The 144,179-nt window shown below is 39.4% G+C and overlaps 2 protein-coding genes and 1 non-coding gene across 5 annotated transcripts; all 3 read left to right on the top strand.

Annotated features, from left to right (window-relative positions):
* Positions 1 to 28,599: 28,599 nt before the first annotated feature.
* Positions 28,600 to 28,706, top strand: LOC122678427. The gene has a single exon (XR_006336101.1). It is a non-coding gene; the product is annotated as a U6 spliceosomal RNA (small nuclear RNA).
* Positions 28,707 to 37,212: 8,506 nt separating this feature from the next.
* VPS45 (vacuolar protein sorting 45 homolog) lies at positions 37,213 to 102,033 on the top strand. The gene is made up of 15 exons (XM_043876849.1): positions 37,213 to 37,424; positions 38,068 to 38,202; positions 40,448 to 40,508; positions 45,983 to 46,062; positions 47,130 to 47,198; positions 47,320 to 47,457; positions 47,896 to 48,006; positions 50,829 to 50,963; positions 51,395 to 51,508; positions 51,909 to 52,076; positions 61,719 to 61,877; positions 62,260 to 62,367; positions 63,412 to 63,533; positions 77,027 to 77,158; positions 101,027 to 102,033. The coding sequence occupies exons 1-15, from the start codon at positions 37,332 to 37,334 to the stop codon at positions 101,112 to 101,114; spliced, it is 1,713 nt and encodes a 570-aa protein (XP_043732784.1). The 5' UTR covers positions 37,213 to 37,331; the 3' UTR covers positions 101,115 to 102,033.
* Positions 102,034 to 107,028: 4,995 nt separating this feature from the next.
* On the top strand, positions 107,029 to 116,339 carry PLEKHO1 (pleckstrin homology domain containing O1). Of its 3 annotated transcripts, none has more exons than XM_043877511.1 (6): positions 107,029 to 107,157; positions 108,318 to 108,464; positions 112,752 to 112,892; positions 113,578 to 113,682; positions 114,064 to 114,165; positions 115,518 to 116,339. In XM_043877511.1, the coding sequence occupies exons 5-6, from the start codon at positions 114,157 to 114,159 to the stop codon at positions 116,220 to 116,222; spliced, it is 714 nt and encodes a 237-aa protein (XP_043733446.1). In that variant the 5' UTR covers positions 107,029 to 107,157; positions 108,318 to 108,464; positions 112,752 to 112,892; positions 113,578 to 113,682; positions 114,064 to 114,156; the 3' UTR covers positions 116,223 to 116,339. The 3 variants fall into 3 exon arrangements, with proteins under 3 accessions (XP_043733446.1, XP_043733444.1, XP_043733445.1); XM_043877509.1 differs by lacking the exon at positions 107,029 to 107,157 and adding an exon at positions 107,504 to 107,637; XM_043877510.1 differs by lacking the exon at positions 107,029 to 107,157 and adding an exon at positions 107,698 to 107,824.
* The last annotated feature ends 27,840 nt before the right edge of the window (positions 116,340 to 144,179 follow it).

Genomic DNA, 144,179 nt, shown 5'->3' with positions numbered 1-144,179 from the left:
GATCATGTCCATCTTGCATGCAGATAAGACAGGTTTACTGGAAGCTGGTGTAGGCTAGTCTTAATACTGCCATGGGCGAAAGCAAATCCTAATGTGCAATGCCCCACCCAGCCAACTGGTAACCATGGCCATAAATTAAGCCCACAGAGCCAATGGGTCCCATTGGGGGCTACCCAGTGGATTCCAGGATTATATTTCCAGTCGGAACCGGGCCACTGAGCAGACTGATTGGGGTGATAGGTAACTTCCAAGATTTGTTTACATTGTTCAGGGGACAAATAACCCATATATTTTAATTCTTTTGAGTCTAGGGGACAGTCTCCAAATCCAACTTTCTGTTCTTTTTGTTCCCAGCAAATAGTAGCAGGGGCAATCAACTGTCCTTTCTCAGGAGTCATCCAGAAATATTCATCCCAAACCTGGTAGTATTGCTCAAGGTACCGGGAGGCCTGTCCCCCTTTTGTAAGAGAGCCCTTTTCCTCTTTAATTTAAATATATGAGGTATAAGCCTTTGTTATCTCTGTAAGGCTGGTGTTCATGTTAAATGTAACCCTATGTCCCTGGCCCATTGATGGCTTCTTCTTACAGCAGGAGAGCAAAGAAAGGTTATGGTCGGTGAGAGAGAGGAACAGAGTGGCGATACCCACCAGGGGAGTCTGTCCGTTACTGACAAGGGCATAGCCCCACATACCCAACAGTTGGAGTTGTGGAAGTTCGCGTAAGAATGTGCCCATGAGATGAAGACGTTGTCCTGTGCAGGAGCAGTGGTCAGGTTCAGAACTGCATTGGTGAGGCTGAGCAGCAGGAGTTGTTTACCCAGCTCCATCCTGTAGAGGGCTCGTCCGGGACCTCGTTTTCTTCTTCCTCCTCAGAATGATCTTGGTTTCCCGTGGGTCGGTGGGGCCCTTCTGGGTGGTCCACTCGGCGTCCTCCGGGTCAGCGTGGTATGCCTTCTTCGCTCTGGTGTGATGGATCAAGGGACAATACCTGCAACTTTAACTGCAGTAGGGGTAGTTAGAATAACGAAAGGGCCCTTTCACCAAAGGGCTAGCAAATCATGTTTCCAGTCTTTACATTTGGTCACCAAGTGTAAACTCATGAATCTGTTCCCCAAGGGGAACGGCACCCTTTCTTGTACAAACTTAAGTTACCTGATTTATTACCTTACCCAGTTCCATCTGCTGTGAAATCCTATCCCCCCTTACCTGAGGCAAATTTGTTGACGCCTGTTTTATTATGGGAGGAGGCCTCCCATACACAATTTCGTATGGAGAATAGCCTTGGGACTGTGGGGTCATCCTGAGCCTGAGCAGAGCCATTGGAAGCAAGTCCACTCAGGAGCAGTCAGTCTCTCTGATCCACTTGGAGAGTCTCTTTAAGTGTCCGGTTGGTTCATTCCACCATCTCAGAACTCTGGGCCTATATGCAGTGTGCAGTTTCCATTTTAAAGTTTTGCTTACTTGTTGTACTAAATCAGCTACAAAAGCTGGGCCATTGCCTGATCCAATGCTGGTAGGACTATTTCCCTAAGCAGGCACCGGGCTACTTCTGATGCTCTTTCAGTCCAGGTAGGAAAAGCTTTTACCCATCTCAAGAATGTACATACCATGACCAGCAGGTAAAGGTAGTGTCGGTGAGGTTTCATTTCAGTGAAGTCCACTCCCAGGTGTTCAACGGGCAGTGTGCCTTTCAGCTGAATACCCAGAGGTTTTTGTCTGAATACCCGAGAGGCAGCATTAACCTGTGAGCAGGCAGCATGGCCTAGGTGGGTCGCTCCACTTGGCAATTCCCACCATCTCTTTTCAGTCTTGGCCCCTTCCTCTTTGGCTAACCTGACAGCAGTTGTCCCTGTTTTATCAGGCTAGTGCCATCAGTATATAGGATCCAGTTAGGGTCTGGAACCTTGAGCCCTTCTTTAAAACAAACCCCAGATACCTTACCTCCTCTTTGTAGATCTGTGCCTTCTTCTTCGACACCGGGTAACCTGCTTCCATCAACAGCTGGAGCAGTGCATTTATTCCTTTCCAGCATTTTTCCTTGGTCTCAGGCAGCCAGCAGCAGGTCATCCCCGTATTGTAGGAGCTGACATCCATGCTCTACCGGATGGAATGAGTCCAGATCAGAAGCCAAGGCTTCCCCAAAGATGGCTGTGGAGTTTAAGAACCCTTGTAGGGGAGTCCAGATGAGCTGTTGTTTGGTGCTCCCCACTGGATCTTCCCATTCAAAGACAATGATGGGCTGTGACGCTGGGGCGAGGCGTATGCAGAAGAAGGCATCCTTGAGATCTAGGCAAGTGTAAACTTTAGTCCTCAGTGGGAGGAGGCTAAGTAAGGTATAGGGGTTTGGAACAGTGGAGTGTAAAGTCACAGTAGCCTTGTTGACTAGCCTGAGATCTTGTACAGTCCTATAGTCCTGTCCTCCTTCCCTTTTGACTGGCAGGATTGGCATATTCCAAGCCCACTGGCACTCTACTAGAATGCCTGCTTGTTTCAATTGATTGATGTCGGGCAATATGCTGGTTCAGGCCTCCATCCATAGCGGTACTGGCGCCCTCTAACCGGGATGGTGCCTGGTTTGAGTTCCATTATCACTGGGGCGTGATGTTCAGCCAGCCTGGGGGGGGGGGGGGGGTTGTCTTCCACCCAGACCTCAGGGAATAGTTGAGTTAGCTCTCTCATGCTTTTCTGGCCCACCCGGTTCTGCCTTCAGAGGCTCATGCAACCTCCACTCATCTTGGATTGGCACTGAGAGAGAGGGCAAATAAGTCATAGTCCATCCAGAAGGTGGGCCTCTCCTCAGGGGAGAAAGTCACTTGTGCTGCTAGTTTGGAGAGCAAGTCTCTTCCCAACAGGGGTACTGGGCACTCAGGAATGTTCATGAATCACTTGGTGCCCTCCACCCCCATCTGACATTTTCTGGGCTGGCAAAACGATTCAATCATCTCTTCTCCTGATACCCCAGTTACGTCAGTAGTCTTTTGGACAGTGGTGCCACAGGTTTTGTTACTACCGACAGTTCTGCTCCTGTATCCACCATGAAGTCAATGTTTTGGTCCCCCACTTTTACGGTTACCATGGGCTCTCAGGGACCTGATATCTCTGAGCCCTGGCAGCCCTAGTTAATTTCCAAGTCAGCAAGCCCCACAATTGCGGGAGCTTCCTCTTCCTTCCTTGCCTTAGGGCATTCATTCTTCCAGTGGCCAAAACCTCGGCACACTGGTTTGGCTGTAACAGGCTGGGGCCTCCCTTGGGACCGGTTGAAGGACTGTCCTGTCCCCGGGGCAGATGAGGTTTTCCGGAGGGCCCGAGATAGACTTTCCCAGAGCAGCAGCTTGCACTGTAAGTCTCTTGTCTGTTCTCTTTCATTCCCTCCGTTGTCAGTACTCACTGGGAGAGGCGGGTATAGCTTGGGCGGTTTGGTTGGAGCCGGATCCTGGAAGTGTTGGCCAGAGGCTTCTGTCACCGGGATCGGAGCCTGCCCAAATGGCGGCTCTACGAACTCCGGGAAAGCTGGCGGAGGAGCAGTGGCTGTTGCAGAAACTTCACCTGGCCCTGGATCGGGCATTAAGGCGAGCTCCGATCCTGGTGAAGCACTGGGAGGCAGGCATGTCCTGTAGAATTTCCTTTTTTATCATCAGTCAATTTTTGTGCCATTAATATTTTTCCCTTTCCCTTCTGGATCCAGAACCTTGTCCAAGTAGGAGGGTCTCAAGCTAACCCTAGCCATGAGTCAATAGATGGATATTGATCCAGGTGTCCTGGCTCTCCTGTGTTTAAGTTCACGGTGTTCTCTGGTGGCCATCCTGCTCCCATAGGGGTCCATTCGACCTCACAGAGTTTGTGGAGGCAGTTAGGCTTCATCTTCACCCCATAGTCTCCTCCTAATCCCTTCTTTAAATTTTTAATCATGTTGCTTAGATTCACTTCCCCCCATCTTGCTTACCTTCTCAGACCTTCTTCTACTTTTCCTTTTCATTCTGTCTACGAAGTTCTCAGTACCCTATGTACTTCTGATATTTCCACTCAGTGACATTTAAATTGCCATCCTGCCTCCTTCCTAATTGGGGTGAGAAGAGCCTTACCTGCCAGATCCCAGAGGGAGAAGGGGGATCCGCGTGTCCACCTGCCGGTCAGCACAGCTGAACCAGAACATCACATGGTCCAAGACTGTTTCTCCCTTAAAGTCCGTTCTGCCTTGGTGGGCTTGATCAGGTGCGGATGAAAACACAGATGGGTTAAATATCCCATGTCCCAGGCCATCTCCGGAAAAGCCAATTCATACTCACTTCTGTATCCCCCTCCTTCTAGCCTAACAATTCCGAGGGGGTCAAGAATTTCACAGCAGACAGGACACCTCCTGGGGGAGGGCAGAATACGAGCATACAAGGACCAGTTTCCTATCCTAAAAATCCCCTGGCGATCGCTTGGTAATAATTTTCCCCGAGACGGCGTGGACACACCTCCTAAATGACCTTCACAAATTTCCTTCCTAAACCCTAGCATGCTTGTCGACCTGTGTACCAAGCAATCGCCGCCTGCCTATTCCAGGCTCCGGTGGGTCCCTGCTCCTTCTAGTCCCTCCCAGGGGGGTGATCAGGCCCCCTCTTCCACCCTGCTGGGTGGGTTCCTCCTCACCTGAGCGCTCAGTTCAGCTGCTGCCCTCCACTACCTGCTGACGTGAAAGGTCCGGGCGTTGAGAAGCAGAATCCTTCCAGAGGGGCAAGGTGCCTTCCCCCCCTAGGATATTCAAGCTACAAAGCCTCGGGGTGGCCTCAAATGAGACCTGTCTCCTCAAAGTGAGGAGTTTCCCGGCCCATGCACCAAATGTTATAGATACGCTTTCCGGGAAACAAACTCACTCAGAAGGACAATGCAGATAGTGGAGTGCAGTTTATTACACCGGCGGGCCCAAGGCAGAGTCTCCTCTTAGCCAAGGACCCTGACCAGCATTTGTGAAAATCTTTTATACCCCATGTGTACATGTCCAAACCCACCAGCCCAAATCCCTTGAGGCTTACAAAGGAAGGGTAAATACAATCACAACAACCCCATCATTCACGTGTTATGTGTTCAAACAGTTAATAATCAATAAGCCCGCGGTTACATTCCAACCAGTTAATAACTGATAAGCCTGTGGTTACATTCAGATAGATACTGTCTGGAGGCAGGGGTGATTAGTGATGTGATCTTCAAGATTCCCCTGCCCAGAGGGGGTTTTATCCTTCCATTGCCATTCCCACAGGTGCTAAGCGCAGAGTTCAGAGTCCACTGGAGAGGTGGCCGCGCACGACCAGCATGGACAGGCCTGAGATGGAGTCCAGGCCCTGTGAATTCCTTCTTCAATCTGAGCCACAGTCAACTGTCAGTCTTGTTTTTGCTGACTGTAAGAGCTTCTCCATCCTTCGCTGCAAAGAATATAATCAATCTGATTTCTATATTGACCATTTATTGACCATACATTGATGTCCATGTATAGAATCTTCTCTTGTGTTGTTGGAAGAGGGTGTTTGCTATGACCCAGTGCATTCTCTTGGCAAAATGCTGTTGACCTTTGCCCTACTTCATTTTGTACTCCAAGGCCAAATTTGCCTGTTACTCCAGGAATCTCTTGACTTCCTACCTTTGCATTCCAGTCCCAAAAGGACATCTTTTTTGGCTGTTAGTTCTAGAAGGTCTTGTGTGCACCAGGACCCAGGAGAAAGGAGCATTGACCCCACAAGAGACTGATCCAGACTCACCCATTTTGTCAAACTGATCACATGGACCACATCCTTGTCTAACTCAATGAAAAAAACTATGAGCCATGCTGTGTAGGGCCACCCAAGATGGACAGGTCATGGTGGAGAGTTCTGACAAAATGTGGTCCACCAGAGAAGGGAATGGCAAGCCACTTCAGTATTCTTGCCTTGAGAACCCCATGAACAGTATGATGTTCATTACAGCACTATTTACAATAGGCAGGACATGGAAGCAACCTAAATATCTATGACAGGAATGGATAAAGAAGAAGTGGTACATATATTCAATGGTATATTGGTGGTGGTTTAGTCTCTAAATCATGTCCGTCTCTTGCGACCCCATGCCCTGTAGCCCACCAGGCTCCTCTGTCCGTGGGATTCTCCAGGCAAGAATACTGGAGTGGGTTGCCATTTCCTTCTCCAGGTGATCTTCCCAACCAAGCAACTGAACCCAGGTCTCCTGCATTGCAGGCAGATTCTTTACCAACTGAGCTACAAGGGAAGCTTCTTAGTGGTATGTTACTCAGCCATAAACAGAAATGATATAGTGCTATTTGCAGAGATGTGACTGGACCTAGAGACTATCATACAGAGTGAAGTAAGTCAGAAAGAGAAAAACAAACATCATATAATGTTGCTGATATGTGGAATCTAGAAAAATGAAACAGATGAACTTACTGGCAAAGCAGAAATAGAGTCACAGATACAGAGAACAAACTTAAAATTATCAAGGCAGTAAGAAGGAGTGGGATGAATTGGGAGATTAGAATTGACATATATACACCACTATGTATAAAATAGGTAACTAATGAGAACCTACTGTTTAGCACAGGAAATTCTACTTGATCTGTGGTGACCTAAATCGGAAATCTAAAAAAGAGTGGATATATACTATATATTTATAACTGATTGACTTTACTGTACAGCAGAAACTAACACAATATTGTAAAGCAACTAAACTCCAATAAAAAATTACCAAAAAATTAATTCTGTATCAAAGGGAATTAGTATAGTACTACCCTCTTCGTTAAATTTGTGATATTCAATGCAGTCAAAATAGAAGTACTGATAAACATGATGTCAGCTAAATTATTAATTTTGTCTTATTTTTACTATATTGTAGTATTTATGTTATAGTTTCAAAGATCATTTTAATCTTCTAGGTGCTATTTGTTAATATGATTAAAATAACTTATTTGGTGGAAAAACATTACGTGATTGGAAAAGGAGATGTGGTCAGGGGTTTGTGTTCATATTTGGAACAAACCAATATAGGGGAAGCAGAGGGGGGAGAGTTCTATAGGGCTGCAAGGGGATCTGGAGAGTTCTGGAGCACTGTGACCTTGTGTGAAAACTTTCCTGTGTTCCTCAAAGAAAGAAAGATCGCGCTAAGTCGTGTCCGACTCTTAAGATCCCATGAACTGTAGCCTGGCAGGCTTCTCTGTCCCTGGGATTCTCCAGACAAGAACATTGGAGAGGGTTGCCATTTCCTTCTCCAAAGGGAGGAGGGAAAAAAATGAAGAAGCACATGTTCCATACGTTTAGAACATTTCTTAGGCATTGCACGCAACTATGGGCTTCCCAGGGAAGGGAAACAAGGGACGCAGATTTGATCCCTGAGCTGGGAAGATCGCTTGGAGGACAAGGCAACCCACTCCAACATTCTTGCCTGGAGAATCCCATGAACAGAGGAGCTACAGTCCATAAGGTCGGCAAGAGTCGGACACGACTGAATCGACTTAGCAGGCATGCATGCACAGTATTTCGGCTTACATTATTGGCCAGACCTGGTCACATGACCACACCTAGCTGCAAAGCAAGTTCATAAATGTAAATGTATTATTTATTCTAGATGACCATTTGCCAACTTAAAATGAGAAACTCTTTTACTAAGGAAGAAGATCAGAAGGAATAGTGGAAGAAAAGTATGTCATAGACCATGCAATGACTATTTACTCTTTTGTCTGAATATAGCAGTACTTATCTTCATTGAGAAACCTTTTCTTTCCAACTGCAACCAAGTGATATTGGAAGGACTTGCCAATAATAGTATTTCACTTTGCTGGCCGTAGAAACGAACTCCTGATCCAAGTTGTTTCAAACATAACATCACATACCCCTTGACCTCAGTGATTAACACAAAGTGGACACAACCCAAATTCCCTCCCTAGAATTTTTTAGTTGGATTTTTCACAGGTTATGAGGTCATAAAGGCTACTTAAGGCAATGTTTGAAATATGGTGACAGCAACTTAAAAGATTAAAGACAAAAAAAAAAAAAAGATTAAAGACAACCCAAAGAAAGAAGCAGAGGTAAAAAAGTGAAGAGAAAGAAACAAGGAGATTCTGGATGATATCCAAGCTCTTGGAGCCAGTCAGCTATGAGAACAACTCAGCTCCTGCCCTTTCTTCATTTTGGCAGTATGAACCAACACATCCTCCTGTCTTGCTCAACTTCATTCCATTTGGGTTTCTGCAAATTGTAGTCAAAAGTATATTCATATTCAAATGTTATCTACATTTAAAATATTTTATAATTTTTATAAAATTATAAAAAAGCTATAGTGTATGCATATACAGTGTGTGCCATTAATGATGTGATGTGCTCCTGCTAAAATAATCTTTTAACTTTCAGGCTTCAGATAATGTAAATCAAATATATTGTGTTGTATCATAAGTCAAATGTATTGTACTGTACTGAGTGCCTTCTATATGTGATAGGCACCCTGTTAGGTTGGTTCTGGGAATATAATAGTATGTCATTATTCTTATCCTCTGTAGGGGAGGCAGAGGAAATAAATAGTTGTGATAGCATGTGATAGTATAGAGATATGTAAAAGGTAGGCAGTGGTACAAAGGAAGGAGTGATCAGCTGGACATTTCCAATTTCATCAAAGAAGATTCTTTGTAATTGGTGGGCTTCCCTGGTGGCTCAGAGGTTAAAGCATCTGCCTGCAGCGCGGGAGACCTGGGTTCGATCCCTGGGTTGGGAAGATCCCCTGGAGATGGAAATGGCAACCCACTTCAGTGTTCTTGCCCGGAGAATCCCATGGACGGAGGAGCCTGGTAGGTCCACAGGGTTGCAAAGAGTCGAACATGACTGAGTGACTTCACTCACTCACTCACTCTACTAGTATACTCCAGTGCTGAAGGAATAAGTGCTAAGAAAAAGTGCATTTTCTTAAAATTTCAAATTATAAGTATTTCTTTTCCTTATCTCTTCCCAATGGGCTTCCTTTGTGGCTCAGCTGATAAAGAATCCATCTGCAATGTGGGAGACCTGAGTTCAATGCCTGGGTTGGGAAGATCCCCTAGAGAAGGGAAAGGCTCCCCATTCCAGTATTCTGGCCTGGAGAATTCCAAGGACTGTATAATCCATGGGGTTGCAAAGAGTTAGACACGACTGAATGACTTTTACTTTCACTATGAAATATATAAATTCTATTCTATCATGAGAGATTTCAGTAGCGAAGAAACTTCTTCAACTAATTTGGTGAATTCAAATTATTAAAATGGTTAATAATAATATAAGCCAATTAATATAAGCCAAGACAGGAGAATTTCTCAGACATTTTTAATACAGGGGAAAATACTAGAAAAAAAAGCTTTCTGAAGCAGCCAAAATAATATGTAAACATCCAAATAATTGAATCATAAATTTAACTTGAATTCCTTTAGATTAAAAAATTAAGTTTTTAGATAATAGGTAATATTCAATGATACTCGTGTTTTCATTAGATGATTGTACATAAGCATTCTGCTCAAAGAGTTATTTGTTTAAATCAAACAGGTTTGGCAAGACTCTAGGATTCAGTTTTCAACTGTGTCCCTGATTCAACAGACACTGTGAAACTAAGCACAAGGAACTAAGCAGGCAGCAGCAAGTTCTAAAGAGCCCAGCTCGCACTATAGTAACCAGCAGAGTAAATCCTAACAAGATCATCTGGCCTAGTGTAAAGTTTTGTGATTCCCAGGAGTACCTGGGTGAAGCCACATTAGGAGAAAGAGCCATTGAATATAGTGTTTACTGCACACTTAAAATTATTATGTTATATAGATTTAGTTTATTTGATTGGATTTTTATATATTAAATACCTTTATTTCTGGTGTGAAAGGAATTTTGTTTCTTATTTAATTTTTGAAGTGGTTGCTACTTGTTTAGAGGAACATTTATTATTTTTGCATGTTTGATCTTGTCAGCCAGCTCTGACTGGTTTCAGTAGTTTGCCTATTTAAGTACTACTCAGCCATAAAAAGGAATGAAATAATGCCATTTGCAGCAACATGGATAGACCTAGAGATTATCATAGTAAGTGAAGGAAGTCAGAAAGAAAAAGACAAATATCACATGATATCACTTACATGTGGAATCTAAAATATAATACAAAAAACTTATCTATGAAACAGAAACAGACATAAAGAAAACAGACTTGCAACTGACAAGGGGGAGGAAGAGGTGGGAGAGATAAATTGGGAATTTGGAATTAGCAGATGCAAACTAATAAACAAGATCCTACTATATAACACAGGGAACTATATTCAATATCCTGTGATAAACTATATGGAAAAGAACAAGAAAAAGAATGTGTGTATATATATACATGCTGCTGCTGCGTTGCTTCAGTCGTGTCCAACTGTGCAACCCCACAGACGGCAGCCCACCAGGCTCCCCCGTCCCTGGGATTCTCCAGGCAAGAACACTGGAGTGGGTTGTCATTTCTTCCTCCAATGCATGAAAGTGAAAAGTGAAAGTGAAGTCGCTCAGTTGTGTCTGACTCTTAATGACCCCATGGACTGCAGCCTACCAGGCTCCTCCATCCGTGGGATTTTCCAGGCAAGAGTACTGGAGTGGGGTGCCATTGCCTTCTGTGAGACATATATATATATGTATGTATGTATGTATGTATATGTGTGTATATATATATATATATATAAAACTGATAACTTACTATATAGCAGCAAACACAACATTGTAAATCCACTATACCTCAAGAAGAGAAGGGGGTGACAGAGGATGAGATGGTTGGATGGCATCACTGACTCAATGGACATGAGTTTGAGGAAACTCAGGGAGATGGTAATGGACAGAGAAGCCTGGTGTGCTGCAGTTCATTGGGTTGCAAAGAGTAGGATATGACTTAGTGACTAAACAACAACAATACTTGAATAAAATAAATTTTTTAATAGTTTGCCCATTTACTTTCTTGTCTATGTGGATCATCATATCATCTTCAAATAAAAACAATTTTTTTTACAGGTTGTATCCCTCGTATTATTCTCACATTATCGTATTTGTCTTCCAATGAATGTTGAACAGTAGCGATGAATTCCCTTGTCTGGAAATTCTTCTGAAGTTGCACTATTAAGTATAATGTCTCTGCATGTACTAAGAACTCTTTATCAAGTTAAGAATTTTTCTCTCTATTCCACAGACTTATGAACATAGTGGGGACAGGAGAGGGTGGGACAAATTGAGAGTGGCATTGAAACATATATGTTACCTTATGTAAAATAGATCGCTAATGCTAAGTTGCTATCTAACACAGGGAGCTCAGCCTGGTGCTCTGTGACAACCTAGAGTGGTGGGATGGGGTGGGAGGTGGGAGGGAGATTCAAAAGGGAGAGGACATATGTGTACCTATGATACGATTCATGTTGATGTATGGCAGAAACCAACACAATATTGTAAAGCAATTATCCTGCATTAAAATAAATAAGCTTTTTTAAAAAGAATTTTTCTCTCAATTCCCATTTTGCTAAGAATTTTTATTATTTATTCAGGAATCGCTGTTAAATTTTATCAAATCTTTTTTATCCATCTATTGAATAGATACATATTTAGCATGTTAATCTAGTGAATTATATTTATAGATGTCCTAATATTGAATTATTCTATATACTTGGAATAAATCCTACTTGGTCATGATGGATTATTCTTTTAATACACTATTGGCTTTATTTGCTAATATTTAAGATTTTGCACTATGTTAATAAGTAAAAATGATCGATACTATTCCTTTCTGGTGGTAGTTTATATGTTTTTTATATTCTGACTTGCCAGGTTATAATGTGAGCTAGAGCATTTTCTTTCATTTTCTGTGCCTTTATATATTAGGCTGTTACAATTATTTTTGTCTTCAACGTGGAAATGTAAGCTGAGCGAGAGCAGGAACTGGCTTTTTCTCACCATTTACAATCTTCCCAGTACCAAGAACAGTGCTTAACAGCTCACAGAGGCCCTAAAAGATTTTGAAAAATAAAGGTCTCCCTGCAGATCTAATGTACAGCTCTATAGCTTGGTGACTATGGTTAACAATACCGTATTGTACGCGTAAAAGTTGCTAAGAGAGTAGATCTTAAGTGTTCTCACCACACAAATGGTAATTAAATGAGGTGATGGAGGTGTTAACTAGCTTCATTGTGGTAAATATTTTGCAACATTTAAGTGTATCAAGTCATCAGCTTGTACTCCTTAAATTTACATGAATATATATCAATTATACCTCAATAAAGCTAGAAAAATATGATAAAACTCTCCCCACTTTGACCTCTCAAGGTTCATAGTGTCTAAACTATAATGACCATTTTCTAGTACTATATGCCTTAATCTCCCTTACCAAGTTATAGATTCCTTATGCACTCTTTTTGTTTATTTATTATTTTTATTTTATTTTTGGTTGCACTGGGTTTTTGTTGCCATGTGCGGGCTTTCTCTAGTTGTGGTGAGTGGGAACTACTCTTCCTTGGGGTACTCAGGCGTCTTACTGCAGTGGCTTCTCTTGTGAAGGAGCTCAGGCTGTAGGTGTCCGGGGTTCAGCAGTTGCAGCATGTGGGCTTGGTAGTTGGGACTCTTGGGCCCTAGAGCACAGACACAGTAGTTGGGGTGAGCCAGCTTAGATGCACCGAAGCATGTGGAATCTTCCTGGATCACAGATAGAACCGGTGTCCCCTGAATTGGCGGGCAGATTCTTATCCACTGTGCCACCAGGAAGTCCTCTTTATATGCTTTTTGTGCCTAGCAAGAAAGGATCTAATGACTTCCTGTTAAATACATCAATGAAAATTTCAAGTGATATGGAAGAGCACTGTAACATCTCTTGTTTATCCTTTCGCCCTGTGGCAGGGAGTGTGGGGATCTCACTTCCCTGTCCCAGGATTAAACCCATGCCCCCTGCAGTGGAGCTCCGAGTCTCAACCACTGGACCATCAGGGAATTCCCCATGTAACATCATGTTTTAGATGAGGTAACAGAGGCAGGCCCAAGCAAAATTTTCCTCCAGCAATAGCCACCTGCATTGCACTCCTTGTTAACCTAATCTTACTCTTTCTTGCTCAACGCTCTTCTGCTGCCCCGTAGAACCTGTTATTGACATGCTTTTCCTTTCACCTCCATAAAATTTACCTGTCCTATTTTTTATTTCCTCAGGGCCTAAGGTTTCAGCCAGCAAATCAAACAGACTAATTTTCATTAGTAGAGAACAGTAATTGGAGAAGCCAGAAGGAGCACACGCATAGGCAGTAAAGGTATACTTTCAATAAAATATTGTGCTTTTTCTGATTATAAAATACATATTTATTATGGAAGAAATTTTAACTATCAAAAAATAAAATAAAAACCACACACAAATCTCAGAGAAGTGATAACTTTTTTGTGTTAATAGAGCATAGCAGTTAAGAGCCCAAATTCTATTGCTTCAGCTTGAATCCCACCTCTACTACTTTCTAACTGTGTGACCTTGAACAGGTTACTTAATCTCTCTGTGCCTCAGCATTATCATCTGTAAAACAGGAGTAGTGATAGGACCTATTTTTGCTCTGAAGGTTAAATGAGTTAAACATGCACAAGGTACTCAAAACAATCACTGGCACATTGTAAGGTCTATGTAACTGTTTGCTATTGTTGTTCTGGCAAATATTCTTCCAGATAGATGAGCCCAACCAACAGACAGGAAAGCGATATGTCTATAAAAACACATGTTTTTAAAAGAAATTGGAATCATCCTTATCGACACTATTTTTCTTATTTGTTTTTGCCTAAAATTATACCATGCATTGAAATAATGCCATTTGCAGCAACATGGATGGACCTAGAGATGATCATACTAAATGAAGTAAGTCAGAAAAAGACAAATACCATATAATACCACTTTATGTGAAATCTAAAATATGGCACAAATGAACTTGTCTAGGAAACAGAAATACACTCACAGACATAGAGAACAGAATAGTGGTTGCCAAAGGGGAGGCAGTGTATGAATGGGATTGAGAGTTTGAGACTAGCAGATGCAAACTATTACATAAAGATGGGATAAACAACAAGGTCCTACTGTACAACACAGGGAACTATATTCAATATCCTGTGATAAACTGTAATGGTAAAGAATATGAAAAAAGTATATATATACATATATATATACACACACACATATATATACATGTACAACTGAATCACTTTGCCATTTAGCAGATGTTGACACAACATTGTAAATCAATGATACTTGAATATAACAAAAGGTTTTTTAAACTATATCATGAATATTTTCCCACATTTTGATATTCTTCAACTATAGGTATCTCAAGCTGGTAAATGTATGGGCAGAATTCAGACTTCATCTTTTTTTTTTTAAACCAAATAGTGTTGTTTTATTATTTGAATTTTAATGCTATAGAGTATTATACAAAATTTCCAGTTTATCACAGTCCTCACCACTTGATAGTATTCTACTCAGAAGCTTCACACATTTAGTTTACTGGCTAAGCTTTTTGTACCCAACATGATTTTTAGTAGTTGAATATTCTTTCATTCTATAACTAGGGCATACTGTACTTAAGCAGTTTCTATTGTTAAGCTTTTGTTTCTAACTCACTATTGTATTAAAAAAATAATGCTGTGACAAACATCCATAAACACAAATCTTTTTATAGATCCCTATATCTTTTCCTTAGAAAAATTTCCTAAAAAATAGAAATGCTGGGTTAAAGATTGAATATTTTCAAGATCTTTAATATATATTGCTGAATTGCCTGACAAAAAAATTGTACCAGTTTACATTTCCACTGGCTCATTTCCTTGAACAGCTGCTGACACTGCCCAGAAAAGGTTTACTAAACAAAAATAAGCATCTTTTAAATATGGCCTTTTGAGGACACAATATTTTTCCCTCCAGCTGTCCAACCTCATTCTTTTCCTTGCTGTTCAGACAACTAACTGAAATGGTCAAGAGAAGACAAGAATCTTATCTATGTCCTTAAATGATACCAACATTACCCAAGTGTCTCTATGCCTCAAAGAACTTGCTAGTAAATGGGACTAAGATATAGGATAGCTTCAGTCTCTCCTAACTTCTATCATTAAGGTATAAAATTACCATCAGTGTAATTATTATTGTAATTGTTAATAACAGCAGCTATCATCTACTACATACTTATTATGTTAAGGTGCTGTAATAAGCTCTTTACTTTCAGTAATCCTCATGGTAGCCCAGGAGATAAGTATTATTTTAAGTATTACCACAGATAAAACTGAGGGTCACACAGGTTAAAGAAACTCATTTCAAGTTAACATGATCATCAGCAGCAAAGCCAGAATTGAAGCCTGGACTAGTCTAACTCCAAAACCACTATACTAAAATGTCTAAGAATATGGTTATAAAAAAGTAAATCTAATTAAATACTTTTAATTTCTCCAAAGAATTTCATACATGTAGTCTGGTGCTGATGACAATAAGTTTGTGGAACATAATGAAGTAGCCTTGTGATCGGTTCTCAGATTAGGTAACTGAGGCTGACTGTTGCAGGAAAGAAGAAACAAAACATCTCACATGGTCATTGCTCTCCAACAAGATCATAATCAGGGCTTCCCAGGTGGTGCTAGTGGTAAAGAATTTGCCTGCCAATGCAGGAGACATAAGAGACGCGTGTTAGATCCCTGGGTCAGAAGATCCCCTGGAAGAGGGCATGGCAACCCACTCCAGTATTCTTGCCTGAAGAATCCCGTGGACAGAGGAGCCTGGTGGGCTACAGTCCATGGGGTCACACAGATTTGGACACGACTGAAGAGATTTAGCACACAGACAAGGTCATAACCAGCCCCATACTTGCACTGGAACTTAAAAATGACTCACATCAGCACTTTGAATTAGATGTAGATGACAGCCCTATAGATCTCACACACAATTAGGCTTCTCCTAGCTGCAGCAGGAATGCCAATTACAGAATTATGACAGGAGTTTCAAACCATCCTCATTCAGCAAGTTTGTTCTTTTTCTGTTCTCCCGCTGACAGAGCTACTTTTAAAAAAGAAATCATTTCTGCAAACATTTGAAGCAGCTCAGCCCTCTGGCGTTCAGCATAATAAGACTCTGTCAGAACAATCTGGAAATCTGTTTTCCAGTGCTTGTCTAAAAGTTCCTGAGCTTTTTCACTATAAATTTTGGGGCTGTTATGGCATTAGATTAGGCCAAAAATATAAACATAAACACAGGCTTTGACTTGTCCAAAATGGCATATTTTGAATACCACAGTTCTGTTACTTTATATTACTTAGGGGGCCTTTAAAAAATGTCAATATGATCTAAAATAATAACAAGGTTCATTGCATCCTTAATGTTAGCAACTTTCTTCATAAGATCAACACACAATAAAATGATTATACTAAGCGTCTGTTTCAGTGTTCTCAATCTTTTTGGTCCCAGGAACCCTTTACACTAAAAAATTATTAAGGACTTCAAAGAGCTTTTTTTAATTATGTGAGTTATAGCTATTGATACTTGCCATATTAAAAATTAAATCTGAGTTTCTTTTTTTTTTGCTGCACAATGTCTTAGTTGCAGCGCACGAACTCTTAGTTGAGACCCAGGCCCTTGCATCGGGAGCATAGACTCTTAGCAAATGCACCACCAGGGAAGTCCCAAAACTGAGATATTTTCAAACTGTTTATTAATTCATTTAAAAATAAACCCATTATATACTAAATATACAACAAGTTTTAAGAAAAATAACTTTATTTTTCAAAATAAGAAATTAGTAAGAAGATGGCATTGTTTTGTTGTTGTTTAGTTGCTAAGGCATTGCTTAACATTTTTGCAAATCTCTTTAATATATGGCATTAAGCCATATATTAAGAAGACAACTGGATTCTTTCTCATATCTGCTCTCCATTCAATTTTTTTTCCTCCATTCAATTTTAAAAGATTGAAATAGTTGAAGAAAATCCAGCTTCACACAGATGCATAATTATAAAAAAGAGGAATATTTCAAAGCCTTCTTCAAATAATTGTGGATATTTTTCTTTGATACTATACCCAAACTCACCAAGTAGCAGTTTCTAAAAGATTAGTTGCAAAATATGGATTCTGACAGCATATCAATGAATTTTTCATACTCTGTTACATTAAAATTCGTTACTTTATCTTGAACTTATCTTGTACTGGTCATTTGAGAAATACTGAGCCACTGTATTATGCAGGCTTTCTGAATGTTAACACACTTCATTGTTTAATATCAATATATTATGTTTACGAATACAACCTCATTAGAATATCTTTAAGTGTGGGAAGTTGTCAAGTTCACAAAGGCAGATATAATTCTCCCAGAATTCTTATGTTTGTTTGAAAGCCCAGAGTTGATCAATGGCAACAAATTTGGTCAATTGTTTTCCTTGAAGTGTTAGACTCACTTTGCTCATTTTTGAGAAAACCCCTGCCATTTACCTATGTCTCAATATCCACAGATTGTCGTTCTTTCAAGTAAAATGGTGTTCCATGACAAAAAAAATGGCTAGTTCAACTCACAATTCAAACAATTCCACAAATGCTTTTCCACAAAACAACCTTCATACCTTGGAATACAACAGGAGTGATTATGTGTACCAACTTCATCACCCAGCATATCAAAAACAAATGTACTCAGGAGTCAACATTTAATAAAATTAATTTTCCTGCTTCATCAATATAAGTGAAACTAGCATTTCCTTCTTTCCCTTTCTTTCTTCCCCTCTCCTTTCTTTCCTCCTTTCTCTCTCCCTCCCGTCCTTCTTTCTCTTTCCTTTTTCTTCTTTCTCACCCTCCTTTCCTTGCTCTTCCCCTCCTCTCCTCCCCTCTCTCCTCCTTATTTCTGCAATTGCCTGGCAGTGAAAAATACAGTCCCTACCAATAGTATATTAATAGTTTGGTGTCACTGCTTAATTTGTGCTAAGGGACTAGCATTTTATTCACAATTGCTTTTGCACTATCAGTATAACATTAACAGAAGGGGGAAAGGTAAATCATGTCTAAAATTTTTTGAAAATAGTTTAACCTTGCAACTCCTATAGGTACCAATATACTACACTACTATGTTGTGCTGTGCTTCGTCACTCAGTAGGGTCCAAATCTGCAACTCCATGGACTGGAGCCCACCAGGCTCCTCTGTCCATGGGGATTCTCCAGGCAAGAATACTGGAGAGGGATCAAACCCAGGTCTCCTGTATTGCAAGCTGATTCTTTACCACCAGGGGAGCACAAGAATACTGGAGTGGGTAGCCTACCCCTCCTCCGGGTGATCTTCCTGACCCAGGAATTGAACCAGGCTCTCCTACACAGCAGGCAGATTCTTTACCAGCTGAGCTACGAGGGAAGCCCACTACACTACTATCGTAGTCACCAAGTATGTGTGTGTGCTAAGTCACTTCAGTCGTGTCTGACTCTTAGTGATCCTATGGACTGTAGACCACCATGCTCCTCTGTCCATGGAATTCTCCAGGCAAGAATACTGGAGTGGGTTGCCATGCCCTCCTCCAGAGTCATCAACTATAATTGTTAGCAATGCTCTTGCTAACTTAAGTTCTGCTGATTAGCAACCTTAATTCTTTCTGCAACATTAATGTCCCTTTGCCATCTAACATGGCCTATTCACAGGTTCCCAGGATCCTAATCCTAATGAGGATGTCTTTTGGAGGGGGTCAGCTTACTCTAGTGAGCTCCACACTTGAGTTACCACCTCACAGAGAGGCATACCATAGCGTAATACCACTATTAAAAGACTTTCATGTATCTTGCAATTCCCCACTGTTTGCTCTTTGTGACTCCCGAAAGTGGTCCATAATAAAAAATTTTTAGTGAAAAAGACCTGGGAGGAATGATAAATTGGGTTAACAGTCTTCCAATCCAGAGCTAGGCTTGGAAGAGATTGAGCCCAGTGATGTTGTATCAGGAAAGGAAAAGGCAGCCTGAGTCCCCGAGGCCAGAACCTCAAGAGAAAGGAACACAGGGTGCAGATGATATGAGTGCCCTTACTTACAAAATGCAGTGACATTTAGAAAATCTATGTCCTCTTACATAGAACTGTCAACTGTCTGGGTTTCAGTTTCTAGCAAAGAGAAAACAACATGTCAACCATATCACTAGTACTGGGGTTACCATATATGTACGATTCTACTATCTCCCTTAGGGTTAAGTCTTTTTTCATGGTTGCAGTAGTAGTTGGTGCTCAATTAATATTACCACTGTGTACCAAGGACCAGCGCTAAGTAGGGGTTTAATTCTCATCTTCATAAAAAACGTGCAGAGTAGCTAATTATATCCCATTGGATAGACAGTGACACAGGTCCAGGGAGCCAAGCCACACAACTGGTGAGGGGGTTAAGCTGAAATTGAGAACCTGTTTGCTTTGAGTTCAAAGTCAGTGTCTTTTCATGACATCACATTGCCTCTCCCATGAACTATCTTTGCCTGCTACTTGCTCACACACTGTTCTCTTGTGAGAATTTACTGTGTTACTATGTTCTTCATCATAACTTTTATGACTCTTTAGTATCCCAAGGCAGTCATCATTATGCAATCAATCATTTTTCCATTGTTGAAATTTTTATGATCATAGATAAAGCTATGGTACATATAAGAAAAATTGTTTTAATGAAATGATCCACAAGGGAATGAATCCAGAAAGAAATATTGTGAAATTAAGATATATTTTAAGGTGATTTTCATATTGATTAAAATAGTTCTCATATCTTATTTAACAAAAAACAGTGCAACAACAAGAGCCATAAAATTGAATTATTTGAGCTCATGTATGTATCTTTAAATTCATTCCTAAAATTGAATTATTCATCATGCAGATTTATACTAAAGCAACAAAAATGCTCTATTGTTCAGGCCTTTAAAAAATAATGGTAAACTGCTCTTCCACTGCTCTTATTCATCCTGAAGACACAAAATACATTAGTTAACATTTAAATTAGGTATTTTCTTTATTTACAAGTATTTTCAAGCATATATGAGAAAATAAGAGCTAGCAAAAATTAGATCAGCACACAGTGCCAATTGGCACACAATGGTAACATTAATTAAGCACCTACTATTATTGCAATATGGTCCAATCAACTCAACATTTTATCTAATGAAAGTGATATTAAAAGATCAATTCCAAAGAAAATGTGCTAGTTGTCTTGGTAGAATGTGTGTGTGTTAGTTGTTCAGTTGTGTCCAACTCTTTTGTGACCCCATGGACTATAGCTGGCCAGGTTCCTCTGTCCATGGAATTCTCCAGGAAAGAATACTGGAGTGGGTTGCCATTTCGTTCTGCAGGGGATTTTCCTGAACCAGGGTTTCCTGCATTGCAGGCAGAAGCTTTACCATCTGAGCTACTAGGGAAGCCTGTCTTGGTGGAATAGCTCTCAAAATTTTCAGTTAGTAGTACAAAATACTATCACTCCCCTTTTAAAATAAAGGCTTCTTATGTTACTGCTCATTTTTCAATCTGGAGAAAAAGATTGTTTACAGACAGTGGACTCAACAAGTATTTATCTTGTGTAAACCCCACTAAAATGGCAATAAAAACATATGCCTTCCAGAACAAATAGAATAAAGGCAAAGATAACAGCAACAAAATCTTGAAAAGCTGGATAATAAGTATCTATTTTAACAGACTTAATCTTATTTCACAAACTTCAGACCTTTTTCTAGTTAAAAACTTACATGACTATTTGTTAATTATAAAAACTCAGCACTCTGGGTATAATCTGGACGGTATGGAGGTTTTTTTTAATATAATTTTCTAAATGTATTCATTTTGACTGTGCTGGGTCTTCACTGCTGCTCGGGCTTTTCTCTAGCTGAAATGAACGGGGTCTACTCTCCAGCTGCCTTGCCATTGCTGCCCTTCTTGTGGAGCGTGGGCTCTAGGGCACCCAGCCTCCAGAGTTGCAGCTCAGTTCTAGCGCATCAGCTCAGTGATTGTGGCACACGGGCTTAGTTGCTCCCCAGCACATGGAATCTTCCCAAATCAGGGATGGAACCTGTGCCTCCTGCCTTCACAAGCAGATACTTGACCACCGAGCCCCCAGGGAAACTCACACAGCATATAGCTCCTCTTCGAATCTCATAAAACAACATGGTTTAAAACTAGTGCATTTAATGCACTTATACGGATTATCATGAATACTGCTATATTTAGGTTATTTTCCGCCACCTTATTTTTTTGCTCTTTAGATTTCTTTTCCATGTCTTTTCTTCCTCATTTCCTGCTCTCTATTGGATTGGCTGGGCTTTTTTTTTTCCTTCTTCCTCTCAGTTTTTAGTTTCTAAGTTATACATTCATTTTCCATTTTAAAAAATTGTTATTCTTAATTGTTTTATTATGCATAAATTGGGAAGATTATGTTTTAGTATACATTTATTATGCATACTTAATTTACAAAGTTCACATTATGGTGCTTTATGGTTTTTGAATTTTACATTTTGCTTAGAAAGCCTATTATTAAAGAATAAAAATGTTCTTTATTTTCTTGTAGCAATTTTATAGTTTTTTATATTCTGGTTGTTAATTCATCTACAGTTCTTTCCGTGTAGAGCTTCAGGGAGGGAATCTACCTTTATTTGTTTTCCAAATGGATAGCTAATAGTCTCAACACTTCTTACACTGTTCATCTTTTCCGTGTTAATTTAAAATATGATCTTTCTCACAAAGTACATTTCCATTTAAATGTGGGTCTATTTCTGTGCATTTTACTCTATTCCAATATGTTTATCTCTCCAGATATATTATCAAACTATCTGAACTACTCTTAATGGTCTAATATTTAATAGGGCAAATCCTTCCACTACCCATCGCTCTGTAAAAGGAAAAAAAATAAATTTCTCAATTGTCTATTCTTGTCCATATCCTCTTCTCATGTGTCAAGTCCTTACTGTCTGAAAAAATCCCATTGGGGTTTTGACTGAGGTTATGCTGAATTGAGAGATTAATAGGAGATATACAGTGACAGACTTTATTTTGGGGGGCTCCAAAATCAAAGCAGATAGTTACTGCAGCCATGAAATTAAAAGATGCTTGCTCCTTGGAAGAAAAGCTATGACCAAACGAGATAGCATATTAAAAATCAGAAACATTACTTTGCCAACAAAGTTCCGTCTAGTCAAAGCCATGGTTTTTCCAGTAGTCATGTATAGATGTGAGAGTTGGACTATAAAGAAAGCTGAGCACTGAAGAATTGATGCTTTTGAACTGTGGTGTTGGAGAAGACTCTTGAGAGTCTCTTGGATAGTAAGGAGATCCAACCAGTCCATCCTAAAGGAAATCAACCTTGAATATTCATTGCAAGGACTGATGCTGAAGCTAAAACTCCTATACTTTGGCCATCTGATTTGAAGAACTGACTCACTTGAAAAGACCCTGATGCTAGGAAAGATTGAATGCCAGAGAAGGGGACGACAGAGGATGAGATGGTTGGATGGCATCACTGACTTAATGGACATGAGTTTGAGTAAACTCCAGGAGTTGGTGATGGACAGGGAGGCCTGATGTGCTACAGTCCATGGCGTCACAAAGAGTCAGACACGACTGAGTGACTGAAGTGAGACCGAAACTGATGACATCGTTATCATATTTACTTCCCCACCCAAGATTTTATTCTTTCTTTACTTATTCAAAATGTTTTGAGTTATCTCTCCAGAAATATTTATAATTTTTTCCATATAAGCCATGTATTTCATATTGGGTTTATATTCTTGTTATTTTTATAAATGAGATTTTTTTCCATTATAATTTTTCATTAGTTATTATTGGCATACAGGTAGATATTGATTTTGTTTATCTTTTACTGAGCCATTTTATTGCACTCTCTTATTAATTCTAGTTAGTGTTTCATTGGTTGTCTCAAGATTACCTAAATAGGCAACCATTTTGTCTGCATGTAATTCTTGTCTCCTCCTTTCCAGTACTTAGCTCTCTTCTTCCATTGATACATTGGCTAAGACATCTAGAACACTGTTGAATAGCAGCAGTTATAACAGATAGTATTATTGTTTTATTCACAAAAAAGTTTCTAATGTTTCATAAGGTGTGATGGTCAATTAAGTTTTTTAATAGATGACCTTCATCAAATTAATGCAATTTCCTTTTCTTAGCTTATAATAACTTTTATCAGAAATGAGAGTTGATTTAATAAAAGTGTTTCAGTATTTTACAAGATTACCTTTTTATTAATATAATTTAGTCTTTCAGTATAGGAACATATTCCCTAATATCAACCACACTTGCGTTACTGGAATTAACCCTATTAGCTAACTCAATTCATTTAACACAATAAAAATGTATGTATCTAATATATATCAAGCACTTTTCTGGGCACTTGGCATGTTTTAGAAAACTGACAATAATTCCTCAGGAAACTAAGATGTCTATGACCTATTTTTCTTTTAACCTATTGCTGAACTTAAATTGTTAATATTTGATTAAGTATTTAATATTTATAAGTGAGGTTGATGTTAATTTTTCTTTTTTGTGCTATACTTTTTGCTTTCCTTGTCAAAGTTAGATTATAGAAATATATTGCAAGTATTTCACTATTTGCCATGCCATAGAATCGCATACTTAACAAATGAATTTATCTCTTCCTTAAAGGTTTTCTATAACCATACAATCACCTTGACCTGGCGTCTTCCTCTTAAAAAATTATTCTTATTGTGATGAAAAACATGAAATTTACTGTCTTAACCATCTTAAAGTGTACATTTCAATAGAGGTAGGTATATTCACATTATTTTGTTCTTTTCCTTTTTAAATATATTTACTACCTTTTCAGTTGCTTCTATGGTTATTGGGCTATTAAGTTCTCCATCTCTTATCAAGTCATTTTGGTTTGTATTTCCCTAGAAATTCTTTTGTTTCACTTAGATTTTAAATTTATTGCTATAATGTAGTACACAATACATTCTTATGCTTTTTAGACATTCACTTTTTCTGTGATTATGTCCCCTGTTCATTCCCAGTGTTGCTTGTTGCTTTTTTGTATTTCCTCCATCTTTCTTTTTATCAGACTTACCAAGGATTGTCCATTTTATTGGTCTTTTGTTCAAAGAATCAGTTTTTGGGTATATTAGTCAAGTGTAATTTTTTATTGTTCATTTTCAACTCCATTATCTCTTAATTCCATCCTTCTGCTTTTTTTTAGGGTTGTTGTTGATGTTCTTTGTCTAGCTTACTGAGTTTAACATTTCAATTTTCAACCTTTCATGTTTTCTAAGTGCATTTCTAAAGCTATATGTTTTCTTTTCTAATACTATTTCTGCGTGCTATAGGTTTTGCTATGTTTTGCAATATTGTCTTCAATTTCAATTTTTTTCAATCCAAAAGTTATTTATTACAAGAGCTTTTATTAACCTACAAACAGATAGTTATTTTTTAGCTACTTGTTGGCAGTATATATTTTTCCCTCCCACCCCTACCCTCATACATATCCACCCAGAGAACCAGCACCCTCTTCAGTGAAGACTGCCCTCAAGACTGGCCCCATTAATTTGGGTAAAGATCAGCAAGCTTTCTCCAGCCTGTGATCCCCACCAGTCATTTCACCCTGCTCTGTCTTGTGAGGGTCATTTGACACATTCACATTTCTTACCAGCCGAGGCCTTTAGGTAAGGAATTCAGAGATCTCTCTGCACTACATTTTGAAACAGTAGTTCTCAAAGGGAGGCCCAGAGACCTTGAATATCAGAATTACCAGGTGATACTAATTAAACATAGAGTTTCTAGATCCCTATCTCAGATCCGTTAAGTCAGAATCTCTGGGAAAGGGGTCCAGGAATCTACATTTTTAACAAACACCCCATGTGAGTCTATTCTAGCACACTGAAGTTCAACTTTACAGGATACCCTGATAAGCTTCAATAAGTTCAGAGCAAGTCTGCTAGATAGGAAGGTCTTAGGAACCACGCATATAAAGAATTTTGAAGAAACCTAGGATGTTTAAAGCTAGGGGAAAAAAAGAACTTGATGGAGAGAACAAGAGAGGTGGCTCTCATATGAAAGATACTTTAAATATATTCTGTACTGCTTTCAGTGGATAAATCCAAAGGACAAAAATTAGAGGGAGACAGATCTCTAACAACTTGAACTTTTCAAAAATGGCATACCCTTCTTGAGAATTAGTAAACTCACTGCTATTTGGACATGTTCAAGCAGATTAGATTATTTTGTACCTGAGATGTTGAATATATATATATATATAATATAGATATATATATAATGTATATATATATATAATATAGGTATATATAATATACATATATAATATAGATAGATATATATAATATAGATATATATATATGTTGCAGATTCATATATAAAATGGCTAATCCCAACCTAAGAGCTAAAACTACAAAACTCTTATCAAAATTGGGTATGCAATGACCAAATAAACTCATTCACTGCTTACCTGAAAGTCAAGGAAATGTGGCTAAGAAACTATTTATAACAAACATACTACTATATTTATGTAGTAGTTGTAGCCAAGGTCCCTAAACAGAAGTGGTGTCCAGTGGTGCCAAGGGGATCCATAACAGTATCAAGCATTAATAGATTCAGATTTCAAGTTCTAGTTGAAAAAAAGGTAACATTTTATTTGTTTTTAAACTAAGCTAAGCTTTTAAACTAAGCTCTTAAAATCAGAAGTATTATTCAACAGTCACCCTACGGAGTTGAGGGAAGTTTTTGGACAAAGAAGGCAAAAATGCATCAAGAAAGATCACTTATTTTCTAGAGAACTCTGCTAATATTAGAATTAAACGGTTTAGTTAGATAGTAATTTACTTGCTTTCCTGTACTTTATATCATATTCTCTAGCTTATGCTGTTATAGTTCTGCATGTGAAAAAAAAAAAACATATCATATAGCATAACATAACAAAAATTGATCATATTTTACTTAATTGGGCTTCTCTTGTGGCTCAGCTGGTAAAGAATCCGCATCAGTGTGGGAGACCTGGGTTTGATCCCTGGGTTGGGAAGATCCCCTGGAGAAGGGGAAGGCTACCCACTCCAGTATTCTAGCCTGGAGAATTCCATGGACTATAGTCCACCTGGTCCCAAAGAGTCAGCTACAACTGAGCGGCTTTCACTTTCACTTTACAAGATTGGTATGTCACAACATTAAGATCAAACTAATAACGCACGTCCACTCCACTGCCAATTTTTTAACTCCTTGCAATCTTACAGCAAGTCCTCGAGAATGTTAAAATGTAAACAAAAGTCTTTATATTTATCTTACAGAAGATCTAAACATCAATTATAAATAAGAGATACAAGGCTTTTTTAGTTAAAACATAATTAACATGATCACAAAGCATCTGTAATAAAGCAGAGTCAACAATTATATTGCTTGTAATTCTATTCAGAGGTCACTGAGCTATTGAAAACAACTTCAAAAACAAAGGCAAATCCTTATTATAGAAACAAAATAAATGCATTAGATACTGACTCAGCGTTTGCTTTTCTCCAATCTAAACAACCTAATCTTAATTCCTGTGGCATGCGGGGTGGATTGAAAAAGGAAGAAGCTAAAATTTGGTTGTTGCAGAGTTCCCAGTGTGTGGCATGTGAATGATATAGTAACAGTGAAATCAACGGGAGAAATTCTTCTCTCACAAAACCTGCCTTTCCTCCATCTCACTTCATGGCAGCTTCATCCTGCTAGTTGTTCAGGCTGAAAAACCTAGTATCTTGCTGGAATTCCTCTCTGTCTTACATATCCTTCATCCAAATCATCAGCTATTTCTGTCAGTCTCCAGAAACCAACCACTTCCTCACCATTTCCATCTCCCTGGTTAAGACCTCCCACTTTTCACCTGGGTTACTGTAAATGGGGCTAACTAGTCTCCCTGCTTTCTGCCTTTGCTCTCTGCAGTTTATTCTCAACTCAGCAGCTGGATTGATCTACTCCCTAAAGCTCTCCAGTGACTTCCCATCTCATTCAAAATAAAAGTCAAGGCCCTCACGATAGGGTCCGACACACACTGTTCCCCATTATTCATCTTTCCCCCTCCCTGCCTCAATTCCAACTACACTAGCTACTTTGCTCTTCTTTTCCCTGAATGATTTTATTTTTTATTCTTTTAAAAAACTTTTTATTTTATATTGGAGTATAACTGATTGTGATGGTTTCAGGGCACAGTAAAGTGACTCAGCTATACATATGCAATTATTCATTCTCCCCCAAACTTCCCTCCACTTTGCTCTTTTATGAACAGGATTTTGCAATTGTTCTACCTTTTACCTGGGTTTCTTTCTTTCCTCTTTTTTTTTTTTTTTTTAGAATTCTATACTTAGTAAAAAATATCTTCTTAAAAAATTGTTATTGGAGTATAGTTGATTTATACCTGGAACTTTCTTTCTTTGGATAATACATGGCTTACTCCTTTCATCTCCTCAAGGTTTTTGCTCATGTCCACTTCTTAGTCAATGATTCCCTGACCACCCTATCTATAATTGCAAACTTTATACGCCCCAATACTTTTCCATCTCCCTTCTTTAAACTGTTTCTTTCTGACTGAAATTTATCACCATCTAACTACCATAAATTTTACTTATTTTGTTTGTCTGATGCTATGGTTTTTCCAGTGGTCATGTATGGACGTGAGAGTTGGACTGTGAAGAAAGCTGAGCACTGAAAAATTGATGCTTTTGAACTGTGGTGTTGAAGAAGACTCTTGAGAGTCCCTTGGACTGCAAGGAGATCCAACCAGTCCATCCTAAAGGAGATCAGTCCTGGGTGTTCATTGGAAGGACTGATGCTGAAGCTGAAACTCCAATACTTTGGCCACCTCATGCGAAGAGTTGACTCATTGGAAAAGACCCGATGCTGGGAGGGATTGGGGGCAGGAGGAGAAGGAGACGACAGAGGATGAGATGGCTGGATGGCATCACCGACTCGATGGACATGAGCTTGAGTAAGCTCCGGGAGCTGGTGATGGACGGGGAGGCCTGGCGTGCTGTGGTTCATGGGGTCGCAAAGAGTCGGACACGAATGAGCGACTGAACTGAACTGAACTACCATAAATTTTACTTATTTTGTTTGTCTGATGGTCCTCACTAGACTGTAATTCCATGAGATGAGGAATGTTTGTCTGTTTTGTTCAGTGCTTATTTCCCCTTTTTTTGGCCAAACCATGTGGCTTACAGGATCTGATTTCCCTTACCATGGATTGAACAGTAGCCCACCACAGTAAAAGCACCGAGTCCTAAGCACTGGACTGCCAGGGATTTCCTGTAATGCTTATTTCCATAGCTAGCACATAGTAGGTATCCAATAAATGCTTGTCGAAAGAATGAATACACGCTACAAACCCTCTAGTAACCAGTGTTGAGAATTAGATGCCTATGCAGAGCCATTTTGGGGGCTCCATACCAGTGTTAAGCAAATGCATGACCCTGTTAGATTTCTATGAGTACACTGCTCCCAAGAATTAAGTAAGATGTTTAATATGAAGATATAAAACAATGGTTTCCATATGCAAATTGAAGTTTTCCTAGTCCGTTTCCTTCATTTGAAAGACAGAGGTCTAGTGAGCTTAAATCATCTCTGAAACACATCTAAATATTAATAATGGTGCTCACTTTGGCAGCACATATACTAAAATTGGAACGATACAGAGAAGATTAGCATGGCCCCTGCACAAGGATGACACGCAAATTCGTGAAGCGTTCCATATTTTTACAAATGGATAAGAAAGCTGTGGTACATATACACAATGGAATATTACTCAGCCATTAAAAAGAATGCATTTGAATCAGTTCTAATGAGGTGGATGAAACTGGAGCCCATTATACAGAGTGAAGTAAGCCAGAAAGAAAAACACCAATACAGTATACTAAAGCATATATATGGAATTTAGAAAGATGGTAAGGATAACCCTATATGCAAGACAGAAAAAGAGTCACAGGTATATAGAACAGACTTTTGGACTCTGTGGGAGAAGGCGAGAGGGGGATGATCTGAGAGAATAGCATTGAAACATGTGTATTATCAATTGTGAAACAGATCACCAGTCCAGGTTTGATGCATGAGACAAGTGCTCAGGGCTGGGGCACTAGGATGACCTAGAGGGATGGGATGGGGAGGGAGGTGGGAGGGGGGTTCAGGATGGGGAACACGTGTAAATCCATGGCTGATTCATATCAATGTATGGCAAAAACCACTACAATATTGTAAAGTAATTAGCCTCCAACTAATATAAATAAATGAAAAAATAAATTAATTAATTTTTTTAAATGAAGAAAAAAATATTAGTAATGAAGTATGCTATAAATCAGATGACTTGGCTCCGAATTCATTATTCTTTTCATTCTATCATGGTACTCTCTAAACTTGAGAGTTCCTCTGACCAGGAATTCTAGAGTAGCTGAGTTTAAATTACTACATCACCAGGAAATAAAAGTCTTATTTCTCAACATTATGCCTAAATTAAGTTGTGGTGAGTCTGGATATTTCAATAGTAACTGGAAATTAAAGGAAAAAAACAATTTCACTGTTATTTGCATATTTCCTGTCATGAATGGAAGGAGTTGTCATTTGCAGTACAGTGTTCTGGTATAAACATAGATTTTGGTGTTCACATCTCCAGGTTCAAATCCCAGTTTTGTCACTTTCTACCAGAAATCTTCTTAATCTCTCTAAGCTTCAATTTTCTCATTTTCCAAAGGAGGGTAACAAAATACCCTGGTGATCTAGTAGTTAGGACTCTGGGCTTTCACTGCCAAGGGTATAGATTCAATCCCCGGTTGGGGAATTAAGATCCTGCAAGCCCTGTGGCCCAACAAAAAAAGAATAATAGAATCAATATGCTGTATTCAATTGCATGAAAAGTACTCAACACATGGCATAAAACACACATGTGTATATTGACACATCTACTGTCAATTGCCCTGGAGGAAGAAATGGCAACCCACTCCAGTATTCTTGCCTGGAGAATCCCATGGACATCGGAGCCTGGCGGCCACTGTCCATGGGGTCGCACAGAGTCAGACACGACCGAGCAACTTAGCACGCACGTACGCACTGTCAATTGCAATCAGATATGAGTAGAAATTATAATCGGATTCTCACCCTTCAAATTTTAGACTTTATACTAAAATAACTTTCCAAATTGAATGCCTGTTTATTTAAACTTTATAGCTATTAGTTCTGTCTAGTTCTTCCCCAAATGAAAAAAATTATAAAGCAATAGATTCATGCAACAGTTCAGTATGATTTAAAGCCAAAACAGATTAAACTCAACATTAAAGCATTTCATGATCTATTCTGGCCAAAATGATGCGTTTTCCTTCATTGGTGTAACCATTACTCAGAGAACCAGCGCCCAGTTACAAAGATCCTAGTGTTATTCATACCTTCTTAGTGGTTCAAGGGCGCCCTCTGGCTGGAAGCTGTAAAAATATAACTCTACACTAAATGAAATACTTTTTTTTTTTTTTAAGCTGATGCTTTTCAAGTAAATTCTTAACACTTTATGAAATTAATCTTCTCTTTAATCACTGCTAGCATATTGTCAGAAAAAACAAATGTCACTTTACAAGGGCACCAGAATGTTCAGGTCTTACATTTCTCTAATTTACTGGGAATTGGAAAGAAAATCCAGGCTCTTTTCCCCAGAATTTACTTCACATAGTTCAATATAATTGTTGGCATGGATCACCTAGATAAGTATATTGATCTCTTTGTTTGTTCTGTCTACATAAAAGTCTATACTTTATTTAACATGCCACTGTAGCAGTTCACCCAGTAATGTGTATCACCAACATTAAATATTTATTGGGTATCACTGTGTACAGGACACTGACTAGGTGAAAGGGTGGGGAAAACAGTTCTTTAACCTCAAAGAAACGGCAATCTACTTTTTTAAAAAGGATGTGAAAAAAGAAATACAGGGTAAGATGTGCATTGAAAAAGACAAGCTTCTCTCAGTTTGCTTTCTGTGTTACCTTGGGAAAGGTTATTCAACTCCTGTGAACTTCAGTTTATCTGTAATACGGAGATAAAGGCCACCTCAAAGCAAAGTTGTGCAAGTTAACCGAAATATGCACAAAGGACTCAGCGTATAGTAAATGCTCGGTAAAAGGTGGTTGTTTTTATTTATTAATGTTAAGAGAAATCTTAAATAATAGCATCCTACATTAAATTTCACTTGCTTCAAATGGAAAGATATGTAAACAAAATATTTTCTATTTTATTTTTTCAACATTATCCTCTCTAGTAAAGAAAAATAAGTGATTCTGATGAGTTGCTTATTAAATCAGTAATTAGCCATTTCTAAAGGAATTATTTCAGTATAAAAATGTAATTAAGACCCCTTTACCACTTAGAAAATTGAGGATTCGTAAGAACACGCATTTTCTGGTACTTAGTTCATATGCTTTGCCTATTCTCTTGAAATATTTAAAATTTAAAAATAATTCATTGCATTTTACGGTCCTCTACAGAAAGCTGAGAGCCAAAGAATTGATGCTTTTGAACTGTGGTGTTGGAGAAGACTCTTGAGGGTCCCTTGGACTGCAAGGAGATCCAACCAGTCCATCCAAAGGCGATCAGTCCTGAGTGTTCATTGGAAGGACTGATGTTGAAGCTGTAACTCCAATATTTTGGCCACCTGATGCAAAGAGCTGACTCATTTAAAAAGACCCTGATGTTGGGAAAGATTGAAGGGAGGAGGAGAAGGGGATGGCAGAGGATGAGATGGTTGGATGGCATCACTGACTCAATGGACATGAGTTTGGGTAAACTCCAGGAGCTGGTGATGGACAGGGAGGCCTGGCGTGCTGCGGTTCATGGGGTCGCAAAGAGTTGGACATCACTGAGCGACTGAACTGAACATTTCTAACAAAAGCAGCCCAAGAACAGAATCATGGTCATCAAAAGAATCTTAGCAATTTCTAGTGTAATCTTTTTCTTTTTAGAAATAAGAACTTAGAAAACATCTCGCTAACATTACAAAGCACTTAAAATTTATTTTGTGAATTTTAATAATTTCTCAGGGAGGGCAAGCATGTAACAATTTTTTTTTTTTTAATTCAGTTTGTACGTGGGGAAACAAACAGTAAAACTAAGCACAGTATAGGGTTTCCCTGGTGGTAGGAATCCGCCTGCCAATGGAGGGGGCACAGGTTTGATCCTTGGTCTGGGAAAATCCCACATACCAGGGCAACTAAGCCAACTACTGAGTCAGCACTCTAGAGCCCTGGAGCTGCAACTACTGAGCCTGTGTGAGACAACTACTGAAGCCCCTGCGCCTTGAGCCTGTGCTCCACAGAGAAGCCACCACAATGAGAAGCCCGTGCAAGGCAAAGAAGAGTTGACCCCACTCGCTGCAACTAGAGAAAGCTGCTTGCAACCATAAATAAGTGAATGTTTTTTTAAAAAAACTAAGCACAATATAAAACTTTCACTAAGAAAAAATAGTTAAAGCTAGGCTAAAGACTACATGTATCATCTCACTTAATTCTCACAATAACCTGATACAGGTGTTATTTTCTCCATTTAACAAATGGGGAAACTGAGTCACTAATCACTTATGTAACTTACCACTGTCCTGCAACTAGTCAACAGCAGACTCAAATCCAGGCTGTCTGATTCCAGAGTCAGTGCTCTCAACTTCTATATATATCTATTACTGAAAAGTGACAATTCTCTAAATATCCATGAGTCTGACATAAATAAATGATTGTATAAATAAATGAGGGGAAAGGATGGCTTTTTTACAGAAGAATTCCAAATAACTGTAGAAGGAATGAGGAAAATAATTACCATTAGGTAAACACCAACTTTTGCAAGCAAGAACCATCAACAGATTCCTGTTGATGGATTACCTGTTAAAATTAACAGGTAAATGATAAGAATAGGATATTTGCAACTAATCGAGGCATCTCTCTATATGGTATTTATTAAATATAAGGAGAAAAATTAGTAAATTTACAGTGGAGAAACCAGCAGACACCACCTAAACAAAGTAATCAAAGTTAACATCACTGCCAGAAGGGTAGAATCACTGTAATTACTGAATGTGCAGACAGAACCTTCCATTAAAAAAATTTTTACTTAATGATTTAAAGCTCTTCAATACTTTTGCTGCCATAAAGTTTGCTACTAAACTACCAACTGTGACAAAAACTTAACAAATTCTGCTTGATTTGTGACAAGGTAGGCACTAAGTCTCTAAAATCACTTGAAGCATTTTTACTGTTCTGTCTTCATGAAAACTGTACCCTTTAAAGAAATTTATGATGAAACAGCCCAAATATTCCCATTAATATTTCTATTATTATATAGTAATGCAAGATACAGTTATTATGGAAATTATATTTGGAAGCTATAGTTTACAACTTCTGAAATCCATTCTATTTTTAAATATTATTAACCAAGGAAACTGAAATATGCCATAAGCAAAAAATAAAAGGTATGTGTATCTTTTGATTTCAAATAATTAAAGCTGATATTTATTGAGTCTTTACTATGTACCAGGCACAGTTTTTTTCCTGCACATTATTTCATTTAATTCTCACTATTTCCTGAGGTTGATTATATTACCAACACTTATCAGATGAGTAAATGGTTACAAAGGTTAAAAATATTGTATAAGGATGGGTTGTCTGACACAAGCAACACTGTCATTCTTTTTCTAAATATTTTTTTCAATTGCTAACAAGAAGAAAATCTAATTAATTTGAGTTTCATTGACTTCTATCTTTACTTTCCTCCTAGGCAGATGTATGTTAATACACAGCAACAAGAATGGTAAATAATTACTAATCTAAGATGACTAAGAGTTGGCCATATTGTTATCATAATTACACTGAACTTATTTACATACCCTTTGTTTTATATCAAACTTTGAGTTCTTATGGAGGAAAATCATGATTTTGATTAAATATAAAATGGGCAGTTAAACTTCAGCTAATACACACTTTGTAAGAAGCTGAAGCACATGTAATCATTCTTGATTATTTCATTTACACACATATTTACAAGTCTAAACAAAATGTACACATATAAACACCATATTTAAGTTTCTAAAAATTTATTTTAATTGGAGAATACTTTATGATATTGTGACGGTTTTTGCCATACATCAATACGAACTGACCACAGGTATACGTGTCCCCCCCATCCTGAAGCCCCCTCCCACTTTCCTGCCCGCCCCCCCAGGTGTCACAGAGCACTGGCTTTGGGTGCCCTGCGTCATACATCAAACTCCCACTGGCTGTCTATTTTACATATGGTAATATATATGTTTCAATGCTATTCTCTCAAATCATCCCACCTTCTCCTTCTCCCACTGAGTCCAAAAGTCCATTCTTTACATCTGTAAACACCATATTTTTTGATGTTCTGTTTTCCACCATTAAAGCTCTGATTCCTTGAATCTAGCAAAAAAAAAAATTTCAAATAACTGCATCAGAAAGTTTATAATTAACATAATCATTTATATTTGAAGACTGTTGCATTTATTTTTCAAATTTGAAGTTTTTATCATTAAAAATGTCTTATTATGGTTTATTTACACCCTCAATTGCTAAAATAGAAGTAAGGTACTTCATGGGCTTCCCAGGTGGCGCAAGTGGTAAAGAACCTACCTGCCAATGCATGAGATACAAGAAACACGGGTTCGATCCCTCAGTGGGGAAGATCCCCTGGAGAAGGACATGGCAATCCACTCCAGTATTCTTGCCTGGGAAATCCCATGGACAGAAGAGTCTGGTGGGCTACAGTCGCTAGGGTTGCGACGAATCAGAGAGGACTGAAGCAACTTAGTCCACACACAAGGTACTTCATATTAGCTTCTGGATTTGCCATGTCTTGCCTACAACAAAACAAGTCACTGGGCTTATGCTGGAGACTTGATCATTCCTTTCAGTCCTATTTTTAGAGGGATGGGAATACAAAAGAAGTTCTTAATCTAGAGACAGTTAAAATGGCTTTTTTAGTTTTCTTCAAAATAGGCTGCCAAATTTCAGGATCATCACGACATCCACTAAATATATATCTTGCATAAAATGTTTACATTCTATTAAATACTGTATCTTAGCCACATATAAAATAACACTGCCAGTGACATCAGTGGAATTTCATGAGCAATGGAATGAGTCAGTAAGTCTTGTCAAAATAGGCATATTCCTCCCCCTCTAAAATGTTATAATTGTCTAAATACTTAAAAGGATGCAGTGTCCATGTTGACAATTGTCTAAAAAAAGCACAAAGTTCATAGACAAGCCTTTCTCTCCCTGTTTCTTCTGAAAAATGAATAAAATGGAAAACAATCTTAAAACCACATTGAAATTCAAATTATAGGTTGCTATTGTTGTCCAATTGCTAAGTTGTGTCTGACTCTTTGTGACCTGGTGAACTGTAGTCTGCTAGGCTCCTCTGTCCGTGGGATTTTCCAGGCAAGAATACTGGTGTGGGTTGCCATTTCCTCCTCCAGGGGATCTTCCTGGACCAAGGATTGAACCTACAGCTCCTGCACATGTATGCGGATTCTTTACCAATGAGCCACCAAGGAAGCCCAAATTGTAGATAAGAAAAAACAAAAACCAATGACATGAGAGAATTTTCAACTATTGATAACTTACAAGATCTGCAGTTACTTCTTTCATTAACAATTGTTTGCTGTTTTCTATATTTTAAATTGTATTATACTTTAAGTAAAATATTTATTATATCTAAAAATTCAAATAACATTTTAAAAAAGAACAGAATTTTTAGATATTAAGATTTTTCTCATTTGTATCCATTTAAAGATTCATATTTTCACTTTAATATAATTTTTCTTGCAAAATGTACCTCAAAAATAGAAAAGAACGCCAAAAGGGAAGTTTTATTTATGCGGTAGAAAAGCTGAAAAGGAAAGAAACTTCAGAGGGGACAAAAACCTATGGTATTTCAAGCGGTTTCTGATCTGTAAAGGATTTGAAAATTGTATACAAAGTTTTATAAAATAAGCTTAACAGCCAGATTCATGTTAGCGTGCTCCGGGTGTAGTTTTAACTGTACACTTCACACAATAGAATGAAAGAATAATGATTTGGTGATGTTGAATGTATTGATTAAACTGTGAGCCCAATAAACACTGGTTACTTTTTTGGTAGAAATATTTACAAGCAATTACAGTCACTGATTTCTTGCAGTTGTTTCTTGTTATGTTCCTGATTTTACAATTCCCCAGCGCAAAGGTGCAGAAAACTAATATTTACCCTCCTTTTCGAAAAATGGCATGATGAAGAGAAGACTCGCAGGGTATAAACACAAATGCAGACTTTTGGAAGTTGATGACTTTAAGATTCTTTCTGTTAAGTTTTTGTCATTTCTCAAACAAAATTTTTGAGTTTTTCCTTAAAATCCCAGCGCTTCTTTGCATTAGCCCAACCAAGTACATGATCCCTACCCATTTTTGACCCTGTTCACTGCTCCTGCCCGCAGTTTCAGCATCGCAGGTCCCCGGTATCCGGGGCGAGTTGAAGCCCACGGAGTCCAAAAACCCAGGGCCCCCAAAACTGGAAGGTTCCTGGCTCCGCTGGACCCACAGTCTGCGAGTTCCAGCGGCAGACCACAGCTCCAGGCTCTGCTAGGGGACCTGAGACCTCTCCCAGAAAATCCTGTTCCTTTTGTTCGTTTGTTCAACAAACGTGTTCAACTTCCGATGCCCCTCAGTCTTCGGAAAATCATTTCAGGCCTCACTTTGCAGGGCAGTGTCCTCGCCTTGTTAATGACCCAAAGAAGCTGCGGAAGACGAATGTCGGGAGCTATTTAGCAGATATTACCAAACGCTGTCCCTCCAAGTGCCGGGCATCTGCGGGGAACATAAAGCCTCCTCCCTTCCCTTCATCCTTCACTACCACCCAAGAAAGCGTTAATGGCAAAGAGCGACCACGGCGAAGCTCTGCCGTGCGTGCATCCGAGCCAGCCTTAGGCCAATTCCTCCACACCGCGAGGCGCCACCTTCTCCCCAAGCCAGCAGGAGGGGTGGCAAGCCGCGGCCAGGCCTCGAGGCTAAGGACGGGGAGGGGTCTGAGCATCGAAGCCTCAAAAACCTCCGGGCTGGAGGTGGATCGAGAATCACGTCCGGGATTGGCTGGGTGTCTCTGCTGAATTCTTGCATCCAGTCGGGAAGCTGGGTTCCCCGGACCGCGTAGCGGAACTACAACTCCCGTGACCACTGCTGCCCGGACTTCCGGAAGCCAGAGCTGGCCGGGGAGGAAGTTGCTGAGACCCGGCCAAAAGGACGGGGGTTAATTTAGCAAGAAAAACGGGGGGTGGGAAGAGCTTTAGGGCTAACCTGTCAATTCGCCACCATGAACGTGGTTTTTGCTGTAAAGCAATACATTTCCAAAATGATAGAGGACAGCGGACCTGGCATGAAAGTGCTTCTCATGGATAAAGAGACGGTGAGTTTGCTTTTGCTCAGTGTTTGGGGGGGGGACGGGGGGAACCCTCCTCCTTTGCAGTAACTGGTCCCATGCCACTGTAGGGTTTAGCATTTAATTCAAGATTTGTAAGTTCATCATGGAACTGAAAGGCTTTATAAAGCTTGCCTAGATGGTTTTCAGTCTGAATGATTCTCACTACTGCCAGAGAGTCTTCTTGTACCCAAAACAATTGACTGAAATCAGAAATCCTTTTCTAAATGCCTCTGCCAAGAAATGATATATAAGACAGACCACTGGGAAGACTTTGGGATGGTCCTGTTATTTCCACTCAGCGTTGTGTTTTTAAAGTAAAGCTATTAGAGCTCAAACTGAGATGACAGGTTATTATTTATCGGTCACAAAATTAAAAAAAAAAACTTAAGGTGGTGGGAAACTTTTTATTTGTCAATTTATGGGTTGTCCGTGTTCGGAGAGAGCATTTCATTCTGGTACATTACTTATTATTTTAGATGCTCAGTAAATGTTATTACATATGTTAGTATTTAAGTTATCCCAGTAAGTATAGTATTAATGAAAAAAAATTTTTTTTAACTCTTAGGTATTGCTGCTTGTTTTTATTATTTTGGACTAGCATAATATTAGTTAATTTTTTTCTTTACAGACTGGCATAGTGAGTATGGTATACACACAATCGGAAATTCTCCAGAAGGAAGTGTACCTTTTTGAACGCATTGATTCTCAAAATCGAGAGATCATGAAACACCTGAAAGCAATTTGTTTTCTTCGACCTACCAAGGTAGTACATAAACAGCTGCCATCTGCTTAGGCAAATACGGCACACTATGATCTGGAAGTATTATGAAGACAAAATAAATTTCTATTATCATTTGTGGCATCATAATTATACTGGCTTATCAGTTATAACCATGACTTTCCTCCTTTTCATATCTCAGTCACTCCTCACAGCTAGATTTCCTTCAAGATGTTATGTAGGTTCTCAGCTACTTGCAAAGCCACTAACTGCCCTGAGACCCACACCTCTTTATTCTGAATGAAACTCCACACCTATCACACTGAACACCATTACCATTTAATCTTACATACTTATGTCAGTGTTTTGAGTCTTTATCATTTTATTCATATCTATGTTTAGGAATCTTTAATGGCTCAATTTTACTTCCCTGACATATTTAGTAGCCCTCAGAGCTCTCCTCTAGCTGTCCTGGTCTGCGCTTATGTTTTCAGGCTTGTATGTCCTGTCTCTGCTCCTCCACTGCCGCCAAATAGGCCTTTGTATGATCCTTCTACATGCTCACTCCTGCCCTGTTTATTCTTTTCTCCTAATTAAAGGTTCTTTAGCCTTCTGTCAGTTTTCGTCCATTATCTTCGAAATCTAACTTGAATCCTCCTTTAAAAATCCTTTACTATTTGTCTTATTTTGTATATTCTCTTGATTTATATTCATGTTCTTAATTCCAGTGCTTGTACATTATGTACTTTTCAAGATGCAAATCTGACCGTTTCACCACACTTGAAATCGTTGAATGATTTCTCATTGCTTTTATGATAAACACACAACTCCTTCTTAAGTGTGGCCTGCAAGGCCATGTATGGTCTAGTTCCTACTATTTCTATAGCCTCATTTCAAACCATTCCCCGTTTGGTCTTAGCCACACTATTCTTTCAGTCTGCTATATTCCATCATGCCGCAGGACCTTTGCACTGGTTTCTCTGTTTGCCTGGACAGTCTTCACTCCCTCAAGCAAATCTTTCCTGGCCTTGCTGACCAGGTCAAACCCCCCTCTTATAAATACTTATAGCACCATCTTCTCTGGCCTATTACTTGTCATGGTTGAAGTCTCATATGATTTGTATGATTAATTAATATGTCTCATGTACCAGCAGTAAGTTCCAGGAGAGCAGAGATGATGTCCATATTTTCACACTACTGTGTCCCCAGTGTCTACCACATAGCAGATACTCAATAAGTAATTCTGAGTTAATTAATGTATCAAGTATAATTCTTTTGTTATAGTAGTTTCCAATTGTTTCATGAAATTTAGGTTCTGAGAGGGGTCTTAAAGATAATTTAGTCCATCATTGCCAAACTTTTTTTTATTAGAGAAGCTATTTCACAGCCTTATGTATATGTTCTCTCAAGCTTAAAATGTGTACTTAGAAACAATTTTTCCTTACGATTACATTTAAAGTTAATTTTTTAAAGTTAATTTTTAATATGGTTTACAATTTAAATGACAATTTTTAAGGTCTTTTATCCATTTAACAAGCAATATGTATTGCTTACATTACTTTTCATTCTGTAAGGAAATGTATGGTTTTTTAACATTCAAAAATGATATTTTATATCATGTATAGTTTGGAGATCAACTTTATACTGAAATTTAGCCATATGTTATAGTTTCAAAAGTAGATAAAACCTGCATTATGATCTTACATAATTGGAATTATGTTTTGACCATTTGAAAATCAGTTGTTTTTTATTTCTAAATTTCATGTTTTATTTTTAAATAATGTGATTATACAAAATGCCTTAGCCTACTGTTTATAAATACTTCAAAAATACTGTAGTTCTGCCACTTTTGGTCCCAATAAGTTAAAAACCCAAGTGAATATAATTAACTATATTTTCTCTTGAATGTTGGCTTTTAAAGGACTAGACAAATTTTGACGTTCTACAAAAAAATAAGAATTTTGATCAGATGAATACAAATTTACAGACAAATAACTTGAGGCAAATTTGCATAATTATTATCTATTTTATGTTGTATTTCAACATCTATGTACTTTGTATTTTTTAATACTAATTTGGCCAGAGCAGTGCAGCTATATCACATATGATTTGATCATTATATTTAATGTATCTCTTTTATCCCCAGTCCTCACCCTTCCCAACATAGGCACACTTAATCTAGACCTCAGCACAGTAGACTCTTAGTAAAATCAATGGATGATACATAATTTATTACTTCATCACTTAAGTGGTTTTCCTCATTTTGTTTGTTTGTTCTTTTCTTTTCTAGGAGAATGTGGATTATCTGATTCAGGAGCTCCGAAGACCTAAATATAGTACATATTTTATTTGTAAGTATTTTTTCACCTGTTCAATCATATCACTAAATCCTAGCTAATATGTTCTACTAGGTACTGCATATCATCAGTAAATTAATTGAATCCAACACTCTAAGAGTCTGGTGGGTGTTTTGTCTTTCAAAGAATTACCAGTGTTGGACCAACATTCTGTTTCTGAGAGCTGAATGTGGTTTCCACTCATCATTGACTGCTTAGGTTAAAAAAAAAATGTAAGCTTTACCTTGCCTTTCAAATTTCTTTATAAGTCAAAAGTTGTAAGTAGTTAACTTTCACATTCCATCTTTGCCAAAAAATGTATATATACTTATTCCTATTTTACACTTATGAACTGAGGCATAGAAGCCAGTTTATTTATTTGGAGGGAGGATATAGTTGAGTTTGTTGGAAAAGCAGAGATTTACTTTACATACCATTCTTCTTCTCTTTGCAACTTTATGTAATACTTGAAAGTAAAAGTCATCAGATATGTGTGTCCTATTTGCACCACTTTTGGGGAGGGAAAGAGAGGTGGAGGCCTGGAAATAAACTAGGTTTGTTTATTGTATGATTTGTTTAATCATACAATTTATATGGTGTTTTTTTTTTATCTAATACATTTTGCTTTGGAAGTTACATCTTTTCTCCTCTAGATGTCATTATTGATCTTTATAACATTAATGTAGCTTACTTAAAAGCTTTGGAGTTTTTGGGTTTAGACTATAGTCTGAGACATACATACTTTTTTCAGGATATATTACAATTTAATAATGGTACCAAAAATTAACATTTGTGATAAGACACTGTATTTTATAAAAACTCTCTCATATATTATTTTATTCAGCCTTTAAAACAACCTCAGGAGGTAGAAATAGGCAATTTTATTCATATCTATTATCCTACTTTTGTTTTTGTCATTGTTTTCTTTTCGGTTAATAATCACAGGTTTTCATTTTCAATTAAACTTTTTCTTTTGAGATAATTGTAGATTCACATACAGTTGTAAGAGATAATACATAGATCCCATATACTGTTTACTCAGTGTCCCCTAACGAAGCATCTTACATAACTATAGTTCGGTATCACATCATACCATATTGACATTGATATAGTAAGGATGCAAAGCATTTCCATCTTCCTAGGATCCCTCACATCCCAGCCTCCTCAGTAACCTCTGGCAACCACCAACCTATTTTCCATTTGTATAATTGTCATTTCAATAATGTTATGTAAATGGAATCATGCAGTATATAACCTTCTGAAATTGGCTGTTTTTTTCATTCAGCATAATTCTCTAATGATTCATCCAGGTTGTTGTGTATTAATACTTGATTTAAAAAAAAATTTTTTTTTTTTTAATTTATTCCATGGTATGACTATACCACAATTTGTTTAACTATTCATATAATGAAGGACATCTGAGTTGTTTCTAGTCTGGGCTAATACAAATAGAGTTGTTATAAATATTTGTGTACAGGTTTTTGTGTGAACATAAGTCTTTATTTCTCTGTAATACGTAATTCCCAGGGATCAATTGCTGGGTCATATGGTAGCTGCATGTTTAATGTTTTTAAAAACTACTAAATGTTTTCTGGAATGACTGTGCCATTTTACATTTCCAGTAGCAATATCCAGGCGATCTAATTTCTTTGTATCCGAACAAGGATTTAGTGTTGTCCCTGGTTTTCATTTTAGCCATTCTGATACGTATGTAGTCATTCAGTAATTTTTTAGTCTGATTACAAGCTAGGCACTTAGGATAGGAAAGTATAGAAACTTTTGTATTCAGCCACACACACACACATTTATAGAAAGAGATTGATTCTCCATGCTGCCAAATCTATGTGCACATTTAATAGAATCACTGTTTTGCTAAGTCTCTTAGCTAAAAAGTGAATAGATAAAAAGTGAATAGAGATAAAAGACTTCTTTTTCCTCTGAAGAGTTATCTGATGCAGTAGCCAAGATTAATAATGAATAATCAATCTAGTACTTACTCTTCTGGTTCTAGAGATTGATTTAGGCCATGAATCTATGAAGTTGAAGAAAACAGTTATATGTGTTAAAGTAGTTAGCACTAAGCCTAGGAAAAATAGACTGTTGAAATGTCTTGGGTGGAGCAATTTCACAGTTTTATTTAATTGAAATAAACTAAAATGAGTATATATGATTTTATTCTTTATAGACTTTCAGCACAATTTATATCAGCACTAAACTGGCCTTCTGCTCATGTCATTTTTTAATAATTTTATTGTTGTATATTCTTATGTCTACTAAATATCTTGTGTGGCATACTAATTATCTTAGTATGCCATCCTTTACTTTAAAAAAAACTTTATTGTGGAAGTTTTCAAATATGTACAAAAGTAGACAGAATAGCCTAATAAATCCCAATGTACCCATCACCCAGTTTCTACACTTACTGTACCATGACCAATCTTGTTTTAGCTGTACTGCTATCTACTCCCTCATCAACATTATATTGAAGAAAATCTAACAGATCGTATGATTTCATCCATAAATATTTCCATGTGCATCTTTAAATGATAAGGACTCATTTTTAAAATATACCATTAGTACATCCAAACAATGAAAAGTAATTTCTGTTTATTCAAGTATTCATTCAGTGCTCAAATTTCAAATTCTTTCATGCCTTTTTTTTTCCTGCTCAGTTTGTTTGAATTAGGATCATAGTAAGGTCCACACATTGCTACTGAAACATACATTGTTGAAATTTCTTTAATCTTCTATAGTTCCTCTCTCTAACTTCACCCCCACACAGGCTATTTATTGAAGAAACCACAAAACCACCTCCTTCGGTTAGTGTCCTTCAGCCTGAATCTTGCTGATTACATCCACATGGGATAGTTTAACATGTTCTTTGCAATTTAAAATGTTCCTCTGTCCTTCAGTTCCTATAAATTGGTACTTGGATACACAGGTTTAATTAAATTCAGATTTGATTTCTTTTTGACAAGAATATTTCATCAGCAGTGTTGTGTGCTTCCGTTGATTATCTTACTGTGGTACTAGCAAAGGTTAATGCTCAATATTTAGTTCCATCCATTGATTCATTAGGAGTTGGAGGAAAAAAATGGTGTTTTAATTCTATCGTTAGCATTCCTGCTTTGCTTTTTAGCTAGAAAATTGCTATAAAGAGTTTCCCCTCGTCTATTAATACTATTTGGTTATCTGATGGTACAGTTCAGTTCAGTTCAGTTCAGTCACTCGGTTGTGTCCGACTCTTTGCGACCCCATGAACTGCAGCACGCCAGGCCTCCCTGTCCATCACCAACTCCCGGAGTCCACCCAAACTCATGTCCGTTGAGTCGGTGATGCCATCCAACCATCTCATCCTCTGTCGTCCCCTTCTCCTCCTGCCCTCAGTCTTTCCCAGCATCATGGTCTTTTCAAATGAGTCAGCTCTTTGCATCAGGTGGCCAAAGTATTGGAGTTTCAGCTTCAACATCAATCCTTCCAATAACACCCAGGACTAATCTCCTTTAGGATGGACTGGTTGGATCTCCTTGCAGTCCAAGGGACTCTCAAGAGTCTTCTCCAACACCACAGTTCAAAAGCATCAATTCTTCGGTGCTCAGCTTTCTTTATAGTCCAACTCTCACATCCATACGTGACTACCGGAAAAACCATAGCCTTGACTAGACGGACCTTTGTTGGCAAAGTAATGTCTCTGCTTTTTAATATGCTGTCTAGGTTGGTCATAACTTTCCTTCCAAGGAGTAAGTGCCTTTTAATTTCATGGCTGCAGTCACCATCTGCAGTGATTTTGGAGCCCAGGAAAAATAAAGTCAGCCACTAGATCAGAAACTATAAAACTCCTAGAGGAGAACATAGGCAAAACACTCTCTGACATAAATCACAGCAAGATCCTCTATGACCCACCTCCCAGAATATTGGAAATAAAAGCAAAAATAAACAAATGGGACCTAATTAAAGTTAAAAGCTTTTGCACAGCAAAGAAAACTATAACCAAGGTGAAAAGACAGCCTTCAGAATGGGAGAAAATGGGAGAAAATAATAGCAAATGAAGAAACAGACAAAGGATTAATCTCAAAAATATACAAGCAACTCCTGCAGCTCAATTCCAGAAAAATAAATGACCCAATCAAAAAATGGGCCAAAGATCTAAACAGACATTTCTCCAAAGAAGACATACACTAACAAACACATGAAAAGATGCTCAACATCACTCATTATCAGAGAAATGCAAATCAAAACCTCAATGAGGTACCATTACACGCCAGTCAGGATGGCTGCTATCCAAAAGTCTACAAGCAATAAATGCTGGAGAGGGTGTGGAGAAAAGGGAACCCTCTTACACTGTTGGTGGGAATGCAAACTAGTACAGCCACTATGGAGAACAGTGTGGAGATTCCTTAAAAAACTGGAAATAGAACTGCCATATGACCCAGCAATCCCACTCCTGGGCATACACACTGAGGAAACCAGATCTGAAAGAGACACGTGTACCCCAGTGTTCATCGCAGCAGTGTTTATAATAGCCAGGACATGGAAGCAACCTAGATGCCCATCAGCAGACGAATGGATAAGGAAGCTATGGTACATATACAGCATGGAATATTACTCAGCCATTAAAAAGAATTCATTTGAATCAGTTCTAATGAGATGGATGAAACTGGAGCCCATTATACAGAGTGAAGTAAGCCAAAAAGATAAAGACCAATACAGTATACTAACGCATATATATAGAATTTAGAAAGATGGTAACGATAACCCTATATGCAAGACAGAAAAAGAGACACAATGTATAGAACAGACTTTTGGACTCTGTGGGAGAAGGCGAGGGTGGGATGATCTGAGAGAACAGCATTAAAACATGTGTATTGTCAAGTGTGAAATAGATCGCCAGCCCAGGTTGGATGCATGAGACAAGTGCTCGGGGCTGGTGCACTGGGATGACCCAGAGGGATGGGATGGGGAGGGAGGTGGGAGGGGGGTTCAGGATGGGGAACACATGTAAATCCATGACTGATTCGTATCAATGTATGGCAAAAACCACTACAATATTGTAATTAGCCTCCAACTAATAAAAATAATTGGGAAGAAAAAAAATAAAGTCAGACACTGTTTCCACTGTTTCCCCATCTATTTCCCATGAAGTGATGGGACTAGGTGTCCATCTGGTGGTACAGTTGGGATATAAAAGGACAAATACTTATTTCTTTCTAAGTATTTGCTCTTTTCAATATAATGATTTGGTTCCTTGGCATCCTGCAATGCCTATGATGATGGTTCCTTTTTTTTTTTAATATTATGAATTTACAGATTTAAACATATTTGTGCTATTCATTCCAATGTGAAGGTGTTTGACTTATACCACAATGTATAGTACCACATATACTAAACTTCACTTAATTCATTAGACTTTACCTGTCAGGCCCCCTTGTGTCTACTTGTAACAAAAATTATCTCCTCTGAATAAACCACAACTTAGATGTCTGTTTCAGATTTCAGTAATGTGATAAGCAAGAGTGATGTGAAGTCATTAGCTGAAGCTGATGAACAGGAAGTTGTGGCTGAGGTTCAGGTAAATATATTGGTCCTCTAACACATCTCTTTTATTGGCCCTTTCTAAAGATTTGAGTCTATAAATAAGGAAAGTGCTATCTCTTAAGAAAGGAGGCTATTGATCAGACACAATAAATGTGCATTGCATCACACTCTACTCATATATATATATATAGAAAGTTTGGAAGAGGTATCAAATTGAATGGGAATAGAATTAAAGAAGTTGGTGGGAATAAGGAGATTGGAATGTACTGGATTGGTAGGGAGGGTTTCACAGTGTTGGAGTCAGAGCCAGTTATGTTTTGTAAAGGTAGTCTTATGAGCTATGCTATAAGAATGTTCATCCACGCAGTTATAGTTTATGTCTGATTGGGAAAGAATAAGACTTAAAGGATGAATGAGGTTTGTGAAAGTTCTGTTTGTGATTATCTTGCTTTGGGAAGAAGCAGATTGGTCATTAGGTTAAAACTTGGAAACTCTTCAATATGCTACATGCTATATGGAATACCTCACATTAGAACATTTCATGTTACCTTTTCCTTCTTAAACCCTTTAGTGTTCTTGAATACATTTATCACAAATGTTTTAAACATATTTATCACCTCAGTGAAGAATATCATCCTCAGGGGAGCAAATAAGCAAGTTTTGGATTTTTAGAAGGATGTGCTAGGTGATAAATTAATAAAAAAGAATGACCTATTTTAAGTCACATTCTCCCTCATGAGAATACACTGGATAGCAATGTTCTTACTCATCTGAGTGTAACACTGTATATCTTTAGCAGTGTTTTATTTTTACTAATTGAAAAGTCTCCTCAAATATGATATGTATACTTATACAACTTTTGTTTTTGATTGGGGTTTTTTTTTAAGATTTATTTTTGTTTCTATTCTGTAATTGTCTTATTAATTCCCTCACATTGACTATTGTTACTCAGTTGTTAATTGATCAATTTTTCTTTTTTATACCTGCATTTCCTCCATTTGATTGTATCACGTAGTATTATATCACATATGAAAAATATTATTGCCTGATACAGTTAGGAGTTTGTGGAATAACTGACTGATCTTGGTGCTTTGTTTGCAGGAATTTTATGGTGATTACATTGCTGTGAATCCACATTTGTTTTCCCTCAATATTTTGGGTTGCTGCCAGGTATGGAAAGAAGGGAGGTTTTTGTTTGTTTGTTTATCAGATGGAAGTTAATTCAGTAAGTAATTGGACTTGTAAGAAAAAATTCAAATATGATCTATGAATGTATGTTTTTAACAAAAAGGGTCGAAATTGGGATCCAGTCCAACTATCCAGAACAACTCAAGGACTGACAGCTCTCCTTTTATCTCTGAAGAAATGTCCAATGATTCGTTATCAGCTTTCATCAGAAGCAGCAAAGAGACTTGCAGAATGTGTTAAGGTACGGCATTCTGTATCCTCAGTTCCAAAACATCAAGACCATTCATTTCCTTATCATTTTTCAGAAACTAAAAGAATATTTTCTCTGAAACCAAGGAGATGATATGTTAGGTTTATTGGCAAAGAGGTAGGAATTATATTTTAAGACCCAAGGCAACAAATTAGAGCTAAGATTCTTAGGTTTAACTCAGGAAACATTTGCAAGCTACTTAACTTCTTTTGATCCAGTTAAACTACTTGCAAAATAAGAGTTTCAAATCCTAACTCCTTAAACAGAATGCTACTAAAATTTTGTCAAGCTTTTGAATCCTTTTATGGGAGGCCTGTGAAAGTGCAAAAAAACTATTGTAAATGCGGTTTTTATGTATGAATTTTCTATTTATGTCATCTCTATCTGCTCCCAATTGGTTGACCAAACGTCTTTCTGTCTTACCCACAGCAAGTGATAACTAAAGAATATGAACTGTTTGAATTCCGGCGGACTGAGGTTCCTCCACTGCTACTTATTTTAGATCGCTGCGATGATGCCATCACCCCATTGCTAAACCAGGTGCAGAGCCCTTTGTTGGCACAATGGAAGGATGATTTCAAGTGGTATTCATCAAAATGCAGATGTGGAAATGAACATGGTCCATTTATTTGCCTCCTTATTTTCAGCTATTCTTGTTTTTGCCTTGTATTTCCTAGTATTCTGGTATCAGTGTTCTAGCCACAGTCATCTTCAGCTCTTGCTTCTCCCTCTTCCTTCCTGTCTCTTTCTGCCACCATTCCTAATTAAGGCAACTTCTAGATTCTCTGGTTTCCATGATGGCTTAGCAGTGAAAAATCTGCCTGCAATGCAGGAGACACGGGTTCACTTCCTGGGTTGGAAAGATCCCTGGAGGAGGGCCTGGCAACCCACTCCAGTATTCTTGCATGGAGACTCCCATGGACAAAGGAGCCAGGGTCACAAAGAGTCATACATGACTGAAACAACTGACCACGCATGCACACTAGGTTCTGTAGATTCTACTTTTCCAGTGTCTGTCTGTTCTTTCCCATTTATTGCCTTATCTTGGTGTAACTGATCTTTTACAGCAGTAGTCCCCAGCCCTTTTGCCACCAGGGACAGGTTTCATGGAAGACAGTTTCTCCACGGACAGGGCTCGGAGGGAGGGCAGCCAGAGGGGTGGTGTTCTGGCCTTGTATGGTAGTGTTCAGGTAATGCAATCTATGGGGAGTGGCAGATGAAGCTTGGCTATACTCGCTCACCCAAGGCTCACCTCCCGCTGTGCAGTCTGGTTCCTAACAGGCCAAGGACCACTACCAGTCTGCGGCCCAGGGGTTGGGGGCCCCTCTGTTATAGGAATTCTGAAATAGTCATCTACTTGATTTCCCTCTTTTAATTACTTTCCACTATAATGTATCTCACAGATACAATGTTATTAAATTACTTTTACTAAAGCTCACAGCTCTTATCCTATTACTCCTGACTTAAAAATCTTACCTGTTTCCCATTTGCCTGCTGGATTAAATACAGACTCCTGAACTTGACCACCATGATCCTTCATAATGTGGGCTCAACCTTATAGAAAACCTTTAGTTCACTACTGTGTAGATATGCCTCATTATTCTCTGCCGTCATTTTATTCGTGTTGTGACCTAGATCTGAACTCTGGAATGTTTGGAATACATTTTCTTCCCATCTTCACCTCTTAAAATTCTTACTTTTTAAAACCACTTGAAACATCTCCTTGAAGCTTTTACTCTTTGGTCAGATATGATTTTTTTTTTTCCTTCGAATTACTGTAGAACTTTTTCTCTCGTGTCTCACACTGCACTTTCTATGTGGTATCTTTGTTTTCACATTCTCCTAGGTTATACATCCCTTCAAGGCAGATTATGTCTTACTAATGGTGGTTCTGTGAATTCAAGTGCAGTGCCTTACAGTTTATAGACACTTTATTAATAGTGACTTTAAATTTGTAGGAGAAGGCACAGTCTATATTTCAGTTGCAGCTCAGCTTATAATAATGTTAATGCTAGGGGAAATCTGTGACTGTGGAGTGCAACTCCTCTATGATACAATAGCCTTATATTCTTAAAATTCAAAGTAATATAACTTTACACATTTTATATATTATATATTTTATATACTTTTAGTAATAATTAAAGAAATTTTGACAGTGTAAAAAAGTAGAAAGAAAAATATTTGCCTATAATTTGTTTCCCAAAGAAAAGCAATCATTCATTCAACAAATTTCACTGAGGACCTGTTAGGTACCAGGTACTGTATTAAGTACTGGAGATAAAAGGTTAAAAGATACAGTCTCTGTTCTCAAAGAGTTCATGATCCAATGAAGAGAAAGTAAACAGTTCATTTTAATTATGAAGTATGTGCTAATGGCAAAAGCATGCACAGGATGCTGTGTATGAAACATAAAACATTTTGTTGTACTTATTTTAAATGCTCTAATGAAACTTGTTTTTTCAAGGATTCACTTGGCAAATATTTTAGGAAATAAAGTGCCTACTTTTATAATCTATTATTATAACAAATCTAGATTATTTATATATGTATACACTTATACATAGATAAATATTTAGTTTTAGACTCTAGATTTAGGGGGTAATTTGCTGGAAAATACTGTTTTCTCTAATGGGCCTATGACTATTACTAAAAGTCTATTACTAAAGTCTAAAACTATTACTAATAGTTACTAAAGTAACCTATTCTCCGTAAAAGGTGAGAAGGCAAATTTTGGGGTTTCTCCTTTTCAGTTTTACCAAATAAGTTCACATTTTGTAAAACTGGAAGCCCATCCTTCTTCACAATGCATATTGAGTAAAAATATAAAATAAAATGGATTCACAAGCAACTTTCTAAATATGCATGTTTTGATGAACCTACAAGGTTTTTTCTGATAATATTAGTGTTCCCAGGATAAATATAGCACTACTCAGATCTGCAAGAACACACTTCTCATGCTGCAGAAAAACCACAGAAGCATACAGGAAATGGCACAGCTTATAACTGCAGCACCAATATAGCCCTGTCTGTGAAGCCAAAAATATACTCTTAATTCACAGGCAAAAATTGGAGCTAATGATAGATCTAATTTGTTTTCTTTTTATCAGGAATATTAATCTGGCTGCCCTTCTTCCAAAAGTGTGAAATCTAAAAGTATTTTGACTTTTGGATGTTTAACCAATTAAAATGAGAATCATAATGCTTAGTATAGAACAAAATATTAATAAAATTTGAGCTAAATAGAGAACCTCCATGTAAAAAAGACTAGTTTACTAAGAATATTATCAGTTTTTGTTTTCCTGCCAATTAATATTTCCACATATTATCAGTTACTAATTTTTTTGTCATTATTCTTTATCTAGTGGACATACCAGGCCATGGTCCATGAACTACTGGGTATAAACAACAATCGGATTGATCTTTCCAGAGTTCCGGGAATCAGTAAAGATTTGAGAGAGGTGGTCCTATCTGCTGAAAATGATGAGTTCTATGCTAACGTAAGTGGTTTAAAGTTCTTCTTAAATGTTTCTGTGTGAGGTTAATCCTGATTTGTTAGAATGAGAGCAAGCGCGGGATTTCGTGTAGAAGGATGAGAGAGACATCCTATAGATAAACTGCATCTCAAGGGAAAACAGAAGAGTTTTTTCTAACCCTTCAACAATACTTTTTTCTTAGTAATCCTGTACTTAGTTTTGTACTTTAAAGATTAGAACCCAGTTTATTTACTGCCCTCCTGTTCGTAGCTCTTTGTGAGATTAGTAGTGGTATTCATCACCAGTGTCCTGGACAATATCCAGATTTGGTAATTACAATGAAATTTTCTTGCCCTTCAATTCTAACTGTATTCATTGTTCTTTTTCACTTCTTTTAAATTGTCTGAAAGTCAGCCTAGTGGATAGAACTGTGTTTCCAACTTCCTTTTTCACAGAATATGTACCTGAACTTTGCTGAGATTGGTAGCAACATAAAGAATCTCATGGAAGACTTTCAGAAGAAGAAACCAAAAGAACAGCAAAAACTAGAATCAATAGCAGACATGAAGGTAAATTGAACATGTACATGGATGACTAACATGCAAGACTTTGGAACTATTCATGTAAGCAACATTTCTGGAATATTCTGGGTCTGATTTCTGCCTTAAATCCTTTTGTTTGGTTCAAGATTATTTTCTATGTCTCTTTAGGAAACAATATAGTGAAAACTTCATAGTAAGCCATGAACTTCTTTCCATTCTTCAGTCATATTTGAACTATTTAATTACTCAATCTACTGACATATACCAGTCCTTCTCTTCTTAAGCATAACAAAATGCTGTGTGATTGAAAGTTTTAGATGCCTTAGTCTGGGCAGAAGAATAATCCCTTCCTTTTTTTTTCTCTTCTTCATACATGCCTGTCCTGAAGAAATAACAGAACCCCCAATTGATGTTTTTCTCATGGCAGGCCTTTGTTGAGAATTACCCACAGTTCAAGAAGATGTCTGGGACTGTGTCAAAGCATGTGACAGTGGTTGGAGAACTGTCTCGGCTGGTCAGTGAGCGGAATCTGCTGGAGGTTTCAGAGGTTGAGCAAGAACTGGCCTGTCAGAATGACCATTCTAGTGCTCTCCAGGTACCTATTCAGTCCCATTTGATGAGCACCTACTGTAGTAAGCCACTGTGGCAAGCAGAGCAGGCGATACGAAGGCAAGTAATCCTTCTTAACCAACATGGAGTCTACAGTCTAACAAGGAGTTGAGACAGGAACACAAATTAGTATTATTTAAGATAGATGGGCTTCCCTGGTGGCTCAGATGATAAAGAATCTGCCTGTACTGCAGGAGACCCAGGTTCTATCTTTGGATGGGGAAGATAGCCCCTGGAAAAGGAAATGGCAACCCACTCCACTATTGCCTGGAAAATCCATGGACAGAGGAATCTAGTGGGTTACAGTCCATGGGGTTCCAAAGAGCTGGACATGACTGAGTGACTAACACACACACAAGACAGATAGATGATAAGAGACACAGGAGAAGAAAAAAATGTATAGTCCCTAAGGGTTCAGGCAATTAACTAAGTGTTTAGGAGGGCAACCCAGGCAACTAGAAAGAATGCTAGACTAAAATCAGAAGATCTAAATTTTAGTGTTTGAAATGCCACTGCTGGCTTTGGGACCTGGAGCTGTTGGCTTAATTTCTTAGCTATTTTCCTTATTTGTCAAATAGGTATAATGATATGTATCTCACAGGACTGTTAGGAAGATTTAAAGATACAACATCTATTAAAATGCTGGCGTCACCAACTCGATGGACATGAGTTTGAGCAAGCTCTGGGAGTTGGTGATGGACAGGGAAGCTTGGCATGCTGCAGTCCATAGGGTCGCAAAGAGTTGGACGTGACTGAGCAACTGAACTGAAGTTTATACTATTGAGCATCTGCTTTTTATTCCACAATCATGTGAATGCCTGCTCCATGTGCATAGTACAATGAGTATCTAGAGGAACAAAAATAAATAAAATACTATCTTCTTCCTCAAAGAGTTCACATATTAATAAGGGAGAAAGAAGTTTAAACTAGGAGTTATAATATATGCAATAAGTGCTATACTAGAGGTATTACAAAGGAATATGGAAATACAGAGGAAGGACAGCTGTTTTCCGTAAGGATGTGGCTTCTTAGAGAAGAAGATATTACTTTTCAAGAAAAGAAATTCTCAGCAGAGAGAATGCAGACATGGAGATGTTCAGGAAAAGAACCAAGGGAACAGAGACTAACTCAATGTAGCTAGTGCTGGATACATAAGGCCTGGTTATGGCCACTGAAGGAGATTGGGCTTTAATCTTAAAATGACAGGAGCTATCAGAGGATTTTAGCAGAAAAGCGACATAATCAGACAATTGGGCTGCATTTCAAGTTAATGTTTAAGTCAAAGTTGTGGTACTGACTATAGTAAGATTTGAGGTTATTAGGGACAGTTTCTTAGAGAAGGTGATATTTAGATGGACTGTAAATAATGAATGGAATCTGGAGGAGGATTTCAGCAAAGCAAAGATGCAGAAGTATGCAAAAAAATAATAAACAGCATGACCTGTTGAGAGTGGGTGTGGAAGAGAAATAGGAGATAAAATTGAATTGGTAAACAGGAGCTAGTTTATGAAGATGCTTGTGAGAGGAATTTGTATTTGCTGAGATAGGCAAAGAGATCCAGCATAGAGTCTTATGTAGAAGTTGATATGATGAAAGTAGTATTTTAGGAAATTTAATAAGGTTGCTTTGGAGGTGAAAAAATTAAAACCAGGGAGGCTTAAAAAACTCTTCATAGTAGTAAAAATGTACAGAAGGACAAATGTGAAAGACAGTATCAAAGGGAAAAAATAATTTAGGGACAGATTGGCTATAAGGATAACAAGAGAGAACAAATCAGAGATAATTCCAAAGTTCCTGAGACGTGACAAAATGTGGTATCACCAACAGTAAGTAACTTGGGAATGAGAGTCCTTTGGGAAATGGCTGTTTCTAAGCCATTTATTATAAGAAGCACATTTCCTTACTAATAGGACCCTATATTCTAAATCCTAGTCTCTTTCTCTCTTGCAGTTGTACTTTATAAAATAAAGCCAGCATGGTATAATGGAAGCAACACAGGGTTTGCAGCCAGACTGTCTTGGCTTATATCCTGTCTCTATGTATCAACATTTCTTTGGGAAAATTACTTATTTTGCCCAAGCTTATCATAAAGTTTGATAATGATTTCAAACTTTTAGGTTGTTATCAGGATTCAGTGAGATGTAAAATGCTTCCCATATGATAGGTGCTTTGTAAAGGTTAGTTTCTTTCCTCTTAGCATAATTTTTGGTTTGGTTTTGTTGTTGGCTGCCTTGGGCTTCCCTGGTAGCTCAGACAGTAAAGAATACATCTGCAATGTGGGAGACCTCAGTTTGATCCCTGGGTTGGGAAAATCCCCTGGAGGTGGGCATGGCAGCCCACTCCAGTATTCTTCTTGCCTGGAGAATTCCATGGACAGAGGAGCCTGGCAGGCTGCAGTCGATGGGGTCGCAAAGAGTCGGATACAACTGAGCGACTAAGGACAGCCACAGCCTGGGTCATAGCCGTGGCACTGGGGATCTTTCCTTGGTGCGGGGCCTCTCTAGTTGTGGTGCGTGGGCTTAGTTGCTGCACAGTGTGTGGGATCTTAGTTCCACAGCCAGGGATCCAGCTGGCATCCCCTGCATTGGCAGGCAGATTCTTAACCATTGGACCGCCAGGGAAGTCCTTTAGCGTAGTTTTTTAAAGATATGATACAATTGAAAGAAACAAATTCACCCACCTGTGGTTGCTCTAGTTATATATACTAAAGCCTTTACTGTGATTTATAGTTGCTGATTTTTACTTTTTAAAAATCTTTACCAAGATTTCCTCTTGGTAAACATTATTTTTAAAATCATAGAGATGCTATTTGCTTTATATTTATGAAAAGTACTTCTGTCAGCAGTTCTATCTCTGTATTCTTAAATCTTCACAAAGAACTTTTAGGGTGACTTTTATTTTTAGTTGTATTAAATTCTAATTAGTTTTTAATCAATATTTGTTGAAATATAGTTGATTTACAGTGTTGTGTTAACTTCTGCTGTATAGGAAAGTGATTCAGTTTTATATAGATATACTTTTTTATATTCTTTTCTATTATGGTTTAGTGTAAGTTTTAATTCTTAAATAGATTATATAAGTATTTGATGAAAGAGATAAATAGTACAAACTGAATCTGTTAGTAGTTTCACTTGCATCCTTACTGTTGTTCTGTGTATGTGCAAGCCTATGTGAGTGTGTATATTTCCTTCTCTCTCTTTTTAAAAATTCAGATGATACCATATTGTACACATAGTTTTGCATTTTGCTTTTTCACTAACTTTGTGTCTCAGAGACTGTTCCAGACTAGAACCTAAACACTCATTCTATTAAATCACTAAATAGTATTCCTTTATAAAGATACTTCATAATCTATTTAACTTCACCAACTTTCTTTAAACAACACTGCTAATAACAGTTTAGAGTTGGTCTGTGGGCCTAATAGAAGTATTCCTATGGAAAACTTTTTATTTTTCTCAATAAGATGAATTTTGTTCTCTTATGAAATAAAAACAGAATTGTGTCCTGTAACTAAATTTAAATTTCCTTATGTTTCTTTATCATTTTAGCTTTCCCTTTAAAACAATAGAACCAAACTTAATCACTAGCCAATTTTAGTATCTTTATTTGTATCTCACCATATGGAAAGCAGTTAGAAATGGCTACTATAATTCCTTTGCCTGAAATCTTATTTTTTGTTCATTTTAAAAGAAAAATAGACACTTTAAAATATAAATTCCATTTGTGATCCACTTTGCCAGTACAGCATGCAGGGTTCCCCAACCAGGGATCTAACCCGTGCCCTCTGCATTGAGAGCCTAGAGTCTCAACCACTGGACTGCTAAGAAATCCCTATATTTTTAAAAATTATCTTTTGAAGGTTTTCTTGCCCATGGTATTAGGGCTTTACAGTGAGCAGTTGACTTCGACTCCACCACCATAAAGGATTTCTTTGCCAACATGATGTAAATAGTCAATAAAGAGAACTTCTGTTTAATAATGAGCAGATGCCAAGGGCCTGACCCACAGATGGGATACAGCATTCCTTGGCTTGACCTTAGATGATGATAACGTCATGGAACAATGAATTGATTTTTGAGTAGAGATGAGGTTTGCTTTAGTGAATAGTGACTGTATCATGGTGAGGGAGGAAAAGCTCATATATTGCTAAAAATTAACCTAAAAATTGCTGCCGCTAATAACCAGTTATCCAGTTTGATTCAGAAGAATTTCACTAGAACCAAACTGCAGTGTACTGTCATTGAAACATGTGCACAGCCTTGGAAAAGACTGATTAGTAAGGAAGATTTTTTTTCATACCATAAAGGAAAAATCTTCAGAAAATAAACAATTCCCCTTCCCTCTCTGCATGGTTGTGTTGTCATATCACAACTTTTCATTCGAAATAAGAATCTAGTCTATTTTATATTTTTCTTTCCTGACCTTGGGTAAAAGATCTTAAATCATGCCATTAGTAACACATAGGACAATAAATATTTGTTAGAGAAATGAAGGTAAAGTAAAGAGTTCTGTTTGAAGCAGTATAGAATAGAATAGCGATTGAAAGGGCTTGAATCTTTGACGTCTTGGGTTTGAAAATGACTCTTAGCCACTCCAGTCTTAGTCTTTTTGTCTGTAAAATGGGGGGAAATGTCAGTACTTAGCTCAAAGATTTTTGTGAGGATCCAGTGAGCTAGTACATATAAAACACTTAATATGGTACCTGGTGCTTATAACATTCAATGAATGTTAACCATCACTATTTTTAGTATTACTTTTTGATGGTGCATTCCCTTTTTTATGGCATCCAGGACATGTTTTTTAATTCACTAGTTATCTTGGAACTCTCTCTGATTTTAGAAAGGCTTTTTTGCTTCTCATTAGAATCGTAAGAAAATTGTTTGGGACACATTGAGCTGACAATTTTACTTTGACCAACTAAGATTTAAAATGTTCCTGTCTCTCTAAACCATCATTTAACTAATGTTTCAGAAACAGTGTTGACCAGCAGAAGACCTACAACAAAGCTAATTTGACTAGTCATTAAGTAAAAGAAACCTAACTCAAATATATTTTCCAGTTAATGGAACTGGAACTGGATCTCGCCTACTTTCTATCTTTTTTTTCTAGATAAGCTCTTTATAGTCCCATAACACTGTTCTCTCAGACTGTTAGATTAAACCCAATTTTAAAATCATATCAACATGCTAAAGACTTCTGCCAGTTTCGTCTTGCTGTTCTAGTCTGTTAGCTTATAATGCTATTCACTGAGTGTTTTACTACAAAACTGTGATAGTTGATAACAGGGTACAGAGCTTGTTCTTGAGGTTAAATTAAAGCCAAAATAAAGGGGGGGGGGGGAATTATCTTTAGTTGCAGACTTCAACTGTATTTTGTACAATAGTTTAAAATATAGGTTGTCATTGTCATCTTTTAGTCACTAAGTCATGTCCAACTCTTTTGCGACCCCATGGACTGTAGCCCACCAGGCTCCTCTGTCCATGGGACTTCTCAGGCGAGAATACTGGAGTCGGTTTCCCATTTCCTTCTCCATGAAATATAGGTATGTCAATACAAATCTTTTTTTCTTGTGCTGCTTTAGCATAGTTTTGGTAGAAGAAAACAGAAAAGTAGTCAGCCCAAGATAACAGAAGAATCTCTAAATATCAGAATTGTTTTTTAGTTAATGTCTTTTTGAATGAATGTTAGCTCCATTTTGAAACTTGACCTTCACAAATCGTGTTTTTGTGTTTCTTTTCCTATTCCTTCATTGGGCCTACACTAATGTTAAAATTCAGTGGAAGATTTTTGAATCCCATCTTCTTAAGTGGACAATAGTTTTCTGTTTCACTCTTTACTCAGCTGCTGTTATTATGTAACAGTATACTTTTTCTCTCTTGATTATCTCTAGGTTATGGGAGATTTAATAAGAAAAAAGATACCAAAAAGTCATTATGTAATTCAGCCATATTTTCAACATATAAATACCTCTATGAAGCATATACCGCCTATGTAATTGAAGGCTCTCAGATTCTTTTTCTCCTCTTCCCTGGTTAACACCCTGGAATCTCGTATAATGTATGTCACTATTAGTCAAGTTGAGTCAAGTAGCCATGAGGGAAGTAGTTCAAAATTAAGTCAAAGGATAACATGGTATCCAGGCAGACAAAAAGGCCCTGCTTCTTCAAGGACTTATATAACTGAGAAAGAAGAAAGAATTCAGCTTGTACCTACATGTGTCTTTTCATGAGGAACTAGGTGAGTTTAACTGGAATACTGACCTGAGCTATGGGTTGGGTCCTCAGGGCTCAAGAGAAAGCAGAGTAGTCTTGGACCAGATCTGGGCTATCAGATCACAAGGCCTCCCATCGAGGAAAAGCTAAGCGTCAAGCCACAGACTCTAAAAACCAGTACCACATTTCAAGGAATAGAAGTGGGAAGGATTTATTAATGGGAAACAGAGCCAGGAATCAAGATTGAAGGGAAGGTAATTAGAAAGGGGGCAAATAGGAAGGGTATAAACTAATTACTGCAAATAGTCTTTGTCACCATTCTGGTTTTTGTGGGTTTATAGTTACTTGAGTATCATGTTTGCTTAGATGTACAAAGACAGGTTGGGCTTCCCTGGTGGCTCAGTGGTAAAGAATCCACCTGCCAATTCAGGAGGCAGGGGTTCCATCCTTGGGTTGGGAAGATCCCCAGGAGAAGGAAATGGCAACCCACTCCAGTATTCTTTCCTGGGAAATCCCGTGGACAGAGGAGCTTGGAGGGCTGCAGTCCATGGGGTCACAAAAGAGTTGGACATGACTTAGCAACTAAACAACAAAGACAGATCAGTCAGAAATTGAGTAGATTTAAGGTAAAAAGAGACTACAGGGGCAGAAAATGAAACATTGTGCTTATAAGAACAGCAGCAACAGAGATCTCAGATGGATGTTTTAAACTTAAGCCAAGTAACTGAGATGCTTATGAAACGGTATATTTTTACTTGATAAGGAATTTGTATCCTGAAATTTCTCCATATTATGATAAAAATTAGTGGAATGTGTGAACAGGCTATTCTAAATAGCCTGTATTTAGTCACTGCTCTATGGAATAGTTACCACAAAAGGGAAAAGAAGTAAAGAAAGTTTTGTGATTGCAGGGTTTAAATCTGTAGAAGAGAAATTTCTTCCTTTTTGATCCTGTAAGGATGATGGTAGTGAAATGTTCACCCAGAAAAGCAACAGTAGAAATCCTACTGAGAGAACTTTCTACTAGAAAGCTACCTAGGAGGCTCTGCATTTCATCATTGTCCCTCTTTTTAGTGTGAACAGTAGAGTTCTTAGACATTAGACATGGTTGTCCTGAAGTACTAAAAAGATAATGTATTTAAAAGCATCTTGTAAGTTGCAGAGTACTATACAGATGTTAGTGGTTATGTCCTCAGAATCCAGTGCCCTCCAAAACTCTTACTAGTCTTTCAACTCATTTCTTTCTCTGATTTCCATATCCCTATTAATAGCATCTCTTTCAGTCTCTCAAACTAATTCCGAAAGCTTAGTTTTTGAGGCCTTTTGTAGAAATGAAGTCTTTTATGATTCCTCAGTAACTAGACGGACGTCTCTTTACTTTGGGTTCTCTTTCCCCCACTGCACTGATTTTCAGTTTTTGGTTTTTGCATACATATGTTTCTGTTATAATACCACATATGTGTTCCTGAAAAAACTTCACATTCTGCAAAATCATGCACTAAAAATAAACAAGGGTTATGGGAAAATAGGGTTATAAGCAGATCACTTAAAATTTATATAACTAAAAAAAGAAAGAAAGAAAAGTCTACATAACTTTGTAAGCAGAGCCCTAATAAAATAATAACAATCCTAAAAAAAAAAATAATAATAACAATCCTAATTAAAATGCTAGCACAGTTAAATTTCCACTGGCATTTGCACCTGGAGAAGGAAATGGGAACCCACTCCAGTTTTCTTGCCTGGAGAACTCCATGGACAGAGGAGCCTGGTGGGCTACGGTCCGTGGGGTCGCAAAGAGTTGGGTATGACAGCGACTGACACTTGCACCTAGAAATGTACTCAGACCATCCTTTGTGGTTTTACTCTGTGGCTCATGTCTTTTTCTTCAACAGATAAGGCCTCGAAAATATCTGCTTCTCATAGAGACTTGTGTCGTCAAAATTAAAAGTACAATATGAGGATATCAGTCAGTTTTGGGTGGTTGTTTTGTTTTTCTTTTTGACACAGATAAACATCTTTGCATTCTTTTCATTCACATTTTCCCTTTCCCCATGTAGCTTAACATTGTGGAAAGTGCAGCAGTTCTTAAAGCTACAAAGCCAGTTACTTCTTACAAAAAACACTTCTGTTGAATTTTCATCTTTTTCCTTAACATATTGGTGAAGCATGTTCTTTAAAGAGGAAACTTGTCCCTGATCTTTTCTAAATATTAACTTGCTGAAAAATTACGTACAAACCAATATGCCTTGTGTTATTCCCATGTTTACCAATCTTGTAGAGCTAAAGCACATTAAGAAATGTATTTTATAGCAGAATGAGCTATACTGTTTTATCCTCCTTCACCCCATTGTCTGTAACTCACTGAGGACAGAAAGTGTCTCTAACTCATCTCTGTATCACCTCCAGTGCCTGGCATAGTACCTTGTGCTTACAAGAGTGATTAAAAGTATTTGTTGGCTCTAATTAATTGGTTCTGCTGCATAATAAACATAAATCTTTACTGTAGGGAAGTCTCCTTATGGGAGAATTGATAAAACCTAAACATCATTTTGTCTACTTTCCTTTGCTGTCAGTACCTGCCCTCTTAAGATCATAAGTGCTCAATTTACAGATTACCTGCTGTTACATATTCATATCTCTGTGAACCATGTTGAGACATACTGTTACATATGATGCTTCTTGGAGGTTAAGCCCGTTCTATGTAAAATCCTACCAACGTGTCTTCGTTTAACTGGTCAGTGACTAACACTGAAAGAAGGCAATAGTTTCCCGAGTCGACTGGTAAGTTCCCTTGTGTGCTGTATTGACTGAAGCAGTAGAACTAGTGGTGGGAATAATATGTATTCCTTATTTTGGCAAGGAAATTGTAATCTCTCCTACATAAGACCCTGGACTATCTTAGTCAAAGGAAAGAAAAGAGGAAATAACCATGGTTAAATTCATATTTGTCTTAAGCAGTTAAAATGAGAATTTATATCCTTATTTAATTCTTATCTTAGGCAAAAGGCGTTTAATTTTCTGTCACTGAAACAGTTGCTAAGCCTATGACCTGTACATTGCCTTCGTAGTGATCTTGTGTGCTCAGTCACTTCAGTTGTGTCCAACTCTTTGCGACCCTGTGGACTGTAGCCCGACAGGCTCCTCTGTCCATGTGATTCTCCAGGCAAGAATACTAGAGTGGGTTGCCCTGCCCTTCTCCAGAGGATCTTCCCAACCCAGGGATCGAACCTGCGTCTCCTGTGTCTCCTGCTTTGCAGGCAGATTCTTTACCCACTGAGCCACCTGGGAAGCCCAGTGATCTTAGTCATGCATATCTTAGTCAGATGTATCACTACCATTCAGTAATTCTTAGAACTAAGATATTATACATCACCCAAGTGAAGGGAGGGTAAATATCAGTTCTCTGTATTTTCCAGAACGTAAAGAGGCTCCTGCAGAACCCCAGAGTGACGGAGTTTGATGCTGCCCGCCTGGTGATGCTTTATGCCCTACATTACGAGCGACACAGCAGCAATAGCCTACCAGGGTTAATGATGGACCTTAGGAATAAAGGTGTTTCTGAGAAGTATCGAAAGGTAACCAGATTTATGTATGAATCCCACCAAACAGGAACCAACTCTATTGTTACAGCCTTTTAGTTCCAACAGATGATGAGTCATACTGTCTTTATGGACTTCCCTGGTAGCTCGGTAAAGAATCCACCTGCAATGCAGGCGACCCCAGTTCAATTCCTGGGTCAGGAAGATCCACTGGAGAAGGAATAGGCTACCCACTTCAGTATTCTTGGGCTTCCCTTTTGGCTCAGCTGGTAAAGAATCCGCCTGCAATGTGGGAGACTGGGTTCGATCCTATTTCTGTCCTCTCATGTCTTCATTTCCTTAGTAAAGTTTTCTTCCTGTTCCCCAAGCAGTAAGAAGTTATTTCTCTCTCTCTCTCTTCTTTTTTTTTAAAACAAAGCTTGTGTCTGCAGTAATTGAATATGGTGGTAAACGGGTCAGAGGAAGTGACCTCTTCAGCCCCAAAGATGCTGTGGCTATTACCAAACAGTTCCTCAAAGGATTAAAGGTATATCACTATGCTTTCCTAAATAAGAAACAGTTGAAGCCCCTGACCCTGAGAGTGAATGAATGTGATCTTCCAAGTAACTTGAGGATTGCTGCTGATTTAGTACTATGTCAGTAAATGAGGGACTTCCCAGGTGGCGCTAGTGGTAAGGAACCTGCCTGCCGATGCAGGAGACACAGGAGATGCGGGTTTGATCCCTAGGTTGGGATCCTCCTGTGGAGGAGGGCATGGCAATCCACTCCAGTACTGTTGCCTGGAGAATTCCATGGAAGAGGAGCCTGGCGGGTTACAGTCTATGGGGTCGCAGAGTAGGACATGACTGAAGTGACTTAGCATGCATGCATGCAGTTAAGTGAAATTAAAGCAGATGGTCGCTTGAAAGCTTTTTCTTTACTTTTTTTTTTTTTTTAATGCTTTCTGTATTGGAACAGCATCAGCATTGGCCCAAATAGCTAACAAGGGAATAGTAAGATATTTCCAGAAATACCCAAGAATAAAAAGGCAGACAGTTCTGTTAGTCATAACTGTTTTACTCCATTTGTTTATAATTTAAGGTCTGTCAGGTAATTTTTCTGTGACAGAAATTAAAGATGAAGCAAGCAATTATAAATCTTTTAAAACTACCTATTTTCTTAATATGGTCAAAAGTTAGTTGTAATCTGCTAGCCTTTCTTATGTTTCCTGAAAGTTTTTCATTTTCCTGAGTGTGTCTCGTCTCTTTTGCTACATAGTCCTTTTCTTTTTATTTACCTATCATATAATATTTTCTCAAAAGAATGAATCAGTGAAGAGATGATAAGGAATTTAAGCAGTTGCATTTTAAAAATTCCTTTATAATAGCTAGCCTTAAATTACAGAGTATTTTCATAAGATTGGAACATTTCTATTGATGAAAATAATTAACTAAAATTCTCCTAAAATTCCTGCTTGACTCTTATCCCATGAAAAATCTATTGCATGTCCTTTTCTGATATGAGTTATCATTAACAGTTACATTGCACGTTTCAAAAAAAATGACATAAGAACCATTTCCCCCTGTCTTAGGGAGTAGAAAATGTATATACTCAGCATCAACCTTTCTTACATGAGACCCTGGACCATCTCATCAAAGGAAAGCTTAAAGAAAACCTGTATCCTTATCTAGGCCCCAGCACACTCAGAGACAGGTAAGAGAACAAAGATATTAATAATAAAAATCAGAAACACTAAGAAAATAGGAAATTTAGGGTACTATAAGAGACTACAACTAAGATTCTATCATTCTACTCTTCCTTTCCCAGTTGTTTCAATTCTCAGATTCTTCTGGTTTTACATGTGTCAAAGTTAGATTTAAATTCCTCTATCAAGCCTAAAGTATTATTTCTGTTGGAATACAGAAACAAATGTTTTGGAGCACTCCAAATACTTGTGTCCTGTCCTTAAGTATCAGACTAGTTCACTTATGCCATTTAAGGTTCAGTTCCATGGCATCTAGCATTTGGAGTTTCAAACATTAAAGCTGAAAATAGATTTGCTGCTCGATTGCCATCCAGAGCAGGTTGTTACTATTTTTGGCGAGGACTGGACTTTGCCAAATGTGGCCAGTATACACACTGAGACCTAATTAACAAAGGCCTTTTGTCACACTGGAGGAAAGGATGGTTTTCTTTTTAGGTATTAACCAAAGGAAGCAATTTTAATCCGGTGGTTTGTAAAACTTGTCCAGAATAAACTTACATAAGCCAACCTGAAATTTTAAATATACATAAATTCTACCTAGTTATAAATTCTATACAAAAAAAAGTATGTATTTTTTATTGGGACAACATATTATAAAGGGCCTAATATATGTAGCTGAATCCTATTAGATAGATTGATTTGAGAATTGTTACCATTGGTATAATTCTTCTATTATTTCAGCTAATTGTAATCTAAGTCCTTGGAAGAATAGTGTTTTATAAATGTAGTAAATTTCCAAAAGGAGAAAAATGTTTTGAGGTACATAAATTACTCTTGTATGATAAAAATATACTTTTTCACTTTTTTTCTTAAAAAAACTGTAGTCTGGTAACAGAACAGAAAAAAATTCTTTTTAAAAATCCAAGGTTGAGAAGCAGAACATCCGGGGTTAAATTCAGACAGTACACTTATTTGGCATCAAAATTTAGAAATGTCAGCAAAGTGGTAAAAAGGAAAGCCAGCCCAAAGCTATTCACCTGAGAGGCTTTTTCAAAAACAGTATAACTCTATTAAATAGCCTGCTAATTAACATGATAAAAGTAAAAATATTGATTTTCTTATGAATTTCATATAAGAATTATTGAACAAGAAATTGGCTAAAGGGACATAATAGATCACCAGAAGAGTGGATGATTAGTTCATAACAGCAAACCTTTCTAATTTGGGGAATTCCTTTCCAAATAAATTTCAAAATGATGCTCTTCCAGCAAAATGCACAATTTATCAGTTGTCAGCATTTGTTAAAGCATTTGTCACTATTACCTAAATATATATTAATAATTCAATTGCTTCATCCTTTTTTTATAACAAATATTTGAATGCTTTCTTTATGTCAAGAACTGCTTAAGATGCTGGGGAAGTAGAAGTGACAGGAAAGGCAAAGTACCTGCCTTAACTTACATGAAGGAGACAGACAGTAAACTAGTAAACAAATAAAAAATATAATTTGAAGGAGATAAGTGCTGTTCAGGAAATAAATAGGATAATAAGCTACAGAGTACTTTGTCAAGGTGGGGAGGGCTACTTTAGATGGAGAGAACCTCTCTATAAAGAAGTGATTTTGAAGATGAGTTTTGAATTACAAGAAAGAACCAATCACATAATAATGAGAAAGAAAAGCATCATAAGCAGAGGGTACACCAGAACAAAGTCCTTGAAGAAAGAAAACTTCGCAAGTTCATGGAACAGAAAAAAGTCCAGTGCAGTTGGAGCATAAGCAAGTAAGGAGGAAATAAGTTGAGAGGATAAGTAGGGCTGGATCACATGGGGTCTTGTAGCCCCTGGTAAAGATTTTTTTTGTTTTTATTTTCAGTGGCATAGAAAGCCACTAAAGAGCTTTAAACATTCAAATGACATGAACTGAATCATGTATTAAAAGATAAGTTTGTGGGGAGAATGGATTATTGAAGGCAAAGTTAGAAGCAGAAAGACTACTTTGGAGGTGGCTGCAGTAGTCCAAGTAAGAAATGAAGATGCTTTGGATAAGGAGCCTGGGCGCAAAGGTAGAATCAATAGACTTACTTAATGGGAGTAGAGTAATGGGACAAGGGTAAGAGAGAAGTCAAGAATAATTCTCAGGTTTTAGAAGGAAATCAAGAGTTTTATTGTTAAACTGCAGATATCTCTTAGATAATTGGAAATGTTCAATGCTAAATTGGGAGTCAACAAGATTTTGGTAACTTAAAGCTATGGGATTAGACTAGATCACTCAGGGAGAGAGCATAGAAGGGGAAAAGAAAGAGTCCAGGACTAAGCACTGAATAGAGAATATGGAGTCAGCAATGGAGACTGAAGAAGAGACAGACAGACAGGAGGAAAAACCAGAAAAGCTTGATGTCATAAAGATCAAGGTGTGAGTGGTTACCTAAAGACTAGTCTTCTCAGACATAAAAAATTGAGGACAGTGAAGAATCCATCAGATTTGGCAATATGAAGGTCTTTGATGACTTTATTCCCCAGTTTCAGTGAGTTTGGAAGCCAAATTAGGGTTACAAGAAATAAGATGGAGATAACAGATACATGTATGTAACACTTTTTAAGAAGTTTTACATGAAGGGGGTCAGAAAAGGGGATCGTAGTTAGAAGAGACTGGGCTTGGGGGAAAGAGAAATTCTAGAGCATAATTATAATCTGATGAGAATTATCCTAAAGAAAGAGAAATAGGTACTGCAGAAGAGAAAGGGGAAGAGTTGCAGAAGTGAAGTCTGAGGGAGCTAGAACACCAGCAGAGGAGATTTTGATAGGAGCAGAGGTACTTCTTTCACTGTAATAGCTTTGATGGTGAGAACATGGAAACCATCTTGTCTGATTACTTCTATTTTTTCAGTAAAATATGACATCAAGCTATTAAGTGAGGTACAGGATAAAAAGAAAAAACATTGTGAAACTGTTATTTTTAGGCTTGGAATCAAATTTATTAGGGAAATGTAAGTAAAACTTCTAAGCAGGGTTGAGCCCCATTGGAGTTTTGTGGTGTTGGTTTAAAATACAGCCCATGCGCCTAGTTGTGTGGTTTTTCTCTAGCAGCTTTTAGCTGCACTAGAGTAAATGAAGAGAAGGCTGATAGCTGGGTTCAGCCAGGATTTAGGGAAATGAAAAAAAGGAAGGTATTGGATAGTGGATAGTGAAAAAAGTATTGTTGAATGAATTGGAGGTATTGATGAGGTCAAGGAATTATTTCTTAGTAGAGATATTGGCATAAGTGAGTTGAAAGTTGAGAGACTGGTTATTAGAGAAAGAAGCCTTGAATTCAAGATGGAGTGGGTAGCCGTTCCCTTCTCGAGGGGATCTTCGCAACCCAGGGATCAAACCCAGGTCTCCCACATTGCAGGCTGATTCTTTACCAGCTGAGCCACCAGGGAAGCCCTTTTGTATTGCAGATACTTGTAATGAAAAAGTTTATGTTATAATCATGGGTGTTGGTGGCTGTGAGGGATGGAAGAACAAATCAGTATGGGTGAGGAGACTGGGATGTGAGATGGTGTTAAAGTCACTGAAAATCTTGAAAGGAGCAAGAATGAAAAGGAGGACAGTAAACCAGAGTTAAAGTCTTCAGGGAATAAGAGAGTGACCAGGAAAGGAGGTCAGGAGAAAACAGTGCAACTATGTCCTGAGCTTCTGAGACAATGAAAATTGTGAAGAAGGCAGAAAATTGGTTATGAAGCTGTGGTAGGAGGCATAGAAGATACCTCTACCACCTCCTGGCCCTGTTCTTAACAGAAAGAAGACCGCAGAGGACTTGAAAAGACCTACTAAACAATATACTTTTTAAAATTTGCCATATAGATATACTCACACAAGTACACAAAGACATGTACACACAAGGATATTTACCAAAACATCATTTGTAGTGGTGAAAAAAAAAAGAAAACATCCAGAAACAAGGTAAATATTTTTCAATGGAGAACTAGCTACCTAGATTATAGTACATTACTGTGCATTCTTCTTAAGAAATGGCATAACTCTTCATGGCGTGATACCAAAAACTTTCTAAGATATATTAGATAGAAAATCAAGATGCTATAATACCCCTTTTGTGTAAAACTGTATATTAGCATAAATGTGATTGTGTACATAGGTGTATATAAATAAGTCTGAGCTTGACTGTACATATATATCTGTGCGGGCTTCTCTTGTGGCTCAGCTGGTAAAGAATCTGCCTGCAATACAGGAGACCTGGGTTCAATCCCTGGGTTGGGAAGATCCCCTGGAGAAGGGAAAGGCTACCCACTCCAGTATTCTGGCCTGGAGAATTCCATGGACTGTGCAGTCCATGGAGTCACGAAGAGTTGGACACGACTGAGTGACTTTCACTCACTCACATATATATATATTCAAGCACATGTATGGTTATATATACAGTAAATATATCTGAGAGAATAAATAAGAAATTTTTAATAATGGTTACCTCTGGATATTGACAGTAGTTGTAAAAAAAAAAAAAAAAAAGTAGTTATATACACATCTATCTTTCCCACTAGGTATGAAGTACTTAATCTTGAAGTAAGAACTATGTGTTATTAATATTTGGGTTCTTCACAATGTTTAACACAGTGCTTTACATATAGATGTTCAATAGATTTGTCAAATTTCTTATGTAGCCTTCTGTAGTGGTTGACATGACAAGACTTATAGTTGGGAAATTTAAACTAAAGAATAAATTTGATTGATATTACCAGAAAATTCCAATGTTTGCAGTTTGCCTGTACAGTCTTTTGACTCTATTCACTTAGCCCCACCCTAAGCTCTAGTCACTGTCTTCACCCTAGATCATCACATTTAAAACAGTCATTGATTATAGTCATCTTTATGGTTAACTTAAGTCTCATCATGATAGAACTTCTTGGTTTTGTTGTTACTGTAATGATAGAACATATCAAAGGAGATCTGGCAAGAACACAGCTTTGCAAAACCAGGAACAATTGTAGAAATGTTTTAGCCCTTAGCTAAGTTAGTGGTTCACCTGTTTGGCAGTGTAGCTATAGCCACAAGTTAGGTTTGATCTTTCTCCGCAGATGGTACTTTCACATATCTTATTGCGGTTAAATTTTTTTTCTTGCTCCAGAATTGCTTTTTATCCCTAATAAAAACAAGCAACTTAAACATATGATGAGAAAATGAAGCTATCTGGTCATGCATTCCAAATTTAGTGGAATTCAAAAAGGAATTACTCGTTCACATTTATACCAACTGAGTAGAATCTTGCTTTTGTTTCTATGGAAGCAGCAGTCCTTTCTCATTGGCCTTTTCTCCTACAATCAATGCTCATATGATCTTTAACCATCTGTAAGTACTAATTCAAAAATTTGAATTTTAGCCATAACAGCCCACAAAATAGGTAAAATATTGCCTCTTAAAAGTTTTAAGTTTTTCTGCTTAACTTAATAGTTGATGATTTACAGAAATACTGTATGTGAAAATGTTTTTGTTTATCTTCTAATAAAATTTGTTGTCGTTTAGTCCAACTCTTTTGCATCCCTGTAGACTGTAGCCTGCCAGGCTACTCTGTCCTGGGATTCCCCAGGCAGGAATACTGGAGTGGGTTGCTTCTCCAGGGGAACTTCCCAACGCAGGGATCAAACCCACATCTCCTGCTTGGGAGGCAGATTCTTTACCACTGAACCACCTGGGAATAGGATATAAATTGGTTGGGTTCTCAGGGTATCCCTGTATATCTGTATGCGGCATGAACAGACCAATGTTTTCTAATGTTTGCTATCTGCATTAATTAATGCTTTCGGTTGCTATGGTGAATTACAGAGCACAGGAAGATGTGTACAAAGAATTGAACCTGTGTATTCCATTTACCTTTAACCATTATATAAAAATGTTTTACTGTGGGCCTCATCAGAACATCTACTTTTAAAATTCACCAGAGAAAGGAATTAAATGGAAAAGTGTCAGAGATTTTTTATTTTTTTCCACCTATGTTCCTCCTTAAGCTAGCCTAAGTAGTAGGAAGCACAGGAAAACATTTATTAATGTTTTCATAACCAAATGTGACATAATCATCTTTGTTAGATACACAACTGAGTCAAGTTCTATGAGCCTATCCCTGTATATAAGTATGTCCTTACATTGATACAACCTAAACTCACAGTTAACCACCCATGACATTTTCTTCCCTCTCCAGCAATACAAAAATACTCTGGCACCCTGAAATTATCAGACTAAAAGATAGTATTCTCTGGCTGTGTTAGAAACCCACTTGAATTTATTCCTTCCCAGTTCTTGCCTTTCTTTTCCATAAGAAAGAGATGTACTCTAAAAAAAAAAAAAAAGAGAGAGACGTACTCTAGAAGCAGATGATCAGCAGAGGGCAGCTATGGAAAAGCAACATCATGTCCCAGGATGAGCCTTGTTATTCTGCTGAGCTGCTTTTTAAATTGACTTATCAGACCAGGGGACTTTCCAGGTGGCTCATACGGTAAAGAATCTGTCTGCCAGTGCAGGTGACACAGGGGACTCAGGTTCGATCCCTGGGGCGAGAAGATCCCCTGGAGGAGGAAACAGAACCCACTCCAGTATTCTTGCCTGGAAAATCCCATGAACAGAGGAGCCTGGTGGGTTACAGTCCACGGTGTCACAAAGAGTTGGACATGACTAAGCATGCACACGTACATATCAGACCAGGAGCTCAAAACAAAAGTGTTACTGTCTAGTTCCTCTCATCAGTCGTGTGTACCCCTGTAAGAGAGAAACCTACTTCCCTTATTCTGAATGAAGTAATCTGTGTAATTCATGAGTATTTATTGAAAATAAGCTGCAAGATGGGTCTCAGGTTGGATTCATCCCTTAATGTAAAGAGCACTGATTATGGAATGTTACTGTAAAAAGTACTCATTTTCTGGCAAAAAATCATTTCAGTTTTGAAGATTTTATTATTTATGAATACTGTAACTGCCTATATTTTTTTCTCCTTTTATTTTCTAAATACGTAGGCTAGTCCTAGATAGTTAGACCTATTGGTAGACCTACATAGACCAACTATTGGTAGAGTGTCTTCTTGTCTTCTTGGTGGCACATTCTTAGAACATTCGATTTTTTTTCCCACAGAACTCATCTTTTTTTTTTTAGTTTGAGGCTAATTACTTTACAATATTATAGTGGTTTTTGCCATACATTGACATGAATCAGCCATGGATTTACACGTATTCCCCATCCCGATCCCCCTTCCCACCTCCCTCCCCACCCCATCCCTCTGGGTCTTCCCAGTGCACCAGCCCCGAGCACTTGTCTCATGCATCCAGCCTGGGCTGGTGATCTGTTTCACCTTTGATAATATACATGTTTCAATGCTGTTCTCTCAAAACATCCCACCCTCACCTTCTCCCACACAGAACTCATCTTTTAATGAATATTGAACCAGTTGAGACTGCACTTCAGACAAAGCCATTATTATCTCAGAATCAACTGGTACCTCTAGAACCAATATATTGGGAAGAATTAAAAACATATATCCTTAGAAATTTAGTGATTATTCATGAGGGTAATACTATGGTAAAAGTTGCGGGGACTCATATCAGTTTTTAAAGTTACAACCAACTGTAGTTTATTTGACCCCTTTCTCATGAAATAAACCCCTAAAGATCCTGACAAGAGCAGAACTTGAGTTTTAGATGTTCGTAGAAATCTTAGAGATATTAGTATTTCTAAGAGAAATACTTCTGTAGAAATATTAGTAAGAGTTGAAACAACACATATCAGATGTAAGAAAAGACAAAGAACCTGTATTTTGCCTGAATATTCAGTCCCCGAATAATTGAGAGATCATCATACTTTGCAGAAACATATTACTATCACCGTTATATAACTCTTCTTAAGCAAATGACCTTTTCCACAAGAAATAGCTGGCCAGTAACTGGAAGCAAAGACGTGAAGGAAAAAACCTTGATAGTGTAGAAAATTTTAGTCATTCATAGACAGTGATGATGCTTTCCTATAAGTTTATAGAGGATTTTATAAATTTATAGGAAGTGTATAAAATAATCTGGTGTGGAGCCTAAAGCACCAGATTCCTATTGGATTAGGAACAACCTTAAGGCTCATATCTACTTCTCTATACCACTAGAGGAGATCATACAAATTATATATTAGGGCCACTACAAATTCATTGTTTCTCACCTCACTTGGGCCTTCAGGGGTACTCAATCAGACTTATGTGTCCTTAGATACATAAAGAGAGAGGAGAACCCTCTCTGTCTTCTTCACCACATCAGTTTAGAATGTTTGCCATAATCTCCAAGTCACCTAACCCACACTAGTGTTTCTGCTTCACAGTGAAAAAAATTGCATGTGTCAGACATTAGCTCCCTCAGTGTCTAGCCCCATGTTTATAGGATTAGTTAGATGTATCGACCTTTATCATCTTCCTTCATTCTAAAGGAAATACATCCTCTTTTCCTTATTTAGAACTAACCTCTTTGCTATCACTAGTTTTAGACTCCTACTATCACTTCTGAAGCCTTTCTCTGTAATTATTTGCACTGTCTCTCCTTGCTCTTTCTCTCCCTCTCCCTCCTTCCTCTGTATTTTCAGCTTGTCTTCCTCTGATTACTTTCCTGCAGGCTCCACACTTACTCAGGTTTCTCCTGTTAAGTAATAGGTTTAAAGCCCATGAGTCAGGGTTCTCTTCTAACCTATCTTCCCTTCACAGTCAAGCTTCTTGGATAAAGTTACTGCCTTCACTCCTCACTTCTTCAATCCATATACCCTGGCTTCTTGCTTCACTCTAATACACTGAAACATTTCTTGAAAAGTCGCATTGCAAGAATATACACCGTGGTCTCTTTAAGTCCTCACTTAACCATTCTGTGCTTCTTGAAACTCATCTCTTGGCCTCTCCCCTCTGCTTCTCCCACCTTTCTGACAGTCTCCTTCTCAGCTGCCTTTGCTAGCTACTCTTCTTGCTTTTCCTGTAAATCTTAAAGAATCCACTCCCAACTCTGTCTTTTGGTTCTCTTCTCATTCTTCTTGATCTCCCTAGGTAGAATTCATCTATCCCCATGGCTTCACTTGCCACTTATATTCATGGAAATCACCAGGTCTCAATGTCCAGATGTCTGGTGGACAACTCCACTAGGATGTTCCACAGGCATCTAAAAGACAGCATCTTTTTGTCTTCCTTTAAGTCAGTCAGTCTTGCTTTCTTTGTTCTCAAACTTAAACTACTATAGCTAGTCACCAACGCCAGAATTCTTAAAGTTATCATGGATTCTTCTTTTATCCTCATCTTTCACATTTAATCATTGACCAAATACCGAAGAGTCTACATTTTTTTTTTTTTAGAGTCTACATTTTTTTGTATCTTCTATATCCAGTCCTTCCCCTCCACTTCTGGTGTTTATTTCCAATTTTTATCACATCTTCCCACAAGTCTTAAAGAGTAGCCTTTTGTTCCCCAAATTTTCCCACCAGCAGCCACCAGTTCATTCTCACATAGCTGCCAAAATTATCATCCAGAAAGGCAAATCTGACCATGGTAGCCTGTTACAGCCCTTCGGTGATCCCCCCACGACCTATGAGATTCAAGGCTCTCCCTCTTCCGCTCACTACGTTGTTCCGTACCTAAGTCATGTCTGACTCTCTGCGACCCCCTGGACTGCAGCAAGCCAGGCTCCAGTGACTCTCCAGGCTCCTCTCTTATATCTCTAACTTACATGCTTCACACCAACCATAGAGGAGAAATTAGGATGACTCTAAAGTTTTTTTCCTAAGCAAGTGAAAAGATAGATTGGCCATCAGCTAAGATGGGGAGAGCTATATGTAGAACAAGCTTGGAGGAGACGATTAGGGATTTGAACTTGCTGAGTTCAGATATAAACTACACAGCCAAGTAGAAATGTCAAATAGATACTTACATCTAGCGTTTCGGAGAGAGGTCTGGGTTAGAGAGAGAGATTTGGGAGTCATCAGCAGATAAATGTATTGTAAACCACAAAACTGAGTGCAGTCACCCAGGGAAGTGCAGTTCAATAGAACTTTCTACGATGATAGAAATGTACTGTATACCCATACTATCTAATAAGATAGGCTACTAGCTACATATGACTGTTGAGCACTAAAGTAAGGCTAGCTACACTGAAGAACTGCATTTTTAATTTTATTTTAATTCATTTAAATTTAAATAGCCATATGTGGCTAGTGGCTACTACATTAGACAGATCCAGGGAGTAAGTGTAGATCAAGAAGAAAGGAGGCCCAGTGACTGGGTTCTGGACATTCCACCATTAAGAGGTCAAGGAGATGAGATGAGACCATCATGAGACACTGAAAAATGTAAACCAACAAAGCAGGAAGAAAACCAAAACAATATGATGTCCTGGAAACCAAGTAAAGAAAGTATTTTGAGGAAGACCAAGTGATCACCTTAATTTAAAAGGACCAGAAGCCTCAGTAACACACAGTACTCACAGGATATGGCAAGTAGGCACTTTCCTGAATTGCTGGTAGAATGACATCAGTGGAGCACCTTGGAGATAACTACCAAAATGTAAAATGCACAATATGTCCACACAGCTATATATAAAAGGCAGTTTATAAACTGTGTATAAAATACATATTAAATATATACATATATACGCATGTATCTTATAATAAAAATATGTAAATTTGTGAATACATGTATATACACAAATTTATACACATAGTATCTCTGAAAGGATATACATAAGAAATGAGTAAGTGTTTGCCTCTAGGAAGAAACTGGGGTGCAAGAGGACTGAGGCGAGAAGAAAGCTTTTTTTTTTTGCTTTTTTTTTTTTAATAATATACCCTTTTTTGTGTTATACCATATGCAGACATTTATCTAGTCAAAGCCAGATATTTTATTTTATTTTATTTCGGCCACGCCACACAGCTGGTGGGGTCGTAGTTCCCCTACCCAAAATAAATCAGGGCCATCTGCAGTAGAAGCAGAAGAGTCCTAGCCGCCAGACCACCAGGGAAGTCACCAAAACAGTATATTTTAAAATTTAAAAAATGATTGTCGAATATATAGCACTATGTAACACTTAAAGCATTGTGGTGCTAAGTACATTTTTTCCAGTGGGTAGATTTGAACGAAGCTTATTTTGGCTTAAAAAGTAGCATTTCAAAGGCATAGTTTTAAGTCCCAAGTTCACACAGAAATGTCATAATTGACTCTGCTGAATCAATTGCAGAATAACTATCCCTTCATCATTGGGAGTCTTCATTGGTTATCTCTGAAGCTCAGAGATTATCTCAATATATTTTTAATTTTTTTTTCTTTATTTTACTTTTGGCTGTTCTGAGTCTTCCTTGCTGCCTAGGCTTTTTCTCTACTTGCAGTGAGCAGCAGCTATTCTCTAGTTGCAATGCTTAGGCTTCTCATTGAGGTGGCTGCTCTTATTTCAGAGCACAGGCTCTAGGTGCGCGGGCTTCAGTAATTGCAGCATGTGGGCTCACTAGTTGCGGCTTCTGGGCTCTAGAGCACAAGCTCAGTAGTTGTGGTGCACAGACTTAGTTGCTCCGCGGCATGTGGGATCTCCCTGGACCAGGGATCGAACCTGTGTCCACTGCATTGGCAGCAGATTCCTACCCACTGCACCACTAGGGAAGTCTCCGGATATTTTTTTGGTTTGCTTTGTTTTTTAATTGAAGTATAGTTGATTTACCATGTTGTGTTAATTACTGCTGTGCAGCAAGTGGTTCAGTTATACACATATATACTTTCATTTTTATATTCTTTTTCACTATGGTTTATCGCAGGATACCGAATGTATTTCCTTGTGTTATACAGTAGGACTTTGTTTATCCATTCTATATGTAATACATCTACTAACCCCAAACTCCCAATCCATCCCTCTTGCATTTTCCCTTCCCCTTGGAAACCACAAGTCTGTTCTCTATTACAGTGAGTCTGTTTCTATTTCATAAGTAAGTTCATTTGTGTCATATTTTCTAACTTACTTCACTTAGAATGATAATCTCTAGGTCCATCCATGTTGCTGCAAATGGCTTTATTTCATTCATTTTTATGGTTGAATAGTATTCCATTGTATTTATGTATCACATCTTCTTTATTCATTCATCTGTCAGTGAACATTTAGATTGTTCCCATCTTTTGGCTATTGTGAATAGTGCTGCTATGAACATAGGGGTGCATGAATATTTTTGAGTTATAGTTTTGTCTGGATATATGCCCAGGAGTGGGGTTGCTGTATCATATGGCAACACTATTTTTAGTTTTTTGAGGAACCTCCCTACTGTTTTCCATGGTGGCTGCACCCGAACGTTTTTAAATAGCCACAATTTCTGATTCTGTTTTCATGAAGTCCCACAAGAACAAATACTCTCTTGGTTAGTGATTCCTTCAAGATGTTTTAGAATAAGACAGAGAGACAAACAGAGAGGCCAGTGTAGGGTTGTTGGGGCTTTGGGGAGCTTTTTTTCATGATTTATACATAAGCATGCACATCCTTTGACTAAAGCTGTTTCTATTTAATTTTGTGCTGTAACCTCCAAAATGGATGCTTCTACTTGATGTAATTTTAAGTAATGTCCAATAAGTGATTTAACAAAGTTACTTGCCTACTAAGATTGAGTAATTTTATCTTCTCCTGATGGCATGAGAAAAGAGCAGACTTTGTCAATTTTGAAAATAATGTGATCTTCTTGTTAATATCTACAGAAGGACCTAATAGGAGGACTGCTCACTTTTGTTATGAAGCCATTTTGATAATGATTGAAACAGTGAAACAACACAGTATGCCCTAAACGAGGCTGGTGACTGAGATGATGTGTCAGAATGTCCAATATCAAAACTATACGCACGAGTTCTTTGTTTGTTTCCATGGTTTCTTTTTCTTGGTTTGTCAAAGGATTGAGGAACAAAAATTTTAAGAAGAGGTGGGATTCTAGATTTAATTTATGTGTCCCATTCTTTTTTTGCACTCAAAATACTAAATGTTTCTAGTTCCCATGTTATGGGGACATCCAAATATACCAGTACTTTCCAAAATACTTTGAGGTCCTTGGACAGAAGCCATTGTAATGACACTGTACTAAGTATTTGACAAAGGGCTTATATATGAAAGGAGATGTGTAAGCATAAATTACTGTTATATTGATATCATATCACAGTGAAGTACTCTTCAGCCTCTTGAATATAAAAGAATATTTCTACATTTGGTTCTAGCAAACACTATTGTGCTATTCTGAAATCCACAGCACAGAAATTATAAGACATCCGCTCATAAACAGAAAGCAAATCACTATTCAGCATTTCCTGCTCTGTTTCCTGCCAATTTGAGATAATTAAAACTTTTTTTAAACCTTTTATTCTATTCTGCTTTAATTCTGCTTCCTTTACCAAAAAAGAAAGATTCAGAAATTAAAACTGTATATAAGAGTATAGCAAATCTTTGCCTTTCCCCCCCCCCCCCCCATGCTATAAACCTAACTTTCTTCATTATTGCAGACCTCAGGATATCATTGTGTTTATCATTGGAGGAGCCACCTATGAAGAGGCTCTGACAGTTTATAACCTGAACCGTACCACTCCTGGAGTGAGGATTGTCCTGGGAGGAACCACTGTGCACAATACAAGAAGGTGAGGGAGAACATTCAGTCCTGGAATTCTTCCCCTTTCCCAGAGAGGAAGACTTAAATTCCCTTTATGTAGGAGAAGTAAGGTCAGTGCTGACCAAACTGAATACGAAAATGGGTAAGATAAAGATAGAACATAAAAAATAAGAAAATAAGTGCCTGGAGAGAGAGGTCAAAGAGCCGTGGATTCTGAGTGGCTAAGAGAAACTAGTTTCATGGAGACGATAGTGTGTAAACTGAGCCTTAGATAAAAAAAATGGACATAAGGCGGGAGAGCACATTCTAAGCGGATTTAACCACATGAACAAGTAACAGAAAGCTATAGACAACATACATAGAAAAAGAACAGCAAGTAGTCAACTAGCTGGAATGTATGTAATAAGTGAAAAGGTTAACTGAATGCCATAATTGTGGAAGGCCTTGAATTCCATGCGGAAGAATTTTTTTCTGCTTTCTTATGTAGAAAATGAGGAATCATTGAAAGTTTTCAAGCAGGACAGTTACAAGAAGGTCACAGTATTTTAGGAAGATTAATTTGGAAGCTAAAGGTAGGAAGGACAGAGGATGAGGAGGAAACTAGAGACCCATGGCATGATAGTTAAATTGAACGATTGGGAGCCCTGAGAGATCCATGCTGAGCTATGTATACATAGATACACAGGAAGGCGTTAGTGGTGTTTTTGTACTTTTTCACTTTGTCTTATTTGCCTCATTGCACTTTCTGTTTTACAACCTGCATTTTGTAGTCTATGGTAAAGACTTCTTATAGTTCTAAATATATAATCATTCATAAACAAATATTAATTGAAAGGTAATATAGACTGGATTCGAATCATTCCCTTTTACCATTTTTGTGCATTTATGCAAATTAGTTAACCTCTTTGTTGATTTCCAGAGCTCACTGGTCATTTATGTATTTCTTCTCATAAATTTCCAATTCATGTTCTTTGTCCCTTATATAAAGGATAGTGACCATTTTTCTGTTATATATTTTACAAAACATAGTTTCCTCTATTTGGTATTTTTGTTTTGTTTTATAAAACTTTTCTTTTTTTAACTTTTATTTAGTCAGAGTTACCAATGATTTTTGCCTTTGATGTCATGCTTAGAAAGTTCTTTCCCAATCAACATTCTATAAATACTAACCTCTATTTTTTCCCATGACTTTTAGGACTTGTATTTAAAGTTACATATTTATAATCTATCAAAGTTTTATTTTGGTGTAAACTGTGTAGTAGAGCTCATTTTTATAAAATTTGCAGAAATATTACATGTGCATACATATGTAATTACATACAGAAAAGTATACAAATGATAAGCAGACAATTCAATGAAATAACACAAAGTGAGTACATCCATGTAACCACCACATAGATCAAATAATAGAATGTTTTCAGCGCCTCTGAAACGCTTCCTTATGCCTCACATCCCCTTCTTTGCACAACTCCATGTAAAATAATAGCTCTTATGACTTCTGTTATTATTATAGTTTTACCTGTCTATAAAAGATACTTGTTGAATGAATAAAGAATGGTTAAAATTAATCAGTTCTACTTTTCTCACAGATCCTTAGACAAATCTCTAATCCCCTTCAACTTATAAACTACATTTTGTCCAGCATTTTTGTTCCACTTTTTTTATAATCCCCAAATGAATCATTATTTTCAGTATTTATTTTCAGTATTTTTTCCACATATTTACCTCTCCTCGCTCTTCATCCTGGTCCTTCTTTCCAATTCAATTTTCTTCTTACTAAAAACATCTTATAGCAGTTCTTTCAGGTCATGGTCAACTTGATGTTTTTGTCTAAAAATATCTTAGCTTAGCCAAGTTTAGAATTTCAGGTTAATAGTTAGTTTTTTTTCTCCAGCACTTAGAAATCAAAAGACAGTCCCAGAATACTGGGACTTCCCTGATGGTCCAGTGGTTAAGACTCTGCACTTCCACTGCAGGGGGATATGGGTCCCATCTCTGGGAAACTAAGATCCCACATGCTGTGTGGTGTGGCCAAAAATGAAAAAATTTTAAAAAGAAGATGACCATGAAATACTATTTTCAGTTGTTGCTATTAGGAAGTCTACTCTCAACATCTATAATTGTGTCTCATCTGGAGACATATTCTCTGGCTCTTTTTAAGATTATCTTTTTGTCTTTGGTGTTCTTGTTTCAGTATTATATATCTAAATATGAATTTGTTTTTATTTATTTTAGTTGGTATGAAAATATATGTTTGGCATTTCATAATTTCTGGAAAATTTCCAGTCATTATTTCTTTAAATAGTGCTTTTTTTCTACTTCCTCTATTCCTTCCTTCTGGAATTCCTGTTCACTATATGTTAGGCATTTATCTATTTTTTCATGTCTCTTAACCTCTTATTTGTATTATCTACTTGTTATCTCTCTGTGCTGTCTTCTGTGTAATTTTTTTCATATTAATACTTCAGTAATTCTCTCTTCAGCCATGCCTAATCTGTGTTTAAGTCTGTAAGTTCTATTTGCTTCCTTTACCAATTTGTCTGATTTTTTGTTAATTTCTTCTTTTCTCATATTTTCAAATCCTTTTCAAATTTTTCTTTAACCACATTAATTCTATTATCTGAAGTCCTTGGAGATCTAATTCTGCTATTGTGTCTGCTGACATTAAGTCATGATGACTCACATCTGCATGTGTTTTGTAATTTTGGATTATGGGTTATCTTAAAGAAGACTCACAGGACTCATGAGGGGCCTAAGTTGAAGATATATCTCTTCTGCATAGTTTTTCTTTCATTTAGGCCAGGTACCCAAAGAGTATTATCAGTTCAGAACTTTTTTAATGTTAACTTCTGTCCTGAAGAGTTCCTGAACCATGCAGAACCTATACCTGTTTGTTTTAGGTTTCCTTGTGATCTTCCTGTGCGGATTTTTGTTTTTCTACTCCTTTTCATTGAGGGCCTCTCAATTACTCAAGAGTCTTAATTCTAATTCCCTTTCTTACTGAGTCCTAAACCCTGGATCCTGATCCTTTGTGGCTGTTAAAATACAGTTCCTTTGTTTATAAACATTGCCATATACTTATCGGGTAGTCATAAGCATTGGTTTATACTTGCCAACCTAAGTTTAGGTTCCCTTTTTGTGATGACTTAGAGTTTCCCTTAATTTCTTAAGAGGTTTAGCTATTCATTTGAAAGTATGTTTGTCATTTTTTTATCCAGCATTTCTATATGCTTTATTTAATTTCACCTTATCTAGTTGGCCTTCATTTCAGAAATGGAAGTATAAGTGCACTTGTGATCTTGGAAAAGTTTAAATTGGTAGTAACTCTACTACTCTAATTTGAAAACTATTAGGTGATATTTGGAAGCTTAGCTGTGCATTCTAAAATGTCAAACTGAGTATTTTGTGCCTAATTCAGGAGTCTGTGGGGTACCATTGAATATTTTTGAGCACTGAGTGACACAAAGTATCACAACTATTTTATTCAGTTTTCTCCCATTGTTCCTACTGGTGGTGGTGACCCCATGGACTGTAGCCCACCAGGCTTCTTTATCCATAGAATTTCCCAGACAAGAATATTGGAGTGGGTTGCCATTTCCTCCTCCAGGGGATCTTCCTGACTCAGGGATCAAACCTTGATCTCCTGCTTGGCAGGCGAATTCTATACCACTGAACCACCTGGGAAGCCTATTGTTCCTGCTACTGCTAATAAAAATAATAATCGTAGTAAATATTTATTGAACATCTACTATGTGTTAGGCAGTTTACTAAGTACTTTACATATATTAAGTCATTTAATCCTCAGTAAAGGTTCATACTATTATTTTCAGCACTCTGCATATGGAAACTGAGGCAGAAAGATTAAATAACTTGCCCAAGTAAACATGGTTACAAAGAGAGCCAGTTCTCAGAGCCAGAGTCCATGCTTTTGATCACTCTTCATTTCCTTCATAAATATTAGTTGAAAGCCTGACAATTATTTTCTAAATAATATTTAATAATTTAGGGTTTAAAATGTTTTATTACTAGATAGACATATAGGATTTTATTTTCTTAATCTAAATGAGTTCTCTCATGTTTGTATATATAATTATCTGCTTTAAAGTAGGCTTTACTATCCGAATCTAAAAAGGGCTAATTGACTCGTAAGTGATCTTTCTGAGAGTTAATATTTCCCATTGAGTGTTTGTAGCCTCATGACCTGTACCTAAGAACTATAGCATCTTCTCTTTAACTTGAAATATTAGACCTTTAAAACTAAATACCTGTATCTCAATTTAAAAAGGGGGCTTCCTGATAGCTCAGTTGGTAGAGAATCTGCCTGCAGTGTGGGAGACCTGGGTTCAATCCCTGGGTTGGAAAGATACCCTGGAGAAGGAAAAGGCTACCCACTCCAGTATTCTGACCTGGAGAATTCCATGGAGAGTCCATGTGGTCGCAAAGACTCGGACATGACTGAGCGACTTTCACTTTCAATTTTAAAAATACTTTGGATTTAGAGGGAAAGATAGATTAGCAAAGATTTTTACACATTTCTTTGTAATTAAGTCATATTACATATAAACAAAAATGCATATATTTTCAGGTATGTTTGGCTAATTAATTGTACTGTGAATAAAACTTTATTTTATTAAAAATGAGAGGGAGACCCTAAATATCTAGATTTTTCCTTAAATTAGTGTCCCAGGTCCTGAGAAAATAATGTTTAATGTCAAAGTAAGAAAGTAAGGCAGAAAAATAAAAGAAAGTAAAGCAACTTTGTGAAAGCTATAGACTAGATTCTTCCAACTAGCCAGCTCAATATTTCTTTGTCTGACCTAATAATATGTTAAGCAGTATACCAAATTACATTTGAGCAGATATCCTTAGCAGTAGAAGGTTCAAGAAAATCTTGGACAGGATTGTTCACTGGCCCCTGATCAATGAAACTTTTAGAAAGAGGGAGTTGCTAATTACCAACCTGGAAAAAAATTAATATTTGCAATACATAAATGTTCCAAAAACTGGTTTTTATAATTTACTTTCATAAATATGTAGCCTCTAGCAATAAGTAGCTAGTGAAATTTTTCACTATCAGTAAGAAGGTAGTAAAATTTGTATTTCAGAAACCAGTTATTGTAAAGGCTTAAGCAACTGAAAGCAACAGTTTCAGCTTTTAGAGGAAAGGCTCATTTTTCATGATGATTGTGGACTACCTTGGGTATTACTAGACTATTAAGTAATTAAGAGTTCACAACTCTTAATACATATTGAAATCCCAGACTCTCAGTAAATGGGAAGGTTAATATTTTTTAAAAATCAGCTTTATACCTCAATACAGTAGGGCTATGAGCAGCAACAATATATGGGGTGAGAAGTTGAATGATTTGTTTCTGAGAATTGTTAGGGTTTAATTTTTGTGAGCGTCTATACAATTTCCTATGTAATGAATGGATTATTTCTTAAGAAAAAGTCCAAATGAATAACTGATAAAGACACAGCTCTCTCTCACAAAAGTATTATTTTGAGAGATTATGGCGACCAGGAAACAGTATACTTTTAACTGTGTCATGATGAGTGCCCTCGTTTTATACTTAGAATTATGTAAAATATGGTATGCCCCACGAAGATCTGGATTGGTAAGCATTGCAGTAAACAGAAATCATACCTTGAGAATTCCCTGGCGGTGCAGTGGTTAGGACTTACTGCTTTCACTGCCATGGCCCAGGTTCAAGCCTTGGTTGGGGAACTTAAGATCGTGCAAGCCGCGAGAGGTGTGGCTGGAAAAAAAAGAAAAATCATATCTTGTAGCTCGGAGTGTTATAGGCTGATATAGGATCTGTTATCCTTCCTGGGTGGGAAATGCCTGTTGGAAAATCCCAGGGTATTTCTGGGATACAGGTCACTTGATTTTCCTGGTGTATTAAATAAAATCTGATTTATTTTACACTCAGCTCCCAGCACTACCACTTACTAGTTTGAGATTTGGAGCAAGATATTAATGTAATAGCTAGATGGGTCAAAATTGGTCTCTTGCATCCTGGAAAATCATCTGTACCTCTCATGTAGCAACTTTAATAGTCTTTATCATGGGATGCCTTCTGTTTCTAAAATACATTGACATTACCTTTACTTTTGTTTTGAAACAAAATCTTAATGTTAAACAAAAACAGAAATAAAGAGCAATTTTTTCTTTCCCTCTCTGAAATACTTCCAGAACTCAATGTAACTTTGGTGAAAGAATAGGGACCATGTATAAGTAAGCCAAGTTTTAAGTCAGAAGTTACCTGAAGATATATGTCCCTTAGATTTTATAAGGAAATATACATTAGTTGAATCTGAAATTCAACTTGCTTTTTAGAGTTCTGCTTTAAGCTGCTCTCTCTTCAGTAGTAATACCTTAATTCTTTAAAGTAGTTCTTTATGACATTTTTTCAAAGATTCAAACACTGGTCATAATGAAGCAGGCCTTTTGTAGTTATATGATTTATTTCTATTGGACCTGCTCTGATTAGGTGTAATTGTAATTATCTTTGTTTAGGTTTAAACACTATTTAAAATAGATGGTGTGTGTTTGCTGCTAAGACACCAAGGAACTTTGCAGGAGCTAATTATCTCCTTAGCAACATTCTTAATAAAACTGCCTTCCAAATGAAGGGAGGCAGTTGATACTTTCTTCTCTCTCTAGCCATATGAAGTTTAATATGAATTTTGGATTGCTTCCCCTTCTCCTGTATACATAATGAAATACAAAGAAATAAAAGATAGTAACCAATCACAGGGACTTCTTTAAGGGCATAATTTTAATGCCTTTTTGAAAGCAGAGAACCTGCCCTGAAAAAGGATCCGGGTAAATGGATTCAGCAGTAACCTGAACACATGCAAGTGCCTGCCCTGAGCAGGGAGTCTTTGCTGCCTCTGGGGTCCGTGCGGGTTTGCAGCGTGTAGACTCTCGCCTGCTGTCTCAGGGATCACCCTTCCTGTGGAAGGACTTCCGCCTGCCTCTACCCCCTCCCTCTTCATTTATCTCATTAGTCATACTGGCCTAATAGAGCCTCAGTTGGCGGGGAATAACTCAAATGTCGACTTCCGGCACTGTATATGACACGAGTTGTTCTATATCACCACAGATATTTCCACCAAAGTCTGCATGAAACAGTGAGAAGTCATTTTGGCCTAGTTATAAGTTCTAGAATAGATAAACATTTATTGAACAAATGAGGACAGCTGTATTTACTGAATATTGGAATGCCTCTGTGAATAAAAGCAAAGATCCTAATCCTTATGAAGCTTACATTTTAATGCATAGACAGAAATAAATAATAACTTAATAAATAGGTATTCTTTATAGTAAATCAGAAGATGATAAATTCTATGGGGAAAAAAAAGTAGAGCAAAGTGAAGGGAAGTCTGTAGTGTGTGGAGGCAGTAGGGACAAGCCACACCACTCAGTGTTTCTGGAAAGGCCTCATGAAGAAGAGGGCTGAGCAGAGACTTGGAGGAAGTGAGGGAATGAGCCAAACAGATGTGGGGGAGAGCATCTCAGGACAGTGGGGCTATGGTCCTAAGGCAGGATCTTGCAGTGTATTCTAGGAGGCTGGGGTCTGGGGTGCAGTCTAGAGGTATTGGTGGCCAGATCATGGAGGGCCTTGTAGACTATTTTGAGGTCTGGTTTTTACCGTGAGTCAGAGAGCATCGTAGGACTTTGGGGTTTTGTTTCTAACAGGTTTATGGAGATAAAATTCATATACCGTACAGTTCACCCCCTTTAAAGTATACAATTCAGTGGTTTTTGGTGTATTCAGAGACATGTGCAGACACCACCACAGTCAATTTTAGAACATTTTCATCACCTCAAAAAGAATCGTCCAGCCTTAAGCAACCACTAATCTACTTTCTGTCTCTATCGATTTCCTTGTTCTGGACATTTCATCTAAATGGAAGCATGTAGCATATAATTTTCTGTGAGTGGCTTCTTTTACTTAGTATAATGTTTTCAAGGTTCATCTATATTATAGCTGTCTTTACTTTTGACAGATGGATAGTATTTCATTGTGTGAAATGAAATACCATATTTTGTTTAACTATCTGTCAGTGGTGGACATTTGAGTTGATTCTACCTTTTGGCTGTTATGAATAAGGCTGCTATAAACATTTCTGTACAAGTTTTTGTGGGTATTGTAAAGTTTTGAGCAGAATCATGACATCTGACTTATATTTTGGCAGAATCACCATGGTGATCAAAGCTAAAATGAATTAAGAGAAGTATTATTTATCTTAAAATGTTCAGAATGAACAGGGGTTATTATAAAAATGCAAGTTTCCTAGACATGTATAAATGAACATGCATGCTAAGTGTGTGTGTGTGTGCATGCACGCACAGTCATGTCCAACTCTTTGTGACTCTATGGACTGTAGTCTGCCAGGCTGCTCTGTCTATGGAATTTTCCAGACAAGAATACTGAAGTGGGTTGCCATTTCCTACTCCAGGGGATCTTCCCGACCCAGGGATTGAACCCGCATCTCTTGTGCCTCATGGATGCTTTACCACTAGGGCCACCTGGGAAGTAAACTGAATGAACTATATAAATGAGCTGCGTGAAAGTGAGAGTGTCAGTTGCTCAGTCGTGTCTGACTCTGCAACTCCATGGACCATAGCTCGCCAGGCTCCTCAGTCCATGGAATTTTCTATGCAAGAATACTAGCAAGTGGGTAGCCATTCCCTTCTCCAGGGGATTTTCCTGACCCAGGGATCAAACCTGTGGGTATGCTGCACTTCAGGCAGATTCTTTACTGTTCTTAGCCACCAGGGAAGCCCATACATGAACTATATCCATTATGTATTCACCTACTATAGACCAAGGGCTTCCCTGGTGGCTCAATAAAGAATCTGCCTGCAATGCAGGAGTCCACCTGCAATGTAGGAGACCCGGGTTCAATCCCAGGGTCAGGAAGATCCCCTGGAGAAGGAAATAGCAACCTACTCCAATATTCTTGCCCGGGAAATCCCATGGACAGAGGAGCCTGGAGAGTTACAGCCCGTGAGGTCACAAAGAATCAGACACAACTAAGCGACTAAACCACCACAATAGGCTGCCATTATTCTAGTTGTGTTTCCAAAGCATGTGATCCTACCTTACAAATAAGTAAGCATCTTGATCTGGGTTTTGAGCTGGCTTGCCTGATGACTTCACAGATCAATCAGAGTTAAGGAGTTCTGGATCCTTGCTGGAAGCAGTTGACACCCTAGGTTAGCTGTGTGAGCCAAGAGGTCAAGAACCAGATCAGAACGGATAGAATTATTCTCCCAATAGATGAAATCCCTCTGTCTTCTCAGAATCCAGGGTAGAAGTGAAGGAGAATAGGTGAATTATTAGTAGTGCTGTCAGCATTACCTGGGCCCCTGAACTGTGTGAAGAGAGCACGTTAGTCTTCCGCAGTGCTGTCCATCAGTTCAGTACTTTCTTTAGACTTTTGACAAGGGGGAAATGTAACACTAGATCAACCATCGTCTTACTGCCAGATTCCCTTTCAAACCAGTAATAATGATTACACATAGCAGGTTCTCTATAACTCTACTGGGTCCAATTAAACCCTCATTAACTATACGCCTGCGCAATAATTGTTTCACTTTTCAGTTATTTTCTTTCTAACTAGCAAGGACAGATGAAGAAAAATAGGCTTCCCCTCCAAGTAATTCATGCTCATTGTAACATAAAAATTAAGTATAAAAGTCAAAATCATTCATACTATTACACAGCTCAGAGCTAACCACTGTTAATATTTTGGTATATTTTCTCCTACTTTATTTTAAGATTTATTTTTATTTTTTTTATTTTTGGCTGTGCTGGGTCTTCATTGCTGTGCGCAGGCTACCTGCAGTTGGGAAGAGTGGGGTCTACCCTTCGTTATGTTGCTTGGGCTTCTCATCTGTGGCTTCTAGCGTGCAAGCTTCAGTAGCCGTGGCCCATGGACTCAGTAGTTATAACCTGCAGGCCCTACTAGCTCAGTAGTTCTGGCATGTGGACTTAGTTGCCCTGAGGCATGTGGGATCCTCTTGGGCTAGGGATTGAACCCAAGTCCCCTGCATTGGCAGGCGGATTCCTAACCATTAGACCACCAGGGAAGCCCTCCCCCTGATGTTTTTTTCCTTTACTTGAAGGTTTTTGAGTTTTAGGATCACATTACATTCATTGTCTTTAAAGTTTTGACTTGTTTTGCTTATTTTTAATTGTACTTTTAATTATGCCATATTATTAAAATTATTTTAAATGATCCTAATAGCTCTACAGTTTCAATTTTAAGGGTGTATCTCTGTTTAACTATTACTATTCAACATTTAGATTGTTTATAGTTTTTTGCTTGATATAAATATTGCAGTAAGCATCATGTATATCGATAAATCCTTGTCCTACCTCTGAATATTTTCTCAAGATAAATGTACAGTGAGGCAGTCTCAAATATTGCTAGTAGAAATGTAAATCCATAACTTTTCTGGAAAGCAACATGAAGCTTCCCTGGTGGCTCAATTGGTAAAGAATCCACTTGCACTGCAGGAAACGCAGCTTCAATCCTTGGGGCAGGAAGATCCCCTGGAATAGGAAATGGCAACCCACCCCAGTATTTTTGCCTGGGAAATCCCATGGACAGAGGAGCCTGGTGGGCTGCAGTCCATGGGATCGCAAAAGAGATGGACAGGACTGAGCAACTAAACAACAACAACATTCAAAGGCGTGCAGTTGACTTTATGGCTCTTGTTGTTGAGGTTTTTTTCACTTCTTGATTTTTGTTTGTTTGTTTGTTTCTTGATTTTTAAGAAGCCCTGACTCAGGTGTTAGAAATGTTCTATATCTTGATGAAGGAAATGGTTACATGACTGGATATATTTTTCAGAATCATCAAATGATATCCTTAAAATTGGTACATTTATTGCCTATGAATTATATCTCAATTAAAAAATTAAAATTTTAAAAAACAGCACTATAGTACCAACCGGACACTTTTTCCTTGATATAGTCAGAAGGATAAAAAGATTGGTCCACTTGCACTGCAGGAAATGCAGCTTCGATCCTTGGGACAGAAAGATCCCCTGGAGTAGGAAATGGCAACCCACTCCAGTATTTTTGCCTGGGAAATCCCATGGACAGAGGAGCCTGGTGGGCTACAGTCTGTGGCTGCAGAAGTAATTTTCTCATTATGTATTTCAGTACTATGTAGTGGCATGCCCTGGAACCACCGATATAAGCTGGTGTTATGAGCACATGATGTGAGAAACACTGGCCCATAGCAACTCCTAAGAGGCGATTATGATAACACTAAGAAGTTAAAATTTATTTAACATATACTGTGTGTTAGACACCTTACTTTATACCTGTGCTGTCCAAAAAGTAGCCTCTGTAACTACTGAGTACTATTGAGTACTTGAAATGTGGCTAGTCTAGTTTGAGGTGTGCTACAAATAATAAAGGGCTTCCCTGGTGGCTCAGAGATTAAAGCATCTGCCTGCAATGCGGGAGACCTGGGTTCAATCCCTGGGTTGGGAAGATCCCCTGGAGAAGGAAATGGCGATCCCTGGGTTGGGAAGATCCCCTGGAGAAGGAAATGGCAACCCACTCCAGTATTCTTGCCTGGAGTATCCCATGGACAGAGGAGCCTGGTGGGCTACATTAGTCCATAGGGTTGCAAAGAGTCAGACATGACTGAGTGAGTTCACTTTCACAAGTAATAAGATACATAATGGATTTCAGCCTTAATACACAAAAAGTGTAAAATATCTCAATTTTTAAAGTTGATAATGTCTTAGTTATATGGGTTAAATAAAATATACAATTAAAATTTATTATACCTGTTTCTTTTTATCTTTTTAATGTGCTTACTAGAACATTTAAAATTACATAGCCACTCACTTTTGTGACTTGCTTTTCATTTCTATGGGATAGTAATGTTTTATTCATTAAATTTTTGTCTAATTCTCATAACAACCCAGTGAGGTAGGTATTTGTATTATCATCAACCTCATTTTTCATATGAGACTTAGAGGAGATAAGTACTTTTTCCAAAGTCATAGAGCTAGTAAGTGGCAAAGCTGGATTTGAACTCAGTTTGTTTCCAGTCTGAGCACACAGTTGAAATAATATTTTAGGAAGTTTGTCTAGCTATGATTTTTTAAATCCCTTGCTTATAAATGTCACTTATAAGATAGCCAAAATGTGTTTTTACCAAATGGAAATTGTGTGATGCTTTCTGCTTACTAAAAAAATACTGTAAACCAAAGCAGGGAAAAAAACAGTACAAAAGTAAGGAATCATTTAGTTTTGTTTCATGGTTTTTGCCATCCAATGATAATTAAGAATGAGATTTAAGACAGTGCTGCTCTTTGGGTAAAAATGACTAATTTGATTAACTAGTGGCAGCTGTTAGTTTCATTACTACCTGAGATGATGCCTCAATGTTGGTAATAATAGAATTCTGATTCATTAATTTTTTTTAAGAGAGAGTACAGTTTAGGGCTTAGAAAACAGTTTACAGTTTGAATTTCTGTAAATAAATGGGAAGCTGGGAGGATACCGATTCATATTATCAACAGGTTCTTTATAGATTTCTACTTAAACAAGTAACCCTAGAAACTTGGACCTTCTCCTGTAACCATGAGTTGGTTTGATCTCTGAATTATTTACTGAAAAATTAGGATCCTATGACAGAATTTGCATTTCAAAGAAAGAGGAATCCAGAGGACACTTCTTCACTTGTAGGTATTTCAGAATCAGTTTTGAAACCGTTGGAACTTTCACCATCTTGGTAGAGATTTGGGGGAGAGTTTGACTTTTCTCTTGTAACAAAATGTTAAGACACCATTGCCAAGAGCTGGATGGAGTGTATCACCTATCACTGACAAGTATTTATTGAGCGCTATTATGTGTAAGGTGTTAGAAAGATGAAGACATTTTGTATATCATTAAAGATCTCAATATCTAATGGAAAAATAGGCATATAAATGAATAACTCTAATACAATGCTTTTTCAAAAAACTAAATTAACCCAAGATTCAAATCTAAGTGTGTCCCCTGATTCCAGTTTATTTGTACATTGAAACATATTTTTTAATTAAAAATCGCTTTTTGTTACAAAATCAGTATATAATCCTTATAGGAAAAAAAATTTAATACAGCTAAGCAAAAAGAAGATAATAAAAATATTCATACTACCACCATCTCAGCATCGGAAATGTCAATGTCTTGATGATTTAGATTTTTTTCTGTGAATATATACATATATATGTTTAAATATAGTGGACTATACTATACATGTACTTTCAATGAAAATACTTATATGTCATTTTTAATGACTGAATGGTATTCTGTTGTGTGATTGTGCCGCAATTTATTTAACCAATTGTCAGTTTTTTGTCCATTCAGCAAGTACTTACTGAGCACTTATGTATTCCAGAAGCTATCTTGAAACTAGATACATGGTGATAAACAAAACAAATATTCTTTGATAGTCATTGTTTATCACTTTTTACTCTTATAAGCAGTACTATAACAAAAATAATTTTATATATATCTTTACACACTCACTTAGGATAATAGTAATGCCAAACAATCTGCTGACTTCATTTCATATATTATTTAATGTTCCTGATCCAGAAGGTAATATTGTTGTGGTCCCAATTTGCAAGTGAAAGAACTGGAACATTAAGAGAAAAATTAAGTAGTTTGCCTTAGGTCATATAGCAAGGAAGCGCAAAGCTAGAATTCAGGTTCAGATTTCTGTCATCCTAGATTCCATGCACTGCTAGCGATGTTGAGATGAAATTACTGCATCAGAGAGTATTAACTTTTTTAATATGCTTAAATACTAATTTGCCATCCAGAAAAGTTTTGTTTATACCTTCACATCATACCTTTCCAACCCCGAGGTTAACTGCTCCTGATTTTTAAAAATAGCAAATTTAAAAAATAATTTGTACAGAGAAAGTTGGTTAAAAAACATTTTATTTCAACTCAAATGCAGAGAAAAAAGAAGCAGCAGATAGTGTGAAGTAAGAGACCAGTAAATGAGACAGCCAGAAATAAGAGGCAGAGGCAGAGGTAGATACTGTGTGGTTTCAAAGCAGCCCCCACTTGCTCTCCACAGCGCCCTTAAGAAGCACTGATCTTACCCTGGTTCAGTGATAGACCTCCACCCCCACCCCTGTGTCACTGAGGATACTTTTTTTATCTTGCTTGAGCTAGTTTGAATGGGTTTCTGTTTCTTGCAACCAGAAGGTTGCCATTCAGGAAAAAGGATATTCTCTTTTGCAAATTTATAGGATATGCCTTTTTGTGTAGTATGTAAGACCCTATCCAGTGTTTGCATATTTGTTTCAGGATTTGTTGGGTTAGACAGTAAAAAACTTTAAATGAAAGGAAAAACTCAAAAATGCTAACTCTGTGTGGTGAGACTTGAGTGACTCATTTGCTTCTTTATCTCTTATGTTATTTGCATTTTAATGTTTTTTTAATGATGAGAAAAATTTTAAGATATTCTACAGAGTTTTAAAAGTCAATTTGGTACCATTTGCAATTATTAAGTAGTAAAGTATATAGTTGAGTACCCTCTATACAGCCCTGCAAAACTGTGTTTAACTTCCCCAGTTCAATGATGCATTTTTCAGGACATAAGTTCTTTCATTAGAATTATCATTAGAACTCCTGGGCTTGAATGAAACCTATTATTTATAAATCACCTTTTGGTACCCTTTGGTCTTTTAAGAGGCAGTGTAGCACAGCAATTAAGAGCAACAGCTCTAGGGACTTCTTGGTGGTCCAGTGGCTAAGACTTCGAGCTCCCAATGCAGGAAAACTGGGTTCAGTCTCTGATTGAGGCACTATATCCCACATGCCACAACTAAGACCCGGGGAAGCCAAATAAATAGCTTTTTGTTTGTTTATTTGTTTTTTAAGGAAGCAAGGGCTCTAGGGCCAGACTACTTTTTTTTTTTTTTTTTCTTTTGGCTGCATCAGGTCTTAGCTGCAGTATGTGGGATCTAGTTCCCTGACCAGGGATTGAACCCAGGCCCCCTGCATTAGGAGCTCAGAGTCTTAGCCACTGGACCATCAGGGAAGTCCCCAGACTACCTTTTATAAATCCTAGTTTTGCCATGTGTCCACTTGTATGACCTTAGGCAAATCATTTAACTTTTTTGTGCCTCCATTTTCTCAACTGTAAAGTGGAGGTAATAATAGCTCCTTATATCATTGCTATAATGATTGGATGATATAACATATATAAAATACTAGAGGAAAATCTGGCACAAGAGAAGCACTTAATATGTGTTGCTTGCTGCTGCTGTTGTTATTACCATTACATTTGGGGGAAATCAAGTAAAAAAAGACTGGATACTCATCATCACCACCTCTGCTGTCACCCATACTTCCAAATCACTTGGTTTGAAAACTCTTACTTTAAAATAATTTAAGAGCAGAATTATATTATTATGCCCAGCAATACTGGGGTTATGGTAAAATTTACTATGAAAATAGCCAATTGCCAGGTGACTTTTGTGGTCTGTGCAGGAAAAACTTTAGTAGCTTGATTTCCATTTGTGCTCACGCAAATTTCCCCTTTGAAACCTCCAGACTCAGTACCTCTATAATTAATAGACTTTCACAGAGTCTTTAACATCCATGCTTGCTACAGAGAGGTTATTTGGAGCTTTGTTTCTTGTTGGTTTGGGGGAGTCGGGGGGTGTTTGTTTGTTTTGGTATGGTGGTTACCATTCTACTTCTGTAGTTGCTCTGACAAATTGATGTGGTCTTGAATATTCCCAATGATGAGAAAGTACATCTATCACTGTCTTTCTTCTCAGATGATAATCTCCTTTCATACCTTTATGAAACTGGTGTTACAGGCAGTTCAGTCTTTGAGGAGTCCATCTTTTGCCCTATGGACCATGAGGATAATCCTTTCTCCTCACATGAATGACACATGCACAGTGTTGGATACATGTAGAATCCCACTGGTTGCTTTTTTGTCCGATTTCTTCACAGGAGGGAGAGGAAGTAAGACCAAGGGCTCCTGTTTATTTGTTTTGCTTTGCTTTGCTTATTTTTTCATAAATCAGGTGTCTGTTACTAAGGTGGGAACTGGGAAGGAGTAGTCTACAACAGGTGGTTACATTACTTGTAAGAAAGTATCATGGGGTAAAGTAACCTCATTGGAGTTGGTTATAATCAAGGAAATATTTTATATCTTAAGTCAGTGTTTCCCAAGGTTTGTTCTATAGAAGATTTGTTTGGGGAGATATTGATAGATATTTTAAAAAGGTTCTTGGACAACTAAATCACTGTATCCTCCTGGAAAGTAGAGTGATTGCATGTTAAAGATTGTGAGAAACGTCAGAGTATAGAAACCATTTAGATATAGAAGCTTTTTTCTTAATTATATCTTAACATAGTAGTTTTGGGCTTCCCTCATGGCTCAGCGGCAAGGAATCTACTGGCAATGCAGGAGACACAGTTTCAATCCCTGGATCAGGAAGATCCCCTGGAGAAGGAAATAGCAACCCACTCCAGTATTCTTGCCTGGGAAATCCCATGTACAGAGGAGCCTGGTGGGCTGCAGTCCATGGGGTCCCAAAAGTGTTTAGCAACTAAACAACAAGAATATATGTAAATATAAGTTAGAGAATATAATGAATACTCTTGGATCCTTCACCAAAGGACTGGAAAATTGCCAATAAGATGGATCTGTGTGTGTGTTCTGCTTCAATTATATCTCTTTTCTCTCTACAACAAGTAAACCGTATCCTAAATTTTGTGTTTAATTCCCTTGCTTTGATGGGGAGAGTTGTATTTTTATCACTAATCCATGTATTTCTAAACATAGAATAAGCAAGCATTGTTTAGTCTTGCTTATTTTTAGCTTAATAAAGAAAATTGTATCATACTTTTTCACTGGCCATATGTCTAAGATTCAGCTGTACTATTCCACGTAACCTTGTTCATTCGTTTTTCAGTTCTATGTACCATTCTGCTGTGCCACAGCCTGCTTATCCACTCATCTGTCCATAGACGTTTGAGTTATTGGGTTTTTGTTTTGTTTACTGTGGCTGTTACTATTGGTTTAGTCACAGAGCAGCAAGAAAAAAATGTGAGCCAAGGGTATTGACAGATTGTTATGATTATACTATTTGGGAGGACGATATTTATTGAGTAACTGCTTTATATAAGGTACTTTTCCAAGGCAGGGCCTAAAATACAAAGAAAATGATATCCCTATCTTTAGTGATCTTATGGTTCAGGTGGCAAACTCAAACAAACCTGTATTTCTCAAATTAGGATATGATTAGTACCAGAGTCACACAAAGACACAGAATAAACATGACACATCTTTTGGGATGTCTGTTTTCTTTAGAAGTCGTGGGGGGGGGGGGTGGGGGGGACTTCTAATTCCAGGAATAGAATTAAATAATTTAACTGGTCAACTCCTATACAAAAAATAAAAATATATTTATGTTGAAATTTTAAAGGCCCTTTTATGAAAAATAACAAAATTGTTATGTGGTTTTAAAGCAAAATATCAGCCCTCAAAGAAAGATGTAAGCCAGGAAACCAATTTGGACTGTACCCTCAATACTAATAAATTGATTCTCTTCTGTTGTTTAAGGGTTCTTAGGTACAAAAGTTTGAGAAGCGTTAATGTATGTAAGTTAAATAAAATGTGTCCAAAAAGGAAATAATTAATTCTGGCAGCGTAATCAGGAAATGCTTCACCATGGAGATAGCATTTGAACTAGACCTTGAAGAGTAAGTTGGATTTCCATAGGAAGAAAGAGCATTCAGGACTGAGAAAACAACATAACTGAAAACGGGAGGTGGTGGGGAAAGGTCCATTGCATTTGAGAAATAATGAGTTCCAAATGGGTAAAGGATACACCCAGTGAAGAGCAGTATGATCTCCATGTATGAGATTCTTAATATTTTCAGACATAGATATCAAGGCCACCTTGTTCCCTTACTCCTGATAAAATTGCTGCTGGATGTTTAGGAAAAGTTTAGCACAATAGGTGACATTTAAGCTGAGATCGTAACTTCTTTTAAAAAATGTAAATCTGATCCATGTATTCATTCAGCAAATACCTGATTCAGTGTCTGCTTTATATTGAGGATACACAGATCAAGAAGCTATTATTCGAGGTGGACTTGCAGGTAAAAAGTCTTCAGAAGAGAACTCCCGCAGCTCCCACACTGCCGCTGTCCTCTGCCTTCCGCCCCGTCACAGTGGTGAGTGCTGCTGGCTGCGTCCAGCCCTCCCACTTGGGCACCAGATTCCATTCCCTCACTTTCTCTAGGGCATCGCTCCAGACCTGCTTCCCTCTCAATCCTGAATGGGTTTTTCACACCCTATTGGATCATTCATAGAAGCAGAGAAACATGCTGGGTTTTTTAAAACTTTAAAAACTCTCTCTTAACCTCCTGTCTCCTCCCAGGTTCTATGCTGTTCCTCTGTCCTTTTTTATAGCAAAATTCTTCAAGAGTTGTTTTTACTCACGACCTCTGATTCCTCTCCTTATACATTTTCTGAAGCCTGTATCTTCTTTTAAATCTTACCTCTTCTCTTAAGCCACTTCATTTAGCCTTTCATGCCTGTCATTCCCCGAAATCACTTTTGTTGTGGTTCCAGGGATCTCCATGTGGCTAAACTCAGAATCAACTTTTAGTACTCATTTTACTTGACATTTCAGCAGCATTTGACACTGTTGACCAGTTCCTTCACTTTGAAAGACTTTTACCACTTAGCTTCCAGAAACTACACTCTGCTAGTCCTCCTACCTCACTTGCCATTCCTTCTGTCTCTTTGTTCATTTCTCCTATTTTTGAAGTCCCTGAAACTCTCTTCTCGGACTCCCTCACTCCTTGTGTACACCTCACTCCTTGCTAGTCTTATGGCTTTAAATTATATCCTCTAGTGACTCGCAGATTTACATCTCTAGTCTGAGTTTTTCAACCTCAGCACCGTTGGTATTTGAGGACAGATAATTCTTTGTTGGGAGTGGGGGTGGGGGGGGCGGAAACTGTCCTGTACATTATAGGATGTTCAGCGACATCCTTGGCCTCTACACACCAGAGGCCAGTGACACTCCCACAGTTATGGCCACCAAAAATGTTTCCAGACATTGCCAGATGTATCCTGAACATAAAATCACACACCTCTCCATTGAGAATTACTATTTTTAAAAATATTTTTATTGATTTATTTGGTTGCACTGGGTCTTAGTTACAGCAAGAGGGATCCTAAGCTGCCACATGTGGGATCTAGGTCCCTGACCAGGGATTGAACCTGGGCCCCCTGCATTGGGAGCCCAGAGTCCTAGCCACTGAACCACCAGGGAAGTCCTGAGAATCACTATTTTCAATCTGAGCTTCTCTCCCAAAATCCAGATGTATATATCCAACTGTCTACTTGACACTTTTACTTGAATGTCTAATAAACATCCCTATTTAACAATAATCAAACCAGGTTTCCAATATTTCTTCTTAAATATAATCTTCTAGTTGTTTTTACTCATGACCTCTGATTCCTCTCCTTATACATTCTCTTAAACCTGTATCTTTTAAATCTTACCTCTTCCCTTAAGCCACTCCTTTTAGCCTTTCATGTCTGTCATTCCCCGAAATCACTTTTCCATTCTCAGACTTATCCATTCTCCTAGTTGCTTAGGCCAAAAACTTTGTCTTCCTGGCTCCCCTGTTTCTCTCACCTACATGCTGATTTATCAGTAAATCTTGTGATCCTTCCCTTCAAAGCATGTCCAGAATCTGATACCCTCTCATCACAACTGCCTGATTGGTACCACCCTCACTTCCATCAGGATGCCTTACCTTTAACCCCCTGTGTAGTCTGTTCTTAGTATAGCAGTAGAGCGAATCTGTGAAAGTATATAATGTCACATCTCTGCACCAAACCCTCCAGGTGTTTCCCATCTTACTGAAAGTACAAATCACAACCCTTACAATCCTTATTACCATGCCTCACATGAGCTCATCTTCAGCTCCCCTCCATCCCCTTTCCTTAATCTCTCTAATCTCATCTCTCACTACCCAATACCTTATTCACCTCACTCTGCCTACACCAGCCTCCTTTCTGTTCCCTGAACACACCAGGCCTTGGAAGCCCCCAGGTATGTCTTCCATTGCCTTATTCAAGTCTTGGCTCCAATGTCAATTTCTCAGTGAGGTCTTCCTTGACCGCTGGATTTAAAATCTCACACCACCATTACCTCCACCTCTCCTTCAGACCTGCTTTGTTTTTCTCCATAGCATTCTCTTCATCTAACATATTACAGAGAGGCAGTGTAGCATCATGGTTAACCCATATCTGAGTTGGCATCCCAGTTTGGTCACGTTCAAGATATAAGACTTGATTCCTGTGCCTTAATTTCAGTGTGAAGTAGGATGGTTTCTATCTCATTAGAATTGTACTTCACATGTAGTAAGTGATGTTTTTTACCATTATTATTATTACATTTTACTTATCAATTTTGCTTATCTTCCTTCCTTCCCCAGTGGAATACGTATGCCATGAGAGCAGAATTTTTTCACTTCACTTGTTGCTATATTCACAGCTTTTAAAACGGTGCCTGGCACATAGGCACTTAATAAATATTTGTTGATCAAATTGTTATCTCTGGAAAGACTGATGGGGAAAATAAGAGTCAAAGAAGACGAGCTTTATGTATACTATTTAACACTTTTACAAAAAGAATATATTCATGTATTACTTGTACTCCAAAAAACTCATAGGCTTACATGCAAAATAGATACTAAAACAAATAAATTCCTAGAGGCTTTGTACTGTGAGAGCATGTTGGGTTTTAAAAGATGCATCAGTCCACTAGATAAAATACAGTAGGGATGGGGCAGCTTTCTAGACAGAAGGAATAGTATGTGCAAAAGCCAAGAAGTGTGAAACACGGTAGGAGCTCTGACAGCTGTAATCAGTATTTTGAGCTATTAAAAGTTCCATCTCGTCCTTTCCTCTCCCCCATTCTGATATTCCAGCTAAGTATTTGGCTATAATTAGAAGCTTATTACTCCATTAAGGCAACTATCTTGGCTTTTTTCTCATTATTTTTCAGAATGTCTTTTTCTGTTTTCTTGCTCCCCAGAAATTCCATTCATTTTTTTCCATTATACCAGTCTTCAGATCTGATTCTAAATTCCTTTAATGTTTTTGTTGTAAGAAACTCACATGTAATTTCCATCTGTGGAGTATAGTTTTTTTAAAAAAAGAAATAGGTATTGTTATAATATATAGCTTTATTTAGGAACACAGTTTTTCTTTTCAATTATTTTAGTAATTAAGATTTAAAATTCTGTGTTAGTCTCTAGTCCCTTATCAAAGACTTAAAAGTAAAGAAACTTGTTTTTCAATGTGTGATGCAAGATTTTTTGAGGTCGACTTTTAAAAATCACGGCTTTTTTCTGCCCACCTTCCTTCTCTCCATAGAGCCCAAAATGACAGCACAAACAAAGACAAGCTAATCCACTAGGTTAGCTCCTGGTACCATCTCTGTTTGTACCATCTCTCACGTTGCTTTGTGATTGTGTATCCCTCTGACCCTTAAAGTTTAGAAGTCATAACTTCTAAAGTCATAAGTTTAGAAGTGCTCATATATACACCTCATTCAGTGCCTACCATATAATGGATCAGTAAATACTGTTACATTTAATTGAACTGAGCTGAATTGACTGGATTACAGTACCACAGGGGAAGGGGATTTTTGAGTTTGCTTTTTAAGTAAGATGGATTTAAAACAAATCTGGGAAGAAAAATCATTCTGTTTTGTTGTTTTTAAACATAGTCTAAATCTGGGGTACAGATACCAATATGTTCATCACCCATAATTTTTAAAGCATTCTGAAGTGACTCATCAAAGTCCCCAAATAGATAGTTTTTAAAAAGCCACAATAGCCCTGGGGAACAAAATTAGGCCTAACAGATATAAAGAGTGTTTTCTTTTTGCAGGCAAGAATGTGGGGTCTTGTTGGTCCACAGAGCAGGATCTTTAAGTACAATTTCAGGAAGGTTACTCCTTTCCTTTCCACATGTAGCATAGTCTCAAGTGAAGCAAAGATCACCTCATAGGTTTCGATAGGGTTTCCCAGCATACTTGTTTCATTCTTACCAAAAGTCACTAATCAAAGACTTCTTGTGTTATCTTTCAAAAAAAAAAAAAAAATGCTGCCTCATTTCCTGACACTTATTTTCTGACCTCAAAGTGTCTCCTGGCCAACTGGCCAAAGAGCCAGGCTAGACAGAGGTGCCATTATTAACAGAGGTGTTCAGTGGGTGAATAGATGAGTTTAGCTTCTACTCCTTTCCCTCTATTTCACCATTTTCTTCTTTTGCAAAGGAGTTTGGAATTTAAATTCTGTAAGCCTAGAATCTTCCAGGTCTAAAACTGCACAACTGTGGTAATAAGTTACCTGGTCATTTCACCAACCCTCTGCCTGCTGCTAGACCTGTATCCTGAGAATGAGTCCAGCATACTTCTAAGTACTGCCTCCCAAACTCCTGTATTACAGAGAAGGCTTTCTTGCCAATGGGTGGCTGTTTTAATTACTTCATTTATTCAGTATACCTTTATTGGGCCCCTACTAAGTGTCAGCCTCTGTGCTAAACCCTGAAGATCTAAGATGAATAAATCTTAGCCCCACCCTAAGTAACTCACAGTCTATTCTGGCATCAATAATGTATGGAGTACCTAATTAATAATAATATGATACTAACACAGCTCTAGGACAGAGTGATGGAGGTGACTAGCTCAGCGTGGAGGAGAGTTTGGGAAGGCTTCACAGAAAAGGTGGCCTTTAATCCTCAGCCTTAATGATACAAGGGATTTCATCAGACAAAGAAGGGGTAGTCAATCATTTAAGACTTAGGACAGGGAGAGGGGATCAGGATGGGGAACACATGTAAATCCATGGCTGATTCATGTCAATGTATGGCAAAAACCACTACAATATTGTAAAGTAATTAGCCTCCAACTGATAAAAATAAATGAAAAAAAAAAAAGATTTAGGACATAATAAGAGCAAAAGCATAAATGTGTGAAAGCTTAGGACACATTTAGGGAACAATGAATGGTTGGGCATGAAAGGCACATAGGCTGCATGTTTGGTGGGAGATGGAACCAGACAAGTGAGAGTATTGTGTGGATTTGACAGCTGGATTTGAATCCCACCTAAGCCACTTACTAGCTGTTGTGACCTTCTCAAGTCACTTAATCTCTCATTTTTAAAATGAGAATAGCATAAATACATATATCCATTTATATGTATACACACACATAGCTTAAACCAATTCTCAGAATAAAATAAATACAACTATTAGTTATTATTAGGCCACATTATAAAGAGCCTTGAATTTTAATCTGTATATGATTCTATAAGCAAAAGAAAGTTTTTAAAGCAGAAGAGGAGAAAGTATACAATAGGATATAACTTGTATTTAGAAAATTGGTGCCACTTTGGATAGCAGATTGGATAAAGAATAGATTAGAGGCACAATAAAAGTTCTGAGGCAGTTTTAAGAGTATAAGTAAGAGGTACTGATATAATATGGTTCTGAGAGTGTATAGCCTTGTCCTTAAAAATTCTGGATTCCAGACTAGAAATTTCAAACTTGAAAAATCCTGCAAGTTTAAAACTGAAAACACAGTGAGAACTCTGGGGAAGTGCAAAAGGCGCTCTCCTAGTCCAGATGTTTTCGTGCTCAACTGATGCCTCTGTTCTGCACCCAGATATCAGACCAGTGCTTCTTGTGTTCTACTCATGATATCCTTTCATCTACGTAGATATTATGAGCAAGATACTCTGTTTTGGAGATGCCTTTTTTCCTCCCCTTTGAGTAACTCAAGTCTACTGGTCAGTTTCCTAGATGAAGTTCTGGCTTCTGGACTGCACAGCCGAAGCAAGGAAACCTCTCAGGTTACATCAAGGTCAGCAAGCAGAAGATGAAATGGTGATGGAGAGGTGAGCCGAATGGTGCAACTTCCCCTCTTGCTTCGCTGCAGGCTTTCTCCACTGACCAGAGGGGTGTTGGAGAAGAGCCTTGGGTTTTGTGCTTGTTGTTATAACCCACATCCAGGTAGCCTGCTGATTCCTGAACTGTTGGCACAGACACCAAGGCTCCCAGTGATGAGTTGAGAGTAAGTCTGAGCCCATTCCAATCCACTTTTCTCATGGTTTCTTTATCAAATAAATAAATGTGTTCCTTAATTAGGAGATTGGGATCGACTTATATACACTACTATGTATAAAATAGAAAACTAATGAGGACCTACTGTGTACAGCTACAGCACGAGGGGCTCGCCTCCATTCTCTGTGGTGACCTGAATGGGAAAGAAACTAAAAGCGAAGGATGTGTGTATACATTCAGCTGATTGACTGCTATACCGCAGAAACTGACACAACATTGTAAAGCAACTGTACTTCAATAAAAATGAATTTTTTTTAAATAGCTCATGAACTCATACTTAATTTAGGCAAACTGAGTAGTAAGAACACAAATATGTATGTACAGATGTTTATAGTATTTGGAATTGATTAACAAAATTAAATCATTTGTATCAGTTCAAAAAAATGTATTCCTTGTATTTGATAGCACAGTCACTTCAGTTTCTCACTAATTTTGTTGGGCTCTTACTTGAGTAAAGGATTAGCCCTTAGAGGAGTTTTAAAAAGTAAAAATTAGATGCATATACTACAGACTCTCTCTTCTCTTGACCCCTTTTCTTTTTCATTAACATCACATTTCTGCACAAATCATTTCTGAAAATTCATATTTCTACAAGAAATTGTTTGTCCCTAAATTGCAGTTTTCTGTGGTACTGAGAAACCATGTATGAAGACAATAAAAATCCATTTTATGAAAAGATACAGTGATTTGTTTTTGTTTCTTTGGGGTTAATAACTATTTATGGGAATTTAAGAGATGAGGCATGAGCTGGCTGTATGCCAAACAGAGAGAAGGCATTGCCTATACCCAAAGGATAGGTAAAGTATGTCAAGGCAAATAATACATTCTGGTGTCAATTTCACTTCTCTTGAAAGCAGTGGAAAATGATAATGTCATTAATACCAGGAAATTACGGTGTGCTCAAATCCTACCACAGTCCTTTCCTGGTGCTTGGCATAAAATTTTTAAACCTTCCTTTTATGTTGATAAACTTTGTGTAGCATTAGATAGCCTAGGCTCAAATCCGTGTCACAGTTATGTGACTTTGGGAATGTTATTAAGTCTCTTAGTGGCTCAGTTTCCTCATCTATTAATACAAAAAGAGAGTAATTAAATTCCTCCTTGTAGGATCATAAGGACTAAATAAGATGAGAGAACACATATAAGGCACTTAGAACAATGTCTGATACATAGTAAACCACCCAATGAAATTTGACTAATAATAATATAAATAATATGGATTCTGTCTCCAAGTTGGGGATACAGAATCACTACACAAAATGACTGAATTTCTGTCATCTTCCCACTACATGAATCAGCGGTTTGAGAAGTAGGAGGGAAGAGCTTAAGGGTCATTGGACCCATCTCCCCTTTCCTCTCCTCTCAGCTCTCGGCCATTGTTTCACCATACACTCAGGAGAAGCCCCTAAGGCTTTTGTCCATATTACAGCTAAGGGCTAAGATCTAATAAGTTCTGGTCTCTTTTGTTTTTTAAATAATTTTTTTTAAAAAGTAAGGGAGCCTTACTTTTAAGGCTAGGGGAGACAAGTTTTAAATGCAGCATTTTACATGTTACATAGTTTTTTCAAATAGAAACCTCCTTTTTCCAAACAGGATTACCTGTGCTTGCCTTTCTCTTGGCAAGGTAACTCTGGAATAAGAACACTTTTCTAATATCGTTCTCTTCATTATTCACCTGCTTCCATAGTGCCTAATCAGCTAGCAATATTAAGAAGTCTAGGGACACATGTGCACCTGTGGCTGATTCATGTCAATGTATGGCAAAAACCACCACAATATTGTAATTACCCTCCAATTAAAATAATTAATAAAAATAAAAAAGAAGTCTAGGGACTTCCCTGGCAGTCCAGTCAGTGGTTAAGCCTCTGTGCTTCCACTCCAGGGGGCCCTGGTCAGAGAACTAAGATCCCACACACATGCCTCGAGGTACAGCCAAAAAAAGGGAAAATTTTTAAAGTCTTAAGAAATGAGCCTTACCTTCAGGGTGCTTTATACCAGAAGATGGCATTTCTTTATTAAGGATCAGAGATTCATATTTAAGATTTACAGAGCTGATAATATTATTACTGGCCCTTTGTTTTTTTCCCTTTAAAAACATCATTTAAAAAAAATATATTTTGGCCACATCACATGGCATGTGGGATCTTGGTTCTGGGATCAGGAATCAAACCTGTGCTTCCTGCATTGGAAGCTTGGAGACTTAACCACTGGACTGCTAGGGAAATCTCTAAAAACATTTTAATTAGGGTCTCATATGCTTTCAATGACCTTCCTTCTAAGAGATTGAAATGCCCTAGTCAAAACCTCTATGTCCCATTCACTCTACAAAAGCCAAGGTGCTTGTATTTAGCTAAACAACTGTTTGGCTAACAGTTTCTGGCCTGTCAATGTGCAGGCAGCAATTCACAATCCTTACCTCTGATGGCTCCCTTCTTCCTCTTTTAAGTGAAGTTACTTATAAAGTGGGCTTCCGTGGTGGCTCAGACTGTAAGGCATCTGCCTGCAGTGCGGGAGACCAGGGTTCAATCCCTGGATCGGGAAGATCCCTGGAGAAGGAAATGCAACCCACTCCAGTATCCTTGCCTGGAGAATCCCATGGACGGAGGAGCCTCGTAGGCTACAGTCCACAGGGTCACAAAGAGTCAGACATGACTGAGCGACTTCACTTTCACTTTCACTTATAAAGTAGCCAATTTAAGAACTAAGCTACTGAGCAGTTGGGTCTTATCCATGGCAATGCAGTTAGGGAGGTAACCCACCATAAGTACCCCCAGTATCTTCTCTCCACCAAAGAAGGAAATTGGGGTATTTGAGTTATTTTTGTGGTTTGTGTGTGTGGTCGTGTCAAGCTCACTGAGGAGACTGTGCTATGAAAGTGAGAAAAAGAACCCATAAGTTCCTACTCTGAGATTTCTTACTTAAAGATTGGTCTTTGGAAACAGTCCCAATTCATAGATCCCAATTCAGGTGCCACGACGCGGTTCGCCTGTTGGAGAGAAGTAAAGCCTAAAGAACGGGCCAGGGGAGGAGCATGGCTTATGGAAAGAGGGATGAGTAACAGGACGAAAGGAGACAAGCGAGGGAGGGTAGGGCAGGATGATCACAGGAGGGAGTGTAGCCGTACAGGTTAATGAAGAAAGAAAAGCCAGAAATTTATGTAACAGCTTCAGGAGCAAATAGACAGGGAAGGTTCTCCAGCCCACAAGCATCTGTTCTGGAATCTGAAAATTACTTTGGAGAGTTTGGATATTTTAGCAGTCCCCCTGCCTGATGTTCCACAAAGCTCCAGCTCCTTGCCGATACAGCACAGGGACTCTAGTAACTTGCATGCAGGATGTACTCAAGTATTTGCTGACTAAAGGAAGATGAGGCAAGTCATGAATTAATTTTTTTTTCCCATAAACAAGAACCTATTTAAAAGTCCAAACCACTCCTATCTCCCTGGGCCAGCAAGCTTTCAAAACATCAAGCAGGGTAGTTTTCTCACCACTATATTGGGACATTTTGCTTCCTCGCTTAGGAAGATACCTTGGGTTTTCTCATTCTTTTTTAAATCACTTTTAAATAGTTGTTGTTGTTCAGTCAGTAAGTTCTGTCTGACTCTTTACAACCCCATGGACTGCAGCACTCCAGGCTCCTCTATCCTTCACTGTCTCCTGGGGTTTGCCCAAATTCATGTCCATTGAGTTGGTGATGCTATCTAACCATCTTATACTCTATCACCCCCTTTTCCTCTTGCCCTCAATTTTTCCCAGCATCAGGGTCTTTTCCAATGAGTTGGCTCTTTGCATCAGATGGCCAAAATATTGGAGCTTCAGCATTGGTCCTTCCAATACTCATGGTTGACTCCCCGTAGGATTGACTGGTTTGATCTCCTTGCCATCCAAGGGACTCTCAAGAATCTTCTCCAGCACCACAATTTGAAAGCATCAATTCTTCAGCACTCAGCCTTTTTTATGGTCCAATTCTCACATCTGTACATGACTACTGGAAAAACCACAGTTTTGACTATACAGACCTTTGTTGGCAAAGTGATGTTTCTGCTTTTTAATATGCTGCCTAGGTTTTGTCATAGCTTTCCTTCCAAGAAGCAAGTGTCTTTTAATTTCATGGCTGCAGTCAACTTTCCACAGTGATTTTGGAGCCCCCCAAAATAAAATCTGTCATTGCTTCCACTTTTCCCCCTTCTATTTGCCTGGGAGGGTGGAAAACAGAGATGGAGAGAAGGGGACTGGGTATGTGTACAAAGCCTAATTAAGCTTTGTTGAGTCAGAAAACCTGGATTCTAACCTAGTTAGCCAGTAACCTGCTGTGTTAACTTGGGCAAGTCGGTTGATTTGCCATGCCCTGTTTCCTCATTTTCCAAGTGGGAATAATATTTATTCCTCATTTCCAAGTGGAAATAATATTTATACCTCACAAGGTGGCACTAAAGATTTAAAGAAACTATATATAAGAGCATTTTGAAAGGATACATTTCTATATCAGTCTAAAATAGAGGAATAAATTAGTATGGTTAATGAGAAGAGGTTAAGAGGAATATTGTTGGATTAGGGAGAAAGGATCTGGGGAAAAAAAAAAGAGAAGACCCTTCCTTCATTTGACAGATACCAGAAAAAGCCAAGGCCACTTCACTCCTCAATTTGGCCGACTTTTTTTTTTTTTTTTTTAATCTTGAGACATCTCTGAAAAAGTGATTCTTCCTTTCCTCTGCTCCTCTGTGCCAGGGATTTTTATTTATTTGGAAGTTTCTGTGTGCCTGCCATATGCCAGGCAGTGTGTTCGTTAGCTCATTATTATTTAGTAATTAGCTCTAGAGGGCAATACTAAAAGGACTTTCATGGGTCATCTCATGTATTCCCCTATCTTTCCTGTTGGTGGAACTAGCAGGCAGTTCCTACAGAGGAACTGAGGCCCAAAGAAATTCAGTGACTTGACCAAAGGCCACAGATCAGTGATGAAACCAGTACCCAAACTAGGTTTCCTCTCTCCTCTTCCCATTAAATGTGTACTGAGGGGAAAAAGGAAGTCACCAAGATGTTGGTGTGTGGGCTCCGAGGCAGAGTCGGCTTAGGAGTGATCAGCAGTTTCCTCCAGCCAGGGCCTCCTCTGGGCATTGTGGTAGACAGGGTAGTATTTTTACATGTCAGTGCATTAGGGGGAGACATCAGATAGCAGGATGTTTAAGCCTTACCTGGTGCTTATATTTAAAGCCACTTGGTCTAACAAATCAGGGCTTTGGAGGCAAGAATTCTATTCCTTCCAGCACTTACAATGTGTCTGCAAATTCTGTATCTCACTTTTCTCTCTGTGCAACCGAGATCATAATATCTACCTCATACATAGGGTTATTCTCCCGAGGCTCAAATAAGGCCTAATGATTTGTAAACTGGAAGAAATGTGTATGAAGTTCTCTTCCGCGGAGAGCCCCTACACATCGGTACCCTCCGAAGCATAAAACTTTTCCCCAACAGTTGACCTGCCCAGACCACTACTCCACCACCTAGGGCATGTGAATTCCGGATGCCAGTCCTGGGTAACACGCCCTCCCAGCTCACGTTCTTGTTTTTGTTTGGGGTTTGGGAGGGAGAAGATCTCGATCTAGGTTATCGCCGGTCTTTATGAACCTGCCTGTCTCTCCATCACCCGCTCCATTGGCCCCTGCCGGCTCTGTCGGCAGGTCGGCCCGGGCGGTCTTCTCAGGCTCCACCTCTCGCTCCGGCCGTCAGTGCGAGTCCGGGTGCCCCCGCCGCCCCAGACGCCGTTCCCCGGCGGGGTGTAGGTCTGTCTTCTTCACCCTCAGTGAGTCAGAAACAAAAGAGGGTGTGGGGGGAGCGCACTCTCTCCGGCTCGGCGATTCGCCCTTTATTCTGAACTCGCAACGTCAGCGGGCGGGTGGATGGAGCTGCGGGGCGCGGGCTGGGCCGCCCACATCGCGCCGGGCCGGGGCAGCCGCCGGGCCGGGCCGGGCTGGCGGGCGGCGGGGGCGCGCTCGGGGGACCGGGCCGCGTGGGCGCCGGGATGGAGGGCGCCGAGGGGCGGGGAGCAGGCGTGCGTGTGTGTGCGAGCGCGAGGGAGGCCGGCCTTTAGTGTAACCGGAGCTACAAAGAAGGGGAGAGTCCGGGAGAGGGAGGGAGGAGCGGCGGCGGCGCCGGGGGCCTCCGCGCACCCTCCCCGTGGGCAGGAGCCCCCTCGCAGCGGCCTCGGCCCCCGACGCGGGGCCGCCCCTCGGCGCCCGCCCGGCAGCCCGGAATGATGAAGAAGAACAATTCCACCAAGAGGGTGAGTACGTCCGCCCGCCCCGTGGCCGCCGCTGACTTTGTGCCCCGAGGACCCCGGCCCCGTCGGACCCGCGGGCGGCCGGCTTGGGGACCGGGGACACCCCGCGCCAGCCCCCTCCTTCCGGCCCGGCCCGGCCCGGTCTCCGGTCCCCTTAGCTTCGGCCTCTGTGCGCCGGGCCCGCGACGAGGTACCGCGGGGGCTTTTGTTTGTTTACTTGGGCCGGGGGTTAACTTGGCTGAGTTTCTGCCCCGACCCCCGGCCTCGCCTTCCCCGGGCGGCGGGCGGCCGCTGGCAGCAAGCTCTGCAGCGGCGAGAAGACAATGAGAAATAAAATGCCGTAAAGCCCGGCGCGGCGTGGAGGGGCGCTGGGGGAGGGGGCGGGGGGCCCGGCGGAGCCCCGATGGCCACCCCTCGGCTCCGGCCCGGCCCTCACCCCTGGCACGGGCGATTCCAGTTGTTTATTTGGAAGAAGGGGGGAGGGGAGCGGTGGGGACGCGAGTTCCTTGGAGTGAAAGGCTTTGAAGAAGTGGGGAGCGAACGCGGGGCTCCCCGACTCCAGCTGCGGCGGGGCGGACGCGGGGAGGAGACCGGGGACTCGGGAGGGCGCGGGGGAAGGAACGCGAGGAGGAAAAAGCTGCGACCACCTAACCGTGCGATTCTCGTCCGACTCGCGGGGGCAGGGGCCTCAGGATGGAAACCATCAGTGTGCACCGCCTGAGAAGGTCGGCTGGGTCCGGAAATTCTGCGGGAAAGGGATTTTCAGGGAGATTTGGAAAAACCGCTACGTGGTGCTGAAAGGGGACCAGCTCTACATCTCTGAAAAGGAGGTAGGTGCCCTTGCCGCTAACTACCCAGTGTTCTCATAGTCCTGACCTGGTCTTTCCGAAGGGGTGTTATATGTACTTCTCATCTCCCCCTTCCCTCACTCATTTTGTTCAGCGGTCCGGCTGGTCTCTACCCCCATCTTATCTGCAGAGAAAGGTCGCCCTTCAGTGAGAGGACCCGAGTTAGAATTAGAAGTTGCATCTTATTTAAAGATTTTCCTTTGAAAATACCTTTCTGATAACCATGATAACTCCCTCCCAAGATGTCCCCAAAACTCTTAAGTGTCCCCTACCCTCTCCTGGCCTCGAGCTGACCGTAGGATTCTTTTTTCTTTGCTGTTGCTGCCGAAACACCCTGTTCAGCTTATTCCTCCCTCCTTCCTGCCCCCCCAGCCCAGCTAGCCTCCCCTTTCCTGCCTCTCACAGAGATATACGCAAGTCATATCAGCAGTCCAGCTGCTCCAAATCACAGAAAACACACATACATCCAGAGGCTGTCTCACGTGACCTCAGGTAGAGTATTTGTAAGTGGCAGTTATTTCTCTTGAAGCCAGTGTTCTTAATTAACATGTTCTCTGTTCCCCACCCCCACTCCACTTAAAAACAAAGAAGCAAGGAACTCATTCTCCATTCCTTCCTACCCAGCACTGGCCCCCACCCCAATTATATCAGAAGGGAGAGTGGAGTTCTGAACCCCTGCATGTCTCTGTCTTTGGGTCTATAGTTAAAATGAAAACAGTCCACGTTGGGTCAGAACCTGAGCCCACATATTGAATCCAAACTCTTCTCTGTTTTTTGTTTTTGTTTTTTTTTTAATTTTATTAGTTGGAGGCTAATTACTTCACAACATTTCAGTGGGTTTTGTCATACATTGATATGAATCAGCCATAGAGTTACACGTATTCCCCATCCCGATCCCCCCTCCCACCTCCCTCTCCACCCGATTCCTATCCCTAATTCTTGGGCTCAATAACACATAGGCATGTGGAGAAACTGAAATTGCCCCTCCGTGGTTAGAAGCCATTCCAGTCCCTATCTCTGTGACTGTGAGTTCCCTCACCAGGGGCTAACTGGGAAGTCCTCCCTGAGTTCTAACCTCTTCTGCTTTCTGCTTAGACTATATTTAGGTAAATAAATCCTTTTATGGTATTGAAACAAGACACACACGCAGTCCTGGGGAAAGTATTCATCTTGAACAGAACATCTACCGAAGCAGCTAAGAAAGAACTAAGCTATGCCAGGGCCAAAGAGATCCCTCTTAAGGGTGTTTAAACCTTGCTGTTTACACTAAGCTGAGAACTTGGTGTTGGAGTGAGGTGAGAAAAAACTTTGACAGGAGAATTTATCTTTAAGGGTCACCTCTACCCAACCCCAAATCCTACCCAAGTTTTTGTTTTTGTTTTTTTCACAATTTGCTGACTTTCTAGTTTTTTTTTTCTTTTTTAAAGCAAATGTCCAAGTGTATCTCCTGTCTTCCCTGAACTTCATAATGGCAGGAAACTCTAGTGAGCAATCGGGGAGAACTTCCCACACGTCAGTGGGGAAAACATGAGATCAGGGAAAGGGTAGGAGGAACAAGACTTTTTTTTTTTTTTTTCTTATTTGTACCAATCTAAAAAACAGTCTGGGGATGAAAGAGTGTGACGGACCCTTATTTGTGGAGGAAGGGGTACTGAGACAGGGGAAAGAATGGAATGACCTCAGCCTAGGATGTCTGGTGTCCTGTGAGTCAGGAACATCTGACCAGTCATGGGGGCAGAGGAAGGCATAGGAAGAGGGAACAAGCCTTTTGGTATTACTCTTCTTTGGAGCCAGTTTCCATGCTTCAAAGGCCTAGGCTAAAGGTGAAACTGATCAAGGATGTAGGCTGTATTCTGTCCCCTTCCTGAAAGCTCCAGAGCCGACAGAATTAAGAGTTTTTAAAAATGTACTATGATATCTGTAATTTACATGTTAATGCAAGGAAATCCCTAACCCTCTGTCCTAGAATTTGCACCAGTCTTTTCCTTTCGAGGCAAATGCCTCGACCAAAGAAATCCTTCTGTATTTGTTAATAACTGTTTTCCTCATTCTCAGTCAAAGAGCACCTTTTGACCATGGGGCTGATGTATAGGAACAGAAACTAGACCTTTGGGAGACCTCATGGTAGAGGAAATTGAGTTCAGTGCATCTTTTTTGGCAAGCATGGGAAAAATTCCTTTCTGTTGCCTAAAGACAAAGAATCCAGGGAAAGGAAGGGTTGACCTTGGCGAGTGGTAATTATAAATGAGACTGTATGAATGAGATGGGGAAAAAAAAAATACAGTGGGGAACTAGGGACCTGGAGCTGTCCATCTTCCCTGGGCACTGGAATACGCATCTCACTGCTTGTCTTACCCCATCTCCTACCCCTGCCGTATGCAGGGTTGACCTCTGTCAGTGTCTCATGCTTCCCAGAGCTGCTTATCAGTCGTGTCCAAGCCAGAATACCTCCCTTCCCTTCCCTCCCTTCCCTTCCCCTCCCCTCCCCTAAGGAAAACAGAAACAAGTAACTCTCTTCCCCTGGCTACATACACACACCCAGCACTTTCCTCTCCAAGATTTCTGGCCTCTGCTGATAGTCTCAGCTCTGAGGAAGGAGGGGGAGAGGAGTGAGGCACCACCCTGCATCCATGCGCCCATGTTTCTGGGAATTGTTCTGGGACACCCCTTGCCAGCATCTTGTCCATTTCTACCCACAATCCTTCAAGGCCCCTGCCGCTCCCTAGCCCAAAGCCAGGATAGGGGAGAGGCCTGGAGGAGCCACAACAGGTTGAAACAAACAAAGGTGGGTGTGTGAGCGGCCATTCACCTGAATGGGCCTGCGTCCCCTGGGTCTAGCAGCAAGTCAGAAGGATGGGCAGATACAAGAGCAGAGATGGGTTGGGGGATGGAAGAGAGAACCACGCAGATAGATGAAGTCACCTCCACGCTCACAGTTCCTATGTCAGAACTTGTGAAGTGGGGACTCTTTTGTGAAATAATTCCAGTCAGGGAGGGTAGATACCACCCAAGGAACATATGACGCTATGTCTATCTGTTTAGTTTTAACAAGTGCTGGTGGTTGTCATCTCTCATCCCAAGAAGACATGAACAGGCTCATTCCCCAGGGTCTTCAGCCTCAGGTGCAAGTAGCAGAGGGTGAAAGGGTTTTCTAATCACAGACTCCTCCTCTGGGCCAGTGACAAAGTCTTCTCTCCTCTTGTAAGACAGATCACAACTTCAGAGGGCCAGAGCCGTGGGATCACCTCAGGGGAGAAGAGGAAAATCCCTGAGGGCTTTAAAACGGACCTTGACAGAAATTTAGTGGAATTTGCTTTGTGGCGCTCACCCTGTGGGATCAGAGGATATAGACAGAGTTGTGGTCTTCCATTAGACATTCAGCAAGAGAGCTAAGAGCCAAATGATGGATAAAGCTGCTAAGGGTGGAGCCGGTTGCAGGATAGATTCTACAAGCAGGAAGGGCTCAGTTTAGACACAAGGAAGAACTTCCTGACTATAAGGGCTCAAACTGGAATCATGGGAAGAGGTAGCAGAACACTCTTTCCAAGTAGTCCTCCAGGGAGAGTATAAACGTATCTTTGCCTAGAGCGAAGTGGGTGACTTTAGTGGCGTCTCAAGCCTGCAGGAGCTACATTGGGTTGTCAATGGTACCTTGGAAGGAATAAGGTGAGGTAGGAACTACAAGTGTATTTTTCACCCTATCTGAACAAACCTAACACAGAGGTGGCTGTCCCTGTGGTGCTGAAATGAAGGAGATAGATGAGTCTTATCATAATAGAATATATTTAAGGAAGGAGCTAAATGAGGGTAAGAAAGCATCAACATACACATAAGAAAGGGGAGGCCCTCCATTCTCTCCAGACATCCCCTAATGTTGGCTCTGCCTTTACCTTCTCTGGACAGTCAAGGGCCATCCAGGTCTTGCTTACTTCAGAATGGTAGGATTAAAGTATGAGCCCTATAACGGTGTCCTTTGAAGGACAAAGTAGGAATCATAATGAAGAGACCTACTGGGGTTCTGGAAAGAGTAGCTTGGCTGAGGGGAGTTGGGATGAGGAGTTTAAATGGAAACCCATGCGAGGAATCAGGACTTGGGGTCCCCCCTACTGTCAGGCCTCTATGAGCCTTGGGTAGGACAGCCTTTTCCTATCCTGTCATCCCTCCCTTCTCAGGCTTCTTCTGGTTCCCAAGACGGGTCTAAACTAACAGTTTGGGAGAAGGGACTAAGTAATTTTAATCCTCATCACCTCATCTCCAATCCTCCCCTAGGTAAAAGATGAGAAAAACATTCAAGAGGTGTTTGACCTGAGTGACTATGAGAAGTGTGAAGAGCTCCGGAAATCCAAGAGCAGGAGCAAGAAGAATCATAGCAAGTTCACTCTTGCCCACTCCAAACAGCCCGGGAACACGGTATGCTCCTCCTGCCACCTTGGCCCAGGAGCATGGACCGGGTCAGGGGTGTGGAGGCCAGAGGAGAACACCTTCCCCTTTGGGATCTCTGTCAGCAGTTTGACTCAGAGGCCCTGAATTACTGCTCTCCTACCAGCTTTTATTATTTAATCTGAGAACATGGTGGCCATTTCCTTCCTTCCAGGCAAGCCAGCCTTTAAACTGTCCAGCCACAAAAATCATCTCTCTCTCTCAGTCTCTCGCTCTCAGATACACACACACACACCCCTCTTGGAAAGCAGTCACTTTTCCCTGTTCCATGATAGGTGGTTGAAATTCTGAATCTAATTTCTCTTGTCTGAGGGAACCCAGGGAAGCCATTCCTGTCACATTCTATCTCTTCAGACATTTAAAGATCTTTATTTTAGTACCTGTCCTTCACCAAACCTCTTCTAATTATCTCTAGTGCTGTATTAATATCCAGTTCCCTTCAGAGCTCCTCCTCGGTCATTTCTAAAACAGCCTCCAAGCAAGAGCATCTTGCAGTAGAGGCTGATTTCCTTAAGTTACAGGTAACTCCGGAAGTAGAATCTCTCTCCTTCCAAGAGCTGGGTCTAAGAGAGTGAAGTTTAACTTCTCATTTCTACACTGTCAAGGTGAGGCCAGCTCTATAAAAACCCTGACTGAAACGCAAATCTTCTCACAGGCACCTAACCTGATCTTCCTGGCAGTGAGTCCGGAAGAGAAGGAATCCTGGATCAGTGCCCTCAACTCCGCCATCACCCGAGCCAAGAACCGCGTCTTGGATGAGGTTAGGGGGGCTAATTGTGGGGAGGTGGACACTGAGGCACGGGGAGCAGGGTGACTCTTAAAGACAGAAGAGGATGGTGCAGGCCCCATTTACTAGCTCCCCGCCAGCTCTGCTGCTTCATCTCCCTTTTGAAAGCCCTGTTCACCTCTTGGCTTCTCTCTAAGTCTTTTCTGCCAGCTCCTGTTTCCCTGCTTTCTGATGCATGGGCCAGCCTAAGAAGCCCCTTCATGTCCCATAAATTCCTTGCCCTTAGATTTGCTCAGGAGCAGTTCCTGAGCTGGGGGTTATTTCCCAGTCCAGGCATGTTCAGGCCTCAGGGGAAGCTGGTCTGGGACAAGGAGTCTCTGAATAGCACCCATGACTCACAGCGCATCTCTTCAGGTCACCGTTGAGGAGGACAGCTATCTCGCCCACCCTACTAGAGACAGGGCAAAAATCCAGCACTCCCGCCGCCCTCCGACTCGGGGACACCTAATGGCTGTGGTATGTAAGGCTATAAGAAAGTAAAAATTGCTGAAGGGCTAACTCCATGTCAGTTCATCTCAGATGGGACTGTATGGCATTTGTGTACCAAGGTCAAAAGCTAGGAAAGTCCCTTCACCCTGTTCCCTTTCTCGATTCCTCCAAACCAAAAATATTTATCCTACTGTGAATTTGAAAGATGTGCCCTCAGTAGGGGCTTCCAGTTGGTCCTAGTGGTAAGGAGCCCGCCTGCCAATGCAGGAGATGCCAGTTCGATCCCTGGGTCTGGAAGATCCCCTGGAGGAGGGTATGGCAACCCACTCCAGTATTCTTGCCTGGAGAATCCCATGGACAGAGGAGCCTGGAGGGCTACAGTCTATGGGGTCGCTAAGAGTCAAGACATGACTGAAGCGACTTAGCACATATGGATGCCTTAATAGATTTAGCATCTTTTGAGGAAAATGAGATACACTCACAAGGAAAGTGAGAAATAGAAGAGATGAATACTATGAGGCAATGTAAGATGCTGTCTGGTGGCTAGCTATCCTGACAGGTAAGAGCATTACGTATTGCAGGCATTTAGAGGAGCAAGGATTTTCTTTCACTTGTATGAGCTCAAAGTCTCTAGGGAATGAGGCTCTCAGGTATAGTAGAAAGAGTGTGGGCTTTGAAATCAGACAAAACTGGGTTGGAATCAGCTTTGCTGAAGCTGCCCACCTCCAGCTGTAAAGTGGGGCCGTAATCGTGCCCATGTGAAGGGCTGCTGTGAGGAATGATTGAGATAACATATGTATGTTACATGTGAGGTGTGTTACATGTGAGGTGTGTTACATGTGAGGTGTTGAATAATTTTTTTAAGTATTTTTTTATCTTTTTAAAAATTACAGTATTTTACCCTGTAAAAAATTACAGTATCCTGGAAATAGAACAAGTTTTATTCAAAGGCAAGGGGTTCTGAGGTCCAAATTGCAGAGTGGGTTGAGGTGTGTGGCTCAGAGGATACAGAAGAAAAGAACAGTTACACTGCCATGCCAGGCATCCTGTGTGTGTCAGACCCAGTTGATGCTGAGAGTCCACAACACGGAAGGAAGAGACACTGTTCAGAAAGCTCGTGGGAAAGTGGAAAATATGGGAAACAAGAGAAATTACTTTAAATCACAGAAATATGAAAGAATTAAGTTTAAATCACCATCAACTGAATAAGAAAGCGCAAACAAAGTCAGAGGGCTCTGTCAGGAGTGGGGGCTTCTCATTCAGGGAAGGCACGTTGAGGAGGGAAATGACCACAGCTTGCTTCTTCCCTTTCAGACAGGCAGTCCTGAAATGCCCATGGATGACAATCTACCCCCTTCCTTCCCGCCCTCTCCCTCCAGGCTTCAACCTCTACCTCGGATGGGATGCTGACCTTGGACCTGATCCAGGAGGAAGACCCTTCCCCTGAGGAGCCAACCTCCTGTGCTGAGAGCTTCCGGGTCGACCTGGATAAGTCTGTGGCCCAGCTCGCAGGCAGCCGGCGGAGAGCAGACTCGGATCGTGTCCAGCCCTCCTCGGACCGGGCAGGCGGCCTTCCCCGACTCTGGGAAAAGCCAGACAAAGGGGCCACCTACACCCCACAGGCACCCAAGAAGTTGACCGCCACAGAAAAAAGCCGTTGTGCCTCCCTGGAGGAGATCTTGTCTCAGCGGGACGCTGCACCAGCCCACACCCTCCAACGACGGGCCGAGGACCCCCCAACCCCCATCCCACCCCACCCGGGGCAGCTGTCCCGGATCCAGGACCTGGTAGCCAGGAAACTGGAGAAGACTCAGGAGCTGCTGGCAGAGGTTCAGGGACTGGGAGACGGGAAGCGAAAGGCCAAGGACCCCCCTCGGTCTCCTCCCGATTCTGAGTCAGAGCAGCTGCTGCTGGAGACGGAGCGGCTGCTGGGAGAGGCATCGTCGAATTGGAGCCAGGCGAAGAGGGTGCTGCAGGAGGTCAGGGAGTTGAGGGACCTGTACAGACAGATGGACCTGCAGACCCCCGACTCCCACCTCAGACAGACCACCCAGCACAGTCACTACCGGAAGAGCCTGATGTGAAGGCCAGTGCCAGAGTCTGGAACTCGTGGGGGTGGACAGATTCTTCTCTCCAAGTGTTGCAGGATAAAAGCTTTTTTATTTACCTCAGTCAAAAAAGAAAACAAAAACACAATCGAATTCGTTGCTCTTGCTGCTGCCTGACCCTCCTACAGTCCTTATTTCCCAACCTCCTGTCCTTCCTTCCCCCCGTCTGTCTCTGAGCCCTAAACTGCCTCAGGTGTGAGGAGCAGGTGACCCCCCTACAGCAATATTAAGAAGCTTTCACCTGGATGAAGAGAGGGTCATGAAGGCTCAGTTTGACCATTTGACCCACACACACCCTCTGAAGTGTGAGGAATAACCTGCTCCCAACCATGTGTTTGGGCTCCTAAGTTTAGAGGGGGAGGGGAGGGGGCTTCTATTATGTCCCATTCCAAGTTTTCAATCTGAGGGTGAAATTTCAGCTGCTCGACTCTAGAGATGTGAGAGCCAGTGCCACCTGTCCATGCACACAGAAGTGAAGTTTATCCCAGCCCCAAGGAAGATTTGTGCAATTAAAATCCTCCCTGACCCCACCAGGCACTGGCTTCTCATGCCTAGCAGCCTCTGATTGAGATCAAGCTGCCCAGCTTTCTTAATATGAGGTGTTTCTTCCCTTCATCTCTCACACCCTTCCCGATTCAGAGATACAACCCTGGACGGAGGGTATGGGTTTGGATTTGGCTGGAGGTGCCTAGCACAGGAGAACCAGGGATAGTCAACCCGACAGAAAACCAAACTAAAAAAGAAACTGACTTGTGATGCATTGGATGAAGGGGAAAACCAAGTATGTGCCCGGTTCCTCTTTCGGCCAAGCTCGGGTTTCCTGTAGCCTCTCCCTCTCCTTCCTCAAGCCTCACTTCCAATACTAATCAAGCCCAAGCTTTAGAAAAACATCTTTACACTCACACCACCATCCTCCCGACCACCTTTGGGGTCACCAGGCTCCCCTGCATCCTTGGCTGTGGGGAGCCTTTTTGATTGCTTCTTTCCTCTGAAGTTTCTAAGATCAAGTTAATAACAGTGATAGTGTCAAGAGATGAGTCATAAAGGCAAGATATGAATGATTTTGGGAAAGAAGGGAACAGATAGCCCCTTGAATCAAATGAAAGGTCAAAAAAAAACCCTTGGAAATACAGTTGACACTTGAAAAATACAAGGGTTAATCCACCTGTAACTTAGCAGCCATACCCGTGGTTCCTCTGCATCTGAGGATTAAAGCAACTACAGGCTGTGCTGTAGTATTTATTGAAAAATATCTGCATGTAAGTGGACCTGTGCAGTTCAAACCTGGGTTGTTCAAGGGTCAACTGCAGACCGCTTGTTAGCTTCTTTATCCTCTTCCCTAGATTTCCTCTAACCTCCAGAAGCCAAAACCTAGAGCTCCCCTAAGGGTGAGAGGGAGGAAGGGGAGAAAATGGAAACAAACGACATCTTGGCCACAAGGCTGCCCTCATGTGACACTCAGGAGGATGGGTAGAAGGAAAACAAACTCCTTTGGGCAAGACCCTCAATTGCAGTTCTTGTGCTCATGATTTTACTCCATAATTCAACATAAGCAAGATGGTGGAATCTAAGTTGAACATCTGTAGGAAAGAGATTCTCACATTTTTGGTCCCCACCACTCGCAGTCATGAAGATTTTTCCTAGATCTATCCTGTCGTTACATAATTACATGTATCTTTGAGTGAGGAGAGAACACCAGGGTGACACTACATGTTACTCCCAGAGTCTCCTGGCGTAGGAGGGGAGGGAACCTGGGTCTCCAGACTTCTGTCCTCCAAACAAGCTTCACTCACCTAAACTCCAAGAACGGTCAGCAGAGAAACCCGTTGTCACAAATAGTCTAGGTTAAAATGATATTTACTAAAAAAAAAAAAAAAAAAGGTATTTACTTCCTTTATATAAGTCTGCATCTTCCTATAAGTTTATTTTACCAGCATTTTCCCTTTTTTTAATCTTTGTTGCTCCCACATAGTGAAGAAAAAGACAAAAGCAAGAGTGACATATATATCCCAACATGCCAATTATCTTTTGTCTCCCAGCGGAGCTTGAGGATGGAGGGAGACACTGCTGAGGAGGAGGATAGGTGAGGGGGAGCATAAAAGAAAGACCAGGGACCCCAGGACACTTAACTAGGCACTGGACTGCTGGGGTCTTCAGGCACCAAAACCAGGCCACAAGGGGTAGTAAAATGAGGCCGGCTTTGGAACCAGACAGCTCTGGGTTCAAATTCTGACTTTTTAGTTATGAGGCCCCGGGCAAGGCACAAGCTTTCCAAGTGTCAGTTTTCTCATCTGCAAAATGGAAGCATAAAGATGTATGGCAAATGCCTGCTGATTGGTAAGTGGCAGCTGGGGCAGCTGCCGCTATGATTAGTTTGACTCAGTGGCTTGATAACTGTAGCTCAGCTGGTGGGAGTACAGTCTGAATGAGGCTTAGAGGATGAGCTTACTGTCACTGGATCCTGGTACACGAACTGATCCAGTGTGTGGACTGTGCCCATAAGCCTTTCTTCAAGGAGAGAATACCAGGTACTGTGCTAAAGGCTACAGACAGAAAGGTGGGGTGAGGAGAGCTTGAGCTCCTGTCTTCAAAAATTTCAGAGCTTAGCACAAAGCCAGGCTTCCCACTAGAAAAACATCTTAGAGTACACCCTGTTGATGTCAGTTAACAAAGCAGGAGCACGTGGCTGAAGGATAATAATGCTGGGCACTCTAGCTTTCCCCTCCTCCCAGACCCCTTTCCCTCACTCCATCACTCCAGTTTCTTTACCTGAAATATTTCCCTTACTTCTTCCCAGTCACGTGTTTTGGGGTAAATGGGTGGATTGAGTAGAGGGTGTGGGGCAACCTGCTTACAACATAGTTGCTGACATTTTTCAGGATGTGTGTTTTTCTTCCTCCTTCCCTCTCTTCCAACATCTTTGTTATATTCTTTTCTTCCACAAATGAACTGGAAAAGGGAGAATCTTTTGGGAGGCCCCAGGTGAGATGAGGAGATCCAGGACAGAGTTGAAATGGGGTGAGGGACAGAGGCAGGTAAAGAACTAAATGTCGTTTCCTATTTCGGTGACGTTTTCCTCAACTTTTCCTATTCTTCTCCCATTAAACTGTTAAGTAGAGGTTTGGGGAACAGAACTACAGTCCTGATCTGCCTCCATTAGGAAGAATATCTGAGGTGTTGACCTGGAAAGCTGATGAATTAATTTGCATGCTATTTCTACAGCAGAGCTGTAGGTTGTTTAGGGCAAAAAGAAAGTGGGGGGGAGGGGAATAGCAAATTTCTCTACTCCGGCTCCAGCCTTCACAAGCCATGCCATGCTGACCCTAGGGAATTAGCTGCCCTCTGCCAGCCCCTCTGCAACAGTAAACTGTACCTCATTCCCCGCAAAACAACAGTCCCCAAGGAATTTCTCCCCTCTTTAAACCTTATGGGCAAGGGGACCCAGCCTATTCTGCAACCCTTGAAGAAGCTCGGCTACAGCCCCCTTCCCTTCACACTCCCTCCCATTGCTGGGTTCGTTCCTTTTTCTGCTTTCTTCCTACCTCCCAGTCTCCCAACAACAGCAGCCAATCCCCAGCCTGCTCTAGAGCCACACCATATATGGAGAGATTGGAAAGAAACCCGAGTAAATGCAGGAGGGAACACACCACACACACACATAGACACTCACACACAGGCGTGCACCCCTAAGAGCCTGAGCGCCTCTCTGCACGCGACCCTGTGTCTGTCTGTCTGTATGACACAAGTCCCACCATTCCCTGCCCCAGCCCATCCCACCCACGAAACGAGGAACCTGTTTGCTATTCCCCGCCTTTATTCGTGCCCCCTGAGATCATCAATCCAACCAGTTGCCTGTGACCCAGATTCTCTGCACTAATTACAATCCTAACGAGATCTAACAAACACCCAACTTAGCGCAGCTGAGACCCTCGAGGTCAATTAGTGCAGCCCAGCTCACAGCTCAGGAAATGAGAGACGGAGCCAGAAACTCTCGTACGTGCCTCGCCCCAACCTCAACCCCAGCCTGAGCTGTCTTGAAAGCAGGCTTGGGGAGAATGCAAGAATTAGCAAAACCAGTTTAAAAATACGTTCTTGGAGAGTTAACAAGTGTGGAGAGAACTACGTGAAGGTTGGGGAGCAATTTGAGAATACAGATTCCCGGTTTCTCCTAAGTTATCAGGATGGAGAGGTTGATATAGCTGCAGAAACAAGGGACATAAGGGAGTTTTCATTTTCATAAAGACAATATGGAAAAGAGTAACTCAGAGAAGAGCAGGCAACAGAGAACCCTTGATCTGCAAAACAGCCTCCAACTCATCCCCTCCTCTTTGCTTTCTCCTTTGGACAAGTTGGATTTATCTCCCCTGTCTTTCCTGCTGGTTTGGAATAGCTCTGAAGTCACCTCTTTCTTTCAAAAATACTAGATTCAATCTCATTCTTGCTAGTAAGATCATGACAGCAAACAGCCCCTTCTCCCAAGAAACACAGAAAAATCTAAAATAAGGGTAATCAGTTTTGGTTGAACAAAGTGATGTCAGATATCTTGGTGAAGTGAAAAGTCACTCAGTCGTGTCCAACTCTGTGTGACCCCATGGACTCTCCAGTCCATGGAATTCTCCAGGTCAGAATACTGGAGTGGGTAGCCTTTCTCCTCTCGAAGGGATCTTCCCAAACCAGGGATCGAACCCAAGTCTCCCACATTGCAGGCAGATTCTTTAAGAGCTGAGCCACAAAGGAAGATATCTTGGGATGATGTCTAAACTACTATCTTCTGGATGAAGAATGAGAGGAAGTGGTCAGAGGTGGTAACAATAGGACTATGGTTGCTTTTGCAAATTGCTCCTACCTGGCAGCAAATGCAGAACAACAACAACAAAAAAAAAAAAAGATTGAGCAGAGCATCATGGATGGCTTGTTCCCCATTTTCCTGGGTTCCTTCCTTTAGGTGACAAGGCAGTGGAATGATTTCCTGTCCTACATCCTCTGCGTGCAAGCCAGTCATCCTAACCTCATCCCTAATGCCTAGGCTCTGGCAGGAAGAAGGAGAGGGCTAGTGGAATACCCTACACCCGAGTGGGGACCTGGACTTGGAGCCACCGTGAGAGCAGAATGTCCCTCTTCCCCCAGGCTTCGCCCAGCCTTGCGCATAGGGCTGCACTCTGCCTTAGCCACCTGGAACGTGCCGGGCAGGACGATGCACATAAGCATCAAAGCTGTGTGCTGACTCCCAGTTTCTTTCCTGGCCTAACCCCCAACTCTGGGACCAAGGCACTTACAACTGAGTACTTTTTTGGCTCCTTTACTTGGGTGTCTAACAGGCATTGTTTTTTATAATGTATTTTTATTTTTTATTTTTTTGGTTGCACTGTTGCTGTGTGTGGCCTTTCTCTAGTTATGGCAAGTGCGGGCTGCTCCTCTTTGTGTTTTGAGGTCTTCTCATTGCAGTGGCTTCTCCTGTTGCAGAGCACAAGCTCTAGGTACACAGGCTTCAGCAGTTGTGGTGCTCGGGTTTAACTCCAAGGCATGTGGACTTTTCCCAGAACAGGGACGGAACCTGTGTCCCCCACACTGGCAGGCAGATTCTTATCCACTGCATCACCAAGGAAGTCCCATCTATTTTTTTTTTCTTCTTGTGATGAGAATTCACAGGATCTATTACCAAATTTTAATACCATTTTTAAAGATCACTTTCCATTTACAGTTGTAACAAAATATTGTCTATATTCCCTGTGTTGTACAATATATCCTTGAGCCTACCTTACTCTCAATAGTTTGTATCTCCCACCCTCCCACTCTTATATCACCCCCCAACTAGTAACTACTACTTTGTTCTCCATATCTGTGAGTCTGCTGCTTTTTTCGTTGTTAAATTCCCTAGTTTGTTATATTTTTTAGATTCCACATAAAAATGATATCATACAGTATTTTTTCTCTCTCTGACTGACCACACTTAGCATAATTCTTTCCAAGTCCATCCATGTTGATGCAAATAGGAAAAATCTCGTTCTTTTCTATGGCTGAGTAGTAGTCCATTTTAATAGGCACCTTAAGTGTGGTAGATCCTTAAATAGTGACCCTCAATGAATCAACCTCCCTCCATGCTCTTGCATTGTGAGTTTACTGCTTCCCCTACTCAAGAGGCATTGCTGTTCCTCCAAGTGCTATTTGAATCTGGCTTTGCCTTGTGACTTGCTTTGGCCAGAGGAACATGCCATTGTATACGTTCCAGAGTTAGGCCCTAAGAGCTCTTACAGTTTCCTCTCTGGCCCTCTTAAAGTTTAGCTGCACATAGATAAACCTGGCCGAGCATCTCTGGGATATGAGGCCACATGGGGGAAGAGGCAGTGAAACCACACCGAAACATCCCAGGATTCAAGCCTCTGGGCAAACACAAGCTAAATGCAGCACACCATTCAAGACCAAAGACCAACCACCCAGTCAGCCCACAGAACTGTGAGAAATTAATAAGTCATTGTCTAAAGTCACTAAGTCTGGGGTGGTTTGTTATGTAGCAGTAGAAACTGAAACTTTGAAGTGGGAAATGGCCATAATTAAAACCTAAAACACAGGACACTGGCATTGGGATCAGGCAGCCAGGAGACTACTAGTAGAGGCTGGATGAACAGGAGGAAATTACTATTGGACGCTGGAAAAAGGGTTACCTTGTGTTAAACAGTGGTGGGATAATTTATGAAACTGTCACCTATGGTATTAGGAAGATAGAAAACATATCGAATGTACTAATAAGCTTTTCTTAGCTGTAAATGATAAGGTATTGCAAGAGAAAGGAACTAAAGAAGGAACCATTTGGTTTGCAAGCAAAATTTAAAGGAAAAATTATAGAGAGGCAGGACCGGTCTCCAGCCAGAAAAACTTTCACCGCTGGTAACAGGAGAATGATTTGGTGGAGCAGACCTCCTAGCCAGTGAAATGATTCAGGTATTTGAAAAGGATAGGGAAATGACTCATACAAGGACAAGAAAACTGGCTGATAGTTACTCAACTGCTTTGACATCTTACAGGGAGATAAGGAAAAGCAATTCCCAACCAACTGAAACGAAGTGTGAAAGCCTGAGGCTTCTCTGGTTCTTCTCTCCTGCCATTAAGAGAGTAATAAAGAATGAAGGCTCAACCCAGAAACTAGCAGACATGCAGAACTTCAAAGACGAACTTCCAGCTGAGGCAGGTAACTAGAACCTTCAGACAAGGTAGATCTATTGAGCCAAGTTCAGGGCCCTAGTTGAGAAAACCTGCACTGGAACCCTGACACACAGAGTGGGGACATCTGGTCCCCTTGGATGGTAGACCTCCCAGAAGATTTTGGTTACCCATACAAAGGTGGGCCCCCCTCCCCATTAAGAGTTAGCACCACCTGTCCCCAGGAAAGGCCCCTCCCTAAAAGGTGGCAGGGACCAGGATCTGCTCCATCACCTTTTCTGGCTGCCAGGATAACAACTAGGGCTAAGTTACAACACAATTCATTTAAGAACATACTGGACCTCATAAAGGAGAAAAGGAACTAATACCCAGCATGTAATAGCAGGAGCAGGAGAAGATGCCATGGATTAGATTTTGAGTGTGCTTGATCAAGGGTGTGCATACTAAGTTGCTTCAGTCGTGTCCAACTCTTTGCGACCCCACGGACTGTAGCCCACCAGGCTCCTCTGTCCATGGGATTCCCCAGGCAAGAATACCAGAGTGGGTTGCCATGCCTTCTTCCAGGGGATCTTCCCCACCCAGGGATCGAATCTCCTACATCTCCTACATCTCCTGCACTGGCAGACAGGTTCTTTACCACTAGCGCCACCTGGAAAGCCCTTGATCAAGGGTACCAGGATATAAAACTGAATAAGAGTTTATTAATTTAGGGGCATGCTCTTGGGATACAGGGTTTACATTCTAGAAAGCACCCTAGAGATGGTTCCAGTGTGTTATTAGAGTGCTCCTAGAAGCCTGGAAAAAGTGATGTCCCACACTGAGCAAAGTTATATCAGACAGTGGAGGAAAGGATTAAAAAGCTTAGGGAGTGGATGTACTGAAATGGATCTATTCTTTGAGGCCTGAAGACTTCATGGACAGTCCAGAAGACACACCATTCACCACAGGCATTAGAGGGGCACCAGCATCACTAGGTTCAGTGGTGGCTCATCTCTGCACACCGGGATGAAGGTCCTACCTCTGTGAAGGTAACCACAAAGTTGGGATTATTGACAGCAATGGAGATAATCAAACCCCCTCCCCCACACCACGAATGGAGGCCAGGTGGCAACAGTAGAAGCTGGGGGGGGGGGGGGGAGTCACAATTATCTTAATGAACAGGAAGATTGAAGGGCCAATCAAGGGGGCTTAACCCACAGATATTTGAGTTGGTCAATAGAATACAATATCCTTAGTGATAAAACAGATGGGCATTGTTTAATACATAAATAGAATGCAAGACTAGATGAACAGAGGGCTGAGCACTGTTGCCCCAATTAAAAAAAAAAATTCATGATCCCTTGATGTGGAGAGATTGGAACCCTTGTGCACTGTTGGTGGGAGTGTAAAATGGTGCAGCCACTATAGAAAATAATATGGCAGTTCCTCAAAAAAATAGAATTACAATCCCACTCCTGGTATATATCCAAAAGAATGGAAGCAGGATCTTGACGAGACACTTGCACACCCATGTTCATTGCAGCAGCATTAAGGTGGGCCTGATGTGGAAGTAACTCAAGTTATTCACCAAAGGATGAGTGGGTAAACAAATTTTTGTATATATGTACAATAGAATATTATTCAGCCTTTAAAAAGGTAGTAAATCCTGTCATATACTACTGCATGGATGAACCTTTAGGACTGCTAAGAAATTCAGTCACAAAAGACAAGTGCTCCCACTTCATATGAAGTATCTAAAGTAGTCAAATTCATATAAACAGAAGGTAGAATAGTGGTTTCCAGGGGCTGTGGGGAGGGGGAAATGGGTTACTTTTTAATGGGTGCAGTTTCAAAATTGTAAAATGAACAATTTCTGGGGTGGGTTTCACAATATTGTGAATATGCTTAAGACTACTCAACTGTACAGTTAAAAATGGTTAAGATGATCAATTTTATGTTTGTTTTTTTTTTAACCACAGCTGAATATATTTTTTAAAACACTTTTTTTAAAAGTCATAATCCCTTGCCCAGTTCAAAGACCTGAAACTGTTTTCAGACCTGACATCTGCTGAATGAAAAAGTGTCCAAGTCTCCAGGAGACAGGGCCCTGCAATGTCACGGAAGGTATACGATATAATAATTCCACCAGTCTTTCTCCCAAAGGGACTCACAGCCATTTTACTTGGGTGACTGTAAACTAGGTGGTGGTATTGGGGGGTGGGGGTGGATATCCAACAGGACACAGGGTCTGAAATGACACTGCTATTGAGAGGCATAGAATGTCATTATGAACGCCACCCCCCCAACACACACCCCAATCAGAGTGCTGGGACATGGGCCAGGTCAAAAGGGAGCCCTGGTTGACGTCATCTTCAAATGGGCCTACTGGGTCCTTGGCTCCACCTGGTGGTCATTGCCCCAGTCTCTGAATGTGTAGCTGAGATTGATATATATTTGGTAGTTCGAGAGGCCCCCACGTTAGGTCTTGGTTTATGTGATAAGAGCTTTCACAGTGGAGAAGGGCAAACGGAAACCTCTGAAACTGTGTGCCTCTTCCCGCTCCTCTGCTCCCCAGACAAGACGGTACATTAAAAAAAACCATATCCCATTTTAGAGGGAGGATAGAGATCAGTACCACTCTTTAGGATCTCAAGGATGTAAGGATAGTGGTCTCTACCAAACTTCTGGTTAATTCATCAGTCTGGGCCCTGCAGAAAACAGATGGATCCTGGAGAATGACTATAGACTGCTGCCAGCTCAATGCAAGCCCTGATGGCAGCCACCATGCCGGACATGGTCTCACTGCCAGAGCATACAAATATGACTTCAAGTACCTGACATGTGGCCACTGATTTAGCAAATGCATTCCTCTTTATCCCAATCAGGAAAGAGGATCAGAAACAGCATTCATATGAACTGGACAACATTCATTTCATTTTCCCCCCCAGACTGTGGTTATTCTCCAAATCTATGTCATGACATAGTCAGTAAAAATCTAGACTGTCTGGACATCCCACTGAATATCACACTGATCCTTCATATCAATGATATTATGCTGACTGGGGAGAATGAGCAAAAGATGACTAGCACCTTAAAGCCGTGGTAAGACAGAAGCACTCAAGAGGGTGGGATATAAACTCCATGAAGGTTCAGGGACTTGCCCTTTCATTAAAGTCATTTGGGGTCCAGCGGCCTACTATGCTAGGACATCCATTTGAAGAAGACAAATTGCTGCATCTTGCATCCACAAAGATGGAAACACAATCTCTAGTGGACCTCTTTGTTCTCAAGACAATATGTTCCACCCCTAGGAATACTGCTTTAACCAATATACTGGGGGACATAAAGAGTTGCAGCTTTTTCTTTTTTTAGAAGAGCTTACACTTTTATTTATCCTAAACCTGATTCATGACTAACTTCAGATAGTAACTACTCACTCATTGACCCAACTAATGTTTTTTGAGTACCTACTTCGTGCCAGGCACTTTCTAGAAGCTTAAAATACATAAGTATACAAGACATAGCTCCAGGAGCCTTCCTGGAGTTTGTAGTCTAGCAAGTAGAAGTATTTCCATGGCCACCTCCTTGGCCCAAACCACCATGTCTCAGCTGGACAACCACAGGAACGTCTGCTTATCTCCCTGCTTCCACTCTGACTCCTTCAGGTTCCACACAGCAGCCAGAGTGACATTTTAAAAATATAAGTTATATCATGCATGTCATTCTCCAAGGCTGCAGCTTTGAGAGGGGCCTGAGGCAGGAATATTGACCCAAATCAGCAAAAAGAGGTAGACCTGGTACTATGTGGGGCAGGGATACACGGAACACAGGGATCCACTTGGGCATCTCTTGGCACTCTGCGGCCTAACTGTGGCATGAATGGCAACCACAGCCCAGCCTGTGAAGCATAAGGGTATCAGGGCTCAGACCACCTCAAGAATAAGGGTGTGAGGGGACTTCCCTGGTGGTCTGATGCCTGCGACTCTGTGCTCCCAATGCAGTGGCCTGGGTTCAATCCCTGGTCAGGGAATTAGATCATACATGCCGTAATTAAGAGTTCACATGTATGTGCTTGTGTATGCTGGTCACTTCAGTTGTGTCCAACCCTTTGCAACCATATGGACTGTAGCCCGCCAGGCTGCTCTGTCCATGGGATTCTCCAGGCAAGAATACTGGAGCGGGTTGCCATGCCCTCCTCCAGGGGATCTTCCAGACCCAGGGATCGAACCTGCATATCCTACATCTCCTGCAATGGCAGGCGGGTTCTTTACCAATAGCGCCACCTGGGAAGCCCAAGAGTTCACATACCACAACTAAAGATCCCACATGCCTCAACAAAGATCAAAGATTCCCCATGCCACAACTAAGAGGCCGGGCACAGCCAAATAAATAAATATTATTTAAAAAAGAATAAGGGTGTGGGTTACACCATCAGGTAAGCCAGCAGTGGTAACAGTGGACTCATCTCTAGCAGAGAGAGTGGAATTTAGATAACAGAGTTAGGCGGACAATAAGTTACCAGCTGTCACCCTAAGACCAACCACAGTAATAGCCGGAGGTTGTCCCGCAGACCTCCCTTTTCGCAATCCCTTAGGACCCGGTGAGCTACCCCAGCTTCTCCTCTTCCCCACTCAGCAGCCAGATTCTTAAAGCAATTCATGTTACTTGCCTACTTAAAACCATCACATGAAGTTTCACATCAATCACAAAATAAAAATCCAGACTTCTTCCCCTTCCTCTGATCAGGCACACCTCCCACCCTATGTTATCCAGAAGCAGTCACATAGATCTCCTTTTTGTTTTTCAAATGCACCAGTGTCTTTCCTGCCTCAAGACCTTGCCCTTCCCATTCCTTCAGCCTAAAAAGCACTCTAGTTCTCGTCCTTAGAATCTTTTTTTCAAATGTCAGCTCTCCTGAGAACTCTTTACTGGCCACTCCATCTGAAGAAGCATCCCTTCCAATGGAACTGCCCCCATCATATCCCTCAAATAGAGCAACAATTAGCACAGTCTCATTACTTGCCTTGTTTACTGTGTTATTATCTCTCTCCCTGAGTAGAACATAACCCCCATAGGGACAGGGTTGACTTGTTCACTGTTATCTCCCTAACACTCTGAACACAATATAAAGGCAAAAATTGTTCGTGTAATGAATGACTGAATAAAATGGTACCTAACCCACCCACACCTCTGCCAAATTCATCCCCACCATTTAGTTTCATTGTAATAATGTTAATATATTTTGATGGTTCATTACAGTTTTTAAATAGTATATTCTTGTTTGCTATTTATAGCTTTTACATACATTGTTCATTTATTTTGATCTTAAGAATTAACCCTGTGAGGAAAGTAGGGCAGAAATGACCCCCAAATGAAGGATTAAAAAAAAAAAAATTAAAGCTGAGGGACTTCCTCAGTGGTCCAAGGGTTAAGGCTCAGCCTTCCAATGCAGGGGCATGGGTTCAATCCCTGGTTGGGGAACTAAGGTCCCACATGCCATGGGCACAGCCAAAAATTTAAAAACATAATAAAGTTAAAAAACAAAATTTTGAAAAATCTGAAGCTGAGAGAAGCAACCAACCTGGAAATTGCCAAAATCTAAATCTAAAATCGGGTTTTGGGAAATGCAATGATGTCCAACACCAACTACCAGTGTTAGGCCACCAAACTTCACAGGTTATGGGCGCAGTCCTCCACAAGGCTGCCCTCACTTCAGACACTAGTCTCAAAAGCAGGGATCCTGTTACTCCATCAAGTTTGAGAGTTTGCTAGAACTACTCACAGGACTCAGGAAAGCACTGAACACGCTAGTCAAGTATTATCATTACAAAAGGATACAAATCTGAAGCAGCCGAAAGAAGAGACAGATGGGGTGAAATGTCAGAGCGGTCCAAACATGAAGTTTCTGGTCATCTCCCGTGGAGTCCTGGATGACATTACCTCCTCCCGGATACAATGTGTGCCAATTCTCAAGAGTGTTGCCAAGCAGAGATGCTTACCCAAGTTTCTGGTGTCCAGAGTTTTTACTGAGGCTCAGTCACACACTGCCCACATCTCTGACCTGTAGTCTACTGTTCCTCTGGAAGCAGAACTAATATGGATCGCATGTTTCAAAGCCCCCATCTTAAATCACATTGTTAGACTGGCCAGTAGCCAAACCCCCCAGGCAGACAAAGACACTCCTATCAGGTAGGACATCTGAGGGGCCTAGATATTACCTCCCAGTAGCTGAGGGCAAAGGCCAGACATCTCTTTGGGTAAAGATAATTCTTCATTATACAGGGGAGTTTTACTCTTCCTTTTCTAAAAAAAAATTCTGAGTCTAGTGCTCTAAACATACTGTTCTGTTTAATCTCGAATCTCTGAGTCTGACCTATCCTTCCTCTTTTAGAGTCTGCTTTAGGTCACATGTTGCCCTGGAGAGTGAGAAGGATGAGCAGACCAACAACCAATTATGGCCCCAAGAAAGCAAGAGGACAGAATTAAGCAAAGTCTTTATTATCAAACAAGAAATATGCTGTTTGCAAAGGAAATTATTACAAATTCTCTTTTTCTTACATGATGTTGTTGAAATAAGATCTAGCAAATGTATCTGTTAGTAAGAAAAAGACTAAAACAATGCTGGGCAGTGACATCAAAGTAACATAATACTGTAATCTAGTTGACATTTTCTGATGATACACTACAAACACCAGCCTGTAATTTCCTACAGATTAACATGCCAAGCAAATTACTTATTAGAATGTAAAATTGAGATGACTTTCACTGATGTTGGGGAGGGGGAGCGGTCACACACATGGGCATGTATATGTATGGCTTGTTTATCCCACTCTTCACAAAAGTCAGTAGTGATCATCAATTTTTGAGGAAAAGTTGTCATCATGCTGTCATTAAAAACCATTTACTAAAGTTTCCAAACTGACGAGTATATTTTGTCTTTGATGGTAACCATTTGTTTATTTACCTTTCTTCCAACTAGATGGTGAGCAGTTTACAAAGGTACTCAATAAATATTTTTTCATGAATGTGTGCACAAAGCTACCTAGTTTGAATTTTTAAATAAAAGAATTACATAGCCCAATAAAAAGCAGAATAACAATAATGAAAGTATAAAAAGGCATTGAAGTTGCTGGCCAGAAGGCCAGGTTCCCATCCTGACTCTTCTCTTTATTGATAGTTTGACCTTGGGCAGGTCTCAATTCCTAAATCTATTTCCTCATGTGCAAAATGGAATTACTCACATTTGCTCTACCTACTTCATGGGGTTATTGTAAGAATCAAATGCATCCATGGATTTTAAGGCATTTTGCAAACTGTAAAGTATCTTACTAATACTACTCTTTTTCAATGAGAAATTATTTTTAAAGTGACATGTATTTACTAGGATATAAAACATGACTGGGGAGAAAGACTCAAGAATTCCAAGCTAGGCACTTCTCTGGTGGTCCAGTGGCTAAGACTTTGTTCTCCCAGTGCAGGGGGCCTGGGTTCAACCCTTGGTCAGGGAACTAGAGCCTACATGCTACAACTAAGACACAGTGCAGCCAAATAAATGTTTGATTAAAAAAAAAAAGAATTGCAAGCCTAGGCAGATTGGGAGTAGTAATGCAGTAGTCTAGAGGGCCCTCTTGCTGCTCTCTACTCTTTATTACCTGTCTTTTCTGAGTCTCAGTTTCTTTATACCAATCTCCCTGAAGCTAGTTATGCCATCTGTTGCATGGGAATAAAATATGCCCTATTTACCCAGATGGTTTGCTGGGAGCCTCAAGTTAGATCATTGTTACTAAGGCATCTTTGCCAGCCATAGAGTCCTATACAAATCTGGTTATATTTTCTTAAAGGTGATGACCTTTCAGGAAAAGATTCAATAAATCACAAAAGCTGAGGGTATAGGAGGCTTACATTGGCAGGCACATCCCAGGAAAGAATAGAATATGCTTCACTGTCTTGGGTTGGATTACATATTACTTCAGAAACTCCATTCTGGCCAGGCCTTGGAAAACAGTAAAATGAAACATAGGCCCTTTCACATCCATTGGTTTATTCAAACTTACCAACACTGTGCCAACCAGGAATTATTATACCCATTTTGCTGATGGGGGGGGGGGGGGACTGAAGTTTGAAGATGTTGAGACTTTCCCAAGAGCATGCAACTGGTAAATGGTTGCATCTGAAACTAACTTTCTTCCAGCATCAGTGGGAGAGGACAAAGTGCTTAAACCAAAGGGAGGAACTCGTGGGAGGCAGCCTTACAAAACGGCCCATTTCTCATTCCTCCCAAACTATCAAACCTACTTTCTGTTTTTCACAAATACTTCCTGTCTCTCACTGTGGCTAGGGAACCCAGATAAACAACTGTGACAGCAGGTAGGTTTAGGATACAATACCATGACTGACAGCCATGGATGGATAAGAGGGCATTTCTACTGGAGGGACGCGTGGTCAGTGTTCATAGCTGTGGCAGCCTCCTCCCCTGAAAGATCTTTACTTGGTGTAGAAGTGACTATGCCAGCTTCAATCCATCCCTGTTAGAAACACCCAGTTCTTTGGTCCCTGAGACTCAAAGGTGCATGTAAACATCTACTACTCTCCCACCTCCACCCTTATAACAATACTCACCCTAAGGCAAGGCAAGAGTAGTTCCACAGTCACAAAAATGCCAGGGGGTCCAGTTTGTATAGAAACCTTTTTTTCACAACCTAAAATTCCTTCTTTATTAATTCATGCCTCTTCTCTTATGTACAAATCTAAATCAAATACCAAAAATTGCAAACAGCCCCAGGGTCCATCATTTTGGAGATCAATTTCAAAAAATTATGATAACACATTTCATTCAATGGACAATCATTAAAAAGAATGAAGTAGATGTGGCAAAATTGCCACAATATAATGTAAATGAATTAGTAAAGGGAAAAGCAGGATGTATTGTATGTTCCTAGTTTTATAAAAAGAAAAATATTAAATGTTTTCATAAAAAGGAAAACTGTTAAATAAAAATCCTAAAAATTTAAGCTTACAGTGGTACAAAAATCTTCTAGAAGGATACACAAGCACTAGTAACAGAACTTGACTCTGTTTAAGGAGACATACTTTTCATTGTACATCTTTAGTACTGTTTGAACTTTGTTGTGGCACGTGTTACTCTTTCAACTAAAAAAAAAAACTTTAAAATCTTTTTCCCTCAAAAGCTCTCCTTGTCCATCCTACTTTTCAACTATCTCCTTGATCTGACCACCTCCCTCCCTCCCCCTGCCTCTGCCTGAGACTAACTACTAGGAATTGATGGTGCTTTGCCTGTGGAGACAAAAATGTAGAGAGGGAAGTCTGGGTTTGTTTGCTTTTTTAAAAACAAGTATTTTAAAGGAATAGCAGCACCTGGTTATTCAGAATATTTAGTTAAATAGAAAGCTATTGGAAGGCACATCACAGTCACACCCACTTACAAGCCATAGCTTGAATTACAGAATTGTTTGAAGGTCAATTTTTAGCTGTTTGCCTTGAATGCCAAAATTGTTATTCGCAGTTCTGCCCCTGCAGGTTCAGGCTATCAGCTCTTCTCTTCAACTAGTGCAACATTCTTCTTATTAGTTTCACTGATTCTACTGTTTCTCATTCTCCCTCTTCCATGATCCAACAGTGATCAGAGTGATCTAAAATTTAAATCTCATAGCCATATCCCCATTGCCCTTGAATTAAGGTCTGCTTTCTTTAACACAGTTTACAAGGCCCTCTAGATCTGGCTTCTGCAGACTCATCTTCCCTCTCTCCTCACCCTTAAAGGGTGCCTTTAACAGATGCCTCAGGGCCCAGCACCCTCCTCACCCCATACTCCAGCCGTATTGCCCATGCACTAAAACTTTCTGTTCCCTGAACCAGTGCTCTCTCTGGCCCCAAACTCTCATATGTTATTTGCTCTTTGGGGAACGCCCCTCCACACACACACACGCGCGCGCGCGCGGCGTGACTGCAGAGCAGTGACCAAAATATATGTGCTGCCACAGACTTTCGTCTCTAAAGAATACCCTTCTGTTGGAACAAATATCCTTTCAATTAAAAGGAATAAATCCCCTCTGGTTTAAGTAGCAGATGGTTAAGATTGTTACTTTTGCTTTTAGCAATGCTCTTAAATGGGAAAGAAAACCTAAAGGCATAGGCATAGAATGAGAAGAAATCAAATATTAAGGTCAATAACTAATTCCTAGCAACTGAGCAGAAGTTCCTGGGGAGTAACTCAAGTTCTTTACATCAAGACCTCCACAAGGGCCACTCCTGTCATAAACTCAAAGTTTTAGCAACCTAGGTTCATCCTCTGATGTTTGATGGCCCAGCTTACTCAGAAATCTGTGAATCACTTGGACTCCACTTCATCCCCCACCCTCAGCCTCCCAACCTTCACCCAACTTTCATTCTGATGTTCACCAAAGGAACTTCTGTATGCACATGCTCCGACAGACAACACATTTAAAGGCTTGTACTTGCACTGAAGAATATAAATTTCTTTATGTATGTCCCCCAACAACACAGAAGCAGAGACCAGATTTTTCTGGTTCTTTTGTGATGTTCACATCATACCCATTCCTCAAAACCTTCCAGATAAACCAGGTAACAATGAAATTTCCCCATGTGCAATGGCAACTGATTATTCAATCTATACTTAATTATATCTTGTCTTGAATTGTTCTCTAACAACAAGGGGTACTTTCAAAAACAGTCAAATGGAAAAATACCAAACTGGGAGTAAAAAGATGTAGCTTCCAGTCAAAAATCTGCCACTAACTGCATAATCTCTAGCAAGTCACTGGGTCTCAGTGCTCCCTGCAGAATAAGGGTGAATTGCTGATCTTCCACAGTCAATGGGGTCAATGACACTGAGCTCCTCAAAGTTCAGGAGCACAATCCACATCCTTTCTCAAGGCTAGACACATAATAGGAGCTCTATTAATATTTGAATGAAAACCATTGATAAAGAGATTGACTGGCCCCAGCCCTTCTACAGCAAACTAGCATGCCACAGATGGTTGTGTCTTCCCCAAAGCACTCTCTCAAAGCCTACAAGTGAGTCTACAACTTCACTGATACAAATCTAATGACTTTGAATACCTTTTTCTACTGGAAAGTTATTCCTTAGGATAAACTTAAATCTCTCCAGATCAACCATCAAGAAAACAGAATCATCAGCCTCAAAGTTGTCTTATTTCCCCCACCCAAGGACTCGTTTTTACTCCAGCTCTTAGATTCTAGTTCAGAGAGCCAGCACTAATGCTGGATCACTAATTTGTTAGGGACAACCATTTGGCCCTACTGCCCAGACCCCCAGTGTTCCCACTAAGCAAGCCAAGAGATTATGTGAATCATTGACACTCAAAGGCAAAAGATAAACAAAAACAAACTCCTTTTCAGGAATTTCAGTTAGAAAACCAAGTATAGTGGGGGAAAAAAAAAAAAAAGCCTACTTTTTAAGCTTTGGGGGTTGTTGGGGGTGTAGAGATCTCAAGAGCTGGTTTCCGAAGGGCATTGCATACCAGACAATGTACTACAAGAGCCTCCCGGCTGTTGCGTCAATGAAGCCTTTCAGGCCTTGCACACTACTTCACTTGTTCCCTTAAAGTAGCGCTTTCTGGAAGCTAAACTCTCAGCTGGCGAGAACAGTGAACCCTGTGCCATTTGTCTATCAACTTCTTTAAAAAGAAAAACCTCCTGTGCAGCTGTCTTCTTTTGCATTTTCTATTCTGTACTCCAGTACACGTAATGACAAACCGAGGAGGCAAGGGGCGCTTTTAAAACGGTGAAGAAAGAAGAAATGAAAAAGTGCCCAGAAGTCTCTGCTTCAGCTATTGGGAAAAGTTTGCAGCCCATAAAAACCAGCGCTAATTTGAAAAAAAGGTCATCGGTGCTGGGAATTAACAACAAGGCTTCAGGTTTGAGGATACAAAAGAAAAGGTACACAGCCCATCCATCCTTTCTAAATCAAACAATATAGCTTTCCAAAATTTGAAGGTAAAAATCTTTTCACATGTAAATTTTATCTCAAAAGATAAACTTTAAAAAAATATAAAAAACTCAAAAAAATCTTTTCACATACAATCTACTTACTCTATTGGCATTACTACAGGAAAATAGTGCAGATAATTCAAAGTAGTAAATATTCCCCAAAACACTTTTTTCGAAAAACAATTTTTTACCACACTTTGGTATACCTTATATACATTTTACAGAAAATGTATCATTGTAATTTTATTTTTCTTAAAGTAATTGCTTAGTATAAAGAGTTTATACCACTTGAGCCCACATCCATTGACAGCATAAGAAACCAGTCCAAAAGAGTACCTTAAAAAAAAAAAAAAAACGGAAATTAAATGTTTTCCCCAAATAATATTTTTTAAAACCGAGAAACCCTACATGTTGAAAATTGGTGTTTAAAGGAATATAATTTTAAAAGAACCATCAACACTTATTCATTAAGAAAAAAAACCTAACATTAATGTCTTAACACATCAAAAACTCAAACAAACTGATAAAACCTGAGAAAATTACAAAGTAAACAATAATATAAATAAATAAGAAATAACCATAAGTATGAGGAATTGTTCAAACTTAATAGTAATATCAAAGAATTGATATTAAAACAATAATATAAAATTTTTTGTCTCCCAATTTAGCAAATAAAAAACAAATGAGACTATTTTGTGCTGTTGACTGCTGTGAAATGGATCTCACATTGATGGGATAACTCTTCTGGTAAGCAATGTGTCAAAATATATCAGGAACCTTAAAAATGGTATACTCTTTTGCTTGGCAGCTCCACTTCCAGGAGTTGGACCTAAGGAAAAGAATCCTGAATATGAAAAAAAGTTTGTTTACAAAGATGGTAGGGCTTCCCTTGTGGCTCAGCTGGAGAATCTGCCCATAATGCTGGAAACTTGGGTTCGATCCCTGGGTTGGGAAGATCCCCTGGAGAAGGGAAAGGCTACCCACTCCAGTATTCTGGCTTAGAGAACTCCATGGACTGTATAGTCCATGGGGTCAAAAAGATTCAGACACGACTGAGCGACTTTCATTTTCACAAAGATGGTCACTGAAGCATCAGATGTGAAAAATTTGAATGAATGTCTAACCATGGGGCCTGGCTGAATGAACAAATGATGACACATCTCACTATTGTCAAGTAGGTATTTGAAATTATATATATGGACATTTTTTAAAGCTTATAATTTTAAGGAAAAACAAATAAACAATTCTACTTCATAATCACAAGTATTTTTAATGTTTTTAAAAGCCTGGAAGGAAATATACAAAAATAGTTGTCTTTAGAATTATGGATTAATGTTTTCTTTCATATTTTCCAAATTTTAAAAGGGTCCTTTTCCTAATGGAACAAAACAGATTAAGCTTAACTTTAAAACTTAATGTTTCTAACACGTGCAAATAATGCCAGTCTGACTGCTAGGATGAATATGAAGTTGTTTTTGAAAGAACTAAATATTTCATTTTAACTCAGAATCCATGATGAACTCTCTCTCCTTCTGCATTTCTGGAATGAATGAACATGAATTTAGTACTTTGGGAGTTTAACACTTTGGGACTATAGTTTAAAGTTAATTCTAAATCTCTATACTAATATTACTTTCCCACTAGATTTCAAGCTTAATGAGAGCCAAGATCACACGGTTTCAATGTATTGAACATACTCCCCACTCCCCCGCTTTTCTGCACATAACCAGAACTTCCTGGTGATGACTATTTGTTTCCCTAACTGGTAAAGAGCTAGTATCTAGAGTGCAACTAGTGAAATAATCAAATATAACTGAGATCAAATGTAACTGATGTGTAGTTACTACACACAGTATATTACTACTAATCTCACCATATTAGGCAGACAAATGATATTAAATGAACCTCAATTCAGAATGTGAACACATAACTTCTTGGCCATTAAAGTCAATCCATTTGAAACCTGCTTAGTGGTTCTAGAGAACCTCATATTACCCATGCATTTCTAAGGGTCTGCCCTGGTCCCAGTCCATCTCTCAGAGTTTCAGAAACTCTCACTTGCCATCATCCCTGCCACCACTGCCACCATCTCCAAAACCTTAAAATTTTTACCCTTACCTTTGAGTCACCCAACTAACTGCATGACTTTGGACAACTTATGTGCTTTCAAGGTTTAGATTCCCTCTTCTCTAACTTAGAGCTGTACTGTTCAGTTAAAGTAGCTACGAGCTACATGTGGCTATTGAGCACTTGAAATGAGCCTGCTGCAAATTCAAATATGTAAAACTCATAACACAGTCTAAAGTAAAGACTGGTATGAAAAAATAATGTAAAATATTGATTATGTATTTAAATGATAATATTTTGTTAATTAGGTGAAATAAAATATATTCTTAAAATTAATTTCACCAATTTTTAAAAAAACTTTTTAAATGTGACTACTGAAAAATTTTAAATTAAAAAAAAGTGGTTTGTGTTATATTCCTATTATACAGCTTACCTTGAAGGACTACAGGACTTCAAAGATCCTTCCTCCCAGGTTTAAACAATAAAATTCTTCCAAGGAATTCCCTTGCAGTCCACTGGTTAGGACTCTGTGCTTTCACTGCAGAGGCCATAGGTTCAATTCCTGGTCAGGGAACTTAGAACCTGCAAGCCATGTGGCTTGACCAAAAACTTGAGTTCAAATCTCTGCTCTGCCCCTTATTGGCTTTATAACCCTAAGCAGCTACTTAAACTCCCTGTGTTTAGTTTCCTCTTTAGTGAAAATGGAGATGATGATAATAATAGTACCTCCCTTCTAGAGTTGTTATATGGGTTAAATGAGTGTATACATGTAATGCACTTAGAATTGTGCCTGCCACTTATAGACTACTGTTAGCTATTTCCATTATCATTATTATTCACCAAGGAGAGCAAAGTCACAAACCATGCCTTTAGTATATAAAATACCTAGGTGAAAACAGAAAATATCTTGCATAATTCCAAATATACTGTTGTTTAATATTAAATGATGTATACCAAAGTAGTTCAATGAATAATTCAGATGGATTATGTTCTATATATCCATTCATTCAACTAAATATCCCTTAAACATCTACTATGTGCTAGGCATTTTTACAAGTATAGACAAAAATTGCTCTCTTCATGGCGTTTACATTCTAGTAAACAGCAGTACAGCCAATTGACAATAAAGTCAATCTGAACTACTTGGGTTTTTTCACAATCACATATTCTTGGATATTTGAAAGAGATCTTAAAAGTAAGCTCAAAAATTATAAAAAAAAAAATTTCCTAGTCTTTTCCCCATTCCCAGCACCCTCTCAAAAGAATGATAAACCTAATTAGTATTCTGTAGCACTACACCAATTAGTACCCACCCAGAGCTAAGGGCAAAGAAGCTACAACAAAGATGTGTCTAAGCTCATTACTTAAACCAAAAGAAAGCATAAGATTCAAAGAATTTTTTTCATGTTTGTTTCAGAGTTTGAGAAAACATACAATCTGATGCAACATATTATAGGAATTTGGCATGTTTAAACAGATTTAACTGATAAGACAGCAAAAAATGAATATGTGCCACCTAGCAATTCCATCCTTATGTATATATGCTAGAGCAGAAAACAGCAAACTTTTTCTATGACGGGTCAGAGAGTAAATATATCAGTTTCTATAGGCCATCCAATCTCTGTTGCACCTACTCACTGGGTCTGAAAACAGCCATAGACAATATATAAACAAATGAGTATGGCTGTTCCAATAACATTTTATTTGTGGACACAGAAACTTGAATTTTCAAGTGTCATAAAGTATTGGTGTTTTTAAATTTTTTTAAAAAGCCGTTCAATAAGGTAAAAGCCATTCTTAGCTTCTGAATCATATAAGCACAGGTAGAAATCCCCATGGGCCAGGTCATAGCTTGCTGACTCCTGCCTTGGAGAACTCTCCCACTGCATAAAAGCAGATACATATGAGAATACACATAACATCATTATTTGAATTAGCAAATAATTGGAAATAAGCTAAATAATTAAAATAGGAGGATGATAAGTAAGTATTGGTATAACTGGAGATATTTGTATCAACATGGATAAATCATGCACATAATATTGAAAGGAAAACACAAGTTAAGAGTATCCTTCCATGCCATTGGTAAGTTTTTAAATATGCAAAAGTTATATACTACTGCACATATTTAACATATATAATAAAACCATGAAGAAATAGATGGGAATGTTAAACATTAAAGTCATTTACCTGGGCTCCTGGTCATGATGGCAGGACAGGAGGCAGGAAGAGAAGAATGCGATTAGTGAAGGGTACACGGAGGGTTTCAATTGAATTGGTTCATAAATGTCCATTCTTAATACTGTGTTGCAGATGGTACCACTCTAATGGCAGAAAGTGAAGAGGAACTAAAGAGCCCCTTGATGAAGGTGGAAAAGGAGAGTGAAAAAGATGGCTTAAAATTCAACATTCAAAAAATGAAGCTCATGGCATCCAGTCCCATCACTTCACAGCAAAGATGGGGAAAAAATGGAAACAATGACAGAGTATTTTCTTGGGCTCCAAAATCACTGCAGATGGTGACTGCAGCCATGAAATTGAAAGATGCTTGCTCCTTGGAAGAAAAGCTATGACAAACCTAGACAGTGTATTAAAAAGCAGAGACATCACTTTGCCAACAAAGGTCAGTATAGTCAAAGCTATGGTTTTTCCGGTAGTCGTGTGCAAATGTGAGAGTTGGACCATAATGAAGGCTGAGTGCCAAAGAACTGATGCTTTCAAACCATGGTGCTGAAAAAGACTCTTGAGAGTCTCTTGAACAGCAAGGAGATCCAATTAGTCAATCCTAAAGGAAATCAACCCTGAATATTCACTGGAAGGACTGATGCTGAAACTGAAGCTCCAATACTTTGGCCACCTGATGCAAAGAGCCTACTCACTGGAAAAGACCCTGTTGCTGGGAGAGATTGAAGGCAGGAGGAGAAGCAGGTGAAAGAGGATGAGATGATTGGATGGCATCACTGACTCAATGGACATGAGTTTGAGCAAACTCTGGGAGATAGTGAAGGACAGGGAAGCCTGCTGTGCTGCAATCCATGGGGTTGCAAAGAGTTGGGCATAACTGAGCAACTGAACAACAATAGCATACCTTGAATGTTTAATAAACAGGAATGTGTAGGTTCAATGTGTAGTTTAGCAAATGGCTTGTCCTGTTTGGGGGAAGGAGTTTCAATTTTTATTAAAATACCCAAAAACTTAGGCTTCAGCCTGGATGTCCCACACTGAAAGAGAAAATATTGTTTCATTTTTTAAAACTGGACTGACCCTTAGGAGAAAACAGAAAATGGCATTGCATTCTTGCACAGTTAGCTAATGTAAATACCTTCACACAAACTGGCTATTATTTATCTGTTCCAGAGATGGCTGAGTCAGATCCTCTGCCTCTTCTATTGGGTTCAATCAGCTTCGCCTGTCTGCTGTTAGTCCCCGGGTTCCAGACACTGCTTCCACAGCATTACAATGATCCACATGTCTTAGAATAGCGACTTTCCATCACCTGCTTCGACAGAGCAAATAGAAGTGTAGGTGGCAATGACGTTAGTGTTACTGTGTGTGAAAACCTAGCGTGAATTTTCCCCTTTCTCTGGCAAAAGTTCACAAGGCATCATTTATAAAAAGAAGAAAAATCCCGCTTGCTCTGCTTTTACTGATTTCAGAAAGAGTAATTGTTAAAACTGCCTTTTGATCTAGAATTACTTGAATAGTCCTTTAAGGGTCTCCTAAAGTCATTTATCTTCAAGTAACATAAATTACAGCTCCTTTTTAAGATCAAAAGACCCCCCAAAGTAAAGTAGTATCAATCACAACTGTTGGGCAGGTACTGCCCTCTAGTGCTTACACGTTTATAAAAAAAATTTTTTTTAAATACTGACATATTCAAAGCAAGCCTGTCAAAAATTAAATAACATCCTCTTGACCAAAGATTTTTCAACTTCATACTTTTGACATTTGGGGTCAATAACTCTTTGCTGTGGGGCTGTCCTGTCTCTTGTATGTGTAATAGCATTCCCAGCCTCTCTACCCACTAGATGCTGACGCACCCCCATACCCCAATTGTAACAAACAAAAATGTCTCCAGATATTTGCTAAATGTCCCTAGGGAGCAAAATCATCCCTGGTTGAGAACTACTAGAAACTGTCCAAAACATTCATACTAGTCTCTTACAAGCAAAAAAAAAAAAAGAAGTCTCTCTAGACTAATTCATTTGAGTGAAATTAAAAGAAAATTTCCTTTCTGCGTGAAAAACAAAAAAAAATTAATATTTTTCAGCTTCTCTCCCCACCCCCAAAATCTTGGCTGATGGGAAAGTCTTTACACATTTATGTTCCAGCTTCACTTCTTAGATCTATTCACTTCCTTTCAAAGTACTTAGAAAATAAAACTTGCACGTCTAGCTGAATGTAGGAAATATGATAAGGAAACGGTGGAGGGAAATATGAATGTTTGTACTGTGTTTTAGCAAAGGGTAGAGGATCAGGCAATGGAGACTTTGTATTGATTGTAAACATAATACGAAAATTATTATAAAATACCAAAAGAAGTTTCAAATCCGGACTTTAGAAAGTTAGATCAGCAGGGTTTATTCAGGTCTGCTATGAATGATCTTTTTCCTCATGTAAGCGCTTTGTTTTAAGTCCTGATTCTATGAATTTTAAAACCTACAAATGACTGAGGATTTGATATTTTAAACATAAAAAAGTAGTTTAGACTACACACTGAAACTTCCTCATCAAATTTCTCTCTAGCTTAACTGGTTTTACTGAAGAAATAAACAAGAAATAAGAATCAATAAACTTTAATTCACTATAAAAGCAAATTACTTTTTATTAATATATTCAGATCTAATATTTTATTTATTGCTTAGCGAAATTAGAAGTATTAAAGCTCTACAACTGACAAGCCCTTATCAGCAGAATGTTGGAATGGATATCTATTTTAGCCACTCAGAGCCACTTGTGATCGCTTCTGACCTCTTCTGAGAGCCTGTTGCTTTGCTGACTTTTTATATTGGTTTCATTCTATCCTCCCTAATTAAATTCAATTAGAAAGGCTTCTAATCATATAATAAAGCCAGGAACAAAGAGGTTTTAGGCTTTGCTCTTTTAAAGGAAAACCAAATGATATAGAATGTATATTTAAAACAGTAACATAGAAAGTTACATGATTTGGAGCAAAGTAAAAAACTAAAGGAAAACAATCTGGAAGGATCTTACTCTGATCAGAGACACAGGAGTGATACATGTCACCCAGTACACTATTTAAGAGTTATTTTGTAGAACTTTTTTCAGTTGTATAGAAAGTCCTAGTTAAAGTCTGTAATGTGCAATTATTTTAAAGCATTTAAAAACTTTTTCTAAAAAGCAAATTACTCTGGAAATTCATTTACATATTCATTGTTAATTGCATAGCATTGTCAACCCCTCAGTGAAGGAAAATATTTCCTTAGGTTTTGATTTAAAGAAACTGTGGTGGGCAGAATAATCACCCCACCTCTTCTCAGAAGTCCATGCCCTAACCCTCAGAACCTGGGAACATGCTACCTTACCTGGCAAAAGGAATTTTTCTGGAGGTAATTACATGAACAATTTGGGATGGGAAGCACATCCTAGATTATCTATCTTGGTCAAATGCAATTGCAAAGGTCCTTATAGGTGAAAGAGGGAGACAGCAAAGTCAGAAGAAATATGATGGCAGGGGAGGTCTCAGTGAGGCAATAGCTGGCTTTGAAGATGAAGAGGCTACGTGCTGAGGAAAGCGGGCCATGTCCAGAAGCTGAAAAAGACAAGAAATGGACTCCCCACTAGGGCCTCCAGAAGGAACAGAGTCCTGCCCACACCTTGGTTTTATTCCCGTAAGACCCCCTTCAGGCTTCTGACCTCCAGAACAATAAGAAAAGTGATTTGCATTTTATAAAGTGACTAAGTTTGTGGTAATTTGTTGTAGCAACACCAGGAAACTCACACAGGACTATTTCATTACTTTTTTAGTACTTTCAATATCTTGTTAATTCAGAATTTCAGCATTTGAGTAATTCCTTCTCATATTACTACCGTGTTTATCATTTTTAAAATTATAGGTGCTCGTTCTCTGGTTGCTAATAACTATCGTACTTTACTAAACTATACCTGCTATTTACTTTTAATAGGCCTAAATCAGCCAAAATGTGCATTCCTTGATTTGAAATGTAAGAAATTATTTGAGCTTGTGCTAAGTCACTTCAGTCGTATCCAACGCTTCGATCCTATGGACTGTATGTAGCCTGCCACGCTCCTCTGTCCTTGGGATTCTCCAAGCAAGAGTACTGGAGTGGGTAACCCAGGAATCAAACCCACATCGGCAGGCAGGTTCTTTACCACTAGCACCACCTGGAAGCCCCACTTTAGCTTAGCACTTGCAGTTCAGGAAAGCAAGCTTCAGAAATTCTCTTGCTTCATCTCCTGTCAGGCTTCAGTATCAGCTGGCCTTTCAACTACAGCATGAGTCAATTTCTTAGCTTCAACCAACAGTCATTTAATATATTGACTTTTAAAATAGTGTCTACAGAGTAAATTAATTATTACAGAATCTTTTCATTATTTTCAGCTGGCATCAATTTGGGCATCACGGTGTCCTTTGTACTAAGCAGTTTAATCTGAATTGGCAATATATGGATTACATTTGTATAGTAATTTATAGATTTCATTGTAGTTCTCCTGTGTGGAATATTTTATACTGTTTTTCTCCTTTGATGTGGTAAA

This window comes from Cervus elaphus, chromosome 20 (assembly GCF_910594005.1).
Source record: "Cervus elaphus chromosome 20, mCerEla1.1, whole genome shotgun sequence".
Classification (NCBI taxonomy): Eukaryota; Metazoa; Chordata; class Mammalia; order Artiodactyla; family Cervidae; genus Cervus; species Cervus elaphus.
The sequence above is the reverse complement of the archived record's forward strand: the minus strand, read 5'-3'. Positions and strand labels throughout refer to the sequence as shown.

Excerpts from the sequence above, each read along its gene's own strand:
- VPS45 (XM_043876849.1), top strand. The coding sequence starts at position 37,332 with ATGAACGTGGTTTTTGCTGTAAAGCAATACATTTCCAAAATGATAGAG. Across the intron at positions 38,203-40,447 it reads GTTTTCTTCGACCTACCAAG|GAGAATGTGGATTATCTGAT; the intron begins GTAGTACATAAA and ends TTTCTTTTCTAG. Across the intron at positions 61,878-62,259 it reads TTTCTGAGAAGTATCGAAAG|CTTGTGTCTGCAGTAATTGA; the intron begins GTAACCAGATTT and ends TTTAAAACAAAG.
- PLEKHO1 (XM_043877509.1), top strand. The coding sequence starts at position 107,608 with ATGATGAAGAAGAACAATTCCACCAAGAGG. Across the intron at positions 108,465-112,751 it reads TCTACATCTCTGAAAAGGAG|GTAAAAGATGAGAAAAACAT; the intron begins GTAGGTGCCCTT and ends ATCCTCCCCTAG. Across the intron at positions 114,166-115,517 it reads GGGGACACCTAATGGCTGTG|GCTTCAACCTCTACCTCGGA; the intron begins GTATGTAAGGCT and ends CTCTCCCTCCAG.